Source organism: Microtus oregoni, unplaced genomic scaffold, assembly GCF_018167655.1.
Source record: "Microtus oregoni isolate MIOR12 unplaced genomic scaffold, Mior012 000088F_ref0000325, whole genome shotgun sequence".
NCBI lineage: Eukaryota > Metazoa > Chordata > Mammalia > Rodentia > Cricetidae > Microtus > Microtus oregoni.
In genome coordinates, this window is record NW_024544555.1 from 2,165,657 (window position 1) to 2,287,552 (window position 121,896).

General features: G+C 43.7%; 1 protein-coding gene across 2 annotated transcripts; it reads left to right on the plus strand.

Annotated features, from left to right (window-relative positions):
* The first annotated feature begins 8,589 nt into the window (after nucleotides 1-8,589).
* Nucleotides 8,590-120,939, plus strand: LOC121442246 (E3 ubiquitin-protein ligase SH3RF2). Of its 2 annotated transcripts, XM_041643713.1 has the most exons (9): nucleotides 8,590-9,636; nucleotides 61,461-61,730; nucleotides 65,146-65,241; nucleotides 72,832-73,155; nucleotides 98,243-98,334; nucleotides 99,726-99,896; nucleotides 114,247-114,491; nucleotides 117,432-117,790; nucleotides 120,128-120,939. In XM_041643713.1, the coding sequence occupies exons 1-9, from the start codon at nucleotides 9,259-9,261 to the stop codon at nucleotides 120,401-120,403; spliced, it is 2,211 nt and encodes a 736-aa protein (XP_041499647.1). In that variant the 5' UTR covers nucleotides 8,590-9,258; the 3' UTR covers nucleotides 120,404-120,939. The 2 variants fall into 2 exon arrangements, with proteins under 2 accessions (XP_041499647.1, XP_041499648.1); XM_041643714.1 differs by lacking the exon at nucleotides 65,146-65,241.
* The last annotated feature ends 957 nt before the right edge of the window (nucleotides 120,940-121,896 follow it).

Genomic DNA, 121,896 nt, shown 5'->3' on the forward strand with positions numbered 1-121,896 from the left:
CAGGGATAACTAAACGCAAACGAGCCATCCTCGGAGTTCAGCAGATATTCACATCCACTGATGTCAGGCACCAAGCTCTCGACACAGGCATGCTTCCTGTTCCATGTGATGGAGACTGTGTAGGACAAAAGTGATTTATAGGAAAGAGCAAGCAACTAGGACACAGTAGCGCATAAATAATTGGCAGCACTCGGGAGCCCCTCAGAAGCGTCTAATTGGTTTGACAAATGTTACTTATATTCCGTTATACAAAAGTAATTACCTTTAAAAATTAAAGAGAGAGCCCTTGTTTCTCCTGTCACCTGCATTGCCCTTGAAGACCAGACTCGGGATGGACGTCTAGACTACTCATAACCCACGTATGACTCAGATTTACAGTCTCCCTACCTGTATCATCAAAATTGCAAGATGGATTGCACAAGAGTCTCAGCAAAAGTCAGCTTTGGCACAAATCTTGCTCAGTGTATGAGTTAAAGATCATGGTTTTAAATCAGCGCATTTCTGATTTCATCAGAAAGGAAACAGAAAAAGAGGAGAGGGTGTCCAGTTAGGAGTGAAGTGCCAGCCACAGCCTTCTGTCTGCCCTGCGAAGTACTTGTTCCGGATTGCGGTCAGCCAAGTACAGCTTCAGAAAATGTGGAATTCATTGTCTTTAATAGTTATCTTACCAGATGTAATGGGCAGCCTGGTTGGATTATAAGATTTAACTCTCTTTAGTGAAAATGTTTCAGTAAATCTGATGACACTTAAGCTGTTTAGGGGTTTGGGGTTTGTTTTGTTGTTTGTATGTGTGTATGTGTTCATATTCATGTGTAATACAGATGCGCATGTACATGCGTGCACATGTATGTAGAGGCAGAAGTCAACCATACATAACACTCTCAGGAACTATCAACCTTGTTCCTTGAGAGAAACTCTCTCACTGGGATCTGGAATTTGCGAGTAGGCTAGGCTGGCTGGCCAGTGAGCCCTGGTGGCCTGTCTCCACCTCCCCAGGTCTGGGATGGCAAGCATGTGCCATCACTAGCTTTCCAGATGGGTTATAAGTTCAAACTCAGCTCCCCACGCTTGTGTGCTAAGCACTTTATCATCACTACAGCCCCTGTTTCGGTTTGTTTGTCTGTTTGGTTGATTGACTGATTTGATTTTTGCTGTTTTTGTTTTGTTTCTTGTTATTACTGCTGTTGTTTGAAAAACACATGTAGCTCAGACTGGCCATAGGCTCACTATGCATCAGAGCATGACTTTGAACTCCTGATCCTCTCCCCTCCACTTCTCAAGTGCTAGGATCGCAGTATGTATCACTATGCTTTGGTGTGTGTGTGTGTGTGTGTGTGTGTGTGTGTGTGTGTGTGATGACAGAACTATGTGTTAATTATAAAAAAGTTACAAACATGCATAAGCAAACTGAAAACAATAGAAAATCAACTAATATGTTGAGTTATCATTGTTACCTTTTGCCATGTATTCTTCTAATCATAATATTGTATATCTGTATATCTGTGCATCATTTTAAAATAACCTCAACTCTACCAGGCATGGGGCACACACTCATTACCATAGCACTTGAGACATGGCAGCAAGAGGATTCCTACCCCGGGCTACAGCATGAGACCCTAGTTCAACAAATAAACAAAAGAAACCCTTCCAAAAAGAAGAAAACTAAATAAATAAAATGAAGCAGCCTTGACTCACATGACTTTCAAGTTTCTATTTACTCAGTTGTGGATATTATAGCTCCTTCTATCATTTCTAATAGCTGGGCAGTAGTCTCGGGTTTTTAAGCAGTTTCCCATTGTTGCATATTAAGACTGTTTGTAACCACTCACCAGTGTCAGTAATGCTGAGAAATGTACTTGGGTACATGTCTGTTCTGCCAGAACACACTTCTGGATGTGCACTGGGTGAACAGGATATATTTATATGGCTATGACTAACTATACATGGTTCTTTTTTAACCAGTGTTTGCAGAAATGGTACAGAGGACCCCTTATACACTTCCCACAGCTTCCTCAGAAATGGCCTCTTATAGAACATAATAAACATAAGATAACTGACATTGGCATAGTATGAACAGCGGGACTACAAATTTGCCTGGGACTTAGCAGCCAAGCCATTGTCCACTACTGACAAAATGGTAAGGTGCATGCCTACCTAATTTTCTACTTTCTGTTCTCACACACTGCCTTTTGAGATGCCTTCTAGTCTATGGAGAAAACACAGGTGTGCGTAGACAGCTAGCCTACTGAAAATCAAGAGGAAGACTCTCACCAGAGCAAAGATGGGCAAACCACTGTTCATGATACAGAATAGGCAGGGTCCCCCCGCTCCTCCAGTTACCCCAGTTCCTCTACAAGACACAGCCGGATACCCTAACACAGCATGGATCTCTTTTAGTCCCAGGGTGAGAAAGGCCTTGCTTTGCTTTTCCAGTCCTGACTACACCAAAGCAACTTCAGTCTAGGGCTAGTCTTCAGCTTCATGCTAGCACTTGTCACTTCTCCTGCTTTAGCCATAATTACACAAGCATTTACTCTCACCTGCAAATTACAGCCAGGGAATCTGTTTGCTCATTTGCAGAAGGATTTTTGAAGTTTCCTTTTAAGATTACATTTTTTAATCAGAAAATCGATTTACTTTTTTTTTAAAACTATATTCCTATCACAAGAGGCATGGAAGTAGGGTGCAACCGTGAACAGAGATAAGCACACTGATCAGCGCCTTCCGGGTGATGGAGAACTGCCTGGTCACGCATGCTGGTCTGTTCTTCCTCAGGGTTAATTTGATTTAAAGTGAAAAGTCTTTGGCTTTCCTTTTTTTCAACGAGATCTGCTTACGAAAGGAAGGAAGGAAGGAAGGAAGGGAGGGAGGGAGGAAGGAAAAAAGGAGGAGAAGGAAGTCTACCTCTGGTAAGCACTTCTACTATGCATCAACAGACCCCTCGGAAGGAATCCTCGAGGTGAATCCTGTTAGTAACCTCATTTGATATATAAGGAAGCCAAGAAGAAGAGTGAAGTGGGCTATGCTGTGATTGGCAGCAGAGCTGGGACTGAAATCAGGTTCACCCGACTTCTCATTCATGCCTTTGACATGGATTCAAATTGCTTTTCTTTTAACTTAAAAACCACAGGTCGTCCTGAGAACACTAAAGTTCTTTGTCCCTGCCACAAGTGTGGACCACTTTACTGCAGGCCTGATAATTGCATAGGAATGCCCTGAAATATACTTCTCAACTGCAAACATCCCTAATGGGAGGAGAAATCCCTTGGGCAACTTCATTCTAAGCCTGCATCTTTCAAAGAAAGACGGGATGTCCAACAGATAGCCAGACCTTCTCTCTTCCTGCTTTCACATTCATTTTTAGAAAGGTGCCCACTTTCCACATTCGTTTTCTACTCCCTAAAGAGCTCCAAAAGTTCCCAAGGACCCACTGGGAAATCTAATCATGGGGGCTAATCCAACATCAGGAAGCAGCACCTCTAAATGCATATTTATACTAGGCACTGAAGAAAGAGATGGAAGAAATAGAAGCCCCTACCAAAATGCAGAGAGAAAGGAGAGGCTTTTTGGTGTCACGTTTTAACTCTAGGGAGCTAGAGTCCGTGAGAACCCTTTGGACCAATTTGAGGATTTATTATGAATGGTTAAGTTTATGGTAGAGATTTTGAGGTTACAAACACTAAGAGCAGAAAATAAAAATGACTAACGCAGGTCAGTGGGACAGGCTCCCAAGCAAGCGCTCTTGCTCCACAGGCCTGACCATCTGAATCTATCCCCTGGACCATTGATGAAAGGAGGGAACTGACTGCCAGGGTTTGTCTTCTGATGCCCACATCTGTGCCATCACATGTGCATGCACACACTAACAAAGAGTATGACATACCACTAAAGTTATAATTCCAAAGCTACATCCAAACCAAGAGCACATAGTTTGTGATGCAATTTTCACATTAAAAGAAATTCTCTTAATCAGAGAGAATGGCCTGTTCCTTGAAGGTCCTTACACAGGGAGCAGAAGTTAGCGACGGGTATTTTGTCTGGAGCCCCCTGTAGATGTACAGTGCTCCAATCACAGGACTTAGCTCAGGACCATCACCCTTGATCAATGAAAGAAGAAGAGAGATGAGAGCTTTCTCCGTGAGCTACCATCACCTAAGAAGACTCCCACTTCTGGATCAGGACTGTATGAGTGCGATCAGGTTCCCAAAGGTGACCCGTATGGTACCATCAGAGAACATTTGGGTTTAGAAGGAAGAAATATATGGCCAGATCTTGAGACAAGACACTAAGTGACATCTACCTGAATCTGGTGGAAATTCTTAGTTCTAGTAAAAGGTGGAATTCTGGGCATTCAATTTGACTCTAGATGTGTGTCTGATACCATACAGGTGTGATGTACAGCCATCTACTGCTTTAGCTTCTTAAGTGTGGGGACTACATGCCTGCTTTCCAAACACAACATTTTGAAAACATCATTCATTCATTCATTTACTCATGCTCTCCTCCTTCCAGTCATAAGTTCATTCATACACATTTATTGAGCATCAACTACATACCAGTCGCATCCTTGGGCAAATACAACCTTTGTGAAAGAGTATAAGCTGACAAACTCACCACTCGCAGAAATCAAGACCATTTCCCAGAAGGGGCATTTACTTAGAGCTCAAAGTCACAGAGAATGTGAAATAGACAAAGAGGGAGAGAGACGGAGACAGAGAGAATGAGAGAGAGGGAGAGAGACAGAGAGAATGAGGGAGAGGAAGAGGGTGAGAGAGAGAGAAAGAGAGAGAGAAGGTTAAGGGAGAATGGCAGCAGTACCTCTGGAATACAGAGGGATATGTTCGCACAAGCTCAGGCAGATAAGCCAGATCATACACGGTCTTACCGGCCAGAAGAAAGACTTGGATTTCAGCCTAAGGCCAGTAGGAAGGATGTTGAATAGGGGAACCAAATGATCAAATTTGCCTACTTTTAGCACGAACTGACGTGTGAACACAAGCAGCACAAGCTCCTAAGTACTGTACAGATAGTAAACAAGCGCACAGCCTGGAACGGCCTTGGAAGGAGTGTTGCTGGAGCAAGCGTGGTGCAGGGAGCCTGAAGTCTGGGAAGGATGCAGAGTTCACCTTTTTGTTTGGTTTTTTTAGGAACTAGCTATTTGTCTGATTTGATGCCAAGGTAGTGCTTGGGAAAGCCAGAATAAAATCCCCATCTAAATCCATCCCAGTCTTCCAACACTTCAAAAGAAAAGGTCTTCTTGAGACTTCAGTCTCTGTGGGTGGTGTTAGGGACCACCTACAAGTGTGATTTGAGGGCCCCCCACACCCCCAACCCACCTCCATCCTACCCCCACCCTCGCTCCCAGCCAATGTAAACTTTCTCTGTCCTGCTCCAGTGCCCAAAAACCTACCATCCTCACTCTGTGGTTTTGAATTTCCAACTGCCAAATGCACTAGGAAAGGATAACTCACTGGGCTTCCCTGCCTTCTTAGGACCTCGCGGATGTGATTGAATTCTCTCAGCAATGGAGGACTCCAGAGAATTTTGAGACCCCTGACTATGCGGAAACAGGGAGGGGCTGTGAAATGGGGTACACTGAAGAAGGTGAGAGTCAGAGCACCCTAGTTTCCTTTATTCTTGTTTTCTTGGTTTGCTTCTGAAATCCGTTGATGGATACATGGTGAACCTTGTATGTAAAAGTGTGTGGACTTATATAGTAAAGATACAGGAATAGACTCAGGGTGTGTACAGGACTTTGTAACATTAAAACTCAGGTTTAAGACATAAGGAAGACCCAATGAGACAATTTGCTTAAAGTTTTCTCACTGGTATCTGGCATACATTAAACTATCTATAGCATTTCTATTATTGTTTTACATGTTCCATGCTTACATAAATATGTTTCTTGGACAAGCTTGTGCGTGCATGTAGGTGCAGGCGAGGGTATGTCGGAGAGATAGGATGTGTTTAAGAATCTGGAGGGAGGGCACAGTGCAAAACCCTGCTACAGAAGCTTGTGTTGAAGTACACTTTCTAGAAGGCAAGGGGTCTACAGGGCAGGGCACAGAGGAGCTGAGTGGAAATGAGACGGAAGAATCTGAAGAGAGCTGCCCTCATGGGCAGGTGTGGCAATGCAGAATGGGGTGGGATTCTGTTGATATTCAGTGGGGATTTGGAAAGAATTCTCTGCAGGGGGTACATGTGGGAATTAAGGCCTGAGACCAGAAGAGAAGACTACACTTGCTCCTGCCAGACATCTTCTTCATTTTGAGCTTCATGAAGGTTTGATTTTTTTTTCTTGAACTGATGTGGAAGAACACAAGAAAGACCATCGATGGAAGGCTTCTTGATCCCCTCTTAAGATTTCCCAAGGAGCCACGTCAAAGTGATTTCCTGTGATAAAGAATTACTCTCAGGCAGGGCATTTAGAACAGTTGTAAAATCCTGGCTAGCAAGTATGAGTGCCTAGGTTCAATCCCTGGCCCCCTCCCCCACCAAAGAATTGTTATCCCTAGGCTTAAACATAAGAAGATTCAATAGATGGATAAAAAGAGAATAGGGGAAAAAAAGAAAGGAAAATTGATTTGTATTTGGGGTGGGGGACAGATTCTCACAATATAGCCCAGGATGACCTCAAAATCATGATCCTCCTGCCTCTGCTTTCCCACTACTGGGGTTACTGGTGTGTAGCACACACCCAGCCATAAGAAACCAGGAGGGGGAGGAAGAGGAGGAGGTGGAGGAGGAGGGAATGAAGAAGAAGATCCAGTTTCTAGTTGCAGCTTTACCCTCACTCGCCAGGCAACTTGAGAGAATCTCTTGATCTCTCTGGGCACAGCTGCCTCATCTGCAGGCATGCTGATTGGTCAATCTGGGTCATTATCTCCTGACTTCTTGCCATTGTCCTCATCCCTGATGAGGTTGGATGTCCTCAAACCCTCTCTTAAGCCTGCTTACTTCATGGCACTGTAGTGAAGAACACTGACCGCCTGCCTTCTATCTGATGACACTGGTCACATGACCACCTTTCCTGCCTGTCTCATAGTCTTCATCTGAGTGGTTAAAGTAAACAGTAGTGGTGTCCCCAAGTTGGTCAAAGGGTCAAGCAGGCAATACAGGTGAAGTATTATAATAGTAGCTGACATGCGCAGGGGGCCACCCTGCTATGATGTGATGTCATTACCTACTTGCTCAATTGGACTGATTTGCAACTTGAACACATTATTGATAAATAAAAAATGGAACTTTATCATCATTTAAAGAGTGTGGAATGGCTACAGGAAAGAGAGGAGATCGGGGGTCATTACCCCACCCCCACTCCCTGAGACAGAGTTTCTCCATGTAACAGCCCTAGCTGTCCTGGAACTAGCTCTGTAGACCACCCTGGCCTTGAACTCACAGAGATCCACCAGCCTCTGCCTCCCGAGTGCTGGGATTAAAGGTGTGCGCCACTACCACCCACCCAGCTACTTTTGCCTTTTTAAAAGACCTTCCTGTGCTCTGATTTTCAAAGTATGCGCATGCACACCCCACTTTTTTTTAAAATTGGAAGAAACTGCACCAAAGATTACTGAAGCCTCTCTCATCTCAACACGCAAGAAGTGATTATCACTTTTAAGACCAGTATTTTATAAGAGGCCGACTTATCTTTGAACCACAGCTATCATTAATATGTTTGACCTTCTCAGGAAATCCTCATAAAAGTTTAAAAATAAGCACGGGCACTTGGCATGTTTCTAATTAAGCAACTTTAAGCTGCTTGAATAGGGGAGGAAGTGGGGAAAGCAGGTCCACGAAGAATTCAGTGCTTGGTATCAAGGATGGGTCAGCCCAGCCTGTGGGCTGGCAGGCAGCTGCTGGCAGCGACAGTGTTAACAATGTTGGGTAAGGTGATCCCTTGAAACTGGAAGGACTTTATGGAAGTTTTCAAAGCCAGGCTGCTAAGCCTCTGGGAGGAAAGGAGGCTGGCCAGTTAGAAGGAGCAGCCCAGCTGAGCCCAGAAAGAGGGTAGCCGATTGCAACTGAAATTATAGGCACAAGGTTAGTGGTCCCACGTCCTTCGGCGCGCCGGCAACTTTGGAGAAGACTTCCACCCCCACTCCCACCCAACCCCGCCACCCCGAGGCGCCATCTCTGCTCAGCTCACCTCACTTCTGCTCTGCTAGCGACTGAGGGCCACCGGCCCTCCAGCCGAGCCCACCCGCGGTGTCCCCGGTCACCGGAGCCTGGGCGTGGCTGACTCGTACCGTGAGACCTCTCAAAACCGGAAAGTTGGTTTTCAGGCATCTGAAATGAAACTGCTTGTAAAGCCAGGATTGTTTTCGGACCACACACACACACACACACACACACACACACACACACACACTGCCTGTTCATGCTGCTTGCTTTGAGTTTCTGTAGGCTATGACCACAAGCCTGAATTCCTTTCTGCTGAAGCTGAAAGCCTGCCAGTACAATTGTCAGAGCAACTAAACAGGCCGCAGGACCTCACCTGGTAGGAGGAAGAATGTCTCTGGCTCTGCACTAATCTGGGGGGGGCGGGGAGGAAGGCATGGAGAGGAGAGGAGAGAAGGGGGAGGTGACAGAGTTAAGGCAAAACAATACTGGGGAGCAGGGATTTTTCTTGAATATTGCCAGAACAAAATAGGGGAGGAAGATCTACTGGAGGGGAAGAAGTCTACATCTGCATGGGATTCCATAAACACTTTCCTAAACTCTTCGGCTTGTGCTGCAGAGAGAAGACAAGCCCATCTGGGGGAGGGGAAGAGGGAGGAGGTAGGTGGCTATCCTCCCAGAAAGTGTATTGTCGGCCTAGGTCTGAGTTAATGCTAATCGACTGTGCATCAGGCAAGAGAAAGCTCCTCTCCTGTCCTTTCAGTAGAGAAGTGGCTCCTGGCCCGAGCTGGTCAGTTTCCTTTCCTTGCCTGGGCTCTCCACTCAGAAGCAGTGAGCCCTCAGTCACTGCGCAGAACTCCCTCTGATCCTGGCAGCAGGCACAAGTCTTCTAACCTGCAAGACTGAATCAGAATGAGTCATTTGAAGCTCCCGGAACAAAGTACTTGCAGCTGCCTCTCAAGACACAGCCTCCATGTAGGTGGGACACACCTCTCGGGGCAGTCACATTTTTTTTCCTCCTTCCTTCAAACAGGCAGGGAATTCTGATGCTCCCAAAAGACCGGCTCTACCCCCTCGGCTCGCCTGCCCCCTACTATGAGAACTCTACTTCTCCAGGTCCAACAGGAGTTTTAAAATAAAATGGATGATTTGACGCTACTTGATCTCCTGGAGTGCCCTGTGTGCTTTGAAAAGCTCGATGTCACAGCCAAAGTCCTCCCCTGCCAGCACACCTTCTGCAAACCATGTCTACAGAGGATTTTCAAGGCCCACAAGGAACTGAGGTGCCCGGAATGCCGGACCCTGGTGTTCTGCAGCATCGAGGCTCTGCCAGCCAACCTGTTGCTGGTGCGTCTGCTGGATGGTGTGCGCTCGGGGCAGAACTCCTGGAAAGGGGGCTCCTTTCGCAGGCCTCGCATACTGACCTTGCAGGACAACAGGAAAACCAAGACCAGTTCCAGAAGTCTACAGGCCAGCCCTTTCCGGCTGGTGCCCAGTGTCAGGATCCACATGGATGGGGTAAGAGAAAACTTGCTTGCTAATATCATGTGCGTTTGGAGGTTGGGTATGTGTATGCTGAGAGCTAGGGAGCAGACTACTTACTTCATGTACAAAGACTTCCATCAGAGTGCTGGAGATGATTCCCCAGAATGGGCTGGGAGAGCTATGATCACTTTACTGAGACACAATGGGAATTCTGAGCCTATCTGATCCATCTGACAATTCGTCTGAAACAGAACTTCTGATGCTTGCTAGATTCTCCTTCAGTTCTCGTCCTGAGGTAGTCGAACCATGAAAGAAGTACTTGTAGATAATCGTTTTCTGGTCTTTCACTTCTGCTGCTAAGGGGCCAGACCAGTGCATGGGAACTGCTCCAGAGTGAGGAATAAAGAAAAATAAATTCAACTGCAGGTTGGTTTTGAGATTTCGGAGAAGTTTGCAGATGTCAGGTGTTGCTTGAATTTTACCTAAATCTCTTTTCCCATCCCTTATCATAAAGTGCTGATACGAGGACGATCACTCATAATCTGTCCAAAGCTATCGAGATACTTGATGCTCAGAATCACGCAGGAGGGAAGTGTCTATGTATGTGGACTGATTGATGGCAAAGGTTAGGATATATAATCAAATAGATGTGTATAGACACACTGCCGATGTGTCTCTACAAAGCAAAGAGAACACACAAAATGTTCTAAGCAATGGCTTAGATCGTTGGCATATTTAGGCCATCCAAGATGTATACTCTGAAGTCTGGCCTAAAGCAAGCTTTAATGCTCGCTGCAGGGTCCCAGGACTGCTCAGAAGAGTAGCGGTGGGTGGGAGCATTTGGCACTGGGCTCCCTCCTCACACAGAAGAGGCTTGCAGTATGCATTCACAGCTGTTTCCTGAAGCTTTCTTCTGAGAAGTCAGTCTCTTGGAGTTCACTGCACCTTTAAACCACCCATGTGGTAGGGTTGTGTGTAAAGATTCAAAAAAATGAGAGCGGGAAGTTGGCGTGGCTTCTTCACTGAAGGTTTTTTTTTTATTGCTGCTGTGCTTCTGTAGGTGAACACATTCCGGGAAAGGGATGGGCGCTCACTCCACTTTACGTCTCCTCAGCCAGTCAGAACCCACAGGCCTGCAAAGGTAGAGTAGGGTGGAGAACAAACCTTATTCAAACCTACCTTGTTAAGAGAAAAGATATCAGTGTCAGGGTTGGCAGATGGCCCTTGAATTTTGAACACTTGGAAACCTCTTCTCTTCCCCTGCCTATAAAAGTCTGACTTGCCTTTCAGGAGAGGGTCATCATTCGCTAAGGAAACGCTGCCTAGAAGGAGGCAGGGCCCCTGTAAGCTTTGCCTACTTCTGTTCAGGTTTTCCTCTTTCTCCCTGTTGCTAAGGAAAGCGCATTTGCAGTTGCCAGGGGGTTGCACCATTCAAGATTCACAGAGTGCTCCTCCACAAGGGGAATTGAGAGCAGAAAATAGTAAGGCGTTAAGAGAGTGGGTGTCCCTGGACCTCTTTGCAGGGATGTGGAACCTAGGACAAAGAAGACAGTGATGGGTCTGTGCATACTCACCAAGCCACCCCGGACCCAGGCCTGTCATCAGGGCTGAAGCACGGACTCAAGTCCTTCAGGGTTCATGCTTCTAGAGAGAATCTGAGTTCATAAACATGTTTTTCAAAGAGAAGGGCTGGCAGCCCACCACTGTCACCCCATTCGTTCACTTCTTTCTTGGAAGAGTTCATCCCACGTCTCTTGTCTCTTGATGGGACTATGAACAAACCCATTCCTGGATGTTAAGACAGTGGCATCCTGCAGCTTGTTTCTGCTTGCAGAAGTATACCTATCTTTCCTGTAAGTATGAAACCTTCGTGCCTTCCAGTTAAGGCACGGATGCTGCACTCTGAGGGTGGACTCGCATCATCGTCAGTCAAATCCCCTGGGGTTATTTGTCCTTTCTGCCTCGGTGTATCCAACCAAGCCGACAGCCAATAATATTTGCTACCCCATCCCTTCTCTAAGACACTGTGAAATTATCTTTGCAACGTGCTGCATCACCATGGAAAACATCGGCCAGGGAAACACAAAGCACCATCATTATCGTTAATTTAAACACGCGCGATGACTTTGGACAAGCCACTTAAGCTGGCTGGGTCTCAATTTAAAATTCTGTAAAATGGGAAAATGTATTATAAAAACCTAGAGCCACCTTGACACCTAACTAATTAATGTTTGCAAAGCACTATGACAGCCTTAGATGAAAGGCATCGGACGATCGTTATCGTAGTAAATATCACTATTGGCTGTTTATTGTGCCCTGCCATACATGAGGCATTCTGCAAAACACAGGAGTTATAGCCCTCGCAGGAAAGCGGAACAGGCATTGTTATTAAACATGAGTCTATGGTGAACCCAGACCGTAGTAATACTAAGCCTAAATACTCCCCTGTGCAGGGAAAATCATCTGTTGTCATAGGGTACCATTTTGTAAAACACCTCTTTCATAGGCCTCCTTCATAGCCTGGCAGGCTGTCAGAGTTCATTTAACTTCCTACTCACAAGCTTTTTAAGCCCAAAGTCTGTTCTGCTCGCCCAGGCTCATCCACCAAACAAGCTCATCAAGATCTCTTTGTTGGCTCAAAGAGGCCTGATGCCTGTTGTGCCAGCAAGTATGCTGGGGTGGAACCAATAGTCACACCTCATGCTGCCAGCCCAAGAGAGAGAAAAATTAGCCCATTGTGCCTACACATCTAAATCCCTCCCAAGCTGATTGTATAAAAAGAAAACTTGAGAAGTGGCTACGGGCTCTTACAACATGCAATTATTCCACCGAGTTGGGGAGCTCTGGTGGGCTCCTTATGATAAAAATCCCTCTGGGTCTTAGCCCAATGCAGCCAAGCCAAAGGAATTGGATAAGCCTTCAAAAGTCACCAAAGAGTTTATCTCTCTTCCTTCTCATTCTGTTTTAATGACATTTCTGAATTAAGACAAGGAAAAGAGATTTGGTGAAATTAAAAACCCAAACCCTGAGTCTGCTCCCTCAATGGTCGTGTACTTTGACTGAGTCACTATAAACCTCAGGGCCTCCAATTCTCCACCAGGAAATTGAAGATAATGGCAGTGCCTACCTCAGAGGGCTGTTGAGAGATAGAAATGAGATGAGTCACGCCCATTAACTCTTCGTGCGTTGACTGGCTCGCGTTGCATGCTCAATAAATATTAGCTGGGATTGTTGGTGAAGTGACTCAACACTTTCTACTCAAAATTACTCGCCCTCTCTCACCCCCTTGTGAATTAGGTGCACCCCAAAATGGTTCTTGGTGCCCTGATTATCTGGCTTGTGTGGTTTTGTTCCGAATGATCTGTGGCCCATAATTCAGGTATGGTACTTCCCAGCTTGTCCTGGCCTGAAAGCTCCCTTCCAGAACTAGAACCCTTAGGGAAGGGAGCTCTGAGTTGGGAGGGAGAAAGTTCACAAACTTCACTTCTCTGAATTCTCCCCTCCCCCCAAAAAAACTAATTAAATTTTTAAAAGCATACCCAGAAAGCAAGTATCTGGTTCACCCCAACCCCCCAAGCAACACTGATTCTTCCTTAACTTTGCATTTTCTCTTTTCTCTGCCACGCTCTCTCTCTCTTCCCCAACACAAGTGCCACCGCCCTGGGTCTCTCAGGGCTGGACTTTCTCCCTGCATTGTTAAGCACTGTGGCAATCACACCCCACATCAGCGGGAACACACCTGCTGTCACCACACAGAGACCAGGTGGCTCTGTCACAGAAACTTCTTCAGCTGCTGTTGCAAGCAACTGAGGAGCAAAAAACGAGGTCAGAGAGCACCTGAGGGAGCTGAGGTCGGGCAGAAACCACAAGGCCGTTGAGCCCCTTTCTCGGGTCTTAGGTGTGTTCTAAGCGGTGATACAGATGGTGGGTTTTGCTAAATGAGCGAAAAGATTAAATCATTCCAGTCCCTCAAAACAGCAGGCAGGCGACACCTGGGATGACCATATGTAGCAAGTGGAAAGATTCAAGTAGGGAGAGGCTGTGGCTGAGAAATCAGGGGACCCGGGTGAGTCTCCGACTTCCCCCATATTTATTTGCAAATAACTTTGGATAAACACGGGGTCCCGAGTGTCGCTGCTGCCGCGCACCCACGATGCGCCCACTCCTAACTATAACCCACTCCCCCTTTGGTTGCTAATTGTATTCGAGGATTTCTGATCAAATGGAGCTGCCTTTGTGCTGGGATTTAATATCTGTTAGCTGCGAAGCCTTAGGCAAGTCATTTAACATCTGTCATCCTCCGTTTCGGCATTGTAAAAGGGAGGTAATAATGGCATGCACGCAGCATAAGGTCATCGTGAAGTTGAGATGCGATGATGCATATTGAGAGCTTAGCGCAAGTGCCTGGTACCCAACAGGAGCTAAGACACGTTAGCAACAGCAACAGTAAACCTACAGCGCAACCATAGAAAAGTCTGCTAAGAACAAGGCCCCTCGAAAGCAACCGAGCAACGCTTATGTGAACTCACAGAGACGGGAGCAGCAAGCACAGGGCCTACACGGGTCTGCACCGGGTTCCTCTGCATATATACTGTTTTTAGGACTTTTACGAGACTTCTGAATGTGTAGACAAGTGGGTGTCTGGCTCTCAAGTCTTCTCTTGGGGCTCTTTTATTCTTCTATCGGCCTTTAAGCTTGGCCTGTCCAACTGCGATATGATGGTTCTCATTTTATCTTACTATTTTTTATTTGTCATGTTTTGTTGTTATCTCCTAGAAACCTGTTCTTTTCTAAGGAGAGACAGAAAAGGAGTGGATCCAGATGGGAGAGGATGTAGGGAGAAACTGGGAGGAATAGAGGGAGGGGAAACTGCATTCAAATATAAAAGAAAAAATTAAATATAATAAAAAATAGAAAAGTCTGCTAGTAGTGGGGAATGGAGGGATATACATAAATATTGAAAAATTAAGTAAAGGGGATTTGGGGAATATCAAAAGGAAAAGATGTTCGCAAACAGTCAGAGCTATCGGGATAGCACATCACTAGATTGCCAGGGTTTGTGGGTTGGGTCAGGTGTGGCTGTGCAGGGGCAGCGTGAGAAATTCTGTGACTTGATCCAATTACTCTGGGTCTTGATGGTGATAGTAGGGCAATGTGTACGCACTAAATTCATAGAAATGAACACCAAGAAAACAGTCACCATACCATATGATAAATTTTCAAGTGAGACTGAAAAAGGGAATGAGGTCTACACACTGTTCCTGGTATTGCCTGATTCCTACCAGACCTCCTCTGACTTCCTCTCCCCTCCATGTGCTGGGGGTTTGGGGTGATTCTCACAGGTGGCTCCTCTTGTTTTAGAGAGCCCAGTGTTGCATGGCCTGCTTCGGTTGGTTAAAGGTGTCTGGCTCACTCCCCATGGGAGGCTACAGTTCTGAGGCAGGTGGGTGGGGCATGAAGTTCTCCTTAGCCAAAGTCAACTCTCCACCATGAGGGAGACACCACCTTAGGATTAACATATGCATACTTTCATGCTGTTTTCCTTTCTGCTTGTGAAAGGTTGCTGCACACCCGTCTCATCAGGCTGTAAAGAGTTCGGGAGGGAAAGTACTTGGGTAGTTCAGGACCCATGAAGAGCATCCCCATCTGAACCTTTCCAGGGTTCTCCTCAGACCAGACGAAATATACTATCCTATCTTTTGCATTCTTTTCATTTTTGTTTACTCCAGATACCAGCCTTTTATACATGTGAACATCCTCAGAGGATGCCCCACAGAATTGCAGAGTCACACCTCAGAAAATGCCCCACAGAGCCCCAGAGTCACATCTCAGAGGATGCTCCACAGAGTTCCAGAGTCACACTTCAGAGGATGCCCCACAGAGTTCCAGAGTCACACCTCAGAGGATGCCCCACAGGGCCCCAGAGTCACACCTCAGAGGATGCTCCACAGAGTTCCAGAGTCACACCTCAGAGGATGCCCCACAGAGCTCTAGAGACACACCTCAACACACCTCAGAGGATGCCCCACAGAGTTCCAGAGTCACACCTCAGAGGATGCTCCACAGAGTTCCAGAGTCACACCTCAGAGGATGCCCCACAGAGCTCTAGAGACACACCTCAGAGGATGCCCCACAGAGCCCCAGAGTCACACCTCAGAGGATGTCCCACAGAGCTCTAGAGACACACCTCAGAGGATGTCCCACAGAGCCCCAGAGTCACACCTCAGAGGATGTCCCACAGAGCCCCAGAGTCACACCTCAGAGGATGCTCCACAGAGCTCCAGAGTCACACCTCAGAGGATGCCCCACAGAGTTCCAGAGTCACACCTCAGAGGATGCCCCACAGAGTTCCAGAGTCACACCTCAGAGGATGCCCCACAGAGTTCCAGAGTCACACCTCAGAGGATGCCCCACAGAGTTCCAGAGTCACACCTCAGAGGATGCCCCACAGAGTTCCAGAGTCACACCTCAGAGGATGCCCCACAGAGTTCCAGAGTCACACCTCAGAGGATGCCCCACAGAGTTCCAGAGTCACACCTCAGAGGATGCCCCACAGAGCTCTAGAGTCACACCTCAAAGCCATAAAGTTCTTTTCAGAGTGTTGTTGAGATTTTAAAAGACAATCAAAAGACAATCGCCTCTAATAAACTGGGGATCTTTAAGTGGGAGATTGTCATAAAAACCATTTTCTAAACTCCTCTTTCTCCTCCTCCTCCTCCTGCTCCTCCTACTCCTCCTCCTCTTTGGTCCTGGAAATTGAACCAAAGGCCTCATACATGCCTAGAAAGTGCTTTGTTACTGAGCCACATTCCCAAACCCCTCTTGTTCATTTTTTATTTTAGGGAAAAGTCTTGATAAATCGCCTAGCTCATTTTGAATTTACTCTGCCCCTGATGGGCCTTGAGCCTGCAGTCCCCTTGCCTCAGCCTCCCAAGAAGCCAGCACTGTAGGCTTGTGGAAATACAGTGAATTCATTTCCCAAATTTCAATGATGTTGCATCGCTTTCTCCTCCTTCATTAGGAACTTAGTAATAGGACACACTTGGTAAGGTGCTGTCTCAGAGTTTGTGTGCTCAGTCATATTTTTTTTTTTATTTTAATTTATTTATTTATTAAGAATTTCTGCCTCGTCCCCACCACCGCTTCCCGTTTCCCTCCCCCTCCCCCGATCAAGTCCCCCCCCCCCTCATCTGCTCGAAGAGCAATCAGGGTTCCCTGACCTGTGGGAAGCCCAAGGACTGTCCACCTCTATCCAGGTCTCCTAAGGTGAGCATTCAAACTGCCTAGGCTCCCACAAAGCCAGTACGTGCAGTAGGATCAAAAACCCACTGCAATTGTTCTTGAGTTCTCAGTATTCCTCATTGTCCGCTATATTCAGCTAGTCTGGATTTATCCCATGCTTTTTCAGACCTAGGCCAGCTGGCCTTGGTGAGATCCCAATAGAACATCCCCATTGTCTTAGTGTGTGGGTGCACCCCTCGTGGTCCTGAGTTCCTTGCTCGTGCTCCGTCTCCTTCTGCTCCTGATTTGGACCTTGAGATTTCTGTCCGGTGCTCCCGTGTGGGTCTCTGTCTCTGTCTCCTTTCATCGCCTGATGAAGGTTAATATTCCTGAGGATGCCTATGTGTTTGTCTTTGGATTCACCTTATTTAGCTTCTCTAGGAACATGAATTATAGGCTCAATGTCCTTTATTTATGGCTAGAAACCAAATATGAGTGAGTACATCCCATGTTCCTCTTTTTGGGTCTGGCTTACCTCACTCAGGATAGTGTTTTCTATTTCCATCCATTTGTATGCAAAATTCAAGAAGTCCTTGTTTTTTACTGCTGAGTAATACTCTAATATGTTGTGGAGAAAGGGGTACACTCACCCATTGCTGGTGGGAATGCAAACTTGTGCAACCACTCTGGAAAGCAGTGTTTCGGTTTCTCAGGAAATTCGGGATCAACCTACCCCTGGATCCAGCAATACCACTCTTGGGAATATACCCAAGAGAGGCCCTATCATACAACAAAAGTATATGCTCAACTATGTTCATGGCAGCATTGTTTGTAATAGCCAGAACCTGGAAACAACCTAGATGCCCTTCAACGGAAGAATGGATGAAGAAAGTATGGAATATATACATATTTTTAAACAACTCTGAAACCCACCATTGCTATTCTCTGCGGTATTTAACTCTGGCCAGTTTCCAGCTACAGGAGCTATGGTAACCTACACGGCAAAGTAAAGATATCCACTTCCCACAGCTAACTCTCCAACTCTGCCTGGCTAGAAACCCAGCTACCAGCACACAAGAACATAAACCTGTATACAACAGGTGTGTCTGTGTACAAGTTGGATATTGACTGTAAGATGATATCCATTGTAAGACATACTGTCTCTGTACTTAAGACAGATAGGAAAGAAACATGGCCATAGCTACTCACTGTAAGACACATCTGATTTTAAGATTGTTGAGGTGTGCCAAAAAAAAGTTGCCTCGTTCCATTTACATAAAGCTCCAGAAAATACAAAATTATGTACTTTAATGATTTGGAGGTTAATGAAGATGTTAGTCTATTATGTAAGTCTATTAAAATTTCCCATCCTGTATGCTTTAACGGATACAACTTTATGTATGTTATAATTCAATAAAGTTGATTAAGACAAAAAAGACTTAGACCCAGACTTGCAGTCTATGAGAGTGTCAAGTAGTGAGGGAGATCATTCTGAGGAGAATGAACCTTCGTCAATACAAAGAAACTTCCTATGACATAGGTGTTTTTAAATATTGAAGGAGGATGGGGTCAAGGGATGAAAAGGAGGGGTCTGGCCTGTGCGTGTCACTACAAGGGAGGACAGGACAGAGATGCGCTGAACAAGAATGGAAGCTGAAAGAGAAGGCAGAAGCAAAGAGAAAGGAGGCAGGGTGTCCTGCCTTCTTATCAGGGTGTCTAGATATCATTTGGAAGGTGCAAGCCAGTAGCTCCCTTAGTAAAGTCTTTCCAATGGCCCTGCCAAACTGGCTGCATGTCAGCATGTAGCCTTTCAGTTATATCAGCAGAGACTTGATAGATTTGATACAGCCAGAAGAGATATAGCTCAACCGTGCTCCAAAACGGTGGCTGATCACGTGGGGAAATGGAGAAGCAACAGGAGGCAGAACCCTTCTTCACTGTTTCTCATGGTCAGGTCACCTAGCTAACCTAGCTCATAGGCATGCCAGCCACAGCACCCAAAGTAAGTGACAGAACAGCCCTTCATGAACAGCTTCCTGCAGCATGGTCTTTGTCAGCTACACCACCATGCACAACCTTAGAGCTCCAACTCCGAGGCCAGACTCATCAAGGCCTGCCGCAGTTCCCCCAGTGCCCACCACACACAGGCCCTGTCCCGACAAGCCACACGAGGAACTCTCGCTGAATTCATCTCCGATTTCAGTCAAGTCTCCAGGCTTTCTCCAAGGCATGAAGAGAACACAAAATTCATCTTTCAGTACTGTGCTCAGACTCCCTAGCCTACAGTCTAACCCGTGCTAAGAGCCCCAAAGCGTTTATTGAAAGTTAGAGTAAATAAATGAATGAGTTCATGTCTCTGGTAGACTTCATGGAACCACAAGCTAGCTCTTTGTGGTGCAGAAATGAGCCCTTCATGAATTAAGCCATTACAGAGCTATGCGAAGAATGAGCCACACACTATATTAGGGGCAAAGCACAGGGTGCCTGAAATGCCCTTGACGTGAGTCACCTCATTAAATACCTTTTTAATGGACGAACATCACTCTGTTGAAAACACGGTGGGTCAGGTTCAAAATCACTTGGGTCATGAATTGCTAACCTGAAGACAGGAACTGCCACTCTGTATGTGGCTAACCTCGTTGGTCATACACCACGAATCTATATGCACTCCTTGGTTCTTGGTTCTTTGTCAGAGTTAATGGGTAGTTAGTCACATAAGGGAATAGGTTCCAAAATAATTTGCCTTAGTTTCTTTCCCCAGCACCTGGGATGTGTGTAGGTCTCCCCACCTCTCATTTGTGTGTGTCTATGTGTCTATCTGTGTCTCTGTGTATGTATCTGTGTGCCTATGTATCTATCTGTGTGTGTGTGTCTATGTGTATCTATGTCTGTGTGTATGTCTGTATGTGTGTGTATGTGTCTGTATGTGTGTATGTGTGTGTATGTCTGTCTGTATGTATGTGTGTGTATGTCTGTATGTGTGTGTGCGTCTGTGTGTATCTATGTCTGTGTGTATGTCTGTATGTGTGTGTATGTATCTGTATGTGTGTATGTGTGTGTGTATGTCCGTATGTGTGTGTTTCTGAAGGGGAACTGATGTCTTAGTAGCATTTTAAAATACTTATTTCAATTTTCCTGTTACTTCTGATTAGACACTCCTAAGATAAGCATACGAGACAGTGTTGTGGCTCAGAAGGAAAGCCCTGGTCTGACATGTACTGGTTGTGTGCTCCTGGGTAAGTTACTTAGCAACTCAGAATTGTTGGCATCAGCTAGAAATAGTAGGGCACACCTCACAGAATGATTCTGAAAAGTGACAATGAGACGGTATTTATAAAGTACCCAGCCTAATGGTCTAGCTCCTAGCAAGTTAACTGGCTTATGCTCATCCAGGTAGCCACATGTATCTTTTAAAACCACTACCCCATTCATCAGCTAAATAGCTATTTCTACACTGTGAGCATGGAAGAAGCATGATCCTGAGAGCCAGAGAGTGGCTCAATCACTAAAGCATCTGCCTTTCAAGTGCAAGGACTAGAGTTCAATCCCCTGAACCCATGTCAAAATCCTACGCATGGTGGTGCACCAGCGAGGCAGAGGCAAGAGAATCCCCAGGGCTCACTGCCCTAATTGGTGAGTTCCAGTCCAACGAGAGACCCTGTCTTCTATATATATTATTTTTAAAATTTTGTTTATTTTTGTTTCATGTCCATTGGTGTTTTACCTGCATGTATGTCTGTGTGAGAGTGTCAGATCTTCTGAAACTGGAATCATAGATGACAGCTGTGAGTGGCCCTGTGGGCACTGGGAATTGAATCTGGGTCCTATGGAAGAGCAGCCAACGCTTTTAACTGCTGAGCTCTCTCTCTCCAATCCAAGAGACCCTGTCTCAAGGGAATTAGATGGCCTTCCTGGGAATGACACCTGAGGGTGTCCTCTAGACACCACATGCGTGCACAGGTACTCTCCTGTGCACCTACACATTAAATAAAATAATCATCCTGGTGCCACTTCGAGAACAAATTAAAGAAAAATCTTGAAGTTATCTAACATGGGGCCTGTCATATACTGAGCTGTTGTAGGCACTGGACATGGAGTCTTTCACTTTGACATTGGTGGAGATGAAAGCAAATGAAACATGACCCTGGTCCTCAAAGAGCCAAATCTACTAACCCTGGTGATGCAGTTAATAAATCCTAAAAGTAGCACAGTGTGCTAAGTTAACACAGGTAAGGGATCGCTCCACTTTGCCAACACAGTCCGTGTACAGTGCATCGCCTGAGTACTCTTCCTGGGGTGAAATACTTCAACCCACAAACTCCCACTTAATATGTTTTTAATCTATAAAAATGAATTTATTACTATGTGTATGGATGTTTTGCCTGCATGGATGTCTGTGCTCCAAGTGCATGTGGTGCCTGTCAAGCCAAAAGAAGAAGAAATCAGAGTGCCTGGAATGGAAGTTACAAATAGTTGTTAGCCACCATGTAGGTGTTAGGAGTTGAACCCAGGTCCCCTAGAAAAGCAACCTGTAGTAGGAGACTGCTCGTTCGTTTCCCAGCTACCCAGACCCAAATAATGACACAGAAACTACATTAATTACAACACTATTTAGCTAATGACTCTAGTATATTCCTAGCTAGCTCTTACATTTTTAAATTAACCCATTTCTGTCAATCTGTGTGTTGCCACGAGACTGTGGCCTACTGGTAAGGTTCCTAAGGTTCTGGGTGTCCTTCTCCTTCATCAGCTATGTGGCGTCTCCTGGACTCTGCCTACTCACTTTATCTCTGTTCGGATTTCCCACCTGGCTTTACTCTGCTAAGCCATTGGCCAAAACAGCTTTATTCATTAACCAATGAAAGCAACACATATACAGAAGGACCTCCCACATCAGCAAACAATGCTCTTAATTGCTGAGCCATCTCTCCAACCCAAAGACTCCCAATCTACATGCAGCCACGGACACGAGTATCAGTGGAATCTCCACTTTTTTGTTGATTTTATTGAGCTCTGCATTTTTCTCTGCTCGCCTCCCTTTCCCTCCCCTCCCCTTCAACCCTCTCCCATGGTCTCCTTGCTACCAATTTATTCAGATCTTGTCTTTTTCTACTTCCCATATAGATTAGATCCATGTATGTCTCTCTTAGGGTCCTCATTGTTGTTTAGGTTCTCTGGGACTGTGAATTGGAGGCTGATTTTCTTTGCTTTATGTCTAAAAGCTACTTATGAGTGAGTACATAAGATATTTATCTTTCTGGGTCTGGCTTACCTCACTCAATATGATGTTTTCTAGATCCATCCATTTGGCCACAAATTTCAAAAGGTCATTATTTTTTTTCTGCTGTGCAGTACTCCATTATATAAATGTACCACATTTTTTTAATTCATTCTTCAGTTAAGGGGCATTTAGGTTATTTCCAGGTTCTGGCTATGACAAACAATGCTGCTATGAATATAGTTGAGCACATGTCCTTGTGGTGCGATTGAGCATCCTTTGAGTATAGACTCAAAAGTGGTATTACTGGGTCTTGAGGAAGGTTGTGTCATAATTTTCTGAGAAATTGCCATACTGATATCAGAAGTGGCTGTACCAGTTTGTACTCCCACCAGCAATGTAGGAGTGTTCCCTTTACCCCACATCCTCTCCAGCATAAATTGTCATCAGTGTTTTTTATCTTGGCCATCCTTAGGGGTGTAAGATGGAATCTCAGATTTGTTTTGATTTGCGGAATCTCTGCTTCATACATGGTAGTTTCAGGCTCAGCTGGTATTGATATTATTATTTTAATAGGAGAATATAACTACAGGTCAAATTTTAGCATCCCTGTAGTAGCTATGGGAGAGTTCAGGGAAGCAATTGAGGTTGCACCTCTTTTTTAAATTAAATTAAATTATTTATTTTGCATCCCAGCCACAGTTTCCCCTCCCTCCTTCCTATTCCCTCCCCTACCTCCCCTCTGGCCTCCTACCATCCACTCCTCATCTGTTTCTGTTCAGAAAGGTACAGGCCTCCCATGGGTATCAATGAAGCATGGCTTATCAAGTTGCAGTAGGACTAAGCACCTCTCCTTGTATTAAGTCTGGGCTAGGAAACCCAGTATGAGTAACAGGTTTCCAAAAGCCAGCCAAAGCATTAGGGACAGCCCCTGCTCCTGCTGTTGGGAGTCTTACAAGTAGGCCATGCTACAACTGTCACATATACGTAGAGGGCCTAGTTCAGACCCACACAGGCTCCCTGGTTGTTGTCTGTGAGCACCTATTAGCCCAGGTGAGTTGTTTCTGTGAGTTTTCTTATGATGTCCTTGACTCCTCTGGCTCCTCCAGTCCCTGTCTTCAGCAGGATTCCCTGAGCTCAGCCTAATGCTTGGCTGTGGATCTCTGCATTTGTATCCATCAGTTTCTGGATGAAGGGTCTCTGATGACAACTGGAGTAGTCACCAATCAATGAGTTTAGCAGACTATCAATAGGATTCATTGCTTGACTTTTTTTTTCTTCAATCATGTTTGGTACTATCCTAGGTCTCTGGGCCATCCAGCCTCTGGGCCCTGGCAGGGCTCACTCCCGTATCATGGATCTCGGGCTGGACCAGTCATTGGTGGCCACTCCCACAATCTCTGAGGTTACACTTTTTTTTAATGCTCATGGTCTGGGTCCATAATCATCCAAGCTTTGATGGATGACACTGAGCTTATGAATTCAGAATACATTGAAGCACATATGCTGAGTATTGAGTCATGAACCCCTTGTCCCAAGGCTTCTGGCTTTGGAAAACGTGTCTTTGGATACCATTCACATACATAAGCAGAATTAAGAGATAGAGCCTAAACAACTTAGAGCATTCAGTATAACCCTTCCCCTGGAGAAGGAGGAAATAAAGCAAATAATCCTATAGATCTTGAAACAGACCATCCAAGATGATGGCATCCATCAAAGGACCAGGGATAGGAGGGCAACAATGAGACATTTGCCAATTAGGAAGTTGATCCCACGTGACTGGGATCACTTGTGAGTCTATGTAGCCTTCATTCCTCTGGGAATCCAGTCCTTTATCTCACACACCAGGTCAGTCTTATGCTCATCTTGAGATCCCCAGGGTCCCCTGTTGCAACCCACTCAGCCTCCACAGTACCTGTCGGCCTGCATGCTACAATCTCTGGTTGACAGGGGTGTTTCTTTTTTTTCCAGGTTAGTTAGTTAGTTAGTTAGTTAGTTAGAGACAGGGTTTCTCTGTAGCTTTGGTGCCTGTTCTGGAACTAGTTCTTGTAGACCAGACTGGCCTTGAACTCACAGAGATCCACCTGCCTCTTTCTCCCGAGTCCTGGGATTAAAGGCGTGTGCCACCACCCCTGGACAAGGGTGTTTCTTGACTTAGGTCCAGGTGTGCTAGAAATGGCATGTAAGTGCTTGCAGAGGACTCAAAGGTAGTTTCAGAAGGGAAAAAAAAGGAGTCAAACCAGAATGGAGCAGATTGCAAGAAGAGTACCAGGTGACTAGCATGTCTTCTGAGTAAATCGTCCTGGTTTTCACAGAACTAGGAATGATATCACCATACACATAGGAGTATTTTAATAGGTTACCAAGGCAATGTGAAAGAATCACTGGGCACAGAACAGGAATAGAACTGTGCAGGACTGTGTTCAGGAACCGTGTTTATCTGCAATATTAACAAGCTGTCTGGATATGAGAAAGCTGGGGTGACAATAAATCTTATTTAGAACTTTTACTTAATAAACAAGAAAAATGGAGCAGGGAAAGAGAAAAATTCTCTTCCTTGGTCTCTCAAGAAGCAACAGAGGTGATCTTCCCAAACTCAAGTGTCTTCTTGGAGAGGAGAATTCCCATGGATAGAGGAACTCCAAGGCAATTGGCTCTATGCTTACAGGAAGGTAGAACCAGGTGAGCAAATGGAAGCAGACAGCAGTGCTACCTCCCTTCTGAGAGGGTAGATAAAGGTTAAATAGGGGATGCAGGACCAAGTGCACTCACCAAACAAAATTCCTCCATCCCTTCCTTCTTAGTTCCCTTTATATTAGAAAGAGAAGTATTTCTCATTAAACACCATTATTGTTATTATCATCATTATCCTTGTTTTGGCTTTTTTGTGTAGTCCCAGCTTTCCTGGAACTTGCTCTGTAGACCAGGCTGGCCTCAAACTCAAGAGATTTGCCTGCCTCTTTCTCCCGAATTCTGGGATTAAAGGTGTGTGCCACCAACACATGGCTTTATTTTTGTTTTCTCAGTTCTGTTGGGTTGGAGACAGGACGTGTGACTTTCCTACCTTCTGTCATTCTCACCTCAAGACCTGGAGAATAGAATAAAACTAGTCAAGGGGAGGGTTGGTTCTGATTGCTTGAGCAATGAGAGAGGGACCAGGAAAAGAAGCTACTAAAGGCTGGACACAGAGGCTCATCATCAGCTTGACAATGACTGGAATCATACAGCATGAACCATGTTCCAGGCAGTGTGCAAAACAAACATGGTTTCCTTTACTCCCCTATTGTTCCCTGGAGGTCTGCAGTATTTCTCATTTTTCAGATGAGAAAACAGGTAGTTAGCAGGATGCTCAGAACTTCAACCTGATCTGCCTGAATCCAAGGCTTAAGCACTGAGCAAGGCAACCAAGCAGACCAGGACCCCAGGATGTTTTCCTGAACCCTGTGGAGCCTGCATAATCTGCCATTGCTGACCACTTCCCACTGGCACCCATCTCTGCATGGGAGGTCTGGATGATGGTGGGGGACCCCGCATGAGGAGAGTAGAGAGGAGAGCCTATTGGAAATCAGATGTGCACGGATGAGAAACTGGGAAGAGATATTTTATCAGGAGTTACGATAAGTTCTGGTCCAGAACTAGTCTGCTTCCCCCAAAACATAAACAGTGTTAGAGCAAAAATATTTATGTTCCATGCTCTATGAAAACCTGTCGTCTGGGTAGGTGGCAGGAAGTCAAGCTTGGATGTCAGGAAATTCAGCTTCCACCTGTCTCCGCTGAAAAGCAACCACGAGACACGAGGTGCATGGGAATGCTAGCAAACATTAGCCATGACTATGGTTTGGAAAGAAAGTTTCAAATTATCTTTCTCAATATTCTATCATTCCAAATCTAAATTTTCCCCTTCTAGTTTTAGAGAATATGCAAAAGAAACAGAAATATCTAGATACATGTAATTTTAAGGAAATTTTTAATATAAAGTTTCTCATGGAAAAAAAGTAGCTACCATCTTCAGCCCTTCCAGTTTGCAAGGGCCTGGGATAATTTAAACCACAGAGCAATATATTTTCATAACAGGAAAACTAAGACTCAGGAGAAGCGAGATACATGTCCAAAGCCACTCATGTAGACTGGTTCCATCTCCACTCTCTAGACAGGTGGTTCTCAACAACTCTTTCACGGGGGTCACCTAAGGCCATCAGAAAACACAGATATCTACATCATGATTCATAATAGCAGCAGATTACAGTTATGACGTTGTAACAAAATAATTTTATGGTTGGGGGTCACCACAACATGAGGAACTGTAATATAGGGTCACAGCATTAGGAAGGTTGAGAACCACTGCTTTAGACACTCACACCATGGGGTTTCAAGGCGAAGCTCTGCTCACCTGTACAAAGAGTGTGTGCAGCACACGGCTCTTTCCTTACCATGCCTTCGTGTACTTCTTTCAAGTCCTGTCACTAGTTTTAAACCTTGGAACTCCCCAACCGTACACACAGTGTCTATGTACGTCACCTCATTCTCAAATTCTGGAGTCTTACATCTGAAAGAGGTCTTGCAGGTCTTCTAAAGCCACCTGGTTACCTCCCGCATACTTCAAGCCTCTCTTTGACTGCCCAGAGAAAGGACCACCGGCAGGGCCTGGGTGCACTCTGTGCCCTCCACCTCTAGAGAACAATGAGAAATGCCTTACTGAAACTGAGTCACAAATACATCGGCTCCATCTTAAATAGGAGCCTAGAACTTGTTGAAGGCAACTCAGAACACCTGCATTTTATTGTCAGTAGCATCTCATTATCAGTCTTATTTTCTTCAAACTGAAGATTTCATTGGCCCCGCCCAAGGATCTAGTTATAAGTACTATTGGCACAAGGGCACTAAGAGCAATGGCTAAGAGCGTGCGGGGTACGGGGAGCGTCAAAGTCATCATAACTGGCTTCAGATTCCAGCTCTTCTTGTTCATTAAGAATGGAGGTAACATACGACACAACTCTCATCAGTTCTGGGGAAAACTGATACATTCAAGGACTGACCTGTGTTCGTGATACATGTTATTAGAATTTTTTATTGTCACACCTGAATACAAGTATTCATCCTATTTCACTGTGTGCGCCTGGTCCAAGGTCCAGTCATTTTCTGTTTAAACAATCCACAAATAAATATGCTGGGGATTTGTCCCCAGAAGCACCTCTGAAGTGGTACCACACCACAGGTTCAAGTACCTCCAGCAAGAAGCACCACACTCCTAAGAGAATCTTGACTCTGTTTCTTTGTAAAGAGCCGCTAGCGATTGCAAACTGCTAAAACAACATCTTTTCTTCAAAGCCTTTTAGGGAAAATATCCTTAGTTTCCATTTTGGAGACTATATTTCAGTGTGTGTGTGTGCAGAGAACTACTATAAATTAAGCCCAGTGAAAGGAAGAAATTCCGCATTTCAGTGACTGCAGCAACCGACATTCATCACTATAAAATCTATCCTGAGTGTTCTCTGCAAACTGGACACTAAACTAGGCACTGGAATATGACCATGAACAAGACAGACTGATGTATGCTCTGTTAGAATAAGTAGAAAGGATAGCATGCACATACACACGCATGCATGCACACACATATAAATACCTGATGCAAGCATGCACACGCATGTACAAACATCCATGTTCTTACTCAGGTCCCCTCACTGATTATTTGGACAATATAAGAACACTGTCAGGGACGTCATCTGTGGAGAAAAGGACGAGCAGTAAGGATGTACAGTGAAGCCAGCTGCAACCTGGCACTGAAGCTTAATCCTCCAGGTGAACTCTGGGAGATGGTGAATTCTGCTAGCAGGTGGTAGATGCAGCGTATTTATAGCCAGCATCTATGCACTGTTTGTCAAGAGCCGTCCTTGGGAGCAAACCAAGTTCTCCAAAGAAAAGAGTTACAACAAAATTGAAGGTATTGACTGTTAAAAATGAAGCCAGGTGGTGGTGGCGCATGCCTTTAATCCCAGCTCTCAGGGAGGCAGAGGCAGGCGGATCTCTGAGTTTGAGGCCAGCCTGGTCAACAAGAGCTAGTTCCAGGACAGCCCAAGATTTACAGAGAAACCCTGTCTTGAAAAATCAAAAAAGAAAAGAAAGTAAATGAACTGACTCCTGCACACCAGTGGTTCAAGTAAATAAATCGGACACAGACACATGGATATAAAACAAATGTTTAAACCAACAAAGGTAATCTGAGTAAAGTATGACATTTAGTTAACAGCTTATAACTACTGGCTTATTAATATTAAATCTACCATCTGGATGTGAAACATTAGCCACAGGTGTAATTGGATACAGACTATATAAGGAATCTTTGTATTATCCTACTTATTTTTTGTGAATCTAAAGAAAGTTTTTTTAAAGTAGTAGAATAGAATATACTGAATAGAAGATATAAACAAGGAAACATAAAAAACTATCCTTCCATCTCAAAGTAATATTTATTTTAATTATTGTTTTAACAATAATTTCATCTCAAAGTAATTATTGGTTTTGGTGAATGTTCTTTTAACCCTTTTTGATATATTTAAATCTATACCTATATTTAAATAAGAAACTACCTCAATCTATCCATATCTCTACTGTTTGTCAGTCTGCTCCCAAAATACAGTAAGCCTATAAATAAACATACTTGCATACTATTTTAGATGGCTTCATATTGAATTAATGTACCTTAATTTATTGAACTAGTGCTTGTCATTGAATAAACATTATTATATCTACATTTTTGATATGCTACAGAATGATGTGACATCTTTTGTGTTGTTCTTGTGTATTTTACGATCAGTTCAATCTACAAAACATTACCATTGAAAGAGTGTGTTTTCTCAAATCGTGGCCATTTCTCTGTTCTTCATCTGAGTTCCCACCTTAGGGTTAGGGTCACTACGTTCTGCCGAAGTAGATTTTGTTTTCTTTTGAGACAGGGTCTCACTATGTAGCCTCGACTGACCTAGAACTCACTGCATAGACAAAGTTGACCTCCATCTCACAAAGCATCTCCTGCCTCTGATCTGTTCTCCAGAGAGCTGGGATTAAAGAGCTGTGCCACCACAACTTGCCTGAGTAGATTTTTAAAGATACCTCCTAAAGGGATCTTTTAGTTGCACAACTTTTTTCCTTCTTTTTCCTAGAAACATCTTTACTTCTGTTTTAGGATAAAACACTTACACTCAATAGAGTACTATAGAGTTGATAGTTGACACCTATCAACTACAAATTGATAGTAGCATTTCTTCTGCACATCATTCTAAGGCTCTCTGGTTTCCATTGGTGGTGCTAATAAATATGCAGTTGTCTGATTTTATTACTTTTTTAAGGTAACCTATATCATTTTATCTGACCCTATCAAATATCACTCCTTTCTATTTGTTAGTCTGCACACTGCTTATGATGTTTAAGCTAGTGCACTCGTGTATGTGTGTGTATCTGATTATTTTACTTGAAGTTTGTAGATCCTCTTAAATCTGTATATTGAAGTCTATATATGTGACAGAAAGAAAAATAGCTCCCCAAAGGTGCTCATGTCTTAATCCACAGTGAACAATCCACGTTAACATTGTAGATTAATTTAGATCACTAATTGGATGACCGTGAGTGAAAAGATTGCCCTAAGTTATGCATGTAAGTCTGATAGAATGATTTGTGTTTACACAATGAAAGAAGCAGAGAGAAGAGGTGGTCAGGGTTAGTGTGATCTGATGTTGAGGGATTAAGTCCACTTGTGCTGATTTTGAAGGTAGAGAAAGGGGACCCTGGGCCAAAGAATACAGGTTGTTCCTGAAAGCTGGAAGCGACAAGGAAATGAAATCTCCCCTAACGTCACCAGAGAGCAGTGCACCCTGCTCATATCTTGAATTCAGCCCAGTGACACTCTTATAGAATTTCTGAGGTTCAGGACTGGTAGGCAAACTCCTGTTGTTCTGAGGAAGTCACTTGTTATGATAGCTATAGAGAGGTCACACAGTGCTCTCCAAAAGTTCTGGGAAACTTGGCAAATACTATCCCCAAATACCAGCTCTTACTCACACTCTATCCTCCATATCTCTTGACCGACCTTAAATATTTAGTATCTTTTTTATTTTGGTGATTAGTTAAAACTGTTGGCTTCTGATTCTACTGTACATTAACTCATATATTTATCCTGATAGATAATTTGTATAAACTGGGAACTGCAAGGGCAGTCTAAACCAAGCTTACCCTTTAAAATGCAACTGATAAGAATCATAAAACACAGGTGCTAAAAACTCTTTAAGAAGAGAGGGTAATAAAAAAAGACATCTGTTCTGATGTCTTATTAGAGAAACAAAATTCAAGGTCACACCATTTGCCAGCCAGGTACACAAGGAACAAACCCTAGATTCTCTCACTCACAGTCAGCGCTCCTTACATTTCCCCAACCTGCTTTGCCTCTTCCACAGGCCTTTTGATTTGTTTGCCACCAAAGCAAGTGGCACCCAAAAGGCTATGAGTGTATGCAGATTGTGGGTGGTGCCTGGCAACATGGGTGATCTCAGGCCTCCTGAGCTCAGCAAATAGGCGTGTATATGGCCTTGCAGTCCAGGCCATTCTGAACCTCAAAGGAAGTTTTCTAAGACTCCAGGGAAAAGGACAAGGGATAAACTGTTCAGAGAAGCAGCGATGAGGTTATTTTTAAAATGTGATAAAGATGCCGTGACAAAGGCAAGCATGTGCTGTTAGTTTATAACTCCTTTCTCCGTGGGTACTATTGTCTAAAAGCATGTCGTAGATACCCATTTACCCAGTCTGACTAAATATTTTTGTGTTGTTTTTTAACATTGTAAATCATTTACAAAGAATACCCCCAAAAAAAAGGAAGTGAGAGAGAGAGAGAGAGAGAGAGAGAGAGAGAGAAAGAGAGAGAGAGAGAGAAAGGACAGGACAGGAAAGGAAAGGAAAGGAAAGGAAAGGAAAGGAAAGGAAAGGAAAGGAAAGGAAAGGAAAGGAAAGGAAAGGAAAGACAAAAATGCAAAGGGGGTGAGCATTTTGAGACTCTGGGCATATTAATTTGCTTGCTTCTCTGTTTGCCAAAACTCTTAATTACAAGTGAAAGAAACCACCTCAAACGGGCTTAAACCAAAGTAGGAATTTGTTAGTCGATAGAATAGAAAGTTTAGTTAAACTAATCTCGCTGCCTCTAAGGACCCAAACAGGTCTAGAGATTATTCTCCTTAACTCTGCTTTTTGCACAAATGAACACCGAAAATCATGTTCCCCGTGATTTAGTTTGAAGACGGTGAATCTGCCAGGGTTTTAGGTAAATAATAAAATCCAGTAGTAGAAAAGGAGGTAAGCAGAGGCAAGAATAACAAAACCAAACAAAACAAAACAAAAAAGATATTAGGCAGTCACAGAGTTTTAGGGAAGCTTAGAAAACTAGAAAACCTGCCATCCTACACGGACAGTTGCTCCAAAAGATCCCTGCTGACTCCCATACATGACCTTGCTCACACTAAGAACAAGGCCTCCCCTTGGTCCTAGACCCACTGCTCTATTGGAGGTTGATGTTCTATAGCTTAGAGTAGAGTCTTTCCTGATACTCTTTGTTTTTGCATCACTAATTCCCAACTTGAAAGTCAAGTCAGGTGCCTTCCACTGACATAACCTAGGTCCCTTGCTAATAGTGACAGTGACAAAGCTTGCATGCCCAGCCTCTCAGTGTGGAAGCAGACCCTACAACCAACAGAACATAGAATGTGGGTGCAGGGCACCCAAAACTATCACAGGCAGGTGTCACACACATGCAAAATTAAGGAATCGAAGAGGAAAGATGTAATTCCAGCACCATCACCCCAAGAAGGAAGCCTAGTTTGATGAATGATGCTTAATTAAGACCTGCTGATCCAATATGGCCCGGGAAGTTAACAAATAATGCCTGGAACTGAGTCCAAACACTGTTTTGTTCTACAATTGACAAAACTAACAAGAAATTAAATCACATCTTCCCGTTTTCTTCATGTCTCCATTATCTGTTACCTGGACTTTTGCTTAAAGACAGGCAGGCTGCCCTACCTCACTTGTGTTTAACTTCTGGTTTCTATTTTGTGAGCAGAAGAAGAAGGAGAAGCAGACTATTTCTTTAAAAAAATAAAAAAAAAAAGAAGGAAGACTGGTGTTGTTTCCAGTGGAACTCTGCTGAAATAGAAAATGAGGTTCTTACCTTTGAAGAATAGTAACAGGATGTGAAATTGCTATTGGCACTTAAAGATTCATTAGCAGGGTCAAAGTGTGGATCAAAAGAACCCAATGGGCAAAGCAGCTAGCAATACTCGGTTTCGCAGGAAAAAACAAGGCAGGAATTTAAAATGCCTTCCCTCAGAGAGCTTTCCCAGGTAGTGTCATATTTGGTAGCAGCAAGAAACTGATGGAAATTTTATACAAATGCTGAAATGAGTTTTGCTAACACACACTCCTACAGTGAACGCTGCCCAACCTTGACTTTCACCAAGTTGCCCGTGGAGAGAAAATGAAGAGGGCAAATTGATAACATTCTTGAAGACAGCAGGATTCTTCAGGAGCCAGTGTCTTCCTGCATCCTTCTTCATCCGTCTGCCTCACGACAAGCTCAGAGGGACTGCAGTGGGGGGAACCCTGAGCGGGGGCATCTTCAGCTGCCACCACCGCAGTTTCCCTTACTTGGAGACAGAGAGAAGAATGTAATGACTAGTTAGGGTTGTTTGGTTTCTCACAAACTTCTTTGTAAGAACCATTACCTCTTTCTGGCCCCAGGGAGACTAGAGAGCCGAGGAGAAAGGGCGTTTCAGAGGTAGGTGAAGTAACTCTTCTCAGGATTCTAGCTACAGATCAGAAACTATTTGAGGATTCTTTGGAATGAAAGTTCTTGAATACTTAAAATACAGGACACAATCATCATAAGGAGCCATAGAAGAATCTTAGTAGCTTTGGTTTAAAGAGATTTCAGCAGCCACTTGGCCATAGACAGAAACCAGAGGGGTTTTATCGCTTTAACTGAAGTAATGAACTAAGGCTACCAATTCAGAAAGAGAGAAAAGTTGTCCAAGTCAGATATTAATATCTATTAGACCAACTTATCTAGGGACAATTTCTGTGTTGACACAGTGTTTAGGTGGAAGCTCTACTGCCATCCATATAGACCCAAAAGGGGTGGGATGTTGGGAATCTCTAGCTAGGGGCCCCATTCATCAATCTGGTCTCAACTCCTCTCATTCCAAATCCAGCCCCTGGGAAAGCAAGCCTGTTGAAAGTCAGCCCCTCCCTGAGGCTGCTCAAGACCACGCCTATAGGCTATATAAGACCTGGAGGCTGTATTTGCCATGTGATTTCCCCCCTCCACTGCCTTCCCAAGAGTCACTTTGTTCTCCTCAGATTAAACCTGGATTTACTAATTCGGCCTAATCTATTACATGGGTGGCAGCGTTACTACCAGAGGCTTTAAACTTTTCCCACAGTTTATCAGCTCTGTGTGGGAGAAATTTTCCAACTGTAATTTGCAAAATTTCTCCTCAAGTAGATTTAAGGGGGGAAAAAAGATGGAGGAAATGAGTTTCAGATTGGCAGTTCCTTGTCCCAACTGAAAATTGGACCCTGAGGGCTTTTAAGGGTTTGTTCAAATACCATCCAATTAGGAAGGAACCCCTTTGGCCTGCCTGAGACTGTCTACCTCCAGACCCTAAAGCAAGAATCACCTGTTCCTTTCACCTATCTACAGCCCCACCCTTATCGTGTTATATGGGTGTGGTGAAGCTCTTTGTCCTGTCCAAAGCCACCACCATCTACATCATAAAGTAAAGTAAGGGAGCCCTGGAGAAGGAAGAAAAAGTGCCTGGGACAGCATTTCTTCTGTCCTAACTATTTATCTCCCTCATATTTACTTCTTACGATATTTGGTGTGTGTGTGTGTGTGTGTGTGTGTGTGTGTGTGTGTGTGTGTGTGTGTTGGGACCAGTGGCTATAGGGATCCTGCTCTATGGATCTCTGCCTAATTCCCTTGAGACATCTCACTTAGCCTGCAGGCCCAGCTCGTGGGTGCAGGGAACCGAGCTCGGGTCCTGAAGCTTGCAGAGCAAGCTTTGCCCATTCTTACCCCTGAGCCCTTTACCGGGGCGCTCTCGTTTGCCTCTTACTGGTTTCTTACTCTGGAGCTCCTAACTGGCAATTCAACTGTTCTCTTTTTAAAAATCACTTGCAATAAAGTAAATGCTAGTGTGGCAACACACACGCACACACACGCACGTACGCACACACACACATGCATACACACACACAGACACACACATGTGCGAGCGCACACAACTTCAAGTCAGACAAAAAATCAACAAGGAAAGGGGGAAGTGGGTACAGAGCCCCATCCCTAACCGAGAAGCTTTTTGCAATTGATACCTGCTAGAAGAAAGGAGGTTCCTTTTCTCCAGGGGAGTGACATGGGCTGTGTCAATCATACTCCAGGACAGGCACCATGCTTAGCAGTGGTTGGACAACACAAAATGGACACCATGGTTTTGGTGTGTGCTTTTATTTTGCTTTGGGCTTTTTGGGGGGGGGGGGTGTTTTGATTATGGTGTTTTGTTTTGTTGAGAGAGAAAGAGAGAGAGAGAGAGAGAGAGAGAGAGAGAGAACATGAAATTGGATGAGTAGTGAGGTAGGGAGGGTCTGGTAGGAGTTGGGGGGAGGAAAAAGAATATTCTCAAAATATATGGAAAAAAGCCAATAAAATTATATTTATAAAAATTAAATACTGACTCCACACTAGATGTAATTATATATAGAATTTACTGTAGTTTCTGATGTAAACTTTCCCCTGGTTTTGCTGAGAAAGACATCTAGAGACTAAAGGTGTTAGTATCAGTGATTTTATAATAAGCACTTCATATTAGAAGGTATTATGACCACACTAAAAACAGATAAAACATGGATTTATTTTTTATTTTATAATATTATTTGATTAATTGATTGATTTACTGATTGATTGATTGTTTTGAGACAGTATCTTTTTATGTAGCTTTGAATAGCCTGGAACTCTATGTAGTCCAGGCTGGCCTCAAACTCAGAGAACATGAGTCATTTAACTAATGCCCAGGAGACTTCTTTTCCACATAAACTGCTCTGTTCTGAGGATGATTAGACCCTCAGACCCATCCTACCACCATTTGTAACTGGTTCCCAATTCCACTAAAGACCTAGCCCAAATAAGGCCAATTACCTTACCCACGAGTTCTGGGATTCCCCGGAGTTCCCTTTAGCTACAGGATTTTCAGTGTGTGTCTACTTATCAATATGGAGTCCCTGAACTTTGGTCATCATTAAGCTACAAGACTGTGAGCTGAAACATGCCCTGGGCCCACTGCAACTGCGTCTCTTTCGGCATCCACAGCAGGGCCTGCTTTGGTCCTCAACAACCACACTCCAGTAAAAAGACATTTTCTTGTATCCTGGGAGAATAATCAAAGAGAGTGGCAGACTCATTTTTAGGCTTTTGTTATTTCTGACAAAACTGTTAAAAACAAAAACAGAAGAATTAGCTTTCCATGACCAAATGTATTTTTTCCCCCAGTTTTCCTCCTAGAAATAGCATTGCCCTGTTTTGTGAGTGGTGTTTACCCTCAGGCTAAGTCTGATTCGGTAGACAGACATCAAGCAAAAAGAGCTGTGGGCTCCCTTAGCTGTGTGGACCTAGGTCAACTGAAGGACTGTGTTACAACTCAGAGCTGGTCTGAGACACAGTCCTGTCAGTGGCTGGATCCATCATTCCTTTGGACTAGGGTTATGGCAGTTTTCTATTAAATTAAGAGGAGATGAAAACGGGATTTGACTATATTCATTTAAACAAACATTGCCTATTACATCAAGTGCTTAAGACATGGCATTGTGGGTTTTCAGAGTTGAAAGGAACTAAGATAATTATTATTTATGCTAACTATTCTAATGCCATTCTCCCTTTTAACAAATATTTACTTATCAACCACCACATGCCAGACAGACTATAAAGCCATGGGTAAACATGGAGAAAAATAGAGATTGGCTGTTCTCTGTTCTCATCAGAGAGATGTTCAATAGTAACACACACAAATAAATATATCATCTTAAAGCATGGCTAGAAATAAGAAGGGAACCAGGCAGTAGTGGCACATGCCTTTAATCCCAGCCCTCAGGAGGCAAAAGCAGGCAGATCTCTGTGAGTTCAAGGTCAGCCTGGTCTACAAGAGCTAGTTCCAGAACAGGCTCCAAAGCTACAGAGAAACCCTGTTTGAAAAATCAAGATGATAGTAATAATAATGAGAAGGAGGAGGAGAAGAAGATGAGAAGGAGGAGGAAGAGGAGAAAAGAAAAGAGAAGAAAAGAATAAGAAAGGAAAGGCCTGAGTGTCTGGTCTATTTCACGAAGAATATTTGGGGCAGGACTTAAGTAGGAAATAATTAAAACTTAATGTGGGATTCTGTATGCCGTAAATGTTTTATTACCATAGGCTGTAAATTAGTATCAAGGTTGAAAAGGTGAGCTTTCTAAGGGTCTGGGAATAGGTCAAAATGAGAAACAAAGAATTGGGCAGAAGTATCCAAGACAGAGAGAAGAAAAACCTGCAGGAAGGGGAACTGAGATGTGAAAGAATATGTCCTCGTGTGGAAGGAAAGAGGGGCCATAGGGAAAGCGTGGGAGAACAAGAACCTACCCAATTAAAAAATAGGGGCATCATTGAATGACTATAAACATGAAGGATAGTATCTAATTTTCATTTTGTAAAGATCTTTCTAGCCACCTTCATGAAAAGAGGAGGTCAGAGTGGCACGGGGAGACATAGTAAAGGTATTTGGGATCTGAAGACAGCTGTCGGTGGTGACAGTGGGGCCCCAGGGTTGCAGGGATGAACAAACAGGTATATATTAGCATTATGGGAATTTTTGGCGTGCTATAAGCGCTCCATATATGTGCTCACATTACTGTTTTCAGGCCACTGTGTGTTACTTGCATAAAATTTCACCTCTTTCTCTTTGGGGAACCCCGAGAAAGTAGTACTAGTTCCCAAGAACAAAAATAGGCTTTCCATATCCAGCCCTGGTCTCACTGTAGGGGAACATGCCAGAGAGGGGAGTTGTGGTCTGGCACCCACTATGCGGGAACACGTGAAAGAGGGAGGATGTGGTGTGTTACAGATGCAGGAACGATGACTATTCTTTAGAAGCAATGATTTCATAAACAGAGACTTAATGTGAGAGGTGGTGTGAGCTGTGAATATGGTTTTTTTTATTGATTTTTATTGAGCTCTACATTTTTCTCTGCTCCCCTCCCTGCCTCTCCCTTCCCCACTTCAACCATCCCCCCAAGGTCCCCATGCTCACAATTTACTCAGGAGATGTTGTCTTTTTCTACTTTCTACTTCTCATGTAGATTAGATCTATGTAAGTCTCTCTTAGTGTCCGCATTGTTGTCTAAGTTCTCTGGGATTGTAGTTTATAGGCTGGCTTTCTTTGCTTTATGTTTAAAAACCACCTGAGTGAGTATATGTGATAATTTTCTTTCTGTGTCTGGGTTAACTCACTCAAAATAATGTTTTCAATTTCTACCCTTTTCCCTGCAAAATTCAAGATGTCATTAATATTTTTCTGCTATGTAGTATTCCGTTGTGTAAATGTTCCACATTTTCCTTATCCATTCTTCGGTGGAGGGGCATTTAGGTTGTTTTCAGGTTCTGGCTATGACAAACAAAGCTGCTATGAGCATAGTTGAGCACATGTCTTTGTGTCAGGATTGAGCATCCTTTGGATATATATACCCAAAAGTGGTATTACTGGGTCTTGAGGAAGGTTGTATCCTAATTTTCTGAAATTGCCACGCTGACATCCAGAGGGGCTGTACCAGTTTGCATTCCCACCAGCAATGCAGAAGTGTTCCCTTTTCCCTACAACCTCTCGAGCATAAGCTGTCATCAGTGTTTTTGATCTTGGCCATTCTTTTTTTTTTTAATTTATTTATTTATTAAGGATTTCTGCCTCCTCCCCGCAACCGCTTCCCATTTCCCTCCCCCTCCCCCGATCAAGTCCCCCTCCCTCATCTTCTCAAAGAGCAATCAGGGTTCCCTGACCTGTGGGAAGCCCAAGGACTGCCCACCTCTATCCAGGTCTCGTAAGGTGAGCATCCAAACTGCCTAGGCTCCCACAAAGCCAGTACGTGCAGTAGGATCAAAAACCCACTGCGTTTGTTCTTGAGTTCTCAGTATTCCTCATTGTTCGCTATGTTCAGCTAGTCCGGATTTATCCCATGCTTTTTCAGACCTAGGCCAGCTGGCCTTGGTGAGTTCCCGATAGAACATCCCCATTGTCTCATTGTGTGGGTGCACCCCTCGTGGTCCTGAGTTCCTTGCTCGTGCTCTCTCTCCTTCTGCTCCTGATTTGGACCTTGAGATTTCTGTCCAGTGCTCCCATGTGGGTCTCTGTCTCTGTCTCCTTTCATCGCCTGATGAAGGTTACTATTCATTCTTACAGGTGTAAGATGGAATCTCAAGAGTTCTTTTGATTTGCATTTCTCTGATGACTAGGGATGTTGAATATTTCCTTAAGTGTCTTTCAGCAATTTTAGATACCTCTGTTGAGAGTTCTCTGTTTAGGTCTGTACTTGATTTTTTTATTGGATTATGTGTTCTTTTGGTGTCCAATTTCTTGAGTTCTTTGTATATTTTGGAGATCAGATCTTTGTCTGATGTGGGGTTAGTGAAGATCTTTTCCCATTCTGTAGGTGGTCTCCAGTGCCAATGTGCTCAAGTCTATTTCCCACGTTCTCTTCTATAAAGTTCAGTGTGACTGGCTTTATGTTGAGGTCTTTGATCCATTTGGACTTGAGTTTTGTGCATGGTGACATATATAGGTCTATATTCATTCTTCTACATGTTGATATCCAGTTATACCAGCACCACTTGTTAAATATGCATTCTTTTTTCCATTTGACTTTTTTCTTCTTTGTTAAAAATCAGGTGTTCAAAGATGTGTGGATTGATATCCAGGTTTTAGATTTGGTTCCATTGGTCCTCTTGTCTGTTCTTATGCCAATACCAGGCTGTTTTCAGTACTGTAGTTCTGTAGTAAAGTTTGAAGACAGGAATTGTGATGCCTCGAGAAGTTCTTTTATTGTACAGGATTGTTTTGGCTATTCTGGATTTTTTTGCTTTTTTATATGAAGTTGAGTACCGTTCTTTCGAGGTCTTTGAAGAATTTTGCTGGGATTTTGATGGGCATTGCATTAAATATGTGTAAATATGTTTTATTGTCATTGGTTAATAAAGAAGTTGCTTTTAGCCAATGGCTTAACAGAGTAAAACCAGGATGAAAGAGATATAAAGAGAGAGTAAATGGAGTCAGGGAGAAGCCACATCTCCGCTGGAGCCCACGGAAACTGCTGGTAGGCCACTACCTCGTGGTAAGGCACAAATTAAGAGAAATTGGTTAATTTAAGATACAAGAGTTAGCCAGATATGCTTAAGCTATTGGCCAAAAAGTATTGCAATTAATACACATTTCTGTGTGATTATTTCAAGAAACAAACGAGTAGCCTCTGCCAACAGAGACCCAATGAGCCCGCAAAGGCTTTTGTAATTTCATTGAAAATAATAATGTGACAAAAATTTTAGTATGAGCTGAACACTAACTAAGGCTTGTGTTTGGGGGCTACTTTAAAACAATAGGTAATTTGGAAAAAGACACCAAGTCTTTAAGAAAATGCGAAGTTCATAGCTGATTCGTCTCTGTCCATCTTTGCATTTTTTAAAATTTTTTTAATTACATTTTATTTATTTATGTGTGGAATCAGAATGTCTATGCCATGGCATACACGTGGAGGTCGGGTGAACTCTAGGAGTTAAAGTCAGCTCAGCAGGCTGGGCGCTGAGTGCCTTCCCTCACTAATCCATCTCGCTAGCCCCATAAACACTCTAAGTTTCTGAGCACTAGTTTAGCACCGTGGTGCTCTGTTAACTCCATCAAGCAACACGGGTGCCTCAAGGAAAACAAATTAACCAAAGGGCCAAAAAGAGAGTGAAATTTATTCAGCCTCTGCAGTGTGTGTGCTAGATCCCCTGAGGGAGGCACTTGTTCCTCTGCATCATGGAGGGGAAACATGATGCTGAGTGAGTCTCAGGTGTGTCCACGTGATTACAGACACCATGAGTGACAAGTAAGGATTACAAACCTGTATTTGGCCATGATACGAGACTTGTTCTATCTTTTCTAACCAATAATCAGACCTTAACTGCTTTCAGGGTCTACAGAGCAAGTTTCAAGACAGCCAGGGCTACACAGAGAAATCCTGTCCCCATCTTGAAAAAAAAAAATCAAGTGTAGAGTGACTGAGAAAGACAGTTGGCACGAATCTCTGTCTTCTACATGCACACAAGCACAAATGCATGCTCGCCCCCACCAAACATGCCCACACATACAAATACATAAACGCGCACACGCACATACACAGGTCACTGTGCCCTTTGCCTGTAATCTAAGCATTTGGGAGGCTGAGGCAGGGAGATTGAAAGTTCAAGGCCAGTCTTGTCTATGTGGCAAGTTACAGGCCCTCCTGGGATGCAAAATCAAATCCTTCTCAAACTAAATTAATATATAATCTATAGTGAATATCTTAATTCTAATCTTTAATTTTAAATAGATATATTTTATTTCATCTGATTTATTTTGACATATAATAGTACAAAAACTATTAATAAGATATTTACTATTTTTTTTCTCATCTTAGTATGCAAATATCTTCAAAATCCGTGGAAAATTTTCCTCCACAATGCTACAGTCCCATGTGGTTGTCAGCCAGCATACAGTCTGGTCTAGAAGCGCATACATCAAAATGTGAGTTCAGGTTGTCTCACGGGAGGAGTGGGATGAGGAAAAAAGCATCAGAACGTTTGTCTTCCTGATGCATTCTTTAGTACAGTGGGTCTCAACCTTCCTAATGTTGCAGCTCTATAATGCAGTTCATCAAGTCTCAGTGACCCCCAACCATAATATTGTTTTGTTGCTACTTCATGGCTGTATTTTTGCCACTTTATGAATCATGATGTAGATAAATATCTGTGCTTTCCCCCGATCTTAGGTGACCCCTGTGAAAGGGGTTGACACTCCTCCCCACCCCCACCTCCGCCAAAGGGGTTGCGATCCTGGGTTGAGAACCACTGCTCTAGCATCTCGATTTCTTCTTCATCTAGAACATTTTAAAGACCAGGACATGGAGACTTGAGAATAGTCTGTGGCTTGCTTGCCCACATTCCCATTGCCTGTAAGGGCTGGTACTAGGTTTACCCATTGGACCCTCTGTCCCCCTAGCAAACTGAAAAGACAGTCAGTAAAATAAAACAAGGAAATCTGTCTGTGTCCAGGCTTCTACGTGGGTTCAGTGCTACAGAGATGCTTTCTAAAAGAGGAGTGAACATTCTAGGTTGGGTGCATATTAGAAGACGTTCCAATAATTTATGAGCGTGTAATTTTCACTGGCACAGTTACAAATGCAATTTGATCTTCACATTATTCCAGAGCAGTTGAAAATGGAGGAAAGCAATCTCTGGGTCATTTTCAAGTCATCGGGAATGTTAATGGGTGCCGTGTTCCAAGGCCTGTCAAGCCTCAATACTCTGTAGCCTAAGGGGTTCCCTTTCCATTGGACTGCTTCTTCTCTGACCAGAATTCTGCTTTCTCTGCCAAGAAACTCTAAATCCAGTCCAAAGCAACCCGTGGCTCTCACCTTCGTGGCTGCCCCGGCACTTGAAAACCCCACAAAGACCCGTAATTGTTCTGTCTAAAAATTAAACCCTTGAGCTTGGGAATTATTTTTCTCTCACCAAAAGCAAATTGGTTGGATTTATTGAGCTGTAAGAAAGTGAAGCAACTAGCCAGAAGATAACAGTCTACCTTTCTACCCCGATCCTGGATTTAGATGTCAGAAGACATCTGCTCTGGTTGATAAAAGACAACAGTCTACCTTTCTACCCCCATCCTGGATTTAGATGTCAGAAGACATCTGCTCTGGTTGTCAGGGCCATTGAGGAAAGAGATGAGGGGCCAATGAATGGGTATCGTTTCACCTTCAGAATGGCTGTACCAAGATGGCAGACATGGAAGCTGAACTCTAAATAGGTCGTTTTTCATGGTCTTCCAGCTCTCCAGTGGCCCCAAAGTTTATGTTCACTGCTTAATACTGTGCTGATCACTGGGATGAGAGAGGCTAAACAGAAATATAAAGTACCCATGTTAAAATCAGAATGAAGATGTTTGTACACCCTGTCAGTCAGTCCGTAAGGACTGACAGAATGCTACTCACAGCCTGCCCTGTGCTAGGTACCGCAAGTACTGAAGAAGCAAATGTTGCGGTTTTGCCTGGCTCTAGCAGAGCATTGGTTGTCAAAGCTTTCACATCTAGGATGAGCAGACTGTGGTACTGTCCCCAGTTAGGACACAAGATGTAGCTATGGCTTCGGTAGATAGGGAAGTAGTAATACAGAGTCGAATGGTCTGTGTGTGTAGTAAGTCTTAACTATGGACACATGTACCTTCTTTCTCAGTCTCATGAGAATAGCATATGGTTAATATTCTTACCTTCATCCTCATCTTAGGGGAGGTCACAGGCCAGGTCACCTACCTTGATGTAGGATGTGAGTCAGATATTTTTTTCTCTTCAAAGAATAAGATGCCTGAATGACAGAGACAGGTTTTGTTGGAACTTTTCTTATACTACTCACAATCCAATAACCTTGAGCATGCTGCTTAACTCAAGATCAACTCCTCCAAAAAAGAAAATAGATCAAAGAAGAAAGGAGGTAGGGAAAGAAGGAAGGAGAGCAGGGAACATTCTAGCATCTTACCAGGATTATAAAGGCTTTATTTCTACTTCGTTTATACCCCTCAGTCAGGTTGGTTTGTCACCTTGGAGACTAAGTGCAAAGCAAAGGTGTTTGAAGAATGTAGTGGCTCCTCATTCGTTTTATATTGTATAACAGATCATCACAGATGTAGAAGCAGAAAACGAGCAAACCTGTTCAAGCTTATGTTTCTGTAACCAGGAGTCGTGTACAGCTTAACTAGCTCGATCCCCTGCATTTAGGACAACAGTCAAGACGGGTGTTCATCAGAAAGCACAACTGAGCAAGGATTTCTGATCAAACCTTCATATCACAGAATCCAGGTTTGCATGTCCATCATACTGTGGGCATCTTGCTGCTACTGACTGGAGGCCATCTTAAGCTCCCAGAGACTGTTCACAGCCCCTTGCCATACAGACCAGCTAACATGGCCATGCACTTCTTCAGAGCCAGCCGTGAAGATATCTAGCAACGTAGGTCCAACAAGATGGATCCAACATGATGCTGTGACCATGGACTAGCCCCAGCAGGGCGATCTCATGACTTTTGCTTTGTTTTCATGGCTAGAAACAATTCATAGTTCCTACCTACACCTGGGGGAATGACTCACACAAAGGTGAACACTTACAGTCTTTCTGCCTTAGATGAATAGAAATCAGAATGGGGGGCGGGGCGTGAGGAGCAAGGAGAAAAGAATAGAGAATGGAAATGTATATACATATATATAATATTTATTAAGGGCATGCTGCTTGTAAGGTAATATGTCCATTATTCACACATATTTCTTCATTTAGTCTTCCTCTAAACCCTGTGCAGTCATTTTATTGTTATGACCACTTTACAAGAGATTAAACTAGTGCTCAGAAAAGTGAAGCCAAGTTTCCAGGACTGTACATGAAAAAAGAAGAAGCAGGGCCCATGCTTGTTTCTGTTAAACCGTAAACCAAGTTTTCATCATGTGCTTTAGTCTGAGAAGTGAGATAAATAAGAGAATAGAATAAAAGAGGGAGTGGAGGAAAGAGCAGGAGAGTGCCATGCTTCTAATCCATTTGTAAACTCATTCCTGAAAATGCTGACAATCAGGGCCTGGGGATGTCCAGGGGCTAGAATTCTCAGCCCACTTGCAAAAAGCCTAGGTTCAATCCCAGAACTCAGGGGAGGAAGTAGGAAGATGAGAAGTTCAAGATCAACATCAGCTACGTAGTGAGTTGCAGGCCTGCTGAGCTATATGATATATTATCCAAAAAAAAAAAAAAGACATGGCTTTGGGGGAGGATGAAAAAAGAAGTAAGGAGAAAAAACAATTCACATGTCTACAGTGTACTGCCCAGTACACAAACCACTCAAGCTAAAGCACAGAAACCCAAACTAGAGCCGGTAGGAGCCTAGTTGAGTATCATGCTTCTGAACCTTCCTGGCCCACCTTAGCTTTCCAGAACCTAGAGCCAAACACTGCAGCCAAGCCGTGTGCAGAAACTCAGATGCCCAGCTTGAGCAAGCGGCGTCTTCCATGCGCCCTCTGCCAAGCTTCTGCAGGGCCACATCTGGGCTCCAGCAGCAGGGCCAAGGCCGGGGTTTGTTTTTCACAGCTCATTTGCGATGTCCCATTCTATTCCTGGACACTCTGTCCTTCCCAACTGACATTAAAGCTCAATTTCCCAACAGCCACTTTAACGAGATGGCTCCAGAAGTGCTCGATGCTCAGCGACAGTCCTGGGAAGCCAACATTTTCCAGCACCTGCTCGAAGAAGGATGGCTGGACAGAGCATAGCTCTGACTCCTCTCTTGGTTGGCAGAGCCTCTGTCTTAAAGGGGTAGTTGCAGATGTCATGGAGAACCTCTGTAGACACGGGTGACTCACAGCCATGCAAGGGAGAAGATTTGAACATCAGATGTCTCTTACATCAGTACAGGACAGGCAGGTCAGCTAATCCAGCCCCCGCCCAAGCTGCCTTTGCTCTAACATGACCAAAAAGAAAAAAAAAAAAAAAACAAGCCAAAAAACCAAAACCACTGGTTCCCTCTGTGTCTATCTAGTTCACCTACCCAGAAGGAAAGCCCAAAGCCCAGAAAAACTACATTTTGTGTTTCTCAATAACCAACCCTATTAGGTCCCAACCCACTGATAAACTTGTATTGAGATCCAGCTTTATGCAGAAGCATAAAGAACTTACCACTGGAAAAGCACTGAGAACTTACCACATGGAAAAGCAAACAGAAAACATTGTGTTCTTGTACCTGGGGTAGTATCCAGCTCAGCTGTTTTCCAGTTGTGGGGCAGCCAGCCAATCCCGATCTGTGTTCCATGCCCCTTATCTGTCAAGGGGAGACAGAGAGAGGCCCTCCCTCATGGGTCCCTGTGAGACTTAGACATTACATTGGGACACGGTTGTGTTCAGCCGGTAAGTGTTGCTGTGGTAGGCACTGATGGGAATGATTGACAGTAGACTTATCCATAGCTTACAGCTAGCCTTCCTGAGAGGCAGGGTTATAGCTATACACACCTAGTGCTTAGGAATTCTGACTGCTTACTCACCGCTAGCCCTGGCTTCTAGAACAGTATTGTTATATGCAGGCACTTGGTAAATTTTGTCTAACCCCCACTTTACAGATGGGGAAAAGGAGTATGAAAGAGGCTACAAATGACTAATTTAAATCATACACTGTAGATGGATATACCTGAGATTTGAGTGCAAAGCATTCTGGCTATAAAATCCTTGTTCTTCCCACAACAGCATCTTGTCATTTATAAATGATTTATAATTATTTGTTGAGTATATTTTACTTTTTGTGAGATTTGGGGGGCCTTGGGTTTTTCATATGCATGCGTGTATGTGTGTATTGGGTTTACTAAACACCAATTATGTGCTCAGGAATGTGGGGCTTATAATAATGAGTAGTAAGTTTTACTTTCTATTCTCAAGAAATTGAGAATCCCGTAAACAAAGCACCTACCTTGCTTGCAACAGTGGGGCTGATCTATTGGGAGCTCACCAAGGCCAGCTGGTCTGTGACTGAAAAAGCAAAGGATAAAACCGGACTCTCTGAACATGGCGGACAATGAGGGCTGATGAGAAGCCAAGGACAATGGCACGGAGTTTTGATCCTACTTCATGTTCTGGCTTTGTGGGAGCCTAACCAGTTTGGATGTTCACCTTCCTAGACATGGACGGAGGGGGGAGGACCTTGGATTTTCCACGGGGCAGGGAACCCTGACTGCTCTTTGGACTGGAGAGGGAGGAGGAGAAAAGTGGGGGAAGGGGGAGAGGGGCGGGAGGAGGGGAAGGGAAATGGGAGGCTGGGAGGAGGCGGAAATTTTTTTTTCTTTTCAATAAAAAAATTAAAAAAATAAAATAAAAATAAAAAATAAATAAATAAATAAAAATGTGTTTATGGACTGAGGAGTAGGAAAAAAAAAGAAATTGAGAATCCAACTATCTTCAGGAATTCTGCTCCTGAATCTCGGATATAGCTCAGTGGTAGGTGCTTGCCTACATCTGTAAGCCCTAGGTTTGACTCCCCAGAACTAAAAATCAAGCAAACAAACCAACCAACCAACAAAGGCTGTATTTCCTGTGTTTCTAAGAGCTCATATTTCTAGCATCATGTTCTCAGGCTCCCTGAATCCGCACAAGTACAAATGAGAAAGGCCTATGGTACATCTTTAGCTGTACCTTTCCTGTCTCCCAAACCAGAGATTATAAAAGTGACCACTGAAGCCCACTGGTCTTGTCCATCTCCTCCTAAGATAGCTAGGGTTACTTGAAAGGACATTGTTGTAGGGAAAGCTAACTGCACGAACTTGGGGTATCAAGTCATCTCTTAAGTGTTTCTAGATCCCATGGCTGTCCCAAAGAGTCTTTATGCATTCGCTTAGAAAAACACTGCCATCATTTTGGGAAACACGCTCAAATTAGAACCACCAAGTCAGAGTTTGCCTCATTTTCTTTCCTGGTTGTGTTTTCATAATATTTCGGAGCCAGAAGCATTGTGTGTGTGTGTGTGTGTGTGTGTGTGTGTGTGTGTGTGTGTGTCTGTGTGTGTGTCTGTGTGTGAATGTGTGTGTGTGTGTGTTTGAATGTATGAGTGTGTGTGTGTTTTAATCAGTTCTAAATTTATGTGTTGTATCCCATGGGATTGGGTGAGCAATCATATAATAATTCTACCTCAAAAGGAGAGAAGTTATAACTAGTTCACTTGAGGTAATTATAGGGCAACTTTCCGCCAGGATTTAAAGATAGACTTTGAAATGTTTATTTTTTTCACTTGCCTACTGTTATGTGTAGAGAGAGGTTCCAGCTCCTGGGACACCCGCCAGAGTTAAATGAGGACCAGTTAGAGAGAGAGAGGCACTGGGAGTAGGTTCTTATCTGCCTGTGCTCAGGATTCTGGGGACACATATTTTTCTTATCCTATTCGTCTCCATGGAGATCCTCAACAGAATTATGGCAATATGCACAATGCCCAGCTTCGGAGGTGTGCATCCCTGGGCCAGCAGCCACATCCCTGGGAACTGGTAAGACGTTTAGATCTGGAGTCCCACCTCAGACCTACTGCATGAGTAAGTGGGTGTGGAGGGCAACCTGTTTGAATAATCCCCAAGATGATTCTGGTGTACTCCAAAATGTGAGCATCACTTCTCCAGGGCCACAGTGTTTGGTTTATTAACTTTGTCCCAATTTAATTAAAGGAAGAACTGATTCAAATGAAACGTATTCACACACAGCCACGTGATTTGTTTTTGCTTAGCTACTGTGCACCATGGCGCCTAAGACATGTAACCCAACTGGTCTCTATGTTCGAAAGTTTAACAAGTAATTCAGAGGAATGCCGTATCTGTTCATTTCCAGGGTGTCAGTCAACACCTCTGCTGCCTTCAAGTAACCAACATGCTGTCAGTCAACTGGAAATTTTCAAGAAAATTCAGCAATTTTCTCTCATAAGTCCAGGAAAGTTGATTCCAATTTACCACTCTCTCAAGACATAGCTTCTTCATCTGTTCTGTGGGTGGATAGCAACAGTATCAACTCACAGGGTTATCAGAGGACTGAGATGAGAACACAGGAAAGTTGCAAAGAAAAGAATGGTAGCAGAAATGTATAGAATGCTTCCCTCTTCTGAGTACTTAACCTACTATCCCATTGCGACCTCACAGCTATGCATAGGGTACTGAGAGCTCCTTTCACTTTGTGTGTGAAAAACCTGGACTCAAATAACTAATCCAGAGTCACACAGGTAACAAGGGGAAGAACGAGTGTGACTCCAAAACCCTGGGGTCAAGGACGTTCTAGGCCAGCTCACCAGTCTAGGCTTTCTGTCCGCTATTAAACAGCCTGCTTTCTACAGTTGCTTCCAGGAATTCTAGCATAATTCTACAAGAAAAGTTCAGAAAACTAAGGATATCGAGTCCATGGCAACAGGCAGTTTAAATCTTACCTAATGTACACAAATCACCACTGAGAAATTTTCAGCTCCCAGCATTCCAGAAGAGAGGTGTCTATGCAGAGCTTTATCGGCTCTGGTAACTCCTCTGATTTTTTTGAAAGTTTTTTGTTATAAGAACTTCTAAATATAAAAAAGCAGCAATAAGAAATGATGAGTGATCAGCACACACTCGCACAGCTGTAAACTGAGGTCTTGTAGGCCGTCTACACTCCAGGCACTGTCCTCCAATCAGAATGGGGTTGAGGCAAAGCCCGCACATTATACTCCTCTGTCTTTAAAGTAAGCAGTTAGAAGCTGCCTTTCAAAGACAAATACATAATCTTTATCGCAGCTCCCATAGCCTAATCACATATAAATATTAAGTCCTGGCAGCAAACAACTTCACCATTGAGCCATTTCACTGGCCCTTCACAGCTTTTTGATAGATGATGCTGGAATCAGGATACACCAAGTTTCAATACTGCAGTTGGTCAGTACTCCTCTTAATTTTTTAAACCTGAAGGTTTGCCCCCAACAACAAAACTATTCTTATTTTCCACATGCAAAGATTAGATTTCCCTGAGATTCCACATCCTCCTGAATCTTTCTTATTGCATCCCTGGGCCATCAATGGATCTGCTCACCAACCGCATCCCTGGGGTATCAATGGATCTGTTCTTCAGTCCCTGAATTTCTTGTAACCAACAGATGCAAACATATGCACCCTGCACAGTAGCCACTGGCACATTTGGTCTGTCTTCGTGTACATGAATTTGAACTAAATGAAGCTTGGAATTCAGTTCTGACGCCCCACTAACTCCAAGGCAACAGGTTTTCCTCACAGTTGGAAGTTTATTGAACAGCGGTGCTTCTCGAAGTTGCAATAGATCCTCTGACACCTGTCACCTCGTTTTTCCTCATGTACACGAAAGAGCAGATACGAACACCCTGCCTCTAGTTTTACATGTGTGCTCAGGTCATGTAAGGGAAGCAAGCAGTATGTGCCAAATTCTAGTCCTGTCTGTTTTGAGTGGCAGCATCTGTGTTTACAGAAGGTGATTAGATGCTAGAAGGAGACCTTTCGCTATGTGATAAAAGGCCAGCAGCTCCCCAGCATGCAAACAGCCTGGCCCATTCCTGCCTGCTCCCCTGGAAATTGAGAGGATTTGTGCTGTCCGTAAGGCTCAGTTGTTAAAAGGCTTGCTGCTTCCAGTACATCCTTTCCTTTCAGGTGTCCCTGGGGGTTTCTTCCTGGCTGTATTTTTGTCTTGGCATGGGTGCAGAAAGCACATTTCCTACACGCTAAGCAGGTTTCAGCTTGCTCTTGTGACACTTTGCAAGGCCCGGGGGGCCATGTCAAGCAAAGTACGTGAGTCACCCCATGGAGAATTTTAACAGGAAACTATGCAGCTCCTAAAGAAATCTCAACAAATGGGACCTGAGAGCTGGCTCAGCAGTGATGAGCACCTGCTGCTTCTCCAGAGGACCCAAGCTCAGCTCCCAGCACCCACACAGGGCAGCTCACAACCTCCTGCAACTCCAGCTCCAAGGGATCAGACTCCTGACAACTACACTCACACAGACACACACACACAAAATATAAAGATATGTTTTTTAAAAAAAAATGAAAGAAACCTCAATCAGTTTACAGGGACAGGATATTCGAGGTTTGTAGTAAGAAAGAATGTGGAAAATTTAAGGTTGAGATGTCTTTATTAATGAATTCGTTTGTTTTAAACACCCTTATTGGGTTAGACACTGTGTTAGGCATTAGGAAGACTAGAGAGATAAATAAGATTTTAAGGCCCTACTAAATCTAGTCTAGTGAAAGAAGTAGGTAGAGACACAGGACGCTTTAAGGCCGATTGACAGCTTCAGTGCTAGTTGACAGACACCATGGTGGAGAACGTCCTTAAACCAAGCGGGAAGATCCTGAATGCACCATGGTAATTTAAAGGTGTGGTGTTTAAGCCCAGACAACAAGTAGCAGTTGGGCAGTAGAGGAAGAGGAGGGGGAGAATATTCTGGAAAGCACTAAAGAGGTAAGAAATCCTGAGCATAAGTAGTACTAAAGAAGCCCCAGGGGACTGCAGTGGGCAGCGGCAGAGAGGAAGATGCCCAGAGATGGTAGATACGGACAAAGGAAACTCAGCAGTGTGAGCTCAGCTAAGTCACGTCTCCTTGTGCCACAGTGTCCGACACAACCAAGCAGGCGTGATGACGTCATACAGTGCTGCGTCTAGGATCAAGTGACAGAGGGCACAAAAATATGACGCAAGCTGTACGTGAAGTCCTACCTGTGGAAAGGCAACGGTGCTGGGCTGTGGCAGCATTTCACATCTAAATGTGAATTCGAGGATCCCTGCACAGGTGCCTTGGAACAGCTTCTATCGACTCTCAAGAGTAATAGTGTCCATCTCCTCCCAACACCACTCAGTGACGTCACATACGTAAGCAAGGTAGGAGTCCTCACCCTGGGAAACTGGATGTGTGTTCCAACGGAGCCTTTCAGTAAAGGTTAATTTACATACGGTATTGAGAGCGTGGGAAAGGAATGAGAAGAGTAGCGCCAAGGCATGCTTTCCCGCAACAAAGAGCGACGCGGATCTGTTGTGACTCTTGAATGCTACATATGAGACAGGCCCACCCAAAGCCAGCTCATGGAGACAAGACCGGGAGAGCAACTTCCTCATGCCAACCAATTTCCCATCATGCCTGAGGACGACTGTCCATGTCACCCAGCCCACGGACAGGAGCTTGAAGCCTCTCAAGTCAACAGCTGCTGAGAAATGTTTACTTTGGTGCATGTGGCTAGCAATAAACTGGATTTCAATGTTCTGAATCGGCAGAAAAAGATAGCTCCTTGCTGCCGCCTGCTCCCTTCAGTGAAGCTGCCATCTGTCAGCTTTTGTCACTCAGCACGGTTGTCTGCACTGGGGATTAGGGACTTAATGCAGAAAGGCATGCTGGGAAAGAAAACGTCTACCCCCAAGCCAGAACCTCCAAGGCAGATGCCCCTGGAAAACCTTGAACATGGATATAGTTCAAAGCATGCTTAAAATGATGACACCTTTTCAATGGGCAGGGTTTTTTTTTAATGCAGTATTTATCTGTGGTTAGCGTGTCTGATTAGTCCCCATGTACAAGGAAAGAGCTAGTTGTATATGATGTGGTTTTATAGGAAAAATGATGCCAACAAAATGCCAGGATTCGAATGGTGCTCAGGTGGGATGGCTTGATTTAACGTTCACTTGTTCATAGATTTGTTCAAAAATTAATGAGTGGCCGGGCGGTGGTGGTGCACGCCTTTAATCCCAGCACTCGGGAGTAAGAGGCAGGCAGATCTCTGTGAGTTTGAGGCCAGCCTGGTCTACAAGAGCTAGTTCCAGGGCAGGAACCAAAAGCTACAGAGAAACCCTGTCTCGAAAATCCCCCCCCCCAAAAAAAATTAATGAGTGTTTACTAGGCACTGGTAGAATGTGAGTTCCATAAAGGCAGAAGTTGGGTCTGTCTTATAATGATGGCTGCTCAGGAAATGTCCGCCGACTACATGAGCGTACACGACACTGCCAGGTACAAAGAGTATGCACAAATAAGTTAGTGTCTGCTGTGCAGAACTCAGTCTGATGTGCAAACAAATAAGCCAGCAATTGCAACACAGGGAGACGAGTGTTATAGTAGAAGAAGTATAGGACAGCTCCCAGAACAAGAGGCACAACCTAGCAGGAAGAAAAAGAAGGCACAGAAGAACATGTCTTGATAGGTCCTATGGTGGCTAATCTGCAATGTCCACCTACCTAGATTTAGAGTCCCCTAGGTGTGGTCACACCTCACACACACATGGATACACTTGTACACGCATATGCAAGTCTCAAAGTCACACAACTCTGTAACAACAGATGTTGCCAGATGTATTGAAAGATTGAAGAGAGTTCTAGCTCTCTTCAAAGTCATTTTCCCCAGTGGTCTGTTCCAGGGTTGCCGCGGTTGTAACATTTCTTTCCTTGCCACCACAGCCTGTCCCAGTGGTGGCACCCTCACTGGAAACTCCAAGATGACCAAATACATGAAAACAGAATAGCATGCTGACCTGCCTCCTACCCATGGCTCCAGTCCAACGGTTGTCACTTGGACAATTTGATCTCATCCATTACCTTTATGCTACGAGAATTTTAAAGATACTTCTAAAATCTTTCACTTTTAAAAGGCTCTGTTATCTTTAGAGTTGGAGGAAATAGTAAAAAAAAAATACTATTTTTTTTAAAACATAAAAAACTGGGTGCAGAGAATTTACTGCTTCGTCCAAGGACATAGTGTGTAAGCTGTAGTCCTATCTAGGGGCCACCTCTAGAACCTCAGCCTGGACGGCCCCATTCTCAGAAATGCCCTGCTGTTTGCCTAGGCTGTAATACATCCATTGCGCCTCTTTCCTCTCCAGACCCCTCCACACGGAGGTGATCAGGGAGCAATAAGTTAAGGGATAAAGGCAGAGGAGGGCAGCCAGGACAGTGTTTTTTTTTTCTAAGCTAGTGGGAAGGAGGTAGTGGGCTAGCCATTTAGTTTATGTTTCCTCTCTCTGAGTGATAAGTTTGGCTCATTTCTCCAGCCACATAGAAAAAGACATATCTGAAGTATGCCACACTCATTAGGAAGCCTTTCTATGGAAAAAGAATTGATGGGAGAGGACAGACTTGCTTCCCAGCCCGAGGGAGATGATGTTTTGCTTGTCTTCCAGGTGCTTTATGCCCTCCTGGAGGAAGAGATGCTGACAGACACACTTGGTTTCTAAGGAGTTCAATGCTGTCTCTCTGAACATCTCCAGGGTTTGGCATGTAGCTCACTTCCAAAATAATCCCAAGTTACTGACTGAGAATCAGCTTGTTTTTAGAACCAGGGATACGGCAGTGGACAACTCTGGTATTACCCTCGATGATGGACAAATGAAATCACTCCAAAGCAAAGTTGGGGAAATGTTTCAGGGGAGAACAGGAAGATACATAAATTGCAGACTTTAATGGGCAAGGACAGATATATTTGAGTGTCCTGTTCTCAGCCACAGGACACAAACCCCTGCTTTCCATCACCTTCTTCTGGCTACAGGCTCTCGGGAAGATACCAGACATTTGGCTGGTATCTTCTGGAATTGGGAGGAAGGATGCCATTTCTCTTTTGGCAGAAAATGAGTTCATAACAAAGACCTATGGTGTCCCAGTACTGAGGTGCAGGTTAGAACAAAAGACCTCAGACAAAAGACAGACAGACAAGAACAGGAAGGGAGGTAGGGAGGGAGGGAGGAAGGGAGGGAGGGAGGGAGGGAGGGAGGGAGGGAGGGAGGAAGGAAGGAAGGAAGACACACACCACCAATAGAGTGAAGGTTTAGCTACATCTGCGAGGTGATACTAATCTTCCTTGCTGTCTCCTTCCTATCTCAAGGACTCTTGCTTCCCTAATCTTTTCTTCTGTTAAATGCACTCTAATTTACAATTTTATATTTTTTCATATACATTTGTTTGTTTGTTTGACCAAGCAGTCTATGAGATCAATCAAAGGTTTGTGCAATGCCTGGCATGATGGCTTCTTAAATTATACTTGCTGAAAGAAAAACAAAGGAATGGCAAATAGAGCTGAGAAAGACAAGCCAGGGGATACTAACATCAGATTGGTTCCTCCTTTCTCTTCCTTTGGGCAAGACTTCCTAAGCATCCTGATTTCTGTGGTATTCATTATTTCCACTCGTTCTATTAAACAGTCTGCATGATTTGTCTCACTAGTCCTCTCGACATAACCATAACGAGGTGTGTCCAAGGGCCCCAGGACATCTTCAGATTGAACAAATCACTGGAAATTGGGAAAAATGGTCTATTTCAGCTAAAGGATACAGCTTAAACAGTGGAAAGGCACATAGTCCAAGAAGGGCACAATATAGTGCTTCCGCTTGCCCGCCCCCACAAAGGCAGGCAGGCACACCTGTTTCCCCATCAGTGATACAGGAGGATCTGCCCTGTAGGGATGCTCACCTGAGACCTGGTGTCCAACAGTATCACTGGAGGCCTGCCACATAGGCATGACTGACCACCTATGAGGTCTGCCTTAGTCACCAGCCCCTCCAGAGATCAAGAATCTTCTGCTTGACTTTCTGGCATTAATCACTTTGCTACCTTGGACTATCTAGCAGGCATGTCAGATAAACGGCATGCAAACCAACACAAAATCCTAAATTCATTTAAAACAGGGTGAGACTGTGAGAGGTGTGTGTGTGTGTGTGTGTGTGTGTGTGTGTGTGATTTTCTGTTTTGTAACTCAACCGTGTGGTCTTTGAGTATGAACTTTGTAAATGACAATGTCATGCTATTATGTGAAAGGTTGGGCACCGCTGATTCTCATGTGGCCTGAGGTCCCCAAATGTCTCTGAGCAGACACCATAGTCTAACATCTTAGGCATTACCTCCCAGGGCAAAAAGTCAGCTTTGTTTCCTTTTCTTTTCTTTTCAAGACAAATATCTCTGTGTGGCCCTGGCTGTCCTGGAACTCACTCTGTAGACCAGGCTGGCCTAAAACTCAGAGATCTGCCTGCCTCTGCCTTCTGAGTGCTGGTATTAAAGATATGCACCACCACTGCCTCACTTAGACCTTTTATTATACTATAAAAGGTTTGGATAACCCAGCTTCTTGGAGCATGATGAATATAGGAAAGTAGAAGTATTGACCCCAATTTGTTATTGTTATATTCTAAGGATCAGGGAAGCCTTGACTGAGCCAAAGTTACAAAAGTCAAAACACAAACCAGTACTTAATTTGGCTTAATCATATATGTTCTTCTACCATATAATTCAGCTGTATCATAGTTGGGTATGCACCCAAAGGACCCTCTGCCCAACCACAGAGATATTTGCAAATCTATACTTATTGATACTTTTTAATCCACAAAAGAATCCAAGAAATAGAACCAGCCCATATGCCCACCAACAGATTAATAAAGAAGATATAACACATGTACAATGCAATCTTATTCAATAAAATTAAAATCAAGGTAATTGCGGAGAAACAGATCAAACTATAAATTATTTTTTTTCTTTTAAACACCGCTTGGCCCATTTCTATCTAGCCTAGCTCTCGCATCTGGACTAGCCCATTTCTAATATTCTATGTAGCACAGCTAGGTGCGCTTACCGGGAATATTCTAACCTACGTCCATCCTGGGTCGGAGCTTCATCGCATGTCTCTGCCAAGGAGCCGGGAGCATGGCGTCTCTCTGAGGCGTCTGCCCCCGAGAGGAGAGCTGTCGAGTCTGAGCTCACTTCCTCTTCCTCCCAGCATTCTGTTCTGTTTACTCCACCCACCTATGTTCTAAGCTATGAGCCCAAGCAGTTTGTTTATTACTTAACCAATGAAATAAACAGATTGATACATGACACTCCCACATCACTTCCCCTTTTTCTGTTTAAACAAAAAAAAAGTCTTTAACTTTAACATAGCAAAATTACATATAACAAAACAGTTATCAAACAAGAATTACAGTTACAATATTTATATCTATTTTATCTTTTATCATAACAATGGAAAACTGTAGGCTAGAATCTTTCCGCACCAATCTACTTCAAGAAGAAGATGGGCATCGAAGAGGATCCTTATGGAGTTTGATAGCCATTTGGGCAAGAAACTGTTCTTGCCTGGACTATTGCATAAACTGAACACAGAGAACCCGCAGAGAGAGGACTACTGAACTTGCCTAAAAGTGAGATGATCTTTCGGGGTTCCTGATTCATGAAAGAGTCTGCGAGACATTCTTCAGGACAAGCAGATAGTGACTGCCTTTGAAATTTCCTGCTTTGTCGAAATGTCTGCTGGAAACTATGGGCCTGTAGGCCGAAGATGGATGCCCCAACGGTACAGAGGAACTTTGGGTGACTGTACAGGCAGTGAGATGTCTCTGTCATTTCTAGAGTTTTAAAAGTTGCTTACTTTTTGTTTGCTTAGGTAATATTGTATTCTTCTGGAGTCTTTGATGGAGTTGCACAAACTATAAATTATTGTACCAAGTGAAGGTACTCAGACAAAGAAAGATGAATGTCACGTGTATTCTTTCTTATGAAGCTCCTATATTTTAATTTTTATATGTGAATATATGGGAGATAGGTCATAAGGCAAGAAGGGGGCTATGAGAAGAGAAAATGAGGTCTTAATGAGTAGGGGGATGGTGACATAATGTAGACTGGAACCAACGAGAGGGAGAGAGCGATAAGAGAGCGCTCTCTCTCTCTCTCTCTCTCTCTCTCTCTCTCCCTCTCCATGTCATGCCTTCTGCATGTCATTATCCAGCCCTGAGTCCCTCACCAGATGCCAAGTAGAAACCAACACTGTGCTCTTGAAGTTTAAGAAACACAAGCCAAATAATTTGTTTTCTTTATAGTATTTTCTACAATTGCTTATAATTCTCTGAGTTACTTCCAGCTATTGAATGGGAAATAGACCAGCTACTGTCTGTTTCACTTAATCTCTGGTTCAGGTGCTGCCTGTGGCTTCTTTCAGGGAGCTGTGTCTACCGGTTAGGAAATAACACCACAATTTGCATGTAATACCAGGTCTGAAAGTCAAAGGGCTACGAGAATAAGGTTTGTGATCCCAAAGTAAAAATTAGTCTTTCTCCATTTAAACATCAATTCTCAAGAAAAATACTAGTTGGCCCTAAATGGTGCCTGTGCCTGCCCCCCCCCCTTACCATTCATTTTGGAGGAGTAACTCAATCTATTCTCTGACTGGCTGGCAAGAGCCCCTGACCCAATGTGAGCCATAACCAGACTGTGTAGGGCCCTGGTCTGCCCCTGTTCCTGGGGTACATTTGGTGGGACAGTTTATGATCAGCTAACTAAGCTTCCTGTGTGTTTCTGTGCTCTCCCTGCCCCGCCTGGTGATTAGCTGCAGGGCATTTACTCCTTTGTTAATATGGTAATTTCCCACCTGCCTGGGCGGAGATCCTTGTGCAGCAGTTAGGTACAGAAGGATTTCCCCAAGTCTGAATAAACTGGCATTCAGCTAGTCTCCTTTCGAATGACCCTTGTCTCTCTGTGTGTTCTGACTCGCCTATGGTACAGAGGCGCGCGAACTGTACCGAGGGTGTAACACAAAATCGGGTGTTACAGACTGAATGTTGTTGTGTCTGCCAGAAGATGAAAACAAAGCAGAAAGTTCCTCAGACCAGGGACTGCTCCACAATGGGACAGCCCAATTGTGTTTCTAGTAACTCTGCACACACTGTTTATTTCTGAGCTTTGTGTATTGTCCAGCCACCTAAATCATGGCCAACTTAAAAAAAAAAAAAAAAAAAAAAAAAAAAAAAAAAAAAAGAACTAACAGGTCTCAGGAACAATTCTGAATCTCAAAGAAAGGAATGTTTTGGGGGCACATATGAGCTTCCATTACAAGACGGATTATCTACTCTTGCGTCAAACACCACGACAAAGTTGGATAATGACCTTTGAGTCTTTGAATCCATTCCCCATCCCACCCCCACCCCTGCACCTGCAGAAACAAAGAAATATTATGAGTGATAAAAGCTGGTGCCAAGTGCACAACGGGTAATAGCTGATGCAGAACTTGGAGTCATTTTCCCTGGAGGGAACAGTTGAGGACCGGATAGAATCAACCATCTGAGACTCCTCAGGTGCTTAGCTTTTATGTGAGGGCTCTGGAGTTCAATAATTCATGCTAATGCAGCCAGCATCAAGGCAATTGCATTCACACTTCATTCGGATTTTGATTACTAAACAGTCCCGGTGACTTTTCCCGATGAGAAAACACTCTGGTTCCTCTAGCTGGAATGGGAGGAGTGTGGCGGCGGCACCAGGGCTTTGGGGTCAGGTGAGCCAGTCTTTCTTGGGCCTTGTCTGGTGACATTTACCATATCAGAATTTTCCAGTCCATGAAATAGGGTGATGCCACTTCGCAGGGTTGTGAGACCACGTGACTGAGATGAGCAGGTGAAAAATTCAATAGTACAATACATAAGGGAAACTTCAGTGGCCTGATAGAACCCTGAGAAATCTCCATTTCCTTCCCTTCAGGGTCATCCTCTTTCTCTCCTCCTCTCTCTCCCTCGCTGTCCCCTCCTGCCTCCCCCCTCCCTAGCTGCACATGGAAGACAATGTTTTCTGTCACTATAATGGGAGTACCAAGAATAAATAGGGGACATCTTAACCAGGAGGAAGATCTAAGACGGAAAGCCTTGTGCTGAATATAGAATCTGTAGTCCATGTTCACAACACTGCCTCCTGTTGAAGAGGAATGGAGAAAAGAAATGATGAAGATGAAGACGGACAATTAGTACCAACATGGAGTTTCAAAGTTTAGGCAACTTCAAAGGAATTGAAGCACTTTTATGCAACTTTACTTTAATGCACTCTCTCGGTACTCATTAAAATACGTATGGCACTTGCACTAGAAATATCTTCCCGGAAGGAAAAGAAGAAAGTAGGTTAGTAATTTACAAGCTTATATCAAATCTCCGTTGCCCCCATTTGATTTAGAAAAAGATGTAGCTCAAATGAGTAGCGTCCAACCTAGATGGTAGAAAAGATTCATTAAAATTAAAACGCAACTCCAAAAAGAAATCCTACTCCAAGGAAGACTGGGCAAATAAGTCACGGCTGGGGGCTGGTGTGTGTGTTTTCAGCATCCTGCAGGATTCTGGCACAGGTAAACCACAGATTTGATTTTGAGAAGCATGAGCTTCATGCTTAAGAGAGTTCTGTGTTCAGAACCTGATCTGCTAGACCTCGCTCTGTGGATTTGGGCAACTTTTAACTTTTCTGATTTTAAGTTTTGAAATTTGAATTTATATATACTTCAAAGGTTGCTGTAAGAATTAAATAAATACATTATGAAGTAATGGTCTCTGGTATGTATGAAAATAATACTATTACATATACATTACCATGATTGTGTAAAGGACTTGGATTTTTTATCATTTCATTCTTTTCTTTTTATAAATATAGAAGAAAATGTGTTAAGATAAAAGTTTATGAGGCTTTCAAACAGAAGTCTGAAAGGGAGTAGTCCAGGGCAGTAGCTTAGAAGCCGCCTTCATCCTCATTGTTCAAGATGGCAGTCAGAGCTGCTGCTTCATCCCACACAGCTGCCAGGAAGACCGAACAGTATGGCCAGCCAGTACTCCATGTAGTATGTGCCCAGAAAACTGTGGCTTGTGTTATGATGCCAATTATGTGATGATTGGAGAGAAGGAATTTGGTAGGAGAGGTATTGATCGCTGGTGTCTCACAGATTTAGCCTTTCCTCGGGATCCCCTGCTCATGTCCCTCTACATGCTGGTTTCCCAAAAGTCATCTTCTTCAAGGCAGGTCGCAATTGCTATTACCTGTCCTGCTCAGTTTGGCTCATTCTCTTCCCAGTTTCCTCCCATAGCTCCATACCTTACCTGTAAGCTCTACCCCACCCTCCCCTGCTCCCAGTTTTGTCTAATTCTAAAGGCAACACAATCATTTTGTTTTAAAAGTTAAAAACCTAAACTCAACACTTTGGAGAAATTTCAATACCAAAAACATTGGCTTTAAAAATAATCTTAGTGTTCTGAAGCACAGACATCTAGTATTTCCCTAAGCAGATAAATTGATATGCAGTGGAAACCTACTCTGTGCGACTCTCCTTGACTTCTATTACACTGAACAGCACATTGAGAGAGATACTTCATGCTAAAGGTTATGAATCAACATTATTAACTATATTGACAACAGAGTTCTTACCATATGAATGTGTTCTTACGCCTTATTCAACCACTTCTACACCTTGTTCAATAACCCTCCAATCTCCTTCCCACAGTGAGCTTTGTCCTTGTAATTCTCTAAGCCCAGGTTCCCCTTACAATATCTGTAGCTCCATTACCCCATCGCCAAAGGGATGCAAGGTCTCTTCTCTACACTCTACTTGGAATTCCATTTTCAAATGAGCATTGTAGACCCAGAAAATCCCGGGAGACCTGAATTAAAGCCATCCTACTCTCCTCAGAAGAGCAAGCTATCCCAGTGCATGGGAACTGTTTCATCCCACTGCCTAGAAAGGCACACACAAATATCTCAGGTGAGAGAGAGGCTTTTGTTGGAACCTGAGCTGTGAGAACTTTCAGGGTACCAAGTCAACCTCCAATAAGACCACATCAAGGTCATTCCCGTGTGGAGAAACCAGTCCCAATTGGGGGGGAGAGGGGGGAGAAGAACATTTGACTGAATTATTTAGACAGACAACTGATTTGACAAATGATGATTCACTGCTGATTTATTTTTTTCAAAAGCTATGATTGATTCCTGACTAATTTGTTTCCTTGTCTCTGTTGAGTTTCCTAATGATCCAAACGTTCACGAGATCTAGAGTTTCTGAAGAAGACTGGAGACAAATTATGCCTCAGCCCTCTCACAAACCACTTCCTATTTGCAGGTGGCTTCCACTTCCATTTTCTTCCCATCAGTGCTGAGGAGGATGCAGAACTGGTGTCATTAGTTCCCCATTATACAGGATGCTAATAAAGGAAGCCATTCACTGAGCACATGGTATATTCCAGGCAAGATGTTAAATGCATTATGGATATCCTTTATTGCTCACAAAAGCCCTAATGAGGTAGACATTCTACTGACACTCTGTTATATACATGAACGTAGTCCAAAAAAAAAAATATTAAACAACCCTAATTACATAAGTAGAGAGAAGTACAACCAGGCAAAATCAGGATGGACACAGAGAGAATTACTAACTCACTGTACTGACTGGTTTTATATCAACTTAATATAAACTAAAGTCATGTGAGAGGAGGGAACCTCGATTGAGAAAATGCCTCCATAAGATCAGGGTGTTAGACAAGCCTGAAGGACATTTTCTTAATTTGAGACTGCTGCCATGCCTATCCCATTACGGTGAGTCCCTTGAACTGTGAGCCAAACTCTTTCCTCTTAAATTGTTTCTGCCACAGCACCTCATCACAGGCTGGGAAAAGAAAACAAGACAGCTACTTAGGCTAAATGAGCTAGATGGTCTACACACAACCATCACTAGTCGTTGCTATGAGACCTCCCATCCCTTCAGCCCTAAGCTCACTTCCTATTTTCTGGTCTTTGCCACTTGCAGGTGCCGCGAGCCAAGGCCTTGTGCAACTACAGAGGGAAGAATCCAGGTGACCTGAAGTTTAATAAAGGAGATGTCATTCTCCTCCGGAGACAGCTTGATGAGAACTGGTACCAGGGGGAAATCAATGGGGTCAGTGGGATCTTCCCAGCCAGCTCCGTGGAGGTCATCAAGCAGCTGCCCCAGCCACCACCACTCTGCAGGGCCCTCTACAACTTTGAAATTCGAGACAAGGATAAGAGTGAGAACCAGGACTGCCTGACCTTCCTCAAGGTAATCACAGACCACACAGAGACTATGGAGAAGCCACAGTCCACTATTTAACACTGACGATTTTTTTTGTATTGATTTTTATTGAGCTCTACATTTTTCTCTGCTCCCCTTCCTACCTTTCCCCTCCCCTTCAACCCTCTCCCAAGGTCTCCATGCTCACAATTTACTCAGGAAATCTTGTCTTTTTCTACTTCCCATGTAGATTAGATCTATGTAAGCCTCTCTTAGTGTCCTCATTGTTTTCTAAGTTCTCTGGGATTGTGATTTGAGGGATGGTTATCTTGGCTTTATGTTTTAAAACCACTTATGAGTTAGTACATATGATAATTGTCTTTCTGTGTCTGGGTTAACTCACTCAAAATGGTGATTTCTAGCTCCATCCATTTACCTGTAAAATTCAAGATGTTGTAATTTTTTTCTACTGTGTAGTACTCCATTGTGTAAATGTACCACTTTTTCCTTATCCATTCTTCGGTCGAGGGGCATGTAGGTTGTTTCCAGGTTCTGACTATGACAAACAATGCTGATATGAGCATAGCTGAGCACATGTCCTTGTGGCACAATTGAGTATCCTTTGGGATATATACCCAAAATTGGTATTACTGGGTCTTGAGAAAGATTGTTTCCTAATTTTTTGAGAAATTGCCACACTGACATCCAGAGGGGTTGTACCAGTTTGCATTCTCACCAGCAATGCAGAAGTGTTCCCTTTACCCCACAACCTCTCCAGCATAAGTTGTCATCAGTGTTTTTTATCTTAGCCATTCTTATAGGTGTAAGATGGAATCTCAGAGTTGTTTTGATTTGCATTCTCTGATGACTAAGGATGTTGAACATTTTCTTAAGTGTCTTTCAGACATTTTAGATTCCTCCATTGAAAGTTCTCTGTTTAGGTCTGTACTCCATTTTTTTATTGGATTATGTGATCTTTTGGTGTCCAATTTCTTGAGTTCTTTGTATATTTTGGTGATCAGACCTCTGTCTGATGTGGAGTTAGCAAAGATCTTTTCCCATTCTGTAGGCTGTCGTTTTGTCTTGTTGACCGTATCCTTTGCTTTACAAAAGCTTTTCAGTTTCAGAAGGTCCCGTTTATTAATTGTTTCTCTCAGTGTCTGTGCTGCTGGGATTATATTTAGTAAGTGGTCTCCTGTACCAATGCGTTCAAGTGTACTTCCCACTTTCTCTTCTATAAGGTTCATTGTGGCTGGCTTTAGGTTGAGGTCTTTGATCTATTTGGGACTTGAGTTTTTTGCATGGTTATAGATATAGGTCTATTTTCATTCTTCTACATGTTGATATCCAGTTATGCCAGCACTATTTGTTAAATATGCTTTTTTCGATTTGATTTTTTTTGCACCTTTGTCAAAAATCAGGTGTTCATAGGAGTGTGGATTAATATCCAGGTCTTCTATTCTGTTCAATTGGTCCTCCTGTCTGTTCTTATGCCAATATCAGGCCATTTTCAGTACTGTAGCTTTGTCTGCTGATTTTTTAAAGAATATACACACTACACATGAGTGAACATGTGTATCTGTATGTGTGCACACTCATGCACATATGTAAGCAAAGTGTGTGTATAATTTCAACTACATGGACTATGTATTGGTCAATGGTTTACTGCTGTGAAGTGACATATGGCTATAATAACACTTATAAAATAAAGTATTAACTGGAGCTTCAACGGAGTTTTCAGAAGTTGTTGTACCATAGATGTCCAAATCCCCTCATAGAAATCTAAGCTGGGGTTTCCTTATTAGTTGCTGCTATGACAAGTTAACATGTAAGTCCATGAAGTGGTACTGTTATAATTCCTCAATAAAAACCCATAAACCCATTCATTTAATGATTTCTTTTAAATATATTTTAATCTATTTTCATGCTATGTATGTGAGTTCTGCCCACATGTGTGTATTATACCATGTGTATACCTGGCACGTGTGGAAACAGAAAAGAGCATTGCATCTCTGGAACTGGAGTCACACATGGTTGCTAGTCACTGTGTGGGTGCTGGGAATCGAACCTGGGTCCTCTGCAAGAGCAAGTGCTCTTAACTACTGAGTCATCAGTCCAGCCCCTTCCCCCATCTGACAGGTCTCTGGGAACAAAGTGATGGAGCAATGCCCTTCCTTCTGCTTTACTGGGAGTCTAGTAGTAAACACATATTCATCAGTGGGGAAGTGTGACGAAGACACCAGAGCAGAGGGTTTTGTCCATTCTGTCACTGTGGAACGCTGAGACTTCTCTAGAAAAATCTAGGGTCATCCTAAACCCCATGTCCAAATTCAACCCGAGATCTTCCCTTTGCCAAATACTGTGGCATGTCTGTAATCTCAACATTTGAGAGATTAAGGCAGATAAATAAGAAGATCAATGAAGTCAGTGTGGGGGCCATAGCAAGTCTCTCTCAAAAGCACAAAGAAGAGGCTGTGGTGGCTAAGGAGATGGCACAGTAGACATAGGCACTTGCTGCCAAACCTGATGACCTGAGTACAGTCCCAGACCACGGGGTTCAAGGAGAGACCCAACTCCCAGAAGCTGCCCTCTGACTTGCACGCACATACCATGGTACATGTCACACACATGTATCAGAGAGAGAGAGAGAGATTTGCAACAAAAGTGTTCTTCTTAAGGTATTGAATATGACATCATTTGTATGAAGTAGGAGAGTAGACAAAAGGAGTGGGCGGTACCAGAGGTCATGAGGCTGGAGTGTGGGAAAGGGCACAAAGAAGGTGTTAGGTTTCATACCTTGGTATGGATGAGGGTTCATGGCTATAGTTGATGGTTCCAGCTCATTTCCAAAATTTATGCACTTTATGGAAGGCATATGTGTATCCTTGAAAAGAACTGAGATCAACATTTATATGCATATATCTTTTATCTTACTACAAAAGCATCTAAAAATGTGAAGCAAGCTATTAGCGGTGGTTGTGCTGTGGCAGACAGGATCCACTTGTTTTTCTTATCAATATTTTTAATTTTCTCCAACTTTACATGTAATCTTTTGTAGCAAGAAAATTTTGAATGAAAACCGCTTTATTTTTAACATATTAAGATGGAGTCAGTCCTAAAAGTCTTCAAAATGGGAACGAAAGTTATTCCCCTTTACCAAGCTAGAGCTGAATCCCCTATGGCTTCCCTTTTGGCTTCTCCATCAGGATAGTTTAAAGGAAAACCACAGATTCCCCTTGGAGTATTCTGAATTTTCTTACTGGGTTCCACTCATCTGCCAAAAACTTCCTTTCATCTTGAACATCTTGGTGCCCGAACACTACCTTTTAAGATGACAGAAATATTTCCCACACAACCTACTCAAGAGCTTCACCCTTTGTTCCCCGGTATAAACTTGTCTCCATGGGAAGATCCCATCCCCTGAACGTGGAGGACAGAGCTGACATGAGGCCTTCTCTTTCAGGATGACATCATCACAGTGATCAGCCGAGTGGATGAGAACTGGGCGGAAGGGAAGCTGGGAGATAAAGTGGGCATCTTCCCCATCTTGTTCGTAGAGGTATGTGAGACTCCTGTCTACATTGAGTCAAGCTTGCTCAGGAGAGTCTGTGTGCCCCAGTGATGCCTGAGAGCAATTCCTATTTAATATGAGGCTTAGAACTCACTTGGAACCTCGAAAGAAAAAGTCTGTACAATGACACCCAGTTCTGGTGAATATGGAGAAACTGGTCTTTTTTATTCTCTTTTTGGGAGTGTCAAGTGATCAAATTTCTCTCATCAAAATGCAAGTTCACCCATATTTTAAAAAAATACTTAAAGTGTGCACTGCTTCCCATCAACAGTTCCACATCTGAGAGCTGACTATAAGGAAATATTTAAGTCAACATGAAAAGTTGCTGGTCCAAAACATTTGAAATGAAATGTTCACCATAGCATTATATGTAATAGTGAAATGCAGAAATAATCTAAATAATCAACAGTAAGGACTCACTTTGGTAGAGGGAGGGGGGCGCAGACAGGATCTCACTGTGCAGACCAGGCTGGACTCAGACTCACAGAGATCCACCTGCCTCTGTCTCCTGAGTGCTAGGATTAAAGGCGTGCACCACTAGGCCTGGTCTAGTCTTTATTATGGTGCTAGAAAAATTTTATATATACCATTTAAATGTTAATAATATTGTGAAACACTTGATATTATTGAAAAATCTGATTTATTGTTGAGCTGAAAACAAAATGAATAAGTATAGATTTTCTATTTTATCTTTTTTTATTGTTTTTATTGAGCTATATATTTTTCTCTGCTCCCCTCCTTTCTTCTCCCCTCCACTTCTGCCTTCTTCCATAATCTCCACACTACCAGTTTACTTAGGAGATCTTGTCTTTTTCTACTTCCTATGTAGATCAGATAAATATAGATTTTCAAATTCCCAAGAAGAGACGGTAATGGAGATCTGTCCAGAATACTATGAATGCTCAACACTGTTGAGCTAGACACTGAAAGAAAATGATAGAAAACACATATGCGGTAGGAAACACGTATGTTTTCTACCACAATAAAACAAGGTTGAACTAAGTTGAAAGCAGCTCTAAAACTGTGTATTTGTGCATAGAAGTTGGCAAGGGACAGCAATGATGTGCACCAACATCTACCAACATACTGGGAGTCGTGACCACTGGATGTAAAATTCCAGAGGGAAGCCAGAGTTGACACCAGATTCCGTCCCCTACAGCGCTCCCATCTTTGTTGTGAGAGTCTTTCAGTAAATCTGGAGTTTGCTGTTTTGATGACACTGACTGGCCAGCGAGCACACAGGGTCTGCCTGTCTCCCACCCCCACCACCAGCACTGGGTTTTCAGGCATGTGCCACCACACCCAGTTACTCAGGGTCTGGGGATTCAAACACAGCTCGTCACCTTTGCTCAGCAAGCACATTACCTAGAGAGCTAATTCCCCAGCCTTACTTCTGTGGGGTTTTTTTAAATGACTTAAAAACCAAGCTAGGCTATCTGTTTCTCCAGTATAATTACCCAACCTCTAGTCTCTCTAACCTCACTAGCCACGAGCCCCACCCTAGTTTGAAGCAAGTCATTGCAAATTCAAAAGAGAATTTCCATTGTTTAACTGCATTCTCGGGGTGCTTACCCTGCATAAAAGCATTAAAAGTGAGTATTGGAGAGCTATAAAAAGAAGTACCAGGCAGTGTCCCCACCCTCCAGCAGGGTGTTGAAAATAGGGCTGAGGCATAATTGGGGAGAAGAAGCCAATTCTTCCGTGCATGAAAGCCGGAACAGGTTCTACAGCAAAGGGTGTGCCCTATGCATTGCCCAGCTTCCAGGGATTGGGTATATTCTTCACACAGCCAGTCCAAGTACCAGCGGAGGGAAGGGTAGAGGGAGATGTAGAACAATTGTGCTTTTAGGGTGTGGACTCTAAAATGAAACGTATTCTCCTTCCTTGTGCGTTGTCTCTCCCTGGGCCTCTTCCTGGTCCACCTGCCTTGTGCCTGGTACACCTTCCCATCTGTTCAAATTTCCACCATTTATGCAGCTTTGTTGGGGAGGGGGAAAAAATGTCCAGAGCATTTCAGAAGCCAGGTGAACATTGATTGATTTCTGTCTTCTCTAAACATGTGGCAGGTGTGTTTGTTACACTTTACAGACCAGCTAACACAGAACAGGCCCTCCATAGAAAAATTACTTGCCTAGTTTGTGAAAGGCCTTGGGATCCGGTAACAAACAATACAACAATTTTTAAGGCATTAAATTGAATAAATGAAAACCTATTTGAAGATGGTTAGAAAAAAAATAAACCATTCACTCTGACCCTGTCCTGCACGCTCATTTATTTAGTTGTCCATTGGCACCTGCTCTCTCAGGCCCTACATGAAATTCTAAAGATGCGGAGTAGTTGTGGGTCCCTAACCCCAGAGATCACACCGTCAGGCGCGCGGGTAATTGACTACAAGGATGATGGATGGTGCAGAGTGAAGCAGAGGATACCTTCAAGAGGTTGTGATGTGCAACTTCATCTGGAAGGTCAGCAAATGCCCTCTGAGCCAATCGAGAAGCAATTAAGGTTGGGTGTGTATGCATGGAGGAAGGAGCAACTGGGGCATGGAAGTAGCAAGAGGACTCAGAGCCGGCTAGATCCAGAGCTAAGCCACTAAGCCAAAGAAGTAAATGGCAGTATTTAAACAGAAAAGACTGGGTGATGCCGGACTACCAAACAGCTCCAAAGTCTCAGTGACTCAGCAGAGAAAATGCTGTTTGCTACCCACACTCCATGTTCAATAGGATGTTGAGTGGTTCTACTCACAGCCCGCTGGGAACCCACACTAATAGGCCTGGGCCGTCTTTTAGCTGTGACATCTGGAGCATGTGTCCTTCCTAGTTTCCACAGAAGGGGAGAATGGATTGTGTCTTCACAGTTGAAAGCCTCTGAAGTAACTAACACTACACACATTGGCTTACTGCCCTTTGGATAAACCAGTCACAAGGCTCCACCCACATCCACTCATGCCCATTGGCTGGACAAGTCACAATGCTCTAAGTCAGCAGAGGAAAGGGGACTGCATGTGATGCATGGTGAAGACCCTCTCCATCTTGCTATAATAAATTTGGATTTGACCCAGAAATCAGTGATTTGATCAGACGTGGTTGGTTTTGTTGGATTGTTGTTTTTGATTGGTGGGTTGGTTGCTTGCTTGCTTGGTTCTTGGTTGCTTGGTTTGAGTTGACTTGTTTATTCTGATTCAAAGTCTCATTGTATATCCCAGGCTGGGATGTAACTGAATGCACAGCACAGGGTAGCCTCAACCTTCTCAACCTCCCAAGAGTTCCGATTGCAGATGTGAGCTGCCAGCCCCAGACTTTGGTTTCTGGGATGCAGTGGAAAGGATAAAGTTGAGAGAGAGAGAGAGAGAGAGAGAGAGAGAGAGAGAGAGAAAGAGAGAGAGAGAGAGAGAGAGAGATGGGGGGGGCTGTTGCATGATTCCATTAGAAAATGATGTAACTTTGACTGCTAGACTGGAAACAATTGAAAAATTCAAATTCTATTTCTTATGAGGATTTGGGAATTGCTCAGGTGGAGGATGTGGGAAAGAGAAAGTGGCCTAGGGCGTCTCCACTTTCTGATTTGTGTACCTAGGTCAGTGGGGGGTGGGGGCTCGTTTGCTAAGGAGAAACAATAAGGGTAATTAGGAGAATGTCAACTCTCCCAGGACCTGCACTTGGTACCTACCTGAACACATTGGAGGTGGGGGACTTTGGCCTCATCTCCTGCATTATTTTGAGATGCTTCTTCATAGTTCTAAGGTGAAGGGGTAAGCATTAATTTCATCACCTGTCTCTGAATGCTGCTGTTTTCAAAACTTCTGTATTTAATGATTATTCATTTGGATGCTCTCACTACCAATTTACCTCTAAAATTAGTAATTACAAGAACCCTCAGAATTATCATTAAACTAGCCATGGCTTCATTTGTTCTCCTAATTGCTAGGAGGGAAGAAGATAATCAAGTGGTTTGTCTAATTGGAAACTGACTTTTCAAACATTACTTCAAATCTAAATTGAGCTTTTTAAAGCAGTACTTAAAGTTTTGACTCCAGTAATTTCATTAAGAGTAACACATGCTAAGAACTCTTTAAATAAGTTTGCATTGCCAGAGCTATGCAGAGCAAATGAAAGGGAGGCTTTCTTGTAAGGATAACATGGGTGTTTTATGCATAAACAAGACTTTTCCTGTTAATGCATCATTTGATTTATTGAGCTGCACCTGCACAAAGGATGGCTAAACAGAAGCTGAGCTTCTGCCCACTCCTGTCAGGACGTCTCCACATGGCAGCCTTGGCTACGTGAGTCTCATCCAGTCCAGTGAACTCCAAGGATATTGTTTCAAATGAGTGCAAAGCTGAGAGTCCCACAGTCCTTCCCCAGCTGAGCTATCTGTCATGCCGGTGGAGGACAGGGCAGAGGCAGATTCTCACAGGCCCTTTGTTAGTGTTACTGATTTAAAAAAAAAAAATTAAAAAGGTGATGTGGTACCCACCTGAAGGCCCAACAGGGGGGCAAATTAGAGAGAATTAACTCGTGTCACTACAACCACAAGTGGTGGTAAAGAAAATCACTCATTCGGTTTCAAGGGTATTGGTTGTCCTCTTCCTCTGCAAACTGTGGAGCGGCATGGGCTGTGGGACCTTGCAAAGCCTTGTCGTTAGTTCAGGCTGCCATTAGAGCCTGCCGGAACAAGGTTAATTGATCTTGCTAATTGGTGTCCCTACTCATCATTACTTCTGGGTAACATCAAGAATGACATTTTCATTTATGTGGAGTAAAACCTGCTTTTGGCTTTTTTTTAATGTATCTGGATCTCTGTTTTTGATAAATACATATAATTATATATACACACTAAAGTCGATATATAGAAAAGTTCCAACATGCTCCCCAAATCCTTCATGCTGTACCCTCTTGTCTGTTCCTTCATAGACTCTCAAAACCTAGTAACCAGTGATCTATTTTCTGCCCCATGGCTTTCTTTTTCTAGAATGTTCTATAAATGGAACCCCATAGAACACAGCCTTGTGAGTTTGGCTTGTGTTCATTTAGCTTAACACATTTGAGTCTTGTCTTAGTTAGGGTTTGTTTTTTTTTTTTAATTGCTGTGAAGAGACACCATGGCCACAGCAACTCTTATAAAGAAAACATTTAATTGGAGTGGCTCGCTTACAGTTTCAGAGGTTCAGTCCATTATCATCATGACTGGGAGTATGTGGCGTGCAGGTAGACATGGTGCTGGCTACATCTTGACCACAAAGTAGCAGGAAGTTGACTGAGAGTCACACTGAATGAAGTTTGAGAAAAAGAGACCTCAAAGTCCACCCCCACAGTGGCATACTTCCTCCAAGACCACACCTACTCCAACAAGGCCACATCTCCTACAGGTGCCCCTCCCTTTGGGGGCCATTTTCTCACAAACCACCACAAGATTCATCTGTGTTGTGCCATCTGTCCATAGCTCATCTTTTTGTTAGTGAACAGTGTCCCAAGGCACAGATATTCCAGAGGTGGCATCTGGGGAGATAGTTCTGTCTGTAAAGTCTTACCATGCAACCATGAGGACCCGAGTTCAATCCCAGAACCTATGTTTTAAAAAGAAAGAAAGAAAAGAAAAAAGCCAGTTATGATGTCATACACTTGTCATCCTAGTACTGGGGAAGTGGGGACAGGTGGATCCCTGGAGCTCGATGGCTGGCCAGCCAGCCTCATTGGCAAACTTCAGGCCAGTGAGAAATCTTCCTTAAAATCCAAGATAGGCAACCCCTGAGGAACAATAGCTGAGGGTGGCCTGTGGTGGCCACATACACACACACACACACACACACACACACACACACACACACACGTATAAATCAACATCAGTCAATTGGCAATAAATGACATCAAGGTTGGTTCGTACTGTTGGCAACTCTGAATGAAGCTGTGGGTTGAGCATACATTTTTCTTTCTTCGAGTAATTACCCAGAAGTGGGATTGCTGGATCAGATGCTAAGTATGTGTTTATGAGAAACTGCCAAACCGTAACAGGAGCTTTTAAAAGCATAAATCAGGTCATGTCACTCCTCTACCCAGTCCTGCCAGGAGCTTCCTGTTACACTGAAAATAAGTCAAAGCCTTCTGAGCCCTTGTGCAATCGGGTGCCTGCCAGCGCTGTGGTCTCCCCTCCCTGTCTCCTCAGCTGCTCCCGTCCATCTGTATCTACTTCTCTCTGCCTGTCCATATCCTTGTTTCCACACAATCAGCTCTTCCTTGCCACTTGTCTCAGCTTAAATGCCACCTTCTCAGAGGCTCTTCCGTGATGCTCCCCCACCCGTGTGAAGTGGCCTTGTCCCCCACGCCGTCCCTTTTACACTGGAAGACGTTACCATCCCAGCTTCTTGTTTACTAGTTTACACAAGGGCCCTGTCACTTATCTTACTCCTTCTGGACCTCAGCTTTCTTATTTTTGAAATGGACTTTTTTTTTTTTAAGTTCACTGAGGGGGAAATGACTTAGTAAAGTACTTGGTGAGCCCCAGGCCAGTGAAATTTGCTGCCTGGAAAAACAAGGGGAATTTCCCCTAAAGAACAAGAGCAGAGCTTGACCTCTGCACGCATGTCCAGACAAATGTGGACGCAATAACACTAATTGCCTATTTGGTGAGTTTTCACAATGTGACAAGTTTTTTTTTTTAAGAGAAGAATTACCTCTTCTTCAAAGTCTTCTATCTCAGCTATTTTAATCCTCTCCACATTGTCATTTAAAAAGTTCTTAGATGGATTTTTTTTAACCTATCTAGCAGGATATCTAAATTAGAATGAGACCTGTAGCTTTGCAGAACTGGCAGCATTGTAATAATGGAAATTTCACTAATCATCCTTGATATTGAAGCATTGACTCATAGGGACCCTCAGTTTTTTCGACATATTTCCTATTTCCAAAGGCTATAAGCCCACAGGGGCCCTTAGGAGTAATGAGTAGGATGATGGGGAAGGCTACAGTGACCCTGCAGCACGGCACTGGGCTGACTGGTGCCAGATCAGACACGCCATTTCCAGAAACTATGCTAGCTAGCTGTTAAACAGTTGGTTTATCGACACACTACACACCAGGGCTTTTGCATCCTTTTTTGGGAGGGGGGGGTTGGTTTTTTTTTTTAACCTAGCTAATTTATCAGAACAACTAACGTTAGAGACAAAGAACTGGAAAGGAAAGGAAAGGAAAGGAAAGGAAAGGAAAGGAAAGGAAAGGAAAGGAAAGGAAAGGAAAGGGTATCTACTATGTCTCAAAGTTATCAAATGTTGGTACTTCAAATGTATAAAAGATATAATTTGTTATTATATTGACAAAAGGATGGCCATCTCAGTCATCTACTGACCAAAGGATAGTCATTTCACCCAGCTGACCAAAGAGTGACCATCTGACCAACCACTGACTGAAAGAAGGTCATCTGACCAGTTACTGACCAAAGGATGGCCATCTGATCCAGGAACTGACCCAAGGATGGACATCTGAGCCAGCAGCTGAGAAGCTAGCACTGACTACTAATGAGTGGGAGACTTAGCTACTGTACTATATCAGAGAGTAACTCTTATGCCTTCTCTTATCTTTGCAGCCAAACCTCACAGCAAGACACCTCCTAGAGAAGAACAAAGGGCATCAGTTATCTCGCACAAAGAACCTGTCCCTGATGTCCTCACCATCCAGAGGCAAAGCAACCAACACACCCACCCTCCGAAAGAGCCCTGGGTCCAGGAGGAAGGGGTCTGGGCAGTTCTCCATCACAACAGCCTTGAACACACTCAACCGCATGGTCCATTCTCCTGAAGGTCACCAGATGGTGGAAATCAGCACCCCCGTGCTCATCAGCTCTAGCAGCCCCTCTGCGTTCACTCAGCCTGGGGACAAGGCAGACTTCCCTGCCAACTCTGCTGTTCAGGTAAGGAGTAAATCCACTGGGACCTTAATGGTAGGTAAGAGAGCATCCCCATGTCACGAGCACTGCTGGGTGCTAAATACTTGCCAGTCACTCAGACTATTAGCTAAAATCATATATCTTGTCAGATATTTGTGATCTCATTTTATTCTTAAGCATCCTGTAAGTTAAATATTTATTATTATTATTATTATTACTCTATAGATAAGGAAACTGAGAGTTCAAAGAGTTAAATAACTTGTCCAAATCCCCAGATACTTCTCATTTTTCTGTTTCATGAGAAACATGATTGCCTGTTTGTCATAAAACTTTCCTCTATGGAGATGTAGGTAGACACTTTCATGACAGGGTTTTGGCATAATGTGAGACTCTCTGTCACATTTGCGATAGCCTGGGTATCACATGGGAAAAAAAAAAAACAATGGAACCTGTGGATTAGCAGGTACATCTCAGGATAACGATATAATTTGTGGGTCCAATGCCCATTTCTGCATTTTTCCTTTTTGTAATTTCTTTAATGCAAGCCCCTTGTGCTTAAATGGTTAAGAATTTCAAGATGGCAATAGCAGCGCATTAAGTCAAACGATGGTCCCCAAGTGACTACACAAGCCCCACACCCACAGAGCCAGCTTGGATGCTCTCACAGTGGGCACCCCATGAGGCAATGGGCACAAAGCACCCAGGGTAAGGATGTCTGCACATGTTCAGCTCCCAGACAGCACTTGCTCTCCATACAATTTTTATTATTAGCCCTGCTCACCAAGATGCTAAGAAGAGATGAGCCAAGGTGAATCGCAGCAGTTCAGAAGTTGAAGTCTTTCTGCGAGCATGTGGCTGTCTAGGCTGAAGGGTCCTTTAAGAGATGAAGGAGGAGAGGGATGAGGCAAGGTAATTAGGAGGAGTGTGTTGGGTGCACAGCTAAAAACGCTCTTTGGAACCATGCATGTGGCAACTTGAAGGGACAAACTTCAACTCACATGGGTGTCTTTTTTTTTTAAGAAGCTGTAAATCTTGTTTTTAAACATGAATTTCTACCTTGGGATTAAATGGCTTAATTGGACTCTAATCCCTTTATAACAAGACATGGAAGAAGGAGAAAGTCAAGGGCTCCTCAAAGACCTGTGAGCTGGTCTGCAAGGAAAACAATCATCTCTCTTAACACACTCTCTGACACCACTGTCTGAGTGGCTAAGGGTGTAGCCTCACAGGTAACTGAAGTAACTGAAGCCCCACCTGTACTATTCTACTCTCTCTCTCACACACACATACACACACACACACACACACACACACACACACACACACCGTATATACTCTCCTTATTTAAAGAAATTCTGACATGCATCCTAAAGCCATTTTTGTAAGTATCTACACGCTTTCTGCCCACAGTTGTTCTAACATACACACACGCATACACGAACCTGATGAATCTAAAACAGGAACCTGATGACTCACATGAAGCCGAAAAGTCAGAAGCTTCTAAAGCGTTCTTTATATAGAGGCCTGGGTATATAAGATGCACCCACACTCTGGGAGCGCAGCTGGGAACTGGCTCATCAAAAGATGTATCCAAGAGACATGTTCTCTGTGCCTTTGAAATCTTTATTCCTGGACGTTTACTTCATCTGCTGAGAGGATGGACCAGAGTGGGAGAATCCCAGTAGTACTCAAAACAAATCTTATTTCTTCCAAGTATGCACAGAGAATGATAATTCCAAACCGCAGCATTCATGGGAATCACTGGGCAGTACCGATAGGGTTTTTGTCGGCGCAGATGGTTGTAAGTGGTGAATATTTTTGTCTAGGTGGTACAGGCGTTGTCCAAACATATTCAGAAGCCCCATGTACAAGCTCATCTAAAGATAAGCAGGGCATCGAACAAAGTCTCTCACTTCCAGCCTGCGTTGGATATAGCCCAAGTTCTCCCTGTCTTCCCCACCCCATACCCTCACACAATGTTTAGACTTAAGTGGGTATTCAATAAATCAAATGATCAAAATATTTTTTCTTAAGTATCTTGGCAGGTGGTAATCTATACTGAGGGAAACCTGAAAGGGAGAATTACTTTCTTGTAGACCTGAAAGATTACTGTAACTCCTTCAACTAATAAATGTCCGAGTGTGTATAATGTACTGATAACCATGGCAAGTGAAGAGATCCTGCTACAGAACAAAGGCAGTGATAATAATCTAATCGAGTAAACTGTAGCATGGGGGTCATGGGGGACGGTAGAAGAGGGGAGGGAGGAAGGGAGGAAGTGGAGAAAAATTATATTAAAATAATGGATAAATAAAATATTTTAAAGCTTTATGAGATATGGATGTATAGTTAGATGATAGATAGATAGATAGATAGAAGATAGATAGATAGATAGATAGATAGATAGATAGATAGATAGATAGATAGATAGATAGACATGCAGACGGACAGATAGTGATAGATACAGGTGAACAGATACATGATATACTGTTATGATTCCCAGGCCCAGTCTCCAATGCCCTGCTCTCCATACTAATGTGGTAAGAACCTTTGTAGGGGAGTTATAAAACCACTTTACATCAAAGAAATTAAGGGCCCAGAAGAAAAATCGTTTGGGCAACTTCTCATGTAGAGTCTGCCTTGATCTTAATAAGAATTTCACTGTCCTGTCAGCAAAGACCACCTGAGCATCAGCATTAAGCCCGTGTGGTTTATCTTAAGTTTACATCCTCTCTTCTTGGTTGTCCTCATTTGTCTCCTGTCTGACTACAAGACTTTCCATCACTCTTTCCCCACATACCTCCCAGTGGAAAATAATCCCCGTCTTTGTTCCACCTAAAGGCCTTCATTGACTGCCACTTTGTTCCTTACAGACTGCCAGCTGTGACCAAGCATTTATGCTGTATGTTGCTAAGGTCATCAAGAAGAAGTTGTTACCAAGGAATCCACTCAATGGCTAGCCATAGCGGAGACCAGGCTCTCTAAAGTGGGATAAGGACCCTGGTGGCCCCCACGCTGCCTTAAGTGGTATAAAGACTCGGAAATTAATAAATACAAAAGAATAGACTGAATAACTCATTCCTTTTACAGCCCTCCATGGGGTGTTAGAGGATACCAAGGTCTTGGCTCTGTTCCAGTCTATATGTAACACCCCCCAAGCACTGGCTACTCAGGAATAGCCAGTAAATAAGGAAAGGGGGAACTGCCTCGGATTCTGTAGGAAGTTACTGCCTCACTTCTAAGTAGAGAAATACCATGTTTCTACTTTGTTGTGTGGTAGTGACTCTCTAAGTCTTATAAGCTATATCAATTCTATGTTCACAGAAGGAAAGATGGAAAAATGTTTGGGTATTTGATTTAAATTTAAATTTTCCATATTTATAGAGCAGCAAGCTAATAAAGGTACATACGTAGACATGGAAAAATAACTATAAAGGTGGGTTCCTAGTACAGATTACATCATGCTGATCTCAGGTGAATATGTGTGTAAACAGAGCATGCACGAATGGCTGTCCTGGAACTCACTACATAGACCAAACTGGCTTTGAACTCACAGAGATATGCCTGCCTCTGCCTCACAAGTCCTGAGATTAAAGTGATCACTACACCTGCCAGGAATAGCTAAGTATTAGTCTGTAATGTGACTATGTAGTAAAAGGTCCAGGAAATTTCTTTTAGGGAGTTTGTAAACCTATCCAGCTCCCACCAACAACACAAAAAGGAGGTCAAATAACAAGAAGTCATTTTACACAATCAGCCTAGAAGTCATCCCAGTTAAGTGTCCTGGTTCCCTCTGTGAAGAAACAAGACTGCAATTGCCCAAGTCTTTATTATGGTACTGTTACCTTCACACCCAAAAGCCGGAGCAGGGGATTGGATCTTCTCATTGTCGTCATGTCTTCCTACCTGTAGGAAACCACGTGCCAGCCCTGGGTACTCGTTGCAGTACTAGCCTCAAAGATACACTAAACTACGGGCTGGAAACAGCTCTCCTTGAAAACGATTCAATCAAATCTGAGCACTTAGAGCAGGCTCTGTGGAAGCTTTGGTGGAGAAGGTCAAGTCGGTGTCTTGGCACTAACACACTTGACCTTAGTGAGAGCCTGGGCATTATCTCTAGGACCATTACTTAGGAAGCGTGCCTCAGAAGGAGAATGGCACATAAGTTACGGAAGAAGTCCTTCAGTGACACAGAACTTCTATGGGAGAGTCACAAGCATAGGCCCTCACTGCCCCTGTAATTCAGGCTGTGGAGCCCCTCTCAAGCCTGTCTGCCACACTCACAGAACAGTGAAGCAGTCTCCTTTTCGGCAGTAAGAGGTCCTGCTCCCTCGGCATCTCTCCTCCTCTTCTTTTTTCTCCATCCCACTTCCAACTCTGTAAGTTCCTTCTTAACTCTCTCTTCCTATATGTCAAACCCAGGGTAGTAAAATCTCTATTAAAAAAAAAAACTTTACCCCCACCTCCTACAAACAGCTCGTTGGAAATCCCTTTTTGCCACCTAAATAGTGGCAACCTAAATGACCTAAATAGTCATTGTTGTGTCCATCCCGTGCCACTTTCTTAGTTTTGGACCTCATCTTTGCCTAGTCTACTTTCCCGGCCTCTGTATTGACCTCCTAGAACCATGCTCAATCACACGCTTCATCCTGCCCAGCCACTCTTGGGATCTCTCCATTTTTACACTTATAACTTGATAATGAATGTTTTAAATTTTAAATCCTTTAGCCATTTCTATTCCCTAATTGCTACTGGTTCCCAGAAGCCCTGAGGAATGGTAATATCTGTAGTTTATTTAGAAGTCACTAAAAGACAAAAATCATAAGAGACTTTATCATGATAAACAACTGTTCAGAGGAGATATTGATGTGTGCCTTTAACAACCAGCACATTTCTGGGAGGGAGAGATCACATAACTTGTTCCAAGGCTAGAGCCTACATCAAAGTTTCTTCCCCTAAAGATTTCATAAGTATGGTACCATAGAGTGTCCACAATCTGGCTACAATATACCTTCCAGAAGCCCCGGCTCGGTACAGTCATAAACATGCATGTACACTAGCCCAATATAATATGGAAGGTAGGGTCAGTCCAGATGTGGTAGCACTCATAATCCTGGCACTTGGGAAGTGGATGCAGGAAAATCAAGAATTCATTGTCGTCCTTGGCTATACAATACATTTGCAGTGAGCCTGGGACTGACTATATGAAGCTTTGTCTCAAAACATAACCACTTGCACACATATTACAGTAATCTGCTCAACACCCAAAGGACAATACATATACAGTCACCTCATTCTTTCTTATCCTTGCACCCCTCACAAGGCCTGAGTATTCTGGACAATGAACATATTTTGTTAGCTAAATAATGCAATTCCCTCCTAATTGTATTTCTGTTTCATTCATCTGCTTCAATCATACCCATCCCCTAAATCCTACTTATATACTATTTCTTCAAGGAAGCTCCTGTCAGTCATCCTGTGTCTCTCCCTTGTTAACTACACACCATTTACCTTATTGTTATAAGCAACATGTTAGAACATGTAACATCATCTCTGTATAATTTAACACATAAATAAAGACTGTGTGCATATATCTTATTACATTGCCCAATAGGTTGAAGGTTTCTCAAGGGTGGGGATATTGTCTTATACACTTATGTCACTGTAGAATAGCCAAAGCCATCACATCTCTATTACCCAGACACCGTAGAAAGACACAGAAAGCAAAGGCAAGTCAGTGTGAGAAATATAATTCCCTTCTCCACCTATGCCAGAGGGATAGCAGCGAGTCTAGGCACCTTCTCTGAGTTCCTAGAGAAATGAGCCAGCATGTATCTTGAAGAATTCTGAGATACACAAAAGTGACTCCTTTTAACCCTGTATTTGGAATATTATGAAGTTATTTCTAGAACTGTTATAAGTCCAGATCCATTCTATGGGTGTCTCATCTTCCATTAGGGTCTCTCAGTCCAACATAGTGCTCAGGGCTGCAGGAAGGGTAGTTTTTTACTTAGGATTAAGGTAATTTTCCCCCCTTATGCTTAACAACTCCACCCAAGATAATTTACAGAGATAAATGATGATAATATTTCTAAGTTACTATCTCCCCAATACAAATTTCATTCATTCCACAATTCTCACTCAACAAATCCACATTCACATTAGAATTGTGGGTTCTTGAGAAATTGTAGGAAGAAAGGAGTCTGCATTGAATAGACACCCTCCATCAAACATTCTATTACATACTATCATTATCTGTTCAGAATACCTTTTATGAGTCTTCATGGGTACTTGAAATCTGTTAACTTTTTGAGAACATGCCCCTTGATAAAGGTATTTGACTCCAGGTTTTTATTATTAAGACCAAGTAGAATTCATACTACAATATATCCTTAAACTAGTCTTATGAGTTATCAGTTAACGCCTTAGATGTGATCACTGGCAGGCATTTGAAAATAAGAAAAGAATGAAATCCCCACTTGTCTGTCCCACAAGAACCCATAGGGTGAAGGACAAGCAGGGTGGAGGGCAAATAGCAATCAGTGCTGAGTGAAGAAGCCATGCCAGCCCTGGACCCAGACTGCTCTCCTCATCCCGGGCTGAGGCTTTAGACAAGTCAGTAGCCATGTTGAGCTCCAGTCTCGCATCAAAAAAGGAGTGTGCTTGAGGTTGGATGATCTGTGTGGGAGCTTGTGCCTGGAGAAAACTGATTCCCCCTCTCTCAGGAGCCATTGACCAGTCTTCATCTAAGAATGGAACCTTGTAGAATTTCCCCTGTCCACACTGGGTGTGTGGACAGACAACCTGTTGTTGAGGTTTTGTAGGTGCAGCTATCCAATCCAATAGGTTCAGCCCTGGACGCATGTACATTCGAGAAAAACTAGCTAGCCTCCATTAATATTAGTTATACAGAGAGAGAGAGGTATAGATGCAACAATAATAAAGAAGAGGTCATGAATTTTGGAGGGGAGTTGTGGTGGGGGGGACATGGGAGGAAACCGAGGAGCCCAGGAGTGGGAATAATATAGACTCGATGCTCATGTGTGAAGTTCTCAAAAAGAAAAGATAAAATAATTAAAATATTTAATTTTTCAATGAGTATACTCTGATTCACAAGGTTTCTGGGAAAATCAAAAAATAATAAATATATAAATAAGTACTTGGCTCTCAGTTTTATTGTTGTTTAAGTTTTCAAAGTCAGATTTTCTTAGTAACAAGTCGCCATATTGCCATCCAATCTTTGCTGTGCATTTTTGAACTTTTTTAAATGAAATTTTTCAAATCTATCTAAAAATTAAAAGAATATTGTAATGAGCCCTCTCGGGCCAATTTCTTCCCCTACTCTTCCTCCACCTGACTCCTTCATTGAATAAATCGAAGCCCAGACTTCAGGTCAAATTACCTATTGTTGTAATTGTGTCTTTTAAGACATTTTAGCACTATCATAATATTATCAAACAGCAAGCAAAATTGTCTTCTATATTTTCAATATTCCATGTTTGCATTTCTACTTTGGCCTTATAAACATTCTCCTTGGTTGATTTATGCAAATGAAATGCAGATGAAGTAAAAACTTTTCATTGGCTTTATACAGTTCCCATGTTTATTTTCTCTATCCACTAACTGGCTTCCTCGTCCCTTGCACTGCACATGGTTTCGTTGTGTTGTTAACAAAAAACTAAGCCATTTGTCCTCCTGGATTCAAATTTTTCTGGATACTGCCAGTTGCGTCTTCACAGTGGTTTTTGATTCTTGCTTGCCTTGTTTTGTTTTGTGTTTCATGTAGTCCATGCTTCAAGGTTTATCCACATAAGCAGCCTGTGTTAGGACTTTATTCTTTTTTATGGCCAAAATAACACGCCAGTGTATGGAGCTGCCATAGGATTTAGTCTACCGGCCCATTAGTTAATAGGCATTTGGGCAGTTTCTATTTGTCTAGGAATATTCAATGATAATACTCCTAGGAGCATTTGCAAGAAACTTCTGTCTAGGTAATTTTCATACGCATATAAACCTAGGGATGGAGCTGATAGTTCATATAGTGGTTCTCTTCCACAAGATTCTGTTGGTGAAAGTCACTATTTCCCAAAATAAGCGCACATTTTACATTTCTACCATCACCGCACAGTGACTCCAGTTTTTCCAGTTTTTACCAACATGTGTTTACTGTCTGTCTTATGGCCCATAGCCACCCTAGGCTATATCAAGCATAGTATCTCATTGTAAAATCTGGTTTGTATGTATTTGGTTTTCCTGGGCTTTGCTTTTTGTTTTGAGGTAGGATCTCACAGGTTGGCCTTAAACCCTCTATCCTCCTGCCTCAGCCTCCCAAGAGCTGAGATTATAGGTACAAGTCACTGTGTCTTACTATAGTTTTAATTTGCAGTTCTCTGATGATTAATGACATTGGGCATTTGTTCATAAGTTTACTGAACAAGTATTCTTTGGAGAGAAGCCTGTGTGTGTGTGTTGTCCATATTATAATTGGGCCGTCTCTTTTTAACTGAGCTATAACAGAGCTCTTTACATAGGCTGCAAATAGTCCTGGATCAGATATATGACTTACAATTTTCCCCATTCTGCAAGTTCTTTCCGCTTTCTCCACAATATTCTTTAAAACACAGAAAATATTTCTGTTGTGATGGTGTCTAATTTAACTACTCTAGGAAACCATCAACTAAACAAAATTTAATTTGTCTTCAATGGTGTTTTACAATTTTATCTATTTTTTAAATTATTTATTTATTATGTATACAATATTCTGCCTGTGTGTATGCCTGCTGGCCAGAAGAGGGCCCCAGACCCCATTACAGGTGGTTGTGAACCACCATGTGGTTGCTGGGAATTGAACTAAGGACCTTTGGTAGAGCAGGCAATGCTCTTAACCTCTGAGCCATCTCTCCAGCCCCCACAATTTTATCTTTTACGCTTGTGTCTAGGACCTGAGTACAGTCGATTTTTGTATATATTTTGAGGTTGGAGTTCAAATTTATTCTTATCATACAGATATCTAGTTGTCCCAGAGGCATTTATTGAGAAGGTCATTACATCCCCATTTTGTTAAGTTGACACTCTTGTTAAAATTTAAATACTTATCACACACATCAAACAGCTAGAGATGTTTGATTGCATCTCCTTTCCAATTAAAATGTATTTATATTGAGCTGTCACCAGCCTGCTCTGTTGGTTATCAAGCTCCCCATCCATCTTCCGACCCAATGATTTGAACATCATTTTCTTCTGGGTGGCAAAATGGTGGTGACACTCCAAACCCACCCTTGCTGCTGGGTTTCTTTTTAAACTGTGACACTTCTGTAATGTTGATTTCTGCTTCCAAGAGCCCCTTGTTTGTCAGACGGCACACGGGGTGCATTCCCTGGGTTACACACTGCATCCCACTCCTGTGTGTCAAAAGCTAATAGACCAGAGACTCCAGAGCTCATATCCTTGACCCCCATTTGTTCCTGAGCATTCTCTATCTCAAAAACAGGATTCATTTCTCACCAATGCCTGGCATGTTTGCCATAACTGAACCGCTAACCCTTTTTCCACTAGCTGCTGCCAGCTTTGCCCTAGCTGTCTGTGCCAATCTTCTTGTTTACACCCTTATCGTTGCCCTCGGGCTGGCCCAAGTGGCCCAGGTTCCTTGGCTATGTGCTCACTCCTTTACCCTCTCCAAGGTCTAGTTTCCACACTTGGGCCAAGACCAGGAGAAGGAGGCCTGAGCTTGTGCAATCTGGAGAAAGAAATGGCTTCAAGGTTGATGTGGGGATGAATGATGACCTTTATTTTCCAAATATGGGTTCGCATACTAGAATTGTGTTGCCGTGTTCAGAAGCAAAAGAGGAACATAAATCAAAGTATACAGACTGTGGGAACATACAGTGAGAAAGGGCTCCCATCTCTTGAACTGCTGGGTTCAGCATACTGAAAGAAAGCATTGGAGCAATGATTCTCAACCTTCCCGGTGCTGACCTTTTCATACAGTTCCTCATGCTGTGGTGACCCGCCCCCCACAACCATAAAATTATTTTTGTTTTTACTTCATAACTGTAATTTTGCTATGGTTATGAACTGTAACGTAAATATTTTTTGAGGCTAGAGGTTTACCAAATGGGGCCGTGACCCACAGGTTGAGAACCACTGCCCTAGCGGCACCTATACATCCATTACTATTGGGTTTGGGTTTGGTTTTCAAGTTCTCTTATTCAGAAAGGTACATAAGAACTAAAAGTAGAGGATTTGACTCAATCAGAGTTTCTTGCCACGGTTTTGTCATCTAACAACTAGAGGACATGATGTGCCCCTGTGTTCTCATTTGCAGAACAGGCTGTCTTTCCATGAAGGGTCTCTGCAAGGGTCTGCAGTAGTTCAACAAGCTATAGTCATTGTTCTTACCTAAAGCAGAGTTTTAGAATGCCATGACGTTGAGACTCAAGAGATCCCTAACATGTTCCCGCCAGTAAAGAAGGGGGAGGGGGGCTTAATCTTGTTTTACACGTAGGAAAACTGGCATGAAGTAGTCCTTCCTTGACAAACTCAGGCCTCCCTACTCTTCAAATAGACACCAAATTGCTATTTAAAACAGAATTTGGGTCCTTTGGTGTACTATGTGGTGCCTGGCCCTTGAGCTGCGTGGTCCCAGGTGGCAGGGGTGATCATCTGCACAAGAACCATGATGGATGTGACACCAATCAGGCCTAAGAGGATGGAATCCACTTCAGTATGTGGCTCTCCAGGCGTGCATCCTGTCCAGGTCTGTGCCTACATCTGCTAAGGTGGCTTGGATGTTGACCTGACAGAGAATGATGTGGCTCAACTACCTAACAGCACATTCTGAGATGGACATGGAGGGAGGAGCTGTTCCTGTCATGCAGTTTAGGATGGCCTCCTATGTAGTTACGGAGTTGGGATCCCTCCTCTCTGCTGATCACACACACCTACACAAAGACTTTCGCATCTGGTTGTTCCAGCTACTGCAGTGCACACAGGTGAGGGTCAGAAAGGATTCTTACCCTGAGACAAAGAGCAGTGAAAACCTTGGGGCTTTGGAGTCTGTAGACTGAGGTTTCTGTCTGGCCCAATCCTGCAGACTTTCAGTCCCAAAGAAACATACAGAGGCTTACATTATTTATAAACTGGTTGGCCTATTAGCTCAGGCTTCTTATTAATTCTTATATCTTACAACTTAACCCATAATTCTTGTCTGTGTTAGCCATGTGGCTTGGTACCTTTTGTCAGTGAGGCATTTTCATCTTGCTTCCTCTGTGTCTGGGTGACAACTGCAGACTGAGCTTTCCTCTTCCTAGAATTCTCCTGTTCTCATCGCCCTGCCTCTACTTCCTGCCGGGTCACTCTGCCTATACTTCCTGCCTGGCTCCTGGCAAATCAAGCAAGTACAAGAAACAAATCTTTATAGGGTAAAATCATTGTCCCACAGCACCCCCCCCTTTTTTTAGAACAAAAACTCTGAATCAAATCTCGCTTGTTTAGTTTTCTTCCTGACCATTACCAATACAACTTGTAACCAGCACTTTAAACAAAGAAAAACATCCATAATCCATTTTTGGGGAATGCAGGCATAGTTTTCCAGGTTAATTCCTGCTGATTGGGGGTGCTGATAATCTTACAGGGACCTAAAGAAAACTTTGAATTATGGTCAAATCCTGAATGGAATATTCTGTGAGGTTTGATCATCTCAGCCAACAGTCGTGAAACTGTTCTGGATGCAGAACTCAAAGAAAACTCCAACAGAGGTTCTCTGAATGTTGGATCATCTGGACCATCTGCGCCATTGGAGATTCTTCAGGGGTCTTCCTTGATCAAACCTGATTTTTCTTAGTCCAGAATGGATTCACAGCCTCTCATTTTCTGTGGAAACAAAAGCAAAACCTCTTCTTCAAAGTAACATACCTTTTGACTTAAATTTTGAAGTCAAAGCATTTTCAAAATATGTATGTTGGATTAATCCAGCAGCATTTATAATCAAATATCTTTTATCAGCTTTTGCTCCTTCCTCAGCAATCAAACAATTTAAAGACAACACAATAACATATAGTTTCCAGACTCTCTGTGTATTTTTCATCTTTACGTGACTTTATTTTAAACTCTATTTCTTAACCCATAATTCTTGTCTGTGTTAGCCGTGTGGCTTGGCACCTTGCTTCCTCTGTGTCTGGATGATGACTGCAGACTGAGCTTTTCTCTTCCCAGAATTTTCCTGTTCTCAACACTTCCTGCCTGGTCACCCTGCCTATACTTCTTGCCTGGCTACTGGCCAATCAGCATTTTATTAAACAAGTACAAAAAAAAACAAATCTTTGTAGGTAAAACCATTGTCCCACAGCAGGGGTCACTGAGACCTGAGAAGGGATTCAGTGTTTCTTCCTGAACTTTTTCCTCATTTTTCCATGTACAAGAGACAAGGAGTGGATTTAGAAATAGAAACAGATCCAATTAATGTCCCCTCTGGTAGCGTTAGTAGATCAAACCAGGAAGCTAGAAGCGTCCTCCCTCCCAACCCTTTCCCAGCCCTGGCCCCAGGGCTGATCTGTACAGACCAGCCTTGCTAGGAGTGAGAGTCCTGGGCTGTACTCATTCAGAGGAACGACCTGCTGGAGTTGGAACGTGAGGGCTTCCAGAAGCCCCTTTGCTTCCTTCACAGGCAGTGATCATTCCAAAAGCACAGGGATCTGATTTGGTATTCTATCCATGTGTGCCCTGGAACCATTCCTCTAGCTAAGCTCAGACCTCAGCTGTAATTCCACATAAACCCATGCAAAAAAAACCAAAAATACACAAAGGAGAAAGGACTTTGGGGAAAGGAGATGAAGGCTGTGGTAGGGCCAGCTCCCTGTCCATCATTCTACACACACACACACACACACACACACACACATACACACACACACACACACCTTTGTCTGTGAGTCCTATCCTCAACTGGCAAGTGTCTTAAACCAAAAAGGAGCCCTGTTTTCCCTTACAGCCTGTCAGTGGGTCAGTCTGTAGAGAATTGTTAGGTACCCACTATGTACTGAACACTTGAGCCACACATGATGACACAGCAAACAAGGCGCTTGATCACTGCCTTTAGGGAAGCTCCAAGCTAGGAAGGTAGACGCATATTTAGTATTAAATATTGGTCTCATGGTTATAAGTCTGCAGAATGCTGTAAGGTTTGAGGGTGAGGCATGGATAACACCTGAGATGAAGGGTCAAACTGGTCTGGAAGGCAAGAAGGCTGCCTAGAGGAAACAGTGTTCAGGTGAATACCTAGAGGGTATAGCAATTAAAACGCAAAGGTCCTGCTGCAGCTTTCCCTGCCCAGCTTCCAGTCTCCAAGCAGTGCATGGCCCCTAGTACACAGCGACTGCTGTTCGCTTCCACCGCCAGCCCTGCCCTGCTCCCCAGGGTCCTCTAGAGAAAGCCTCTCTGGTTTCTGGTGACTAAAGCGGGTTTGGTAATTAACCCTGCTTGCTTCCTTGATTCAGCACTTCTCCAACGAGTGGTTAAACTTTACATCATCCTTTGCCCAATTAATCCTGGCCGCTGAAGAGACCTAGCCCTGTCTGGGTGGAAGAGGGAGTGGCCCCGCCTGAACCTCAGCAGTTTTACAGAGATTCATGAACTCTGAGGCTGAGTGCAGAGCTCACTGACATACAAAGGGACCTCAGACTCACACACCTTGCCTCCGTGGAACTGGTCACCCTCTTGTGGCAATAAAAAAAAAAATGTCTCCAGACACTATCAGACATCCCCTGAAGTCAAGAGTCACCCCCAGCCATCAGTCACTGACGTGCAAAGTGACTAGACACGTGACTAATATGAAATAATTAGCAGCTAAGGAGAAGCCTGTGTGGAGACAAGTGCCCTATCTGAACACTCCAGCAAGCCATGCTTCTCAAACACACACTGAGAGACCGTGGAGGCTTTGGAGAAACCTGGAAGTTTACAAAGGTTGCACAAATAGGTTTGTCAGTGTCCTATCCCTGGGCATGTGAAAGCAGACTACCCCAGGCCTGAAAGAAGCTGGAAGAATCTAAAGACTGAATCACCAGTATAGGTCCACTTTCCGCTTCAGCTCAACCCAGAGGAAAAGGAACTCATGTTGTGACAGAGTCACTGCTATGATCCTAAACGCCACCTGCTCCTCAAGGTGTTGCAAACAGGCAGTATTGCTTCCATTTTAAATAATAGTTCAAAATCATTCAGTAGGTACCCTTCCAACATTGGATCAGAATCCAGGGTTGGCTCTCTTCCAAGTCTTTCCCTACACAAGCAGCAGAAGTGGGAATCTCGACTGTCCACAGAAATGGTTTAAGAATGATTATTGGAGCCGGGCAGTGGTGGCGCACGCCTTTAATCCCAGCACTCGGGAGGCAGAGGCAGGCGGATCTTTGTGAGTTCGAGACCAGCCTGGTCTACAAGAGCTAGTTCCAGGACAGGCTCCAAAACCACAGAGAAACCCTGTCTCAAAAAAAAAAAAAAAAAAAAAAAAAAGAATAATTATTGGGAAGTAGACAGGCATGGAGAGAAGAAATAATGGGGTTGATTAGTAATGTCTGTCATGGCCCAGGCATATGAAAAGAGGCACATATGCCATTGGACATGTGTATAATCTAAGATTCTGTAATTCTACGATCACTTTTTGTCATTTTTGGGTAGCTGTATGGAGTTAAGGGTCCACCCAAGTTTGTTTAACAAACAAGCCACTCTATGCAGGCCTTGTTCAAATGTGAAGTTCCTATGGGGAGTGAGACAAAGAAGGGGCATGACTTTTATTGTTTCCATAGAAAAGCAAAACCTGTTCTCCATCACAGCCCTGGGAACAACTTAATTTTACTTTTGGTACGTGACAATATCTAAGAAAACAATAGAGAAAATTCCAATAAAATGGGGCATTTTTGTTCTTTTTTTTTTTTTTTTTAGAAATTGCTCATTGTATTTCAGAGTCCAAGTATAAGAGAGAAAATAACCAGCTCCTTTTCCCTCTCTTCTCACCTCAAACAAGCAACCCACTAGTGGAAAACTGGACAGCCTTGGTGCATAACAAATCCTGCCTTCACAGCAAAGAACGCTGCAAATACCAGTGCATCTGTTTCTGAGACATCCTTCCCAGGCTGACCACTAGTTAGAGCACTGAGCGCAGAAAGACCAGGGACAGAAAGGAGACCAAGACTTTACCCCTGGCCTGGCTCAGATGGAGTATCTCCCTGTGTTCCCGCTGCTTTCCTCGCAACCTTTGGCTGTCCCGAAGTCAGACTAGCGAAGAATGCCGGCAGTCATTAAGCTCTTGTTCATAAACATGGTGGGCCTGCCTGCCATGTGCCAATAATTTATTTATCTGGGTACAAGTAAGTAACCAAGGCCTGGTTACATGCCAAGCTTGGATGCGCAGTTAGGAAGCAGTCCCTAGACAGATGTAAGCAGCTGTGCACTGGATCACAGAGAGTATGCTAGTTTAATTGCTCACCTGCCTTGGCTCAAGTGGCGGAACACAACTGGGAACTGCCTGGCCCGCATTCCTGAGCCTGGTATTAGCCACTTACAGGCACCAGCCTAAAGAAAGCCATCTCCAGGGAAGGACAGACAGCATGCCCACTGTTGCACCTGGAAAGCACCTTCTGCTCATTTGTTTCTTTGACCTAAAACAATACTGACAAACCGCAGCCTGTGGGCCAAGAGCTGCCTGCTCCCTGATCTGGAACTGGGACAGGGAGGGAGGGGGATCAGAGGAGTAGTCCTCAATGGCGGGTGAGAATTATCTTTCGTTTTCAGTGTGCAAAAGTAAAGTTTATTGTCTACAAATAGGCTTGCTCTCTGAATATTATCCATGATTGATTTCAAACCACAATATAGAGCTGGGACTGAAACCCAAAGAAAGCCGAAAATACTCTGATAAGTTTACAGGGAAAAGGTTGCACGACCCTGAACCTTGCTTGACCTTTCTTCTTTTGTAAGACTTTGTGAGCATGCGTGTCTGGTCACTTTGAGCCCTGTAAGGAGGAAGGAATGCCGAATGCACAGCCTGACTACACATGCCAGGGACCTCTCTTACTTCCTACCTTGTCTGGGAGTTTGCCTTAGCGTTTAACTCCACAAGGCCAGGGTAGCTGGTGCCCTCCATCAATCCAAGGTTAAGTCCAACCAAGTCTGGTAGGACAAGAAGTTTGGTAAATGTTAGTTGAATACACAAACAGGCAAATGAATGAAACCTCTTGAATGTATCTGCACCTGTGTGTGGACCACTGAACATCTGCAAGGGACAGAATGAATGGACCCTTCAGTGATGGAGGGGTTCAATAAGAGAAAGATATAATAGGTGTCTGAGTGAGAAAATTCATGTTAGGATGAGGAATTGAATAATGAATATGTAAATGGAGGGTAGGAGTCTCTAAGGTGGATGAGTGACAAGTGAATGTAGGTCTTGTGGGCTACATGCAGGCGACAAAGGGTGTTGGTGCCACATTCAAGCGATTTCATCATTTTGCCTTCCTGGCTCATACCTTGCCAGCAATTTTGAGCTTAATAGAAACCCTCCTTTGAGAACAGTGTGTCCATGCTTTAATATTCAGGCTCTGTCCCTAGAAGGGCAAAGTCACCTTCCACCCTGGGCCTCAGGCCAGGTCACCACACCCCCTAGAGTATAATTTCCCATATATTGGAAGAATATGTCCCAACCCCAGTTCTTTCCATGTACATAACGTGAATAGTATAAACCCCAAAAGGTAAGGGACTCCACAAAAGCACACATTCCAGGTAGGGGGGTTGGAGGATGTGTTAGTTGTAAGTGAAGTTCATTGTAGCCGGATAATAAAGCAGAGTCAAACCGGAAAAGCCATCAGAAACATTCTTCATTTGATCTCCATCTCCAGTCCCTTTAAATTTAATTAGCCTCCGTCTCTCCCACTTAAACTTGTTGTGTTGCTTGAGCTTTTTCGCATGCAGGCACCATGAAGGCAGAGGCTTGCACAGGGAACACCCCTGATGATTTGTTAGGAGTAAGTGGCACTGCCTGGAAAGCTAATCCAGCATCTGCTCCCACCAGCTCCCAGGACATGGTCCCTCACCCTGTGGTAGACCTGGCCTGACTTATGTTAAACTTCACCAATGACCCTCAGCATGCCACTTGCCCTCTCCGATGCTCTGGATTAAAGTGTCTTTAAGGTCTATTCTGGCTCTCACATGCTGGAATTCTAAAGCCAAGGGCTGTGGCCAGAGATAGAACAGCGGTTAAGACTATTTCCAGCAGAGGACCTGAGCTCAGTTCCAGTGCCCACCTTGGCTCACAACCATCTGTCACGGCAGCTCCAGGGCCTCTAACCTCCTCTTCTGGCCTCCATGAGCACCTGCTCACACACAAGCATACATATACATAATAAAATCTTTTAAAAAAATAATAAAGCCAAAGGCTATTAATTTTTCAAGATTCTTGTAATTAATAAAAGCCAGAAGCCCTTGCCACAACACTTAACATTAATATTTGGTTATTAGACAGGGGATGACCATTTAACCTGGCCGTTGACCAGGAGCCAAGTGGCACTAGATATGGTGGCATCTGCTTTGACCGCTGAGCACGTGTGTGAACCAACACAAATGCTGGGACTACTCTCCCTCAGGCTCTGCTCTGTTGCCTCTGCCTTGTGAAATCCATCAAATGCACTCAGAAAACCTGCAGGAAAGAGACGGCTGGGAACTTTCTCAGTTGCTTTTGCAGGACTCTCGGAAACTGGGCAAACCCGCCCTGGCTCAGCCCAGCCAATAAGGAACAGAGAACTTGGAAGGCTGTTGCCTGTAGCTCCAGTCTGCATGCTGCCTGTCCTCTGAGAACTCTCCAGCCCCATCACGGGCACGCTGGATCCTACCTCCAAACTGCAAGTGCTGCCTTAGACTTCGTAGGTGGGATGAAGACAGCAGACTCTGTACCAGATGGCTCGGGTTTGGGTCCTACCTCTGCTGACTACCTGGCCCTGTGGTCCTGGACAAAGCATTATAACATATGTTCACCTTAGCAATCTTGTCAGCAAAAAGAGAATGAGAAAGAAATAATAGCACTTAATTTGGAACACTAGAAGAGCAAATACAAGTAGATCTTTAGGGCTCCCAGGTCAACCAGCTTAGGCTATTGGGCCAGCCAGCTTCAAACCAATGAGAGACCCTGTCTAAAGGAGAGGCGGGGTATAGTTTCTGAGGCACAACATCCAAGTTTGACCTCAGGCCTGCACATGAACATTTATGCAGACCCACAAACATGCACCCCACAAATGCATATGCATGTGCACACACAAAAATAGCACTTGTTTTTTTTTAACTTGCTATAAGAATTTAATGAGAAAATTAAGTGCTTAGGAATGTGTGGCCTCTACTGAATAGTCTGTGAACACGAGGTCTTGTGATGGTTGCATTCTCAGAGGTTTATTTTGGTCACTCTCATTTTATCTCGATGAGATTACACAGCCCTTAAAACAAGGGAACTGTGCCTTGCTTTTCAAACCCTTTCCATTCACAGATGGCCTCACCTAGAACACAGACACTCAGAAGGGATCAGACATGCCCTAATGAGGCTCTGTATTAGCAAATGCCTGTCTATCTGAATCCTTGACCAGGTCCACCATTGAGGGAAATAATACCTGTGTCTGTGGGAAATCATCCAATGGGAAAAGAGACTGAGGTCGGGAATATCAAGGGGAAAAAAATAAAAACAAAAAACAACACTACCCAACTACCAATGCGCCTCAATTTTCCTGTGTTACCGGCTCCTTAATGCCAATGGAAGAAAGAACTGGGTAAGAAGACCCTTCTCCTCACTGGCCTACTCATCATCTGTGCCAGTGGTTTAGATGCCAGTCTTCTTGGAAGAACTTAGTGAACATTTGTAGGGTGCTCGGGTGTGTTCTGAAAGCTGGGCTACAAGCAGGACATTTGAAAACAGTCTGAAGTGTTTCGGGCTCTCTTTATCCCTATCGGATACAGGAGGATTCTGGAAGGTGAGAGGTAGCCATTGTCCAAACACCCTGGGCTCTGTGTTTGTGTAATTGACTCGGTGACACTAAAGTTCAGCCGAAGTCTAGCTGCAAGGCAATTGAAGGTCTTCAGTTGCCACAGGCTGGACTATCTAGGGGCCTGGCCAGCGGACTAATCAAGAAGTAGTAAAGGCTGAATATTTGTTATTATATGATTATATTATTATCTATATGGAAAACTCAAAAGAATGCAGAATAATGCATTGAGAACAGGTATGCCGTTATCAAGGTTACTAGTTGACTAGTCTTAGATTAGTATTTATAAACACACTTCTATATACCAAAAAAAGGAAGGTAATTTTCTTTTGGTGTTTGTTTATTTTCTTGCTTGCTTCAGTGTCTCTCCCTAGCTCGGGCTGATTTGGAACTCACTGTGTAATCTAGGTGCCCTCAAACTCATGGCAATCCTCCTGACTCAGCCTTCCAAGTACTGGGTGTAAAGTTACAGACTTTAAAGTGTAAATTTATTTTTCTGAGACAGGGCCTCTTGTAGCCCAGGCAGGCCTTGAACTTGGCTTGTTGAAGAACAGTGACCTTGAACTTCTGACCCTCCTACCTCGGCTTTCCCAGAGCAGGGATGACAGGCAGGCACTATGATGTCAAGTTTTCTGCAGTGATTAGGATCAAAAAAGACAAAATAAATGATGAATTGAATTGTGTCGTGCTTTTAGCCAGGAACATGCAATATTTCTTCTTAAACGGCGTCTTGTCCAGGTGTGGTGGTCCACAGTGGCCCTCAGGAGGCTGAAGCAGGCAATCAGCAAGATCAAATGGCAAGTTCCCGGCCATCCAGGGCTACAGAGAAGTGCTTCATGTCACACAATTAAATAAAAAGGACAGGAGGAGGAAGGGAGGAAGGGGGAAAAGGGAGGCTTAATGAACAGTATAGAGAAAAACAGGAGACAGCAAGAGAATAGGAGGGGAGCTGAGGACAGGTCGGAGCTGACCTTTAATCATGATCATCCTGTCTCAGCTTCCTGAGTGCTGGGATTGTAGGAATGTGCCATCACACCCTTATTTCAATATCTTAAAGTTGTTATTCCCCCACAAATTCACTCCCCTAGAGTTCCTTTTCATGACGCTCAAACAGTAACTCTTTTTTTTTTTTAAATTGATTTTTATTGAGTTCTACAAACAGTAAATCTTAAGGTTCAGAGGTAGCAAGGAAAAGCCAGGGACAAAGAGATTGCTAAGGAGAAGGGGCGGGGTTTGCTTAGGGCGGGGTTTGAGGTCTGAGGATCAGATGTCCCTTCTTACTTTAAAACTAAGTCTGAGCCATGCTAATACTTAGCTGCAGCTTCTTTTAAGCCAGTGGAACATACTAGAAAACTTGGAAACAGACCATGTGGAGACGTGATTTATGGCAAACAGCTCCCGCAGGTCAGAAGGGAAGAATGAACGCCAAAGCTGAGTTAATTGGGTGTCCATGTGGGGTAAGGATGAAACTGGATTGATTCCTCTCTCACCAAAAATCAATTCCATGTGGACTAAAGAACTTATATATGAAAGGTAAAACTTTCAGAAGGCAACATAGAAATGTACCTCACGACCCCGAGATTAAAGGGCATCGTAGCCAAGATTTTTCAAGTGAGAATTGTATAGGAAAGCATTATATAATTACGTTTGTTCATCAAAAAAAACCCACAGAATAAAAAAAATACAAGCTACAAGGGATTTATATCCAAAAATAATAGAGTCCACAACTTAATGAGAAAATAAATAACCCGAGGGCTTTGGAAAGACAAAGGATATGAACAGACATTTCATGTAATAATAACCATCGGTAACCATTTGAAAACAGGGGAAATGAATAAACTCAAATTCATTGGCATTTCAGAGACATGAATGAAAAACCACAATGAGTTAGCATCTCACACCAACACATGAGCAGATATTAAAGAGCTGAGTGTTACCTCATGCTGGCAAGACTCTAAAATAACAGGAATTGTCATTAGTTGCTGGCAGACGTGTAAATTGTTACAGCCACTCTGGGAAACAATTTGTTATTACCTAATAAAACTGAACAGGCTCCTGCCCTACGGCCCATCAATTCCATTCCTAGGTGTATATGCTGAAGAAACTTGTACATGGGCACAGGGGACATGTACAGGAATGTTCATAGCAACACTGTTCATAACAGCCCAGGACTAAAAGCCGCCCAAATGACGTATAAACGATAGACTAGTCCCGTGGTGGTATATTCCTGCCATGAAATACGAGACAGGAGCCACAAATACACAGCAAACCCCCGTGTCGCAGGTTGTACTTATTGCATGTTCTTTTATATGATGTTCACAGCAGACAAAACAGAGAAGCATGTGCAAAAAATGTGTGCCAGGAAGAAACGACACTGAAAAGACCCGGAATGATTACATGATTAGCACACACTTTAGCACTATGGTTACCTCTAGGGCAGTGGTCCTCAACCTTCCTAATACTGCGACCCTTGAATACAGTTCTTCATGTTGTGACCACCAATTATAATATTACTTCATTGCTACTTTGTAGCTCTTTTTATTTTGCTACTGTGAGTTGTGATGTAAATGTATGACATGCAGGCTCTCTGACATGGGACCCCAAAGGGTCACAACCCACAGGTTGAGGACTGCTGCTCCAGAGGGAGGGGAGCCATGTGGTTACTGAGAAAGATGCAGAGAGCTGCTAAGTACAATATCCAGTTTCTATCTGTATTCTGAGTTGGGTGGTATGGATACACTCATCATCTACACTATTATGTAAGTGATGCATAAAATCATATATACTTGCTGTGCACGTGATGTGCTTATGACTTATATTTTTTTATATAAAATGGAAGTAACAGGGAAGAGGTGAGAAGCAAATGACAAAAACAGCATGGCCAAGGAGATGGCATGGCTCACAGGACAAGCAGGAGCAGAGGAAGGTTGGTGGCCTGAACAAGGATGGTCCCCATATGTCTGACGCAGATATTGAATGGTTAGGGAGTGGCCTTAGAAGGTGCAGCCTTGCTCAAGTATGTCTGACCTTGTTGGAGGAAATGTGTCACTGGGGGGTCGGCTTTGGGGTTTCGTGATGCCCAAGCCAGACCCAGTGGTTTTCTCTTCCCTTCTGCCCTCGGATCCAGACATAGAACTCTCTTACCTCTCCAGGTCCATGTCTTCCTGCTGTCATGCCTCCCACAATAATAATAATGAACTAAACCTCTGAACCTGTAAGCCATCCCCAGTTAAATGCTTTCCTTTCTAAGAGTTGATATGGTCGTGCCTCAAGTCTTTTCATAGCAATAAAACCCAAACTAAGGCAGAAGTTGGTGCCAGGATTGTGGGGTATTGCTGTGACAAACTTGAAAATGTTTTAGGGAAGACTGTAAGGACTTTGGAACTTTGGGCTAGAAGAGCCATTCAGTACTGAGAGTTCAGTGAACTGTTTTGTCAGAGGTTTGAAGACAAGAAATGTCAAGAGCTATGCAGACACTGAGATTCTGCCAGGCATTTGTGGTAGAATATGCGGTTCCAGTCAGGTGGGGCTGAAGAATCAACGGCAATTAACTAGAGACCAGAACCACTAAGTCACCTTTGTTTCACTGGTATAATTAATGCTGGTTAGCTGGAGGTGTGAAATTACTGATGATTAAGAAGAGACCAGCATCAGTGAGGTAAAGTCTTCTGGGAAGTGTTTCCTGAGAGTCAGCACACAGAAGCTGTGTTCCAAAGGTGGCCAAGGTTGGACCTCGCGCTGGTAACCTAACTTGGTAATGTAAGAGTCACCCAGGTGGTAATGATTTTGAAGGCAAGGGGTCATGGAGAGCAGCTAAGGTTTGGCGCTGTGAGAGGCCAGGAGAGGCCATCGGTGAAGGGGCAACCTCAGTAGCAGTTAAAGACCCAAGACTGAAGGGGCCATGCAGAGAAGCTGGGGCCTGGTAGCGTGAAGAGAGCCCAGGAGAGGGTATTGGTGAAAGTACAGCCCAGGTCCAGCAGAAGACCCCAGCATTTTAGAGATGCCAGTTCCATGGGACGACCACCGAGAACAGCCGCAGCTGGGGGGAGTGAATCCTGCCCAAGCTTGGAAGACAAGCTGTGTGTGACGCAGGGGACAGAGCTAGAGATGTGACCCAAGCTCTTGAAGGAGCTCAGATGACTGTGAGTAAATCCCACACAGCGGACATTGCTTTGGTCAAACTGTGACTGTGCCCTGGTATTTCATTCTTGTAGTAGGAATTATTTAATTATTTGCTTTTTCTATTTTATGGGATCCCACAGCTGAGAGATTAAATTTTAGGAGATTTTAGGCTGTAAAAGAGGTTTTGAAATTTAAAAAAATAAAAACTTGAAAGTGTTTGAATTTGTAAAGACCATGGGACATTTTAAGTTTGTAAGATGTTTTTATTTGTGATATTGATATTAATGTTAATGTGTCATCTGCGGGAGGAACAAAAAAGGAAAGGTTGCAGCTTAACAGTGCTGTGTTTCCTGTGTGTCTGGTTGCCAAGTAGTCAATTGTGCTGGACAGTTTGATGTCAGCTTGACACAAGCTAAAGTCATTTGAGAGGAGGGAACCTCAGATGCCTCTATAAGATCAGAGCTGTAGGAATGCCTGTAGGGCTTTTCCTTCATTAGTGACTGATGGAGAAGAGCCCAGCCCATCAGTGGATGGTGTCATCCCCTAGATTAGTGGTCCTGCGTTCTATAAGAAAGCAGATTGAGCAAGCCATGGGGAGCAAGCCAGTAAACAACTCCCCTTTATGTTCACTGCATCAGCTTCTGCCGCTAGGTTCCTGTTCTATTTGAGTTCCTGTCCTGCCTTAATAATGAACAGCGATACAGAAGTGTAAGCCAAACAAACCCTCTCCTCCCCAATTTGTGTTTTGGTCATGGTTTTTTGTCATAGCGATAGAAACCCTACCTAAGACAGGCGAGGCTAGAAAGGGAAGCAGAAGAATATTCTAAGATAGCTCAGCCTTTCAAATGTTTGCCACACAACTGAGAAGACAAGTTCAACCCCAAGAAGCCACATGAAAGACCCAGATGTTGTGGTGTGTACTTATAGTCCCAGAGATGGCTCACTGGCTGGCCAGCCTAGCATGATCAGCAAGCCCTGGGTCCCAGTGAGAGTTCCTGTCTCAAAAAAGAAAGAAAGGAGTAGAAGGTGGGGACAAAGGAAGGGCTAATGAGATGGCTCAGCAGGGAAGGTGCTTGCTGCCAAGCTTGATGATAGAAGCTCTGAATTCTATCCCCGGGACCTGTATAGTGGAGACAACTGATATCTAAAAAATTTTCTCTGACTTCCACCTTTGTGCATGCATGCGCACAGGCAGGCACACACACACACACACACACACACACTTTTCTTTAAGCACATCAGCATATTAGACAAAAGGAAGAATCCTAGGAGAGTAGGCAGAGTTCAGAGGTTTCTATCATTGCTCATCTGGTTTTATCTGGAAGAAACGGAAAGGGTTCACATCATGTTCTGTAAGCTATTGTATCCGCTGCTAGGACGTGTGTGTGTGTGTGTGTGTGTGTGTGTGTGTGTGTGTGTGTGTGTAAGTGTGTGTTTTAATGTTAGCAATAGTTAGTGAGCAGGTCGGCTCATATCCTAAGACATAATTTTAAATTGTGTATGTCCTAGTTAAGTAACTGTTGTCCCTCCCAAAGTGTCTCAGCTTCTGATGGAAAAAATGGGGATTAATATGCTACCTCCGGTGAGGACTAAATTTGTTGATACTTAGAAGGCTCTTAAAAGGGGGGGGGGGGAGCTAAGTGCTGAGTCTCAGTCGGCTGTCCTGTTGTTCTCCACGGGCATGTTTTCACACAGAAACTGGGTGGGATGGGACAGGAGAAGCTCACGGTCCTGTGGCTCTCAGTTGACAGCCTGCCGTACTCTGCTACACTCCTTTGAAAACTTAGCCCTGAACACTACCTAGACCGGCCATAAGACACCTGCTCCCCGTCACTCTACCCAAAGCAACAAACCAGAGAAATGGCTGGGTTGGCGGTGCTGGGCATGGCTGTTCATTTTCAACCATGTCAAGCTGCTCTGTGATTTGTTCACCTGCCTGGCTTGGGGTGTTTACCAGTTCTGCTTGGTTGTCTCTCCTGTCTGTATAGGTCAGCACTTCTCAGCCCGCACCTGCCTCTCCGGGACATTCCACAGCCATGGTCAGCGTGCCCAGCTCCCAGCAACAGCTCTCAACTAACATGTGAGTAAAAAGCTCAGCACCTCGTCCTCTAGCCTCTGGAGCAGAGCTCTCGTCCTTGCAACCCTCTGCCACCTAGTCTCCATGTCCAAACCATAGCATCCAAACGGCTAACGCCGCCTCCTTTTCCACCACCGATGGTGATGAGCGCGGATGAGAAAACTGCAGATTAGGAACTACAGCACTGCTAGGAGATTGGGTACTGAGCAGTCTCTATTGTCTCCCTGCAGGTTTAAAATATTGGCTCAGAAATGAATACTAACTTACTAGAATCAGTAAAAACAGATAGATTCAGCATTGTAGGTAAGAAGAACATTCGCAAATAAGATGCACTTTGATAACGAGTTTATGTGTGTCTCACAGTCCTTAGGATCTCAAAGGAATGCCAGGCTGCATGTCCAAACTGCAGCCTACATGCCACATGAGACCAAACTATGGATATAGCCCAACACGTAACCATAAGCTAACTTAAAACATTATCAGATCTATTTTGCTTTTTTTACTTTCTGTAAACTCACTTACACAGTTATGGGGCATAAATTTTGCAGATGACAACATCATGTCACAATGTCAAAAGCTTGGCCACGCCTGGCTAAAGTGACCCCGAACCCAAGGCAATTATGTTCTTTCTTTAATGCCTTCCATGAGGCAGCGGCTCTCATGTCCTCAGCCTCAGCTTCTCTGTTCCCCGGTGTCCTCACCACCATGACTCATACTCGGCCACCACCTACCTGACTCCTGTGTGAACTTGAGAAGACAGTGTCCTCTTTCTCCTCACTCACATTTTTGCATGATACAAACCCATCCCCCTCCACCTACTGTTGAGCCAGTGGAATCATTATGTGCAGAAATAATAATGACAGTCAGCCCTGCCTCCTCCTTCCCAGCGTACACTTTGCAGTTGGCATCCAGCTGTCTCCCAGGCCGCTCCTAGATGTCAAACCAACCCCTACTCTCAGTTCAAAGAGGGTTTCAGAGAGGCTTCTGTGATGACTCCTGTCCCCCTGAGCCTTGCTGTCTTCAGAACGGCAGCAGACAGTAGTGAGAAAGCATTACCGTGGACTGTCAGACACCTCTGCCACTGATCCTGTCCTTCAAGTCTCTTTCTCTACTGGAAGTCAGTTCCCCATTGTCCCAGTGCCCATGTTGGCCTATCTGATGGCCAGCTGTGCTGTGCCCTATGGAGTGGAGAGACAAAGGCAGGAGACCCACTGGCATTTCAGCCAGGTTGTTCCACTTCTGTCTGCCTTCCATGGTTAAGTTTCCATTTTTAACGGCGTTTGTTGCTAGGTGCTGGCAGGTGCACTCTAGGACTGGCCTCCCCCAGCCCTTCCTCAGCTTTGCGCCCTCCCCAGGCGTACCCAGCCTCCCTTACGAGCTCTTTGTGTTTCCAGGTTTGTAGCCCTGCACACTTATTCAGCCAACGGACCTGAGGAGCTGGACCTGCAGAAGGGAGAAGGCATCAAGGTTTTGGGGAAGTACCAAGATGGCTGGCTAAAGGGTCTCTCCTTAGTCACGGGACGAGCTGGCATCTTTCCAAGTGACTACGTCATCCCCGTTTTCAGGTGAGTCTCCAGGGCCCTTGCGTGGGTTGAATGGATGATGGACTCGGGGCCTTTTCAGAGTAAAAGCCTAGAAATAGCTTTTGCCTTTGCATCTCATTAACTTACACACAATATATTTATAACCACACCCCCCAGAGGTCTCACTGTGTATTTACAGGCTGGCCTGGAACTTAGCCAAGTTGGCCTCAAACCCACAATCCTCCTGCCTCAGACTCCCAGGTGCTAGGACTACAGGTGTGAAGCACAGTGCCCAGCTTTGCCTCATTTAACTCTCCGGCCAAGCAAAGAGCCTGGCATGTGTTATTCTCCAGATGAAGGCACTGACGCGCAGTGAGATGGCTGGCTTAGGACTGCCTCTGAGGCCTTCTGCTGCCGAGTCTCAGACTTCCCACATCGCATTTGACATCAAAACAATACCATTGACCAACTCATTGGAAAATGTGACCAAATGCCTCCCTGGAGCATCTTGGAAGGTTCTCAGGACACTCAAGTATGAGGCAGAATTTCCATGGATTCAGATCCATACTTGTCCAGCCATGCCCTGGATCAAAGACTGGTTACCCTGAGGGAGCCCTTCCTCCCAGTGTTCCCAGTGACATTCCTAATCAATGCCACTGACCCTCAGCTTGTCCTGTCTCTCTACACTGTGCCCATCAAGTCCTGCAGACTGCGAGTTTATTGTGATTCCTCCAGCCCCACCTGCCCAGCTCTGAGGCACCCATCAAACCCTGCCTTTGTGACATATCAGTGGGTCACAAACTCCAGGCTAGTGACAGAGGCTGTGAGCATCCAAGCCCCACTGCCACTTTGGCAGGCCTTCCCTTAGGTGGGGCACTGTGTCTGGAGGAGGGTAGCAACAATGGTGAGAAAAGAACAAACTACAGCGTGGAGGAAATTGATACAGTGGGGAGGTTTAACCTGTGGGAAGCAAAGGACAAAGGGATCATGAGTGACCGTGTGTGCCAGAAGCTAGACTGAGGTCATGGTGACAACAGAGAAAAGCAGGGAATACCATTTAGACGGTCTGGGTTCGATAAAAGGCTCCACTCTTAATAGAGTTTCTTCCACATGGCTAGCTGGCGAGGCAGAAGGACCCCTGTCTAGATAAGTATAGGCAAAGATGAGGTCCTCAAGGACCAAAGTTATATAAAAAGGTTTTTTTTTTTTGTTTTTCTTGTTTTGGGTTTTTATGTGACAGAGGTTGGGGCTTCATAGCTATTCCTTTCAATGTAAGGCATTTAGAATTTGTTGAAAGAATGGCAAACCAAAGGTGTGTGTAGCTAACGCTTTCATCTCTTCAAACATATTTAATGTTTTTATAGATCCTGTGTGTATGAGTGTTCTGCCTGCATGTACGCATGTGCACTGTGTGCAAGTCTGGTGCCCTCAGAGACCAGAAGAGGGCACCAGATCTCCTGGTACTGGAGTTACAGATGGCTGTGATCTACCATATGGGTGCTGGGAACCAATCTCAGGGCCTCTGAAAGAACAACGAGTGCTTTTAACTGCTGGTCCATCTCTCCAGTTCCTTGATGTTAACTATACATCAGATTTCCTGGACCTGGGGAAATATTTGTAAATAAAACACACATGCATGCACCTATATCTGTGTGTAAGGATTTGACCTTAATGAGGGAAATGGGGAGGTAAGCTAAGCTGATCTTGAAGAGAAGTACATTCTAGGCCACAGAAACAGCAAGTTCAACAGCACTGGGGTAGGAATGGACCTGACATGAAAACCAACTAGACTGGACAAGAGCAAATGATGGGGGAGACCGGTAGAAGATGAGATCAGAATGGCAAATGGGGCCAAGTCATCTAGAATTCTTAGATCATAATGAAGGGTTTGGTTTTAGCTTCATAGCAGTTTTGAGCAGAAGAGTACCACAATCTAACCTATGTTTAGCTATAAGCTCTCTGTTTGCTGGTTTGAGAATAGACTGTAGCGAAAAAAGAGTAGAGACAGAAAATCTAGCTAAGAGAATACCGTAAGGATCCTTCAGAGAGGGTAAGTCATCATGCTGTCAGCATATGTGGTGGGAATCTGAGCATGCAGAGTCCACAAATGCGTTAAAACTAGAGGCATCAGAGGTTTTCTAACACTAAATATCAGGTGTGAAGGGGAGAGGATTCAAGGTGAATGTGAGATCCCCCCCACACACACAACCCGGTTAACCAAAAGAGAGTGTCTCTTTTATTAGGAGGACAATGATGAAAATACCAGCAGAGGGGTTTGAGCTGTGACGCAAACACTTACTTCCCAGCAGATTAAGTGTGAGGTGTCTGATGGTAACACAAGTAAAGATGCTGGTGGGCCACTAAGTACGCACGGCTAGCTCTGAGAGAGCCCTGGTCTTGAGATGCTATTTAAAGCCATTAATTAGACGAGATTAGATGAGATCATTGCGGTGTGGTGAGGTGTCAAGAGACTAATAGGGGAGCCAGAAGCTAAAATCCTCAAGGAATAAGAGGAGAGGCAGATCTAGACAGGAGGCGATTGCGACCGCTGTCAGGGGTCGTAGAGTCTGATGAGATAAACCAAAGCGGGAAGGTATTGAAAAGAACTTGGGATGACTGTGAAGGGACAGTAAGGAGAAAGGGGCATGACTATCTTCTGTGGCATCTGACCTAAGGAGTCTAGGACCCATGCCGACTGCCAACGTCTTTGCTTATATGTCAGCCTTAGCCCAGAGTCCTGAATGCGTCATCAAAGTATAAGAATGAATGAGAGTAGTCAGACATTTACCGTCTCTATGTTAGTATTTTTGAGGAAGTATAAACCAAGGAAAGCCTTCAGTGCCCCGGGGTGATCAGAATGTGTGGTCACCGTGTGCATGTGGGATTCCAGCTTCCCAGTGCTTCTGCTTCCGTTCTCTTCCTTGGTTTTCTCTTAAGCAGACACCCAGTACACCCAGACATGCGGGCCGTGCATATCTGTGCTCACCCCCCTGAAATGGCTGCATGCCAGACAATGGTGGGGTTCTGGCACCACAGATTTGACAGTGAGCTGAGCCTGTTTCCAAGGCCACAGAAATCTGAACATTAGCAGATTGTGAGGTGTTAAGGTTGGGGCATGGTTTTTTTGTGGGGAAGTGGCATTCCCAAGAAGAACAAGTATCTGTTCTAAGTGCTGTTGTGTTAGAAGGAATCTGAGTGTTATTTCCTTGACAGTATTTCTCATACAAAGAAAGCTCCCATCCTCACTAACCTTAGATGTAAACAACGTTTGCCAAATTTTCCAGCTAGGTACACCTAGGCCCTGGTCCTACCCATCCTTCTGTTATGTTTCATCCTCCCACTTCTCAGAACTGAAAAATATTGTCCTTTGTCATCTTTGTTTCTGCTACTACCAAGTCCTACGTGAGAACCTAGTAGGTTAGACAACACAGGCAAGGCTCCTTTCTGCTCTTTGATGCCTCCCTTGCCTGTTTCCTGTTAACAACGATGGCTCTGTAGTGTCATTAGCTCCCTTGATATATAATGCCAACAGTTGAGGGCTCAGAGATGTGAGGTGTCCCCTGGGCACTAAAACCTTTGCTTTTAAAGCATCGTGCCCTGACAAAAGAGTTTAGGGATTAACTGTCTCTAAAGACTGACCAGAACTGGGCACTGTGACACAGGCCTGTAATCCCAGCATTCCGGGAGGCTACGATAAGAGGATTGGCAGGAGTTTGAGACAAGGATGAGCTATATAGTGGATATCAAGGCAGACAGGGCTACACAGCGAGAATGTCTCCCCCCCCCAAAAAAAAATGACCAAAATGGCAAGGTTTCAATTTAAATTTCAGTAAGTGGGCCCATAGTTTAAAAAAAAAAAATACTCCAGCTACCAATGTTCCCAGCTCTTATTAACCACAGCTAAACCTCTGCTTCCATGAAGTCTCTTTTCTTTCACCCCGAAGATATATGAAGGGTTTACAGTGTCCATCTGTCCAGCATCCAAACCCCTTCTTAAAAGCACCAAATCCCCTTGAGTCTTTGTCCTGTGTGCTCTCAGTAAGTAGTGGTCCTCAACTCTCTCCACATCCCATCCATAACTAATCTTCTTTTCTTACAGGTTGGTGGTGCATGAGACAGGTTGGTGGTCTTGTGTAACCCAGACTGGCTCTGAACTTACTGTGTAAATGAAGCTAATCTTGAGTTTCTTATTGTGGGGGTTTGAATGATAATGACCCCCCTGTAGACTCACAGGGAGTGGGACTATTAAGAAGTATGACTTTGTTGGAGTAGGTGTGACCTTGTTGAAGGAAATGTGTCACTGGGGATGGGCTTTGAGGTTTCACATACTCAAGCCAGGCCCAGTTGAAGGCGTAAGTCACAAACAATGCCACACCAATTCGGGGTTATGATTATTAGGGTGGTATTTATTTAAAGGGGAAAAAACTTACAGATCACTGTCCTAGGCAACAGCCCTCTTCGCAACCAGGAAAGGAGTCTAGTCGCAGGCGGAGCAGGAAGTGAAGAGAGAGCGAAGAGGGAAGTGGCCGCTTTTTTAAAGGGAGAGAAACCACGCCCCAGTGGGCTGGTACCTCAGCGGTGATAGGCTGGAGGAGTGGGAGGACCTCCCGCAACACCTCCCCCTTTTGTTTAAATAAGAGAGTTCTAAACCTACTATGAAATTATATACAATAAGTACAAATATCCTATTCTAACTAGCTTAGGTCTTGTATAATAAATAACTTGGCCAAGTCATGAGAGAAAGTAACTACATTTATATAGTCTTCAACCCCATCGAAGATCTGAGAAGGGAAATAATGTTACCTGGGTAATTAGGAAGTTCAGTAAAACAACTTCCAAAACATGCAACAAATCACAGAGACAACTAGCTACCTGGGCAATCACCCAAAGTCACATTAGCAGCGTTGAAGCAACCAACTTTGGCTAAGGCCTAACATAACTGACATACCATTTTCTAAGGCAAGCAACTTTTCAAAACTATCTTACCCTGTCTTGGCAGGATATGACAGTCCTGTTTTATCCATTGATGCATGCTCTGTATCTTTGTCAGTTGTTGAGGTATGGGCATTTCTTTGCCCAAACGCCAGTTCTGCCAAAAAGAAAGGCTCCAGGTGGAGTGTCTTTGGTGCTCAACATTCTCTCGGGAATAGAGTGGTGTTGCCAGGAGCAATTGTGTCTCACTACCACAAAACTCTGAGTTAGATTAAAGGCCATTTTCTACAGCTCTTTGAAGAAGTTGAAGATTATCTATCTATACTGAGTATAATCTCTATATATCTAAAGAACCTGATTAGTCTATTATAAATGACAAACTTAGATGACTATTAGTCTATATAATTCTCAATATCTATCTAACTTAAAGACTAAGACAATAAATGACTGTGAAACAAATGAGGACAATGACCTCCAAATATAAACAATGTACAAATAAACATTGCAGTAGGTAAATATATATCAATACACAATCATTATATAAGTATCTTAATCAGAGGTAGAAATGTACACTGCAATATGGTAAATATATACAATATATATATATATATCAATACAATATATGTCAATACATAAAAAAATGTTTTAAACAGAGGTAGAAACATGCATGCGTACAATAGTCAATATAATTTAACTTTGTATCAATATACAAGAATCTATACCAATGTATTTGTCTAAAAACAGTAACTCACAATTACAAATCTATTATCCCATCATCCCTCTTTTTTTTTTTTTCAAAATGATCCCTGAGCGTATAAAATTCCTCCCCCAACCCTCAATCGTATACTAATTATAATCAACCCCTAAATGATGTCCCTAAACCCAAGGGCAAGTTTTATTGGGAAAGGGGACGTCGTCCTCTAGAATTACTTCCAGCTGTCATGGGGGCGACGTTCTTTCTGGGGGATCCTGTGAAAGTGAAATGATGGTTAAATTTCAAGATCAATTGGTTAAAATTGCCAATAGTCTCTGAGTATTTTGTGCAGGTCTGGCCAAAATGTTGTATAAGATGTGCACCATTTCAGCTAACCAAGTTGGAACTGTCTTGTGCAGCTGGTACCAAAAGCAGGTCTTGTAGTAGCGCTATCAGTATCATGACGTCATATCAACCAGGTGGAGTTGTTGTTATGGGGCCCCATCTTCTTCCTGGAAACTTCAAATGTCACTTCAGGAAAAACTCATTGTTCATTATGAAAAACTTAAACATTAATCATATAGACATATATAGACATATATATATATTCAATGAAAGACATGATAGATATATTCAATGAAAAGTATGATAGATATGAAGAAAAGCAAAGATGTTTTCTAAACTCATATTTCTTTCTGTCCCATATCATGGCTCTTGACATGAGACAGAAACTCCAGAAACTCTGGGTTTTTCTCTTACTAACAGGCTTGGAATTGGAGAGGGACTGAGCCAGAGTCCAACTTCAAAACCAGCTTTATAAATTTAGAAATATGGTTTAATATTACTTACACAATCCATTCAGTTGTCTTGATATTTCCTATTGGGCAGGTATTTTTCCATCTGTCAGTATCCAAACATCCAGGGTCCCTTGAATTTCTCAAAGATGAGTGTTTTCCTGTGGAGATAAGAACAGAACCCTGCCCCCATTCTATGTTTTTCTTACCACCTGTATGAATATCATCATTGTGGATGAGTTGTCATTTCTCCTTTCCAAGACGTTTCTCCTCTTCAAATCGAAACTTTATTAATTTTGATGGTATCCACAATTTTTCTTCTCCTGTGGAAACAAGAGCAAAACCCCTTCCCCAACGTAGCACATCTGGCTTCCACTGAGAGGTCAGCACATCTTTGAAATAAATCGGTTGATTTAGTTCAGCAGACTTTTCCATTATCCAATGTCTTTCTGCTGCTGTCGTTCCTTTCTCATTAGCGTTAAGAAAATTCAAGGTTAATAAAGCATTATGTAATCTATTTCTGGGGGTATTTTCAGTCCCTTTCTGTTTGTTCAGCATATCCTTTATAGTACGATTTGATCTTTCTATAACTGCCTGACCTGTAGGATTATTTGGTATACCTGTAATGTGTTTTATATTATAATAATCAAAAAAGCGTTTCATTTTCTTAGATACATATGCTGGACCATTATCTGTCTTTATTTGCGCAGGTATACCCATGATGGCCATAACTTCCAATAAATGTGTGATTACTGAATCAGCCTTTTCTGAGCTCAGGGCAGTAGCCCATTGAAAACCTGAATACGTGTCTATGGTGTGGTGTACATATTTTAATTTACCAAATTCCATAAAGTGGAACACATCCATCTGCCAGATTTCATTTCTCTTAGTACCCTTTGGGTTACTCCCTGCAGGCAACGGTGTTTGATTATAGAAAGAACAAGTAGGGCATCTCTTTATAATGTCCTTAGCTTGTTGCCAAGTAATGGAAAATTCTTTCTTTAGGCCTTTACTATTGACATGATGCTTCTTATGAAATTCCGAGGCCTGCAACACACTTCCAATCAATAATTGATCAATCTCAGCATTGCCTTGGGCTAGAGGACCAGGCAGACCTGTATGGGACCGGATGTGTGTTATGTACATCGGACAAAGCCTGTTCCTGATTATGTCTTGTACCTGGATAAACAATGAAGTCAACTCTGTGTCATCTGGTATAAATTCAGCGGTTTCAATATGCAAGATAACTCTTTCTGCATATTGTGAATCTGTAACTATATTAAGAGGTTCTTTAAAATCCCTTAGCACCATAAGAATGGCATATAATTCTGCCTTCTGGACAGAATTATAAGGGCTTTGTTCCACCTTACTCAATTCATCTGACTTGTAACCTGCTTTCCCTGATTTATTTGCATCAGTATAGAACGTATGGGCTCCAGTTATTGGAGCATCACATACAATTCTAGGAAGAATCCAAGAAGTTCTTTTTATGAGATTAAGTCTATCACTTTTGGGATAGTTGCTATTAATTTCTCCCAAAAAGTTAGCACAAGCTCTTTGCCACGGTTCATTGTCTTCCCATAACTTTTTTATTTCTTCAGTAGTAAAAGGCACTATAATTTCTGCTGGGTCTATACCTGCTAGTTGACGAAGTCTCAGCTTACCTTTTATAATTAATTCAGAGACCTTTTCCACATAAGTTTTTAATTTTTTACTTGGTTTATTAGGTATAAATATCCACTCTAAAATAATATCTTCCCTCTGCATTAGAATCCCTGTAGGAGAAATTCTGGAAGGCAATATGACTAGGATGCAGCTAAGATTTGGGTTCACCCTATCCACATGTGCCTCCTGTAATTTTTCCTCAATCATTGTCAGTTCCTTTTCTGCTTCAGCTGTCAGTTCTCTTGGACTATTCAAATCTTTATCACCATCTAAGGTTTTGTTTAAATGAACTATTAGATCAGGTGTTATCCCAACAGCTGGTCGTAGACTGGAAATGTCTCCTAACAATCTTTGGAAGTCATTAAGAGTCTTTAACCGGTCTCTCCTAATTTGTGCCTTTTGCGTTTTAATTTTCTCTAACCCTATTCTGTAACCTAGGTAATTAATAGAATTTCCTCTTTGAATCTTTTCAGGGGCAATTTGTAATCCCCACCTAGGTAAGTCTTTCTTTACTTCTTCAAACATCCTTTCTAAAGTATCTTTATTTGAATCAGATAATAAGATGTCATCCATGTAATGATAAATGATGGACTTGGGGAATTGTTTACGAATTATTTCCAATGGCTTACTTACAAAATATTGGCACAGTGTAGGACTATTGAGCATATCCTGTGGGAGGACAGTCCACTGATATCTCCTATTAGGCTGAGAATTATTATAAGTAGGCACTGTGAAGGCAAATTTTTCTCTATCCTTTTCTTGTAACGGTATAGTGAAAAAACAATCTTTCAAATCAATAACTATAAGAGGCCATCCTTTTGGTAACAGAGAAGGCAAAGGAATTCCAGATTGTAGTGGGCCCATAGGTTGAATTACTTTGTTGACAGCTCTTAGATCTGTCACCATTCTCCATTTACCAGATTTCTTTTTTACAACAAACACAGGAGAATTCCAAGGGCTGGTTGATTCTTCAATATGGTGAGCATCTAGTTGCTCTTGCACCAGCTGTTCCAATGCCTGTAGTTTATCTTCAGCTAGAGGCCATTGTTTGGTCCATATTGGCTTCTCAGTTAGCCATTTTAAAGGTAGGGCCGTTGGTACCTCTAAAGGTTTGGTATTTGCTGTATGTTCTTGTACAGCCTGAATGGCTGGTGACCTTTTTCCATAATACCTCATCATATCCTTCCCAGAATTATGAGTTCCTGGAAATACAGGAATGTTAATCTGGGTATTCCATTGCTGTAGCAGGTCACAGCCCCATAAATTTATGGCAATATTGGCTATATATGGCCTTAGTCTTCCTATTTGCCCTTCGGGCCCTATGCATTCAACCCATCTTGTGCTTTGTTTTACACGAGATAGGGTTCCAATTCCCAGGAACTGAACATCTACCTCTTGAAGAGGCCAATTCGGATGCCAAGATTCTGGGGTAATGATACTTACATCCGCACCTGTGTCTAATAAGCCTTCAATAAAAGTGCCATTTATACAGACTCTTAGCTTTGGTCTTTGATCATTAATAGAAGTCTGCCAAAATATACGTTTACTCTGTCCTATTGGGTTTTTTGACTCATCCTCCACACGTAATTCTTCATTTAGACCAGTATTACTTTTTACAGCAGAAATTGGAGCTTTTAATTTTCTTGGTGAGGCACGTTCTCCACTGTGACTGGGAATGACTGGGCTACTGTTGGCTTGGGGGCCTGCGAGACGCCCCCCAAGGAGTTTCCCGATGATATCGGATTGCCCCGTCTGTCTGTTGTTGACCTACATTCGTTGGACCAATGCCTGCCTTTACCGCATCTCCTACATATACCTGAAGGCCGAGGTCTCCTATTTTTGTCATTCCCAGAAGAGATATTATTCCTAGAAATTCTTTGCCTGCAATTCCTTTGCAAATGTCCTAATTTACCACAATTAAAACACCTGGCAGTTTGATGTCTCCTCATTGCTTTGGAAATCGCTTCTCCTACCCAAGATTCATCATTATAGCTAAACGTCTCGACATTCACCGTATGCTGAATCCATTCATCCATAGGTGCTGATCTAGACTTTAAAGGCCCAATTATCTTTTTGCATTCTATGTTTGCATTCTCAAAAGCTAGAGATTCAAGAAGTATTCATCTAGCTTCTGGGTCTGTTACCCCTATGTCCAGAGCCTTAATTAATCTTTGCAAAAAGTCAATAAAGGGTTCTCTCTGTCCCTGCCTAATTCTGGTATATGATTCAACCCTTTTTGCTGGATCTTGTATCCTATTCCAAGCATTTAAAGCTGCTTGGTGACATAGACACAGTACTTCATCGTCATAAAGAGCTTGGACCTGTGGATCAGCATATTCTCCTGCACCAAGAATTTGATCTTGGGAAACCTCAATACCTTTTGCTCTTCCTTGCTGTTCCATATGTTTGGATTCTTCTCTGAAATAAATTCCAAACATCAAGGAAGGTCCATTATCTAAAACTGCAGACACTAACTGATGGAAATCATGGGGAGTAGCTCTAGCATTAGAAGCCCAAGTCCTTATCATTTCCTTAACATATGCATTGTGCAAGCCAAAATTAACAACAGCTTGCTTAATTTCTTTCAGATCATTCATTGCTATTGGTGTCCATCTAGCTTCTCTGACTCCCTTTGAGCCTTTAGAAGTTGATGCTTTTTCAGAATTAAGTATAGGGTATGTCGCTAGAACCCTGGGTAAGCCAGTTCTAATAGCTGGTGGAGGCCTTGTATCCTGTCCTTGTGCCTCCTTACTCTGTTCACCAGCTGCAATCATTTCTTCAATCATTTCAAGTCTTTTTATTATTGTCTTTATTATTGTCTCTCTTAAATCCTGAATCTCCTGACCTGTATATATTTCCAGTGATTTCACTGAGGTATCAATTTTTTGGTCCCCATTCTGCACCTGTGATTCCAAAGCTTTAATTTTTTCCTTCAAAGATAACATGTCCTCCTTAAACTTTTCTTGTATATCATGTAGATTCCCATCTTGGAGGTACATTCTGTCTGTTACCTTATCAAAACTTTGTGATAAAGTCTGAACGTCAAATTCAACAGCCTGAACCCTTTCAGGTAACTTTCTAATACCCTTGGATATGGAATCAATTTTGTCTGTCATAGTATCCACTTGTTCAGATAACCTCTGATTTTCAATAATTTTAATCCTGTCAATTAGTTGTTCATTATTAGTTCGTAAAGATTCTATCATTCTTAGGAGTGCCATATTCTTCTGTTCATTATTAGTACGTAAAGATTCAATCGTTCTTAGTAGTGCCATATTCTTCCTTAATGATAGAATATGGAAAAGAAAACTGAAGGCTAGTAACAAGCAAATTAAGGTATCCCCATAATCATATAAACCTTGTATGATGTAATTCATTGTATTAGTAAATATAAATTTACTAATCCATTGTATTAGTGAAAACAAAGCAGTAAAATTTGCGTTAGAAACAAAAACTGCAATATTACCTATTATCCAGCAGGTGGTGCTGTTGCAGAGTCGCGGTGAAAACATGGTCCTGTTTCAGTGCCTTAGTAGATGTTAAAAACTGGAAAATGCAAGTTTCTCAACAAAATAAATCTAATTAAATCAATTCCTGAGACGGAATAAGTCACCCTGAGGGGTTGCAGCTTTCAGCAACCACGTGCTCTGGTTTGTGCCACTTAAGAGCTGTACTTGCAAGGGAGATTTAAAAATGACTCAGAAAAGAGCAAACCACGCGGCCAGAGACTACGCGGGCCTGTGGAGTTTAAATCCACGTGGGGAGTCCAAGGCAGCTGGGGCTGAGGAAGGGGAGGGCTCCCGCCAAGCCGAACTAGAGCCCGCCAAGCCCGCGGCCGCCAAGCTGAACTTGCACCCGCCAAGCCCGCAGCCGCCAAGCCGAACTTGGGGCCGCCAAGCCGAACTCGCGGCTGCGAGTGGGGAAAGGAGAGGTTCTAAAACCAAACGTTGGGCGCCAAAATGAAGGCGTAAGTCACAAACAATGCCACACCAATTCGGGGTTATGATTATTAGGGTGGTATTTATTTAAAGGGGAAAAAACTTACAGATCACTGTCCCAGGCAACAGCCCTCTATGCAACCAGGAAAGGAGTCTAGTCGCAGGCGGAGCAGGAAGTGAAGAGAGAGCAAAGAGGGAAGTGGCCGCTTTTTTAAAGGGAGAGAAACCACGCCCCAGTGGGCTGGTACCTCAGCGGTGATAGGCTGGAGGAGTGGGAGGACCTCCCGCAACACCCAGTGTCTTTCTCTTCCTGCTGCCTGAGGATCCAGATGTCGGTTCTCTATTGCCATGTCTGCCTGCATGTTGCCATGATGGCAATAAGCTAAACCTCTGAACCTGTCAGCCAGCCCCAATTAAATGTTTTCCTTTATAAGAGTAGCTGTAGTCATGGAGTCTCTGCACAGCAATAGAAACCCTAATGGAGATACTTACCTTCTACTTCCATCTCCCCAATGCTGGGATTACAGGTGTGTGCCGCCATGGCAGCTTTGCTTGACCAATCTTGCAGTCATACCTGGACTTTGAAACAGGAGCCATGGAGGAAAGGATACAAGAAAGCTGAGGTCATTATGATGAGGCCAGCAGTTACTTCTGATCCACAGTCCTACCTCAGATCCCCCCACACTGAACCTTCAGCTGCCCACTTGCATCCTGTTCCCAGGTTCTTTCCACCTAGCTCTTATCCTCCCAGTAGATCCCTGTCTATGCAGCTAGGCAGGATGGCTCTATATCATAGCCTTCAAAGACAAGTATGCCTGCCTTGTGTCTTATGGGTGGGGGAACGTGACAAGGAGTCATCACTGTGACCTTTTGTTCCCCACACAGATATGAGAAAGATGGCCAAAGTTCAACATTTCTCCTTAGTAGGAGGCTGCTTCCCATGGCAAGTCCAGCAGAACTCTATGTGGAATGCTCTCTTTGAAAACAGAATAAGGTCTAACATCACAGACAGAAAGGGACACAGGGACCTGTGTTAGCAGAGCAAACCAGAATATCCACTCCTCCCACTTAAGCCCAGAATGTCTTTCAGTGTCCTCTGAGAACAAAGATCATAATGTCTTCAGGTTTGGGGTTTCCTGGGGATTAATTAATACAAGTTAGCAAAGTGCTTTGATGTTGGAAGAAAATGTTGGGTAAGTGCTAAGCTTTTTGCCAAAAGACATAGAAGGAGTCAGCATTGGATGGGAAAAAAAATCACAGTTTAGGAGTTCCTGGAATCAAGCCCAGTGCTGAGTTTATACCTGGTGCCATAAACAGTCGTTCAAAGAAGAGACTGGTGGAATGAGACTGACTTGAGCCTAATTAGTTCGATTCTGTCCTTGCTTCTGTTTCTCCTGCTGGAAATAATTTGGGAACTAGTCTTGCCTGTTGCTGATGTATATATGCAAGTGGAGGCCAGAGGTCAACTTCAAGTGTCATTCCTTTAGAATTATCTACCTTGTCTTTTGAGCTGGGGTCTCTCACTGGGACCTAGAACTCAACAATTCAGCTAGGCCGGCAAGCTCCGGGAATCCGCCTGTCTCCCCCTTCCCCAGATGATACTACTACCTCAGCTGGCTTTTCATAACTGGATGCTGGAGATTGTTTTTGGGTTCTCGCGGTTTCACAGCAAACACTTTACCAATTAAGTGCACTCTCTAGTCCCATAAATGCTCTGTGTAATTTACAAATTAAAAAGTCTATAAAGCCATAGGGAAAGCGGCACTGTCTTAGAAAACTGTCACGAAGAACTCACATTAATATGTGTGAAGTACCTGGCCAGTGGCTGGCTTACAGTAAACCCTCAACGTGTGCTAACCAAAATGACTAGAAGGAACTCTCAAGGAATCGAGGCTGAGGCTGCCATTCGACACACACATTAATCAGCAGGACGGGCAGATAGCAGAGGCTATAAAATAAACCTCAGAACCCCTCACCTTCAGATGGTTTAGCATTGAGTGGGAAAGCTACTGAGTAAACAGAAACTTACCAAACAAAGCAAGAAAAGAGCAGCGAGCTCACGTAAGGCCTGGGCCCTGACCTTGGGCTGAAGGAGTATGGGGTGAAGGGTGATCCGAGCTACAGGGAAAAATGAAGTTTGAGGGTGCAAGGTCTTCCAGGACTTCATAAGCCCATCTCCCTGATGTCAGGACCCACATAGTTATTAAGGTGCAGGGAGGTGGGATCAACGTAGGCAGATCTGTGGGTGACAAAAGAATGGGTGTGGATGGTCAAGGGTGGCTACATTCATGTGGTTGGGAGCTGTTTAAAAAAAATGGGACTCTTAACTGAACATTTTCTCTCTCCATTTCTTCTCTTTTACAAAATAGTTCAACAGCTAGAAAGACATCTAGTTTTCCAGATCCCCGGAGTCCCACTGTCTACACCACATGGGCATTACCCACCTCCTCTGTGTCCTCCCAGGGTAGCTTTTCAGAAGGTGATCCCCGGCAAAACCGACCCTTCAAATCCGTCTTTGTGCCCACTGCCGTAGTTAATCCTGCGGGGAGCACAGCCAGCCCAGGGACTCCGGGACAAGGGTCTCATCGGAAAGGGCGGAACAGCATGAGAAAGAGTAAGTGGTGGCAGAAAGGTACGTGCCTAGAGCCAAACAGAGGGGATTCCGATTGGGGCACACTGGAGGGTTCTCATAAGAACAACTGGTTTTGAGCTGAGCCTCTGCAAAGGATAGTTCCCAAGGGAAGAGTGCCTTTATTGAGTGTAGCCTAGGCCTACTGAAGACCCCTTCCATCTGGTCCATTCATACCTACACGGTGAATAACGGGGTGGCAGCATGTAATTGGATTGTAGCCAAGGGGGGACCCACACAAAGGCTGACATTGCTGGTTCAGTGCTTCTCAGACTGTGTTCTGGAGACACCCCTTGAGCCGGCAGGGCCTGGGAGGAGAAGACAAGACTCTAGAGACAGTACGTAGAACCCGTTTTCTACTATATTGTTTATGTAACCCATGCAGAGAAGTTCTTTTTTTAAAGGTTATGTAAAAGGAAGACTCTCATCTTACTTTGGCCCACGAGGTCCAGATTTTTCCAGATTGATAGACACCTTCCAGTCACACAGTGTGCGCCGTCCCATGGCTTTCTTTTTTCCCTCTATAATATCCATACTGAGCACACGGCAGTACGTGCACATCTATCATCAACACCATGCTCTTATTAATTATCAACATAGTAAACTTCTGCATGAGGTTTCATTTGCAGGGACTCAGGAAAGATCCTGAAACCTCATTGTACAAAGCAAGAAAGGATCCCTTTTAGTCACAATCCCAGTATGGGACATACACTTTGTTCTACATCCCCAGCTTAAAACTGGCCCTGCCGTCTCTCGGGCCATCTCACCAAATGATTAAAGCATGAGATGCAGGACAGAGGAATAGCACAAGGGACACAGTATGCTGCAAGGGGAAGTCCCCAAGAACAAAAGAAAGCAAGTGTCTTCATTTCTCCGTGTCCCCATCTTTTCCATCTAATAACTGGCATAGCCTCTAACTGTGCCCACCCGTATCTCCTGTTTCTGGCTTCAGCCCCCTCTTTCCTGCCCCCCACCAATTATTCACCCTAACAGCCTTGTACAAGTTCCTGCCCTCTTTATTTTCCTCATTTGTAAAATGGAAACAATAATACTCAGCTCATCACCCTCCGTGTGTTATACCATGTTGGCACAGTATCCCTATCAGATTTAGCTACTAGGCTAACCATACAGTGTCCACATATAACAATCTCTTGAGAACATGGCTTTTAAAAAAAGTTATTTTCTTGATAAAGTCACGTTAATTATTAGTATAAAAATCACTTTGCTACTACTACAACTAAACAGATTATCTTCGGTCCATCTACATCCTGAGCTTGTTTAGGGTTGAGATGTTCCCTCAGTCCAGACCACTTAGCCATGCAAAGAATTGGATTCCACTTACGATAGCTCACATATTTTTAATACACTACCTCGTTAGGGCTGTGTAACTCTTGATTGACCTGGAACTTTGACTGTTTGTGTTGTATACACACGTAATAAGAGAGTATTAGGTCTCTTGAAAACTGGAAACTGACCAGATAACCAGATGGGCAAAAAAAAGCCAAATTTCCCCACACACACACATCTATAGGAGTCAAGGATGTGTCTGTCTGGTATTATTTTGACTTCCCTAGTTGTAGAAGCTTTCCTTTATCCCATTTTCCAAGGTGAAGTAGGTCGAGCTATCAGTCTCTCCAAAGGCCTATGCCGCTAATCAGTGGAAAAACTAATGTGGAAATGGAAAGGTCAGACTCGGCAAATCACAACATGCTTGCAGCAGCTGAGAATACACCTGAGCTCATTGTCCATGAAAACTTCCTGCTTGGTGAAGGTTCACAACCACAACACAAAGTGTGGCTTGGCTCAGGCCCTCCATGCTAGACATGGATGACTTTGTTTCAAACGTGTGTCCAAACTGGGCAATAGTGGTACACACCTTAAATCCCAGCACTTGGGAGGTACAGGAAGGCAGATTTCTGTGAGTTCAAGGCCAGCCTCTTCTACAGAGTGAGTTCCAAGACAACAAGGGCTATGCAGAGAAACCCTGTGTCAGGAAAAAAATGTGTCCAAGAACTGTCAGGAAAGACCATCATCGATAATATATGGTTCTTCAAATGTTTGGAGACCCTTTGAGAATGACCCACAATGCTTTGCACAGTTTTTTCTCCAAAGGCAAGGAGCCTCCCATTTCTTTGGTCACCTATAGAACTTACGCCCAAGGAATGGGACCTTCTTCTTAGAGCGTCTTGGGGAGGACTTGGTTTCCATTACCTGAGGAAGGACTGCCTACATGAAGCACACACACACACACAGTCAGACTTTTGTGTTGCTAGGCACACTGCGCTGTCCTTCACATAATAGTGACAGCCAGCAAGCATCTGTGACTTCAGGCGCTGCTTGGCAGGTTGGATATCCTGTAAGAAGCAATCCACACTCCATGGTGTGTTTGGGAACCTTTGCTGAGCATCAGGAAGTAAACAAGGAGGCCTTCTCAGTGGCTGCCCCACCCCTGCACTTAAAGTTTCTATTAACAATTTTTTCAGCACACAGGGATGACACTAGCCTCCTCTCCCTCGTCAGCCCTCCTGCTCTGTTGTCTGCTCACTTTGTGCTTCTCACTTTCTGCTTACTCTTTGGCCTGTCTGCCTCTGTGTTTGCTTTTCACTGTGAAACTTTGTGTGTCTGTTTCCCTAGCCATCCTAAAGGGCTAGAGGAAGAGAAAAGGGGCAGAGGGGACATAATTTGAAGCAGCATTCCTTCAGCTACCTCACACAGCATTCAACTAGACATTTACCTGCTGCCAGCGACAGCAAATAGCACTAAAAATAGAGTAGGTCACCTTTGAAAGACCCCAGGAGAGTGCGAGCAGTCATATTAGAAAAGCCTTACCAATCTATTCTGAGATATCGGACACAGTGCATACCCAGCCCGCACGCAATCCTCTGTCAGCCATCCTATTGCTGATACTGCTCTGTCATCCTGCAGATGGATCCTTGCAGAGACCAGTGCAGTCAGGGATCCCCACTTTCATGGTGGGATCCCTCAGGCGCAGCCCCACCATGGTGATCCGGCCTCACAAGTTCCAGTTCTGTCAGCCGCAGGGAATGACCTCTTCCCCAGCACCCATGATGGTAGAGATGGGGTCTAAACCCATTTCTACTGGGGAGCCTGCCCTGACCTGCAGCTGCAGAGGTGGCAAGACCAGGATCCACTCAGCGGCCAGTTCCCTCATCATGGAAGGCAAAGAGATACCCATCAAGAGTGAGCCACCGCCCAAGCCGCCTGCCTCCGCCCCACCCTCGATCCTAGTGAAACCAGAAAATTCAAAAAACGGCACCGAAAAGGTAGGAATGGAGTATACTTGGGAGCCTGACTCTTTAGCCTCCCAGCTTTGCACACCATGGACATGGCCAACTACACTGGCAGCCTCCAATAAAATCTTTACACACACAACACAGTCCCACCCCCCCTCACACCAAGCACGCCTTCTCCTTCATAAACCTACTCCTCATGTTCCAGAAACTTCCTGGAAAAAAACATGGCTTGATTTGAATCACTGCTCTGGTTAGGTGGCTCTGGCTAAAGCACTTCACCCTTCTGGGCCTTTGTTTATTCATTCATGATTTACTTATTTGCCTCATTCATAGAAATAATAATATAGGGCCTAGAGACATGGCTCGGCAGGTAAAAGGACTTGCAGCTCTTATAGAGGACCAGGATTCAGTTCCTAGAACCCCCATGGTGACTTCACAACCACCCACGACTCCAATTCCATACGTGATGCCTTCTTCTGACCTCGGCAGGGACACACGTGGTGCACATTGAGACATGCAAACAAGACAGACCCATATATATAAAATAAAAACAAATCTAAAAGATGTTAGGTAAATAATAATAATGGCCATCCATGGGCTTGGAGATGACATTGTGTAAGATATGTGCAGTATTTTCACAGGGCTTGATACATAACTTCATCAGATGACAGGAACAACTAAGACAAGGGAGAATTTAAGTGATGCCCAAGTCACATCGAATGGTAATTCTAACAGCTAACTTATTGTGACATCTATGGAATCAACCAGATCTGTTAACATCTGGAGATTTTTGCGCTAGAAGACATGGAGTTTTATAAGGTCCTTGAAGCAAGAGAGATCATGAAAAGGAGAAGGTGACATGAAGGGATCAGGTGATGTTCCTCACTATCCTTCAGTTTACTGAGCATCACTGCACGCACTCACCAATCATCTCCCCACCACCACCCTCACCACCATCCCACCGTTGTCACCCACGCCCTACAAAAACATGGGTGGGATGGAGTTCCCTCCTATTTGCTAAGCTAACTACTGAATATGCTAGCAGACAACCATGCACAGCGCTCCATGTGTGCCGTCTCATTAAACCCCAATAACAACCCTCTGAGGTAGGTATTATTTTCATCCTCATGTAGAATGAGGAAGCAAAAGCTTGGGAGTTAAATAACATTGCCCAAAGCCACGCAGCTGACATCTGTATTCGATACAAAAGCCCAGGTTCTTTCCACTCAGCTTGTACAGAAATGCATTTGGAAAAGTTCATGGTGACTGACAGAAGGGTTGGGAGTGCTTATTCCAACTTCCAATGTTCATGCAATCTAAAGGATCCCAGTTGTCCAATATCCCAAGTCATCAGACACAACCCCCTAACTTCGACGTCCCAAGATCACACTGGAAATGTGAGAATCAGAAAGCAGGGGAAACTTGGAGACAAAAACGAGGTAATTTCATGGAACAAAGAAGTAACTCCCAGGAAGTACCACAGAAAGAACACTTTACTAAGCTGTGGGACAGTAACTAGCTAAAGCAAACACCTATAATTGCCAAGCAAGATACATAACCACCTAGGAGGCATGAGAGAAAGCAAAGGGAGATGGGGCTTCACGTGAAGTGCAGACACGGTCTCATAAAGAGGGAGCAACCCTTCAGCTCAGCCAGGTGTCGCCAGTAGTGATCGGCCCAGAGCTCCAGATCTTAGGCTAGTTCGGATGCTTGCCTTTAGGTTTTACTTTGGTTTTGAGACATATTTTCACTATATAGTTAAAACTGGCCTCAAACCCACAATCCCCCATCCAAATGCCTGTGCTACCACACTTGTCTCTGTTTCTTCCATCTTTTAAAAACACACTTGAAATGCAGCCCTGTATATTGGTCTAGTGGTCTTAATGTACAGAGAAGTCAGTCAACACTTAGAAGCCTAGATGGCAACAGCAGGTGTCCAGGAAACCAGCTCTGGGATGAGTGTTTCTAAGGAGATTATGGGGAACTCGTGGGGATAAACCTTAACAAGCAGAGGGGAGAAGGGAGAGGGGAAAGGTGAACTTATATTTTCCAGAGGGGTCCTTGTGAAGACCACTGCTGACCCAGTTTCTTCCAAACTATTCACCCTAATTCTTAAATCCTTCTGCCTCAAGAACAGCTTTCGCTGGCTGCCTATGAGATGCTACTCCACCATCTCAGCAGCTTATATGCACCTCACAGGGTATATTACACGATGCATAGTAGACACAAATGCTTGCTGAATGAACACCACCTAAATGAGGCGTCTTGAGTGGGGACAACTGTAGAGAAAGGACACATCTTATCCAGGGATTGGGGATAGAATACACATCTCACACCTAGTCCTTTGCTCTTCTTTCTATTTTACAGCAAGTCAAAACCGTAAGATTTCAGAATTACAGCCCTCCTCCTACCAAACACTATGCCTCCCATGCCACCTCTGGAAAACACGAACAGCCAGCCACCTTGAAGGGGTCCCAGCCTGAAGCAGTCCCCTCAGGAGCAGAGATGACCGTCCTATTTGCCCACCGAAGTGGCTGCCACTCGGGACAACAGACAGACCTCCGGAGAAAGTCAGCGTTTGGCAAGACGATGCCCCCAGTATCCACTGCTTCAGCCACACAGACCATACTTACCAGCAAATGATTCCTTGGATGGCTTTTTTTAGACACAGAAAGAGGTGAATTGCATGTAAATACAGTCTGCCTCCACTACAGGCATCCTACTGGTCTTCTAAGGATTAGTCTCCTCGAACACCTGAAGGACTGGGAAGGTGTGAACTGCTGCCCTGAATTGGTTGGCCTCTCCCCATGCACCCTACCAACACCACCCCACCACCCTGAGATAGAGTTTCTCTGTGTAGCCCTGGCTGTCCTGGAACTCACTCTATAGATCAGGCTGGCCTCGAACTCACAGAGATCCACCTGCCTCTGCCTCCCAAGTGCTGGGATTAAAGGCGTGCGCCACCACCACCCAGCATGTTTCTAAACTTAGTGATTGATTCAGCCGAGCCTACGGCTTGAGCCAAGAAATAGGGACAGCGTTGGCACCTGGGCCTTACGCGTGCAGGATTTGGCCTCTCGGCCCGTGCGCTCAACGTAAAACGTCTCCGCATCCTAGGACAACTGCAGTGTGGCAGAGGTGAAATTGTTCTCAGGGCCTCTTTGACCTCATTGCCATCCCACTCTCTCTCCATCACACAGAACAGCCTCTGCCGTCTTCTGGGAAGCCACAGAAACTGAAGGGAGTTACTTCCCGAGTTTACTACGAACAAGGCCAGAGAGAAGGCTGACTACCAAATGCCAAAAGATTATTATGCGCTAAGCTTCTTGGCCTGTTTCTTCCCACATATTTGTACACAGTAGATAAACAGGGGGCATGGAGACGCAGATAAGGGACATGGATGGCATTATAGACTTTTCGTTTTTCCCCTCACAGCAAAATGCGCTTCAAAGCAACCTTGACTGTGCAGCGAGTTTAGATCCATATTCTGCTTGCATTCCAACAATTTTGCTCTCCAAGGTTCCTAACCGTTTGAGGCATTAGGGCAGATGACTTATTTCCCCTAATAGGACAAAGGCGGAGGGCAAGAATGGGTGCTCTTTGGGGAGAGCTGCTACCAAAGGAAGTGGACAGAGAAGGCTTGAGAAGGAAAAGAGAGATTAGAAGGAATAAAGGAAGAATCATGCAGGCGACAGACACAGACGAGAAGGGGCAGGAAGTGGGGAAGAACGAGCTTCTCAGGGAAGAATAGAAAGCAGGTTTGATGGGTGCAATGTTTACACCACTGGCAGAAGAGGGAAGAGGACAGAGTCTGCCATGGAGAAAGGGTCAAAATGAAGTGACTCCTCGTGGATGGACTGGAATGAGCAGGTCCGGCAAGGGAGCTTTGTGAGCAGGGCGGGGGAGCGGGGAAGGCAGCTCTGGGAGTCAGGGTCACGCTCTAAGACAGCCCATTAGTTCTCATTAAATGTAATTGTTGTGACTTAGCGCTCATCACATGCCCATCAACGTGGACACTTTAATGCATAAATGCCTTTTGCTACTAAGGCTGGATGCCACTTAAAATAAAGACAAAAAAGGCAGGTCTAATTAGCCGTTTACCACAGACAGTTCTTGCAGGTCTCGGGATTGCGAAT

What these genes read in the sequence shown, in the direction of transcription:
- LOC121442246 (XM_041643713.1), top strand. Translation starts at nt 9,259, where the DNA reads ATGGATGATTTGACGCTACTTGATCTCCTGGAGTGCCCTGTGTGCTTT. An exon ending in TCCCCATCTTGTTCGTAGAG is followed by an intron (nt 65,242 to 72,831) that starts GTATGTGAGACT and finishes TTATCTTTGCAG; the next exon opens with CCAAACCTCACAGCAAGACA. An exon ending in CTGCCAACTCTGCTGTTCAG is followed by an intron (nt 73,156 to 98,242) that starts GTAAGGAGTAAA and finishes CTGTCTGTATAG; the next exon opens with GTCAGCACTTCTCAGCCCGC.